This window comes from Adiantum capillus-veneris, chromosome 6, assembly GCF_014529385.1.
Source record: "Adiantum capillus-veneris isolate H3 chromosome 6, ASM1452938v2, whole genome shotgun sequence".
In the NCBI taxonomy this organism is placed as follows: Eukaryota; Viridiplantae; Streptophyta; class Polypodiopsida; order Polypodiales; family Pteridaceae; genus Adiantum; species Adiantum capillus-veneris.
This window is the reverse complement of record NC_140936.1, coordinates 95,579,111-95,723,289: the sequence shown is the minus strand read 5'-3', so window position 1 is coordinate 95,723,289 and position 144,179 is coordinate 95,579,111. Positions and strand designations below refer to the sequence as shown.

The following is a 144,179-nucleotide window of genomic DNA, read 5'->3' as shown; positions in this document are numbered from 1 at the left end:
TTGCTCATTGTATAAGTTTAGTGCTTACAAAGTTTTGCCATATGCTTTAATAAAAACTTTAAGGGTATTTTAAATGCAAAAAAAATGCATGTTGATGTGGTCATCGGGATTTTGCTATTTTGTTGTGTTTATAGCGATCTGATTTGGTTGCTTCATTGCATCCTCTTGAGGCACCATTGAAACATGTATTGGAAGACTATATTTTGGGAAAAATACAGTGTTCTAAGCTTCCTAAAGATACTTATGTCGGGGCTACTCACAAATTGGAGCTTGTCTAGAATGGCGTTGTGCCACAACGTGTGCATGGTGAGAAAATGGTAGAAAGAATTCAAAGTTTCAAGTTTGTTTGTGACACTCCATTGACCTTGGTGTTGATGGTGTTTGGGTGTGGAATGTATGCCAAATAACATGCTTGGATGGTTTTGATTCGAGTTCAAAATGGGTATTGCTCAATATGTGTGTGATGGTGCAAAAATTTATTATTTGCATATGCACCATAGGCTCATGGTTTCGTTCAAAAAGGGTAAGTAAACAAGGTGTATAGATTAACAAAGTCATTGTAAGCTCTAAAACGAGCTCCATGTGATTTGTATAAGAAGATAATTGCTTATTTGGCTACACATGGTTTATAGAATTGTCTAACTGGGAGTACCTTGTATGTCAAATATGTGGATGATGTACTCCAGATCATTGTTCTCCATGTTGATGACATATTGCTCATTTGAGAAAATAATAGAGTTCTTGTCAATATTAAGTCTGATTTGAATGCTCTATTTCAAACGTCAAACTTGGGGCCTTTGCATCATTATTTGGGCATATCGTTTTAGTAGTGTGATAGAGGTGTTGCCTTGTGTTATCTAAAGACTTTGACATTGTTGCATAGGTTTGGCCTTGAGGATTGCAAGGCTATTGCTACCCCTATGAAGACAGATTTGAAGCTTATCATTCATGATGTTACAAATTACTTTGATGTTACTCTATCAACAGGCTATTGGTTTCTTGATTTGTGTATGCATTACAAGGCCCTATGTTCAGTATGCAATATCATGGTGAGAAAATTTATCCATAGCCCAAGATCTAAGAACTGGAAGACAAATCAGCTCATCTTTTGCTACTTGAGCGATACTACACCTCTTGGGTTGTTTGATCCCAAGAGAGATAATTGCTGCCAAATTTGTGCCTTTTTAGGTTGAGATTGTGCGTCTTGCTATGTCACATAAGTGTTCACTTGAGGTTTTGTTCCATGCTAAAAAACTCAAGTAAAAATTCATTGAGAAAAAAGAATTCTAGAGAGGCCATTTCTAGTTGTGAGGTTGCCTATAGGGTAGGTTTCATAGCTATGGTTGAGTGTGTCCGGTGTTTGATGAATGACATTTGGTTGGACATTATTCCGCTGCCACTACGTTCATTGACAGAGTGCTTTCGCAATCATGATTCAGATTCGGCAACTCATTACATCATTACTACTTCTTGAGGAAAAAAGGAGATCAAAACTAGAAAGGGTCTTTAACACATATCGATTACTAATCCGTTGCACCTACCAACAAGCAATTACTAGCTAAACCCATTGTTTGGTGGTGTTTGCAAAAAGCTCATTGAGGTGCATTATCATTATCTTAGGGAGAGATTCTTTGCAAGAGAGGTTAGCTTGGCGTATGTGCATATACAAAATAGCCTTGTTGACCTTTTCACATAGGTTGTTCCTTGTGTGAAATTAGAAGCTTTCCACAAAGGTGTGGGCTTACTCCCGTTTGTGGATTGATAACATAGGGTATGACACTTCCCAATACACGAGTGTCACCGCCTCACTCCAAAGAGGAATTTGTTACCATATTCTGGTAGTGATGTATGTGAACACAATTAGGATTGTCGGGGCACCATTTTCTCTTTGCTTGCATATACGCCCATCTTTCCAAGGAAAGCCTAGGAATATTGCAATAGATTTAGTCTTGTTCCAAACAAGCTATCCACATTCTCCATGGTCATGAAAGGGGAACTGTTAGGATGGGTTCAATTCTACTATATGTAAACTCAAAATGCATGATAAAGCTTGTTTGGGTGCTTTGTCATATTTGTCCAAATTAAACGGTTGTGTTGTAATTTGAATGCAAGCACATCTACAATTGCACATCTACAATTGCTAAAGTTTCAGCTTTGATCTCAAGTCATTTTAGTGCTAGCTCACTTGTCCATCTGAGCATAGGTTTATCCAGTGAATGTTGGTCAAATACACTATGTTTTATTGCATTGTTGTTCGTCTGAATGGTGTCGAAATAGTGCCAACTATACATGTATGCACAGGTATTGTGTTCAAATTCGGCAAACGTAATCAAGTGAGATAAGCACGATATTTTGCATTTACATATGTGCATGGTGCATACTTGTACAAAACTTGTAAATTATGTCTATTTGTAGGTGTTTGCATTGCTTAGGCTTACAACTTGTCCAATTGACTCATTTTTATTGCTCATTGCCTATGTGTCAATACTTGAAAGGTTAATCACGCTACATAAACTACGTAAGATAATAGATTTCACCATGCTTGAGCAAGAGGTTTGCCGTTTTTGCAACCCTATGCCTCTAACCGCTATACATCGCAGGAAACCTTAGAGATGTTCTATAATTAGTGAGTGTCCTAGTCATTGTAGAAGTTTTTCTACATAAACTTGCAAATTTTCTTGGTCTAGGCAAGCATTGTTTTCTCTCATTTTCAATCATATCAAGAACATCCCGTGACAATAGATACAAGCTGGGCACTCTTTGCTTTTCCTTCATGGTAAATTTTTTGATTATTTCTATTTTAATACTGAGGAAATTTTAAAAAAGAAATTTCTTCGGCAACATATAATACTATGTTTTTTTTTTCCATTTAGAATTAAAGATTTTCAACGGGTGTTATCATAAGGTGTTTCCATTTTTTTCCCATTTAGAATTAAAGATTTTTGACAGGCTTTATCAAAGGCGTCTCCCATGAAAGCACCTATGAGGTAGCCTAATTTCTTGATAAGCTCATCTTGGCACAACCTCAACCCGCGACACTAAGTGATGCAAAGCATTAAAGAGGGGGAGGTGGGGGAGCCCACGCGCGAAGATCGAGGCGAATTAAACTCGGACAACACGAAAATCAAGGCAAAATTATACCCGGCCAACGCGAAAAATGGGCCTCCTATCAACTAGATTTAAACCCAGGACCTTGCGGTCCAAATTGAGATGCATGAGTTAACCTGTCACCCGTGCACACATGTTGTAACCTTAGTTGCTTTTATAAGGATATATTATAAAAATAGAGGCACTGTCCGAGTTTAGTTTTTAAATTGAGATTAACGATTGCGATCTTCCCAGCCTTTGTGTGTGGACTTCTCGGCCCTTGATATCCCCCCCTCCCCCCCCCAAAAAAACCCCTTCCACCCGTTTCTTTAATGCTATGTGTTACTTAGTCCCGAGGAACCTCAACCTAAGATACTACCTAATAGGTTGAAGATATGTTGTTGTTGTTTGTAGAATGAGTGCAGTCCTTGCTAACTGAATGTAGGGTGATACCCCGTTCATTTGAATGGGAATCAAGAGAGATCCCCTTTGTGGAAGACGAGGAATTGTACATAGCAACTTTGTAGAGTAATTTAATGTTTCTAAATATAAATACGAGTTTCTGAGATTTCAATGTATTGAGCTATGAGTAAGATTGTTAGCTTGTATATGTATCTTTGGCGATAAGATATACCTAGTCCTTAAGTTTCGGGTTGGTGGGGGTGGCTTCCCTGATAGCCGATGTAATTATAGTCCCTGGATGATGTCATGGCTCAGCAAGAGCATGACAAGACCTTGTAATTTTTTGGGCTGTTCAATATAATTCACTCACAATTGTGAGTTTTGCTATTAAAAAAAGATATACCTAGTCCTTAAGTTTGGGGTTTGCACGGTTGCCAATGTATGGTTGCTCTGACACTTTTTGTGGATGGCTTTTCTGTATTTCTTTTTTATGGTTAATTTACTGTCACTCACAATTGAGTACTGCTAAAAAAAATGATGTACCTATTTGAAATGTTAGAGAACATGCATTTTGATGTATTGCTAGACAATAATCAAACAATGAGAAATCCAAGAATTGTTGATGTATAAGTAAGCAATTTTCTGTGCAAGAGACTATACTGTTGTATCAATATGCATCATCTTAAACTTCACATGGACTATTACATTCACGAGTGTGTGGCCCCTGTCCTATGGACGGGGGGAGGGACGGAGCTATCCTTGTGTGTGTGTGCGTGAGAGAGAGAGAGAGAGAGAGAGAGAGAGAGAGAGAGAGAGAGAGAGAGAGAGAGAGAGAGAGAGAGAGAGAGCTTTTCTTGGCACCCAATTCACTTCCGACTCCCATGCTGGATAAGTGTGCAAGGGGGATGCCATCATTCATCATTCTCCTGTTGAGATAATCAGTAAAAGACACACCCTCCTTTTCATTAGGCGTCGGGGATTCCTAGTTTTAGGATCTGGATTTGGGCTTTCATGCTAGAAGGAACTTCTTTTCCTTCAAACCAGTGTTCGGGAAACATCATTTCTCCAAACATACAAAATTCCTTCCCTTGATTTTCCTAAGAGGAAATTTTAGAAAATTAGGTCTATTTTTGGGGTTTTTACATTATTTTTCTCTATTTTTGGGGCGGAATTTCTCCTTTTCCCCTTGCCCTCAACCGGCATTTTTGAAATTGAAAACGACACGATATTAAGCTGAGACACATTTTTCCCGAGCACTGCTTCAAACTAAAGGAAGGAAGAGTCCACTTCCAAGAATAATTTGACATATGATAGGGATCACAATTGCTCAACTTTGAGTAAAATGTGCACAAACAAAAAGAAAAATTTACAGAGAGAGGGCTTCATCAAGCAAGAACAAGATTTTCACTAAGGAATGAGAAAATTCGAAGAGACGACCTCCCAAACAAGAAGCTCGTCGGGCACAATTTGTGATTCCATAGATACAAAAGAATTGGCATACATGGGAATCAAAGCATTACAAAGAGTGCCAATGTGGTTTCTGTCCCTATGGTAGACAACTTGTACAATGTCATATGCTTTTGAGGTCAAATCTTAGGCTTAGAGACTTAGGACTCCTTGTTTTTGAACCTCAAAAAGCAATACACAACTTTTTTGCCCTTTCTTCTTGTGAAGAAACAGTGCAAATTCACGACACCGTCTCCAGAGACTGGGTTTGAAGATTCAACAGACAAAAGCCCGTAGATGATCCTTTTAGGTACTGCCAATAGACATACACTAGTCTAGGATCTTTCCCACTGCCTTATTAGGATGTCAAAAAATCATTGTAATTTTTTGAGATGATCAATATAATTCACTCACAATTGTGAGTTTTGCTATAAAAAAAAGGATGTCAAAAGTAGAGAAATTCTCATTCAATGGAAAGCTGTATGTTGCTACTATTGTGGCTCATATGGAGAAGAACATTAAATAAACAAGACTATTTTTACACTACATTGCAATTTACATTTTTTACTTTTTTTGCACCACTTTCTAAGGGAGAGTTAGAGGGTGCTTGGCTTCCCCCTAAAAGCCTGGGGATTCTGTCACTAGTCCATTGGTCGTGGGTCCCAGTCCGTCCGGCTCTTCCTGTTGATGAAGCTTGGTTCTTGTACATTGCAATTTTCTAAACATTCCAATAGAATAATTTTCATGAAGACAATCTACTCATTTGGTTCCATATCACATGTTCCATATACTACTACTTGCTCTACTTTCAATTTTCAATACATAGTATCTTCCCAAGATGCTTTAACATCTAGAATTAGCTTCAAAAGCACCATTAATCTCTAGGATTTAACCTCAGCACGTATGAAGCATCTCGAATTAGCTTCAAAAGCACCATTAATCCCTAGGATTTGACCTCAGTACGTAGACACTAAAAAGACAAGCTTAACCAGTAGGCTATTCGCCTTGGTTGCCCTTAGGGCTCCCTTAAGCACTAAAAAAAACAAATTCCCCCCCCCCCCCCCCCCCCCCCCCACCCTACCCCTACCCCCCCTTTCTCCTTTCGCTTTTTTCCCGGCCTTCCCTTTTCCTTTCTCCCCCCCCCCCCCCCCCCCCAAAAAAAACTAATTACTTAATGTTTTGCAAAAAACTCGTTTTGGCTGAATGGCAATCTATGTAACATTGTGATCACTAGTGGATAGCATAATTTTTGAGTTGTGTCATCCAAAACCATACTTTTCACTATATATCCACCTCATATGGACAACTAGTACAAATAATAAGTAGTGGCTTGCCATGTACTTGAGGTTTCTCCTCTCGGATGGATGTTGGTCCTGGTTGTTTCTCTACTCGGTGGTTATTTGGCCTACTTCGCTTCTTTTTCAGAACTATGATCATTTGCCTTCTTCTTGCGGCATTATTTTGGGTGGCTTCTTGGGCATGGTGTTGCCAGTCGTAGCGGGCGTTTGTGGTGGCTCCAAGGAAGCTCTCAGTGATGGGGACATCGAGCCCCGCCTTGGTTTCAGCTTACTTCGGGATTGGTTCATGTTTGCGGGAGGTCGCCTAGGTCTCTTCGTGGGAGCAGGAGTGCCGGTGTGGCAATATGAATTGTTGAGTGGTTTGTCAATGCCATGGCTAGTTTCGAGCATGGCTTATGGTTGCAGTTTATTATTTTTGTAGGCCAGGCTCAATGTTTGTGAGCAAGGTCTAACATGTAATTTTTGTGGGAGTCTAATTTCATTCAAGTCATTCAGTTGAGTGAGTATGCCAAAAAAAAAAAAGACTATTTAGGTCGCCCAAGACTAAGATTATCTACGAAAAGCTATGCTTTGTGGAGGAGTGGATTGATCACCTCAATAGTATTTGATCCAAACATAGGGTTGCAAGCAAATGGGGTCAAGTTCTTGGGAATATATGGAGGGCCAAGTGTGAAGAAAGGGACAAAGTCTTTCTCTGGAGAGCTCTGTTTGGATTCATCGCGAGCGATGACAAAGCCAAACCTAGGGGTCTTGCCGAAGGGTCTTGCATCAGATGCAAGCACCCGAACGAATCCTTCGTGCACATGTTTTGGGAATTTCCAAAAATTAGCGATTTCACGAGCGCAATTTACAAGAGGGTACACACACATGTGGGAACTCCCTTCTTTAGGTGTGACCTCTCTTTGGACTCCAGGCCCATTGGTGATGTGGATCTTTTGGGTGACATATGCATAGTAAGAGCCATGGTATTGAGAGTTATTTGGCAATCCATGAATGTGCTATTGTTTCAAGGGAAGTGTGAGTCCATGTACTCTAATGTTGTTCTAGAAATGTGCCTGTGGAGAATACATTGTAGCAAACCCTATAAGTTAAAGATCCAAGGTTAGTTTGGTCACCCTTTGATGTATTTTTTCTTGGATAACCATGTGCAAAGGGATATGCTATGGCTCTTTGTAACTTTTTAAATTTTAAGCAATTCAAACTCAACTGAGCAGTTAAAAAAAAACACAAGTGATAAAATCACCAGGCCCGCAGACATAGTAGAAATTTCTTTTTGACATGCAATTTTTCAAGCTCCCTTTCGTATGCTTTGTGTAATTCGATCAACTTATATACTTTGCCATATATAATGTTCACTCTAGGGTATAAACACAAAAAATGACAAACAATTTCGAGATTCTAGCACGTCAAATGACATGAGGCTTTTTTAAAGAACTTATTTTGATAGGCCCTTGAAAAAAAAAAAGTGTCAATTTTAGACCTTGATCTAAGTTTAGATCCCACTTGAAAAGCTCTACATCTCTAAGTTTTATTTTTTAAAAACGTAAGCACAGAGAATTGATTTAGAAAAGCACTCCTAGGCTCTACATCCCTAAGCTTTACTTTAGATCCAACTGTAAAAATTCTACATCCTTAAGCTTTAGAGCCCCCTTTACAAATTTAAAACTTTAGATCCCTAAGCTTTAAACCCCACTTTGAAGCTCTAAAGTTCTAAGCCCTAGGACCCGCCTACTTGTAGATCCATGTAAACTTTTCACTTTCTTTGATTCAAAGTTTTATCTTTAAAAAAAAAAAAAAAACTCTAGGTCCCTATTTAAGACCTTACTTTAAAAGTTCTACATCCTTAAGTTCTAAACTTAGCTTTAAAATCTTTGGAAATAAAAATAAAAAATCTCTAGAGATTAAAGCTCTAAAGGATAGCTCTTGCTTAAAATTTGAACTAACAAAAATAATCATCTTATAAATGACAACTTTCATCCATCACATCAAGTTTCAACGGAGAAGAGAAAGCTTCAACAGAGAAGAGAAAGTGGAAAGGTGACTCTTTGGATTTGTGGAGCCCCCCATTATGCTAAGTCTTTATGATTTAACCTCTAAGGCGGCAAAGGTGAAAGAACTTCTCAAAATGAAAAGTTGACTCTTTGGATTTGTGGAGCCCCCTTATGCTAAGTCTTTATCATTTAACCTCTAAAGCTTTCAACTTTTCATGCTTTCAAAGGCAACCCAAAATCCTTTCCTTGGCAAATGAGCATTCACTTCATATTTCAAAACTCAAGATATGTTCATCATTACATTTACACTATTCATTTAAATGAGTGCCCACTATCTTATTTCAATCATTCAACATTTTTGGCCTATCAAAAAATGTTTGAAAATACAACTCAATCTTTTTTTTAATTTTAATCAACAAAAAGAGAAGGCATCTCTATAACCTTTGCTCTTTGGACATGCAAAAAAAAACATCTTCTAAAGTAGCAGTTCGAAGAGCAAGAAGTGCTTCTCTATGTGGCTCTTACTAAGCTTAGCTTAGGTCTCTTTGGAGAGCTTGACAAGCCAATTTCAAACGAAGGTAAAGAGGGGGAAAACAATGAAAACACAAGAGAATAGTCTCAAAAATACTATGAATATGAAATTTAAATTGGCATCCTTATGAGGAGAATATACGATTGTTCCTTGAACAAGGTGGAGATTCATATTTGCATTTTTGGCTTTCTAAAACAAGCTTTAGTGAAGAAGAGAGACATGCAAACACTTGAATATATTATCTTTTTTGCACTGCCTTGCAAGTAAAGTTATGAAACATTGAAATTGTCTTTGGCCATTTATTAACTATAAATATCTTTTCATTTAAGGGCCTTGTGACTTTAAAAAAAAACCAACGTGACTCTCATCGTGTTAAAATACAAAATTGAAAAGAATGCTCGTTGGTGGCAACAAGGGGCCTTCTTGTGGCTTCCATAGGCTCTTTTGCCTCCCCTTTAGATGGTGCTCGGCTTACCTTTTTAGTCGGTTTGTATATATGCCAGTTCGGGTTCGATGTTTGGTTCGTTAGTTGTAATCGATGTTCTCTCTCTCCTTCCGCTCTATTGGGAGGCTCTTCTAGGCATACGGATGGCTAGTGGCAGTGGTTTTGTATAGTGGTACCTCTTGGTGATGGGGACTTCGGGCCCCGCCTTATCAACTAGCTTTTCTACTATTCCGTATCTTCCTTCCCTAGTCTCTTTAGTATGGTTTGCTATAGGATGGCTCCCTTATCAACCAATGTAATTTTGTCTTCGATGGAATATGGTATGGTTTGTACTGAGTGAACTACTCAGTTTATGGTTGGTGATGGTACTGGTTTTGAGTTAGGTCTCCATGTAAAAGGCATTGTGTTGATTATTGACTTGTGATGCCATGGCTCATTTTGAGCATGGCTACTCTTGTAATTCTTTTTGCTATGGTTAATATATACTTTACTCATAATTATGAGTATTGCAAATTTTTTTATTTTTTATTTTAAAAACAAAAATGAAAAGAAAGTTGCGTGAGGCCCTTAATTGAAGTGACCCATTTTCAAGGGAAAGAATTGAAAGTCACACGAGGCCCTTGATTGAAATGACTCATTTATTAACCGGAGAAGAGGCATTTAAATTTTCTTAGTCCCTTAATAAAAAAAAAAACCAAGTAGACGTTTGCATTAATTAGAGGGACAAAATGTTACAACTGTTCACCCAAAGAATGGGTAAATAGGGAATATACAGTGGCTTTTGTGAAGTAATAACCTTGATACAAAGGGTAAATAGAGGGAGTACAGAGCTTTTGCGCAAAACCAAAAAGCCTTTTGCCAAAATGAAGAAGCAATGAATTTCGCCAACAGGTTGCAAGACGAGATCGATTGGCTCTAAAGTCTGCTCCGTGCCCTCTTAGAAGAAAGGATGGCTCCGTTTTTGTAATCACTTCCTTTTTTTTTTTGGGTGTGTGTGTGGGGGGGGGGGGGGGGGGGGGGGGGGGGGGGGGGGGGGGGGGGGGGGGGGGGGGGGGGGGGGGGGGGGGGGGGGTTTTTTAATTGTTATGAGTTACCCCCTCCCTTGTTGCTATGGTCATGCAAGGCTTAGTTATAAGTAATAGATAACTAAGCCAACCATGTCCAAACATAGCATTAAATGAACAACTAAACCCTTCCATGATATGCAAGGCTTAGTTATTCACTCAACCTCTGTAGTCTCAACTATGTCTTGAACCTCACAACTATGCCAAAAATGGCATAGTTACAAAGGGTAGACATAGTTATTCATTTAATGCTCCTATTTGTGAGAATGAGGCTAAGTTATCAGTTCAAATAATTGATAACTAAGCTTCGCATGTCCACAACCTTAGCCTTGAGCCAGTTGAAAAATCAAAATAGTAGTTTGAAAGGAGGAGGAGAAGGAGAAAATTTGCTTGGAAATTTAAGAAATAGAGGCAAAATGCAAAAAATGCTAGCTATTCTGAAAATTTTTCTATTTGAATATATGCTAGAGGGAATTTTATGTGTTTGTCCCCGCCCCCCCCCCCCCCCCCCCTCCCAAAACAAAAAAACAATGCCCCTCCCCCCTCCACTAATTGCACCTCTTTGAGGTGAAGCTACGCATTACCCCCACTTGATGCCTGCATGTGCATGAGATTGATGAAGTCACATCAATCAATTCAACGTCTCTTTACGATTATCCCCCTATGTGGGAGGGTACCTAATATGTCCAAAGACCCTTTTTTTTTTACCAAACTGTGAGTGATTATATTAAGAACAAACAAAAAATTACAATTACGAGTGACCACTCCGTGCACTAGCCATGCCATGGAACACTGCCATAACCCAATAAGTTCATAAAGTTCAGGGTTTTACAGAGATCCCTAAACCCGATACAGAACACCAAACAGAACATACAATCTGACAGATACCCTAACCAACGAGAAGCAATATGAAACATATATAGTCGAGGTCATACTCCACCGCGGTTGCCACGGAAGAACCCTTATCTGCCACAAAAGATTCTTCCCCCAACGAAGGGCACCGGAAGCAAGTCAAAAAGGGGGCCCGATGACCCCACCACCAATCAACAAGTCACAGAGCAGAAGAAGCCGAGATAGAGCCATACAACCACATGTTTTTGAATGGAGAGCCCCGCACCATCAAGATCCTCCAGGACGACAAGACGCAGACCATCGAGGTGGACCAAGAGTCATCGCAGCAACAAATCGTTGCCATCATCATTCCTGACCTATCACCCTCGTCAGGCTACCGAATTGTTGCGAAAAGACCTCGAACTACTTCAAGCAGCAAGCCTCGATCAGCTAAAAAGTGATAGAGAGCTCGTTAATACCACTAACTACTGTTGTGAGTTTTGAATAAAAGAAAAGGGTTTTTCAAATCGATGAACGTGTCAAAAGGTATCAAAGATTGAGATGGGAACGAGTGTCATTGTTAAAAGTGAATCGGTTCAAAACTTAAAGAAGAAATAGGCCACCTGTTACCAAACGTCTTCGGATAAGATAAGCTTTTTGATGTCCTTTCTGCAAAACAAAGCTTCATTGTCAAAACTGACCTTGTAGATATCTCCCTTTGGAATATGAAAAGGCAGGAAATCATTTTGACTCTTGAGCATTCATTAAGGAGACACCTCAACTTTCCTCCTTGTAAAGATACAAACCAAAAATACTAGCAAAATTTTCCGAATTTGTAGGATTTTTGAATTATTTTGTTATATATTTTACCGATTTTTCTTCCCTTTACTATGGTTTGCAACCGGCTAATCTCGATTTTCAACCGGCTCAAGGCTAAGCTGAGGCAAACCTTAGTCAGGGCCCCTTTCAACCATCTAGAAACTTTCGGTGGCTTTGAAGACCCGTTTCCATTCTCACAATTCCATCTTTTGACCATCTCATTCATACCTCTTACCTTTAATGACCCATTTTCAAGTCAAAAAGCACCAGTCACTTAAAGGGGGTCGAGGACCTCAGCTTTATCGACCATTGGTTTTTGTCAACATAAGGCCTTAAGGGCCTCCTCAAACTCATAGGAGCAATCGTGGATCGTTAGATTAAGCTTGTTGAGTAGTGCCATGCGGCAAAGTTAAAGATAAAAAAGCCATTTCTTTCCCTTTTTTTTTGGCTTAAGTAACGCCTCAGTAAAGCATTGGACTCTTCATGAGCATTGTGGACCATTGGATAAAGTAGGCAAATGAGTGCCACATGGCAATTGAAGATGGCAAACTTTCTTTCTTCCCATTTCTTATGTGACATGCAGGCCATTGTCACAAAAGTTGGCATTGGTCTTCCCATTCTATGAAGAGCTTAGAGTAGCATTGAGTAGTGGGTCACACACACTCTTTTTCATGCTCTGATGTAAATAGTTGTGCCTTGTCACATCGTTGATGTAGTGTTTACAAGAGGGAGCACTATCTAGGGACCCTACGGGGGCCCACTCATCATCTTATGGAGGGCGGTGTACAACTCTCGAGAAAAAAAACTTCAAAAAATCTAAGATAGGAGGTTTCTTTCTCAAATTTGGAAGTATCTATCTATGCTATGTATAATGGAGCTTAAAATTTTCAAGGAAGGAGAGACATCCACTTGTCATTCATTGCTAACTCGATGACTTCAAAGAATTAAAGAAACATTTAGAGAACTTCCAATCTAAAATCTAAAATGGAAAAGTGAAGGGTAAAAAGATTTAAAATGCAAAAGTGAATAGTAAAATTGGAAGAAAGGAAAAGATTTTTGGCAATGGAAAGTCAAATAACTTTTTGGTAGATGTATCAATTTAAGTGAACATAACAAAAAATGTCATTTTTTATGGAGATTTTATCGTAAAATGAAGATTTAATTTTTGAAGATTTGTATGGTTTTATTTTTTCAAGGGGCTTTTTTGAGATCAACATTAATATTTGTTTAAAAATTTGTGTGAGTTTATATTTCAAAATTTTAAAAATAACTATAAAGAGACACTCATATATCCTTTCCTAAAACGCTTGTACCATATATAATGGGACATTCGTTGACTTCAAAAAATCAAAGAAACATTTAAAGAACTTCTAATCTAAACTCTAAAATGGAAAAGTGAAGGGTAAAAATATTTTAAAAGGAAAACACTTTTGCCAATAGAAAGTAAATGTATCAATCTAAGTGAACACAACAAAAAATATCATTTTTTATGGAGATTTTATCATAAAATAAAAATTTAACTTCTGAAGATTTATATTGTTGTATTTTTTAAAGGGGCTTTTTTGAGACCAATATTAATATTTTTTAATATATTTGTGTGAGTTTATATTTCAAAAATTTAAAAATAACTATAAAGAGACACTCATTATCCTTTCTTAAAGTGCTTGAAAAGTAGGCACCCATGGTGTTGTCCCTCCTCCCCTAATTTGTTAGTTATTGCAGTGAGTACATGTACGTACATACACGCACGTGATAGCGAAACTAACGAAAACTTGAACATTGAGTATGTATTTACTTAGAGAGGGGGGCTTATCTAATTATGACAAAGTTGGGCTATCAGTGTGATAGCTCTAGATGTAGCTCAAGTATGTCAGAGAGAGAGAGAGAGAGAGAGAGAGAGAGAGAGAGAGAGGTGTGAGAAAGAAACCTAAGGGATCTAAGAGATACAAGGGGCTTTTTTTGAGACCAATATTTTCTTGAGAAAAATTTGTAAGTTTATTTTTCAAAATTTTAAAACTAACTATAAAGAGACTTCTATACCCTTTCTTAGAGTGCTTGAAAAGTTGTTGAACATTAGGCACATGTGGTGTTGTCACTCCTCCCCCAATTTTTCGGTTACTGCAGTGAGTGCATGTATGTACTTGCACACACATGACAATAACATTAACAAAAACTCAAACATTCAGTGTTTTTATGAAGAGAGGGGGGCTTGCATGATTTACAACAAAGTTGGGCCATCCATGGGCTACCTCTAGATGCAGCTCAAGGATGTCACCAGAGAGAGAGAGAGAGAGAGAGATATGTATATATACTTGTGTGTGTGTGTGTGCGTGCGCGCATGCGCATGGTAAAAAAAGACCCAAGGGATCTTAGAGATCAATTGGACAAGTCAAACTCAAGATTTGTTACTCAGAATGGGCGGAGAGAGAGAGAGAGAGAGAGAGAGAGAGAGAGAGAGAGAGAGAGAGAGAGAGAGAGAGAGGGTTGCTCCCAGCTCCGATAGAACCAAAGAAATGTGTGTGTGTGTGTGTGCGCGCGCATGTATTCTTGTGTGTGTGTGTGTGTGTGTGTGTGTGAGAGAGAGAGAGAGAGAGAGAGAGAGAGAGAGAGAGAGAGAGAGAGAGAGCATGCTCCCATATAACCAACATAGATAAATATATATAAACATATAAGGTTGCTCCCATCTCCCATACATACATAGACAGAGAAACACACATAGGCACACAAGCACACACATTAATACATACATACACACACACACACGCACACACACATATATACATATATCTATGTGTGTGTGTGTGTGTGTGTGTGTGTGAGAGAGAGAGAGAGAGAGAGAGAGAGAGAGAGAGAGAGAGCATGCTCCTATATAGCCAACCAGAGAAATATATATATAGATATAGCCAACCAGAGAAATATATATATAGATATATAGATATATATATAGATATATAAGGTTGCTCCCATCTCCCTCACACACACACTCGCACACACACACACACACATACATAGAGAGAGAAATTATGATGCCATATAGCCAACTAGAAATATATATAAATACATAAGGTTGCTCCCATCTTTTGCGCGCGCGCACGCACACACACACTTATCTAGCTGACAAGTCGTTGGCTAACCCTTGGCTGACATAAGGTTGCCATATAGCCAACTAGAAATATATATAAATACATGAGGTTGCTCCCATCTTTTGCGCGCGCGCGCGCGCACACACACACACACTTATCTAGCTGACAAGTCGTTGGCTAACCCTTGGCTGACAGCTTCCCTTTTTGGTGCTTTAAGCCGATGTCAGTCTTGGACATGGGTCCATGCCTACATCTCTTGGGTACCGACATCTTATTAACACCAACCCATACACCACCTTGAAGAAAAGATCCCTATCTGAAGAAAATTACAAGAATAGTAGGGAACATTTATTCTTGGGCATGGTCTTGTTCCAAAATTGATGTAGCTTTGATACTGCCCACTCAAACAATCGCACTACCGCATGGCCTTACATAAACAACTCCTACCAGTTGGAAGTGGAGGTATATACACATGGCACACTTGGAATCTTTTTGGTGTTTATGAGAAATAATTTGGTATGATCAACTTTAGTCTTATACACATTGTCTATCTTTGTCTCCCTCTTGTATTCTCAATATACATGCATGCATGTTGGTGGGTATTGCACCCCCAAAGAAATGCTACCGCTTGCCGTATCCCATGCGTGTTCAGGCCTAGTACCTCTTTATGGATACCCACATAGGGTAGGTGCACTAATTCAAAGCACCCATTCTGAGTGGTTAGAGAACCCTTAAATGTCCATATCATCCCTCTCTCTCTCTCTCTCTCTCTCTCTCTCTCTCATAGAGCGTGTGCGCGTATGTCGCACGTGTCAATGCAAGAAACTTGCCGATACACTGTGTGCGAGCCACAAATGGCTCCAAGCACACAACAAGCCTAACCAAGTAAGCTCAAAGATGGCGTTGGTGTGTCACTCACCGCTGTACGCTTCCTGTCGTGGAGGATTCCTCGCCGCGAAGAAGAGGGAGACGCCGCTACGCCGCGCTCAACCGTCTCACCGTTGTCGTGCCGCCGCAATGCTCGATCGCACACACACTCTCTCTCTCTCTCACGCATACACACACACACACACACACACACACACACACACACACACACACACACACACACACACACACACACACACACAAGGAGATGAAGAAGAAGAAGATGGAGATGGAGCAAGAGTACTCTTCAATTGCACAAATGAGAGAATGAGTGAATTTTAGGTGTAGTTGACTTTTATATGAGCTCTCCCCATTCACACTTGGGCACCCATGCTTAGCCAACTAATCCCTTGAATGTTCCAGTTAGAGTGCGCCTCTCATCGGCGATCACTGTTACCCTTTTCCTATTGGACCGACAAGCCCAGTACCTGACTCTACCAAATAAATAATACAATGTCCGTCGTAGGTGATAGGAATGTGCGTGAGGGTTAACATGTCCCCCTTCCTGATGTAGATTCTGTCCTCGGAAGCTATTGAGTTGAAGCGCGTTCGTCGATGTGGAAGAGCTTTTGAGATGAATGTCCTGAGCTTTCTTCAGTCCACTGCAAAATCAAACAACATTGGCACAATAATTGCATTCTCATAAGCAATTAAAAAGCATATACAGTTGTCGGTAGACAATTTGATTGGTAACAGAATTTTAAACCATTTATCAGCAATAAACATTAAATTGCAATATAATCAAACGCATAAACAACTGTAAAGGTAAAAAATTAAACAAGTATGGGGTCGCTAATTTAACGGTCGAAGGGCACTAAAGATCGACTATTAATACCATGGGTAAGCTTCTCAATTTTCTCTGGTCAATTTAGTTGTTTAATCGCGAGAGCCAAGTATTTCATGTTCGAAGACTGACTAGAGGCTATACCTAGAAGCCCTCGTAGTTAAGCTACGATAAAAGGAATTCTCAAGAAATCATCGCTTGACTTATTTACTTTTCTTTGACCCCCCAAAGTCTTTTCACAGTGACTCAATTTTGATGTGCGTGCTTATTTTGTATGCCTTGGGTTTTTTGCTTTTCAAGGAAAAGCGCCCACACTGGGAACCTCTAGGGCTCTAGTACCATAGGCGATACATGTAAGTGGAGTACCAAATCAAGCTAAGATTTCTCTTCCAGCTTAAGATTTTACATTATGGCACTTTGATTTTTTTTGTTTTTTTGTTTTCAGCATTTTAATTTTGTAACTTTGGGGGGTCATATAACACTGTTACCCTCCCTAGGTCATCACACTAGTCCCAACTTGTTAACATGTATTTCTATAACAAGGTTCTCATCTAGGTTGGGTTGTGGATCTAAGTGTTCCTCCTCTATTGGCATCTCCCCAAATCCATCCATCTGTGCAAATTGTGGTAGCCCAAACTTTAGGCTCCATTGAGGAAGGCTCGAAGAGCTGAGACTAGCTCAGGGTCTTTATATAGTTTGGACATGATGGTGGTTCTAACTTCTGAAGACATGAAATCCATCAATTTGGCAATGTTTAACGGCACCTTTTGGCCTTGAATCCCTTGACTTGGGGAAGATGGGATCTCCATTTCTTCGATAGGATCAAGTAGTCCCTCTGTAAACATTCTTTCCATCAAGAAGTGAGTACGCCCACTTTCCCATGGCTTTAAGTCACTTTCTTCTTGGGTGACACTAGGTATGGCTAAGGGTCTATGGACTTGGTGAGATGGTTGTTGCGTAGGGAACACGGTGTCTGTAATCTAGATCTGCTTAGGTGCTGGTTCTAGACCCCTTTGTGTATCTTCTACCAAAATCCTTAATTGCTTGACTCGCTCAATCTCCTCTGTAGGGTTTGGATAAGTTCCTATCTTCTTCTTGGATCTTGGCCATTGTGGCTCATGAAGATCTTCCTTGTTGGTTTCTATCTTAGTGGTCGTTTTGGTCTCCATGGTTTCTCCTGAATCAGAATCCTCTTCAGTGTCATTCATATATACGGGGTTGTCACCAGTCCTATGTTGGTCTTTGAACAGGGGTCTGACTTCGCTGCTTTTTTCGATCTCTTCCTTCGTGTTTTCTTCTTTTTCTGATATTGGGCAATGGATGCCGTGTCTCTTTCCTCAAGAATATAATTTTGTTTTTGGAGCATCAATCGTGAGAGTACGTTTACTGGTACCACAGGTGTACTTTGTGATGGCTCCTCGGTAACTTCAATCAAGTTTCATGGCGTGATCTTCGGTGCATTTGGATTATTTGGACATTGGGCAATCAAATGATCTATGCCACATTGATTACACATGAGTATCAGCATTGTAGACGTGCTCGCTTGATTGGTTTTCATTAGTGTGGCGTTCTTTTGTATCCTAATAGGACACTCGGATACACGATGTGGACCTCCACACTCATAGCATTGAAGAGGTGGTCTCTTAGCAGTGTAATTGATATTTTGGCCTCTTGCCGCAAGAGCAGCTACTTGATATATAGGTTTGACTTGTCCCCAATAGTCCTCCATGTAGTATTGTGGACTTTCTTCAAGTACATCCATCCCATAGGCAATATTAGAAGCTATATCTTCCTCACAGCCTTCCAAACAAGAAATAGATGACTCACAACCCACTTGATTCACAGAAGTGATTTTTGGATGTGGTGGTTGCGGTCCTAGCACTAGAGATGGTAAGGGTGTTGTTTGAACAACATTTTGGGCCCTAGGGACCACGTGTTGTGTTGTTTGTTCAAGAGGTGGGACCAGCATTAATGCAGGCACTCGAGGTGTGTCTGTCCATGCTAAGGTTGGTCTATTGGCCATCACGTGCTTAAATACTATGCAATCCTTAGCTTGATGACCATACCTCCCACAGGCATTGTAGTTCCCATTGAATTTTACTCTAAAAGTAGGGCATTCACTGGTACTAAGCGGTCCATAGCATACTCAGCACCATTGTTGCTCCCTTCTTGGATACATATGATTGTTTTGCGGAGCACGATTGTCTCTAAGACTCTCTTGAATAGCCTTGGTGAGATCTGCTAAAGTCATCTCAGATATCTTTGGCTCCTTAGCAATAGGCTTTAGGGTCATTGGCTGATGCCTTGATACTTGCGAGCTAATAGATTTAGGCTCAACAGACACTCTTTCTCCTTGAATCATTAAATTATCCTCCAGTTGGATCGCATTGGTGGTGACTGCTTCCCAAGTGGTGACACCTCTAATGACTATGCCATTGTAGATATCCTCATGTCGTAATCCCCTAATGAATCTATCCAGAAATTGATTATTATTGAAGCGCTCATTTGGATTACAACGAGAATTCAAATGCTTCAAGCGACTAATAAAGTCTCTCACCGACTCTCCTTCCTCTCGTTGGGCTTTCTGGAGCTGAGAGGCTACACCCCAAAGCACTCCCTCTCGTATGTATTATTTTAAGAACAGTCTCCTAAGAGTGGGGTAAATCGTTTTTTCTTCCACCCTTAGGGTTCTATACGAATCCCTTGCCTTCCCACTTAAGGTTAGGCTTGAAGCATTACTCTTATGTAGGTCATTGTGTTCTCCTAGAGAATCGCATATTTGTTCAAACACTTCCATATGCTTTCTCACATCCCCACCTCCACAAAATTTTTGTGTGAGCTTGGCTATTTGTACTGCCTTACTTCTAGGCTCTCTATCAGGCGTGTTATGCATATTCTCAGCAATAGATCGACCAATAGCTGGAGCAAATGTTGCCAAGTCACCTAAGTGAGCAAGCACCGTGGGTGAAGGTGCTCCAGAGACTACATGTGGAGTAGGTATTGGCATTGGGCTTGGCGCATAGGAAGCCCTTGGATTCCACGTTGGGTACGATGTTGTGCCATCTGGTGGTCCATAGTTCATATGTGTGGCCCTAGGCATAGTAGACGACGGATGTGACATGCTAATGCTAGCCGGTATAGTCCCATGGAAATAAGAGCTTGGGTGTTGTGGTTGTGGAGCATAGGTAGTTGAAACAATGGGAGGGGTAGGGACTACATGAGTGCGATGAACCATAGGTGCATACGATTGGTACACACTTGTAGGTACTGTTTTAGGCATTGAGCTACCATGTAGTGGTGTTTTACTAACAAATGAGGTCCATGGCGTGTTTCTCGGCATGCCCATCATTGGGGTAGGCATGGTAACCTTAGTATCATCAAGGGAAAGATGAGCTAGACTTGGAAAGGTGAAGCTATCACTTGTGGGCTCAGATTACACTGAGACCCCTGGAGAAACAACATATGGAGGATCCATCAGACTTACCGAGGGAGTCTCCATTTGCAATAAGGTCGGTTGTTTAGCCTTTCCTGTATCTAAGAATCTCATGAGACCCGTTGAAGGCATGTTGATCCCCTTGTTCTGTCTCTCTAACTCAATGACCCTATGGATGACCTCACAAACTCTTTGTTGTTGATCCTCCACACCAGTAGCACCCATTGTGGATTGTAGGACATCTAACCAACCCACCTGATAGGTGTGACCTGTGTATAGGTCGGTCAGAGTTTCTGTTTGTAGTTCGTACTCCCAGTTATCATTTAAGAACATTCCATCTAGGATTGAGGTGCTAGGGGTGTCCTTTGAGCTAGATGCAATGTTGCTTTCTAGGGGTTGGCCCTTAGCACTTGCTGAGTCAGGAGCACTCGATTGCTCTCTTAGCAAGGATATTGACATAGGGGCTTTCGCTTTTAACTCTCTTCGTTGCTCCGCCTTGCGTAAGCTCTCGACTTCCTTTTCCCTCGCTGCAAGGATATACCGCTCAAACTCTTGCACTTCGGCAAGGCTTCTACCATCGGGTAATATGACCTCGGAGGGAAATAACTCTGAAGATTCAGGAGGTGAAGTGAATGAAGTATTCACGTGCACATTCTCTAAGGGTATAGGGTCTACGTTGGTCACGAATGGAGAAATTACTTGCCCACCCCCCTCATTTACATCATTAGCTCCATGTTCGGAGCGAGTGGCTCTACTAAAGGTTTCTTCAGGCGGCTAAGCACGCTCGGCCCGGACCGCGGGTCCATGGCATGTATGTCTTGGCTTGAGCTATCGGGATTCGGCATTGGGAAACCCTCCATGACGTCGTAGTCAGAGGAAGACTCACTAACGCGCTATGTTCGGGTCTTGGTTTGTACTACCTTGGGTCCTCGCCGAGGGCCTGGAACCTAAAGTAGGTGGATATTGAGAACTCGCGTAAATCAAAATTCTCTCTAGTTGCTCTGTCTCTAGCACACAATCAGAGCGCAGATGCATGTGCCTTTGGCATCCTACAAGCGTCGGCGAATAACCTCGAAGGTTAACCGCTTACTTTTTTAAGCGTCCGTTTTCACTCGTATTTTTTATGCTTTTAATATTTTTTAATGATCGATTTTTTTTATTAAAGTGTGTGATAGTTCAAAATGAGCGTATCTCTCAGAGGGTCGCGGTGTGCTTTACAGCACAACGTTCGGTCACCTGAAGCTCCATTGGTCCTAAAACAAAGTCCATTTTTAGCTAGGTGTGAAGCTAAAATTCATAATTTTAAAGGGCGATAGATGCCTAAGCCTGAGCGTGAGCTTGGGCTTAGGTTTGGGAGATATTCCCGATCCCGGTCCTACCTTTAAATTTTTTTAATTTTTTTATTTTAAAAAAAAGGATAAGGTCGTCGCGGCCTACGCAAGAGCACACACACACTCTACCTACCTACTTCCAACTAATATACCTACTGTTACACACTAACACACTCTATTAGCTCTCACAGATCTACTTCCTACTTACTCTACATTACATTACACAGAACTAACAACCTTAATACTAACACCTTACACAGAGAAAAAACACAGTATCTTTGAAAATTCCATTAACAAAAAAGTACACAGTAGTAACACAAAATCTTTCTTCTCAACACACACACCCTCCTTCCTTACCTTTCCTACAATTGAAATTGCACCACAAAAGAAGCACAGAGTGCCATTCAAGCTTAGTGTATGGCATTCCCCGGCAGTGGCGCCAAAAATGTGCGCGTATGTCGCACGTGTCAATGCAAGGAACTTGCCAATATACTGTGTGCGAGCCACAAATGGCTCCAAGCACACAACAAGCCTAAACTAGTAAGCTCAAAGATGGCGTTGGTGTGTCACTCACCGCTCTACGCTTCTTGTCGTGGAGGATTCCTCGCCGCGAAGAAGAGGGGGACGCCACTACGCTGCGCTCAACCGCCTCACCGTCGTCGTGCCGCCGCAATGCTCGATCGCACTCTCTCTCTCTCTCTCTCTCTCTCTCTCTCTCTCTCTCTCTCTCTCTCTCTCTCGCACACACACACACACACACACACACACACACACACACACAAGGAGATGAAGAAGAAGAAGATGGCGATGGAGCAAGAGCACTCTTCAATTGCATAAATGAGAGAATGAGTGAATTTTAGGTTTAGTTGACTTTTATATGAGCTCACCCCATTCACACTTGGGCACCCATGCTTAGCCAACTAATCCCTTGAATGTTCCAGTTAGAGTGCGCTTCTCATCGGCGATCACTCTTACCCTTTTCCTATTGGACCGACAAGCCCGGTACCTAACTCTACCAAATAAATAATACAATGTCCATCGTAGGTGATAGGAATGTGCGTGAGGGTTAACAGAGCGTTAGCAATAACTAAATATAGTGGCTAAGCTTTAAGTCCCAGCAGATGGTGTCTAAAAAATATGCCTGCTAATTTGAGAATACTCTGTCGATCCCCTCCTGCAACCCGCACTGGATCTCTCTTTTTAACGTGCGCGTACACGCACACTCAACAAAAAAGATAAAAAATTACAATTACCATTCCCTGCACCAACCATGTCATGGAACACTGCCATAACCCAATAAGTTCATAAAGTTCAGGGTTTTACAGAGATCCCTAAACCCGATACAAAACACTAGACAAAACATACAATCTGACGGATACCCTAACCAACGAAAACCAATACGAAAAATATATAGTCGAGGTCATACTCCACCACGATTGCCACGGAAGAACACTTATCTACCACATAAGATTCTTCCCCCAACTGACACCTAACCAACTAGAAGCAATACGAAACATATATAGTCGAGGTCATACTCCACCGTGGTTGCCACGGAAGAACCCTTATCTGCCACATAAGATTCTTCCCCTGACGGAGGGCACCAGAAGCAAGTCAAAAAGGGGGCCCGATGACCCCACCACCGATCGACAAGTCACAGAGCAGAAGAAGCCGAGATAGAGCCATACAACCACAGGCTTTTGAATGGAGAGCCCCGTACCGTCGAGATCCTCTAGGACAACAAGACGCAAACCACCGAGGTGGGCCAAGAGTCATCGCAACAATAAATCGTTGCCATCATCATTCCTGACCTATCACCCTCAACATGCTGCCGAACTGCTGCGAAAAGACCTCGAACTACTTCAAGCACCAAGCCCCGATCAGCTAAAAAGTGATAGAGAGCTCGTTAATACCACTAACTATTGTGAGTTTTGAATAAAAGAAAAGGGTTTTTCAAATCGATGAACGTGTCAAAAGGTATTAAAGATTGAGAAAGGAACGAGTGTCATTGTTAAAAGTTGAATCGGTTCAAAACTTAAAGAAGAAATAGGGCACCTGTTACCAAACGTCTTCGGATAAAATAAGCTTTTTGATGTAGATAGAGCCTTTCTGCAAAACAAAGCTTCATTGTCAAAACTGACCTTGTAGATATCTCCCTTTGGAATATGAAAAGGCAGGAAATCATTTTGACTCTTGATCATTCGTTAAGGAGACACCTCAACTTTCCTCCTTGTAAAGATACAAACCAAAAATACTAGCGAAATTTTCCAAATCTGTAGGATTTTTGAATTATTTTGTTATATATCTTACCAATTTTTCTTCCCTTTACTATGGTTTGCAACGGGCTAATCTCGATTTTCAACCGGCTCAAGGCTAAGCTGAGGCAAACCTTAGTCAGGGCCCCTTTCAACCATCTAGAAACTTTCGGTGGCTTTGAAGACCCATTTCCATTCTCACAATTCCATCTTTTGACCATCTCATTCATACCTCATACCTTTAATGACCCATTTTCAAGTCAAAAAGCACCATTCACTTAAAGGGGGTCGAGGACCTCAGCTTTATCGACCATTGGTTTTTGCCAACATAAGGCCTTAAGGGCCTCCTCAAACTCATAGGAGCAATCGTGGATCGTTAGATTAAGCTTGCTGAGTAGTGCCATGGGGCAAAGTTAAAGATAACAAAGACATTTCTTTCCCCTTTTTTTTTTTGGCTTAAGTAAGGCCTCAGTAAAGCATTGGACTCTTCAGGAGCATTGTGGACCATTGGATAAAGTAGGCAGATGAGTGCCACATGGCAATTGAAGATGGCAAACTTTCTTTCTTCCCATTTCTTATGTGACATGCAGGCCATTGTCACAAAAGTTGGCATTGGTCTTCCCATTCTATGAAGAGCTTAGAGTAGCATTGAGTAGTGGGTCACACACACTCTTTTTCATGCTCTGATGTAGATAGTTGTGCCTTGTCACATCACTAATGTAGTGTTTACACGAGAGAGCACTATCTAGGGACCCTACGGGGGCCCGCTCATCATCTAATGGAGGACGGTGTACAACTCTAAAAAAAAAAAACTTCTAAAATATAAGATAGGAGGTTTCTTTGTCAAATTTGGAAGTATTTATCTATGCTATGTATAATGGAGCTTAAAATTTTCAAGGAAAGAGAGACATCCACTTGTCATTTATTGGTAATTGGATGACTTCAAAGAATTAAAGAAACATTCAAGGAACTTCTAATCTAAAATCTAAAATGAAAAAGTGAAGGGTAAAAAGATTTAAAATGAAAAAGTGAATAGAAAAATTAGAGGCAATAGAAAGTCAAAAAATTTTGCACTTTACATAAAGTAAATGTATCAATTTAAGTGAACATAACAAAAAAAAATTTCAATTTTTAATGAAGATTTATATGGTTTTATTTTTTCAAGGGGCTTTTTTGAGATTAATATAATATTTGTTTAAAAATTTATGTGAGTTTATATTTCAAAATTTTGAAAATAACTATAAAGAGACACTTAAAAGAATAAGGAAACATTTAAAGCACTTCTAATCTAAAATGGAAAAGTGAAGGGTAAAAATATTTAAAATGCAAAAGCAACATTGAAGGAAAGTAAAACACTTTTGCCAATAGAAAGTCAAAAAGCTCTGTACTTTACATAAAGTAAATGTATCAATCTAAATGAACATAACAAAAAATATCATTTTTTATGGATATTTTATCATAAAATAAAATTTTAATTTTTGAAGATTTATATTGTTGTATTTTTTTAAGGAGCTTTTTTGAGACCAATATTAATATATTTTTAAAAATTTGTGTGAGTTTATATTTTAAAATTTAAAAAATAACTATAAAGAGACACTCATATATCTTTTCTTAAAGTGCTTGAAAAGTAGGCACCCGTGGTGTTGTCCCTTCTCCCCCAATTTGTTAGTTATTGCAGTGAGTACATGTATGTACATACACGCACATGATAGCGAAACTAACGAAAACTTGAACATTGAGTATGCATTTACGTAGAGAGGGGGGCTTGTCTAATTATGACAAAGTTGGGCTATTAGTGTGCTAGCTCTAGATGCAGCTCAAGTATGAGAGAGAGAGAGAGAGAGAGAGAGAGGGAGGTGTGAGAAAGAAACCCAAGGGATCTAAGAGATACAAGGGGCTTTTTTTGAGACCAATATTTTCTTTTTTTTTTTAATTGTATAAGTTTATTTTTTAAAAATTTAAAACTAACTATAAAGAGACTTCTATACCCTTTCTTTAGAGTGCTTGAAAAGTTGTTGAACATTAGGCACATGTGATCTTGTCACTCCTCCCCCAATTTTCCGGTTACTGAAGTGAGTGCATGTATGTACTTGCACACACATGACAATAACATTAACAAAAACTCAAACATTCAGTGTTTTTATGAAGAGAGGGGGGCTTGCATGATTTACAACAAAGTTGGGCCATCCATGGGCTACCTCCAGATGCAGCTCAAGGATGTCCCCCCCCCCCCCCCCCCCCCCCCCCCAACACACACACACACACACACACACACACACACAGAGAGGATAAGGGAGGGAGGGTTGCTCCCAGCTCCGATAGAACCAAAGAAATGTATGTGTGTGTGTGTGTGCGCATGTATTCTTGAGAGAGAGAGAGAGAGAGAGAGAGAGAGAGAGAGCATGCGCCCATATAACCAACAGAGATAAATATATATAAGCATATAAGGTTGCTCCCATCTCCCATACATACATAGACAGAGAAACACACATAGGCACACAAGCACACACAAAAATACATACATACACACACACACACGCGCGCACACATACATACATATATCTATGTGTGTGTGTGTGTGTGTGTGTGTGTGTGTGTGTGTGTGTGTGTGTGAGAGAGAGAGAGAGAGAGAGAGAGAGAGAGAGCATGCTCCTGTATAGTCAGCCAGAGAAAAATAAAATTAAAAAAATATATATATATATAAGGTTGCTCCCATCTCCCTCACACACACACACATACATAGAGAGAGAAATCATGCTGTCATATAGCCAACTAGAAATATATATAAATACATAAGGTTGCTCCCATCTTTCGCACGCACACACGCCCACACACACACTTATCTAGTTGACAAGTCGTTGGCTAACCCTTGGCTGACAGCTTCCCTTTTTGGTGCTTTAAGCCGATGTCAGTCTTGGACATGGGTTCATGCCTACATCTCTTGGGTACTAATATCTTATTAACACAAAACCATATACCACCTTGAAGAAAAGATCCCTATCTGAAGAAAATTACAAGAATATCAAGGAACACTTATTCTTGGGCATGGTCCTGTTTCAAAAATAGATGTAGCTTTGATACTGCCCACTCACACAATCGCACTACCACATGGCCTTACATAAACAACTCCTGCCAGTTGAAGTGGAGGTATATACACATTGCACACTTGGATTTTTTTTGGTGTTTATGAAAAATAATCTGGTATGATCAACTTTAGTCTTATACACATTGTCTGGCTTTGTCTCCCTCTTGTATTCTCAATATACATGCATGCATGTTGGTGGGTATTGGTGCTTCCCTCTTCACCCCCAATGAAATTCTACCGCTTGCCGTATTCCATACGTGTTCAGGCCTAGTACCTCTTTATCGATACCCACATAGGATAGGTGCACTAATTCAAAGCACCCATTTTGAGTGGTTAGAGAACCCTTAAATGGCCATATCATCCCCCCCCCCCCCTCTCTCTCTCTCTCTCTCTCTCTCTCTCTCTCTCTCTCTCTCTCTCTCTCACAGAGCGTTAGCAATAACTAAATATAGTAGCTACGCTTTAGGTCCCAGCACATGGCGTCTAAAAAATATGCCTGCTAATTTGAGAATACGCTGTCGATCCCCTCGTGCAACCCGTACTGGATCTCTCTTTTTAACGCGCGCGTACACGCACACTCAACCCTCGGCTTACACACGGGCACAAGGTGATGCTCTTTCTAACATGAGCCGGTTAATGCGGCTATTGGGAGTGCGTAACTACATCTCCCTCGCAGATCCCGACATAGCTCCTATCATGAAACCGGCCGTTTCTCAGTACTCGTTGTAGTATGTCTGCTACACATAAGCAACATGCTGTGCAGGTTTGTGCTCCGCATTCTCACACACACATACACACATGTCGTATCTTCGCGGTTCTCTCTCTATCTCGCGCTCATACACACACACACACACACACACACACACACACACACACACACACACACACACACACACACACACACACACACACACACACACTAGTGAGCGGGTGTGGCTCTCACAGTTTTCTTCATACTTGTTCCCATCGCCATTCGTGCTCAGGAGTACTACGAATCTACCTTGCAAGAAGAAGAGGAGGTACCTGCCGTATCACGTGTAGCAGATCTATTGTTCTTGCTGCATACATCTTCGCACACTCAATTGATATTCTGGAGTACAACAAGAGATTGCAACCAATAGTCAATTTTTGACTGCATCAGGATTGGCTACGCGCATACAAACAAGAGAAGTCGACACACAAGTAGGTGCAATTGCATCTACTCAGAAAATTTGGGTTTTTTAATTAATGAAAATTTTGGTCTTTTAATTGAACCTCTTGCACATACTTAGATATAAATCCTAATTGGCATAATTTCAACTTGCTGGATTTCTGGTTGCTGCTAGTGTTTTAGCAGTGCAACTTAGTAGCATTTTGGGTTTTGATGTTCTTAATCTGCTGAATAGAATGTAAAGATAATTAGAAATGATGGGATTGTTACTTTAGGAATAGGACAATCACTTTGGACACCTTTTATGTGGCTGTAATCTCAATAGGCTATTGATCATGTGGAAATAGTGTTTTCTTTGACTTTGTTAAGGCGCGCGCATGTGCGCGCACGCACACACACACACGATGTTTTATTTTTCCTTGTGACAAACCACCCCTTACACCCTTGTGCCCGCCTCGCAATCGTACGCACTCATATCCTACTACAATAGTCTCATACCATTTTGGTTTGCTCATGTTTTGACTTGCAAAAAAAAGTCTACATAAAGTAAATTGATCTAGTTCGGATATGGCTTTCGAAAATGATTTGTCACTCTTTTTTTCAGTAACCTCATGTGAGGGTATCGTACATGATGGCTGGGACTGGTTTTTTTGAAAATATTGAGCAGATACAAAGGAAATGCTAACGAAATTCCTACTTGCAAGAAAAAGTCTACATAAAGTAACTTGATCTAGTTGGAATATGGTGTTTGGAACTGATTTGTCACTCTTTCAGTAACCTCATGTGAGGGTATTGTACATGATAGCTGAGACGGGATTTTTTTGAAAATATTGAGCAGATACAATAATGAGCAGATGTGTATATACCATGTGTGCCATTAGATACGAGTGTGAGTAATGACTTGGGGTTGCATTGTGTGTAAGTTCAAGTTACAATTACACAATATTTATGGGAACACTCTTTAATTTTTGTTAATACAAAGTGATTAAGAGAGAAAGAATGTCTCTTTTTTGTTTCAAACAATAATTGGTAGATAAATAAGGTCATAGAGCATATCCATGCCATTAAAAAAGTCCCCTACAATGCACACACATCCTATCCATAGAACCTAAAACAATCAAGCCATGCTATGAGAAAAAAAAATGTATCATCTCTAAGCTGTTTGCCAATCAATAAACATCAAAGAATAACCGTTCAATGGAACAATATAGCAACTTAAAGCAACCAACAATTATTTTATGTTTCAAAAACGTTTATAAAATTAAACACATTGATGTGGGTGAATTTTCATTGGATTGTCTTTTGGAGGATTTAGATGTCATCTCCTCCATTTTTCTATATGGAATGCCACTATTACCTATAATTGCCTTATCATGGCTTTGGAAGATGACTCTATTTAACAATGACGCATCCAAAAAACATATTTGGCACGTTGTCACCTTGGGGGCAAGGTGAGAAAGAAGAGTGTCACAGAGTTAAGCCGTGCTTCTAATTAGCCGTAGCAACGCATGGGTCGCATACTAGTTTACGCCAAAATACACTAAAAATTTTCAAGATTTGCAGGTTCTTCCACCTTAGAAATTGATTTTTAAAATTAAAGTCAAAAGTTAGAAGGTGAAATTACACTAAAGCTAGGTTTTCTGAGACCATTGTTAACCATCTCAAAGCTTTCAACTTTACAAATCATTATTTGGAAAATTTTATTTTCCTACACGTTTACACCACTTCAAGGCTTTTACCAACAAATAGTTCGACGATTGTTCCCATAATATGTTTTAGATTGAAACTTATTTTCAAGGGACAATATTTGTTTTTCGCATACAATTTAGATTTTTCTTTTCTTTCGCAAAATGAGACACTTCTCTTGATATTCTTAGGGAAGTATTTTCAAATTATTCATACAGTTCATTATTCATCTCAAGCACATCCATTTTGTAGTTAAGAACACACCTTTGAGCGTTGCCCATGATGAGGGCCTCCAGGCCCTAATTTCAGGTAACTCTAGCTATTCCTCATTGGGTGGGGGGCCCTTTAGGCAAGTAGTTTGGGAGACTTGGTGTACGGCCTAGGCATGTAGCTTGTCGTTCTGCAGTCTTTGGGGATCCTCTCCGGTAGGTGGACAGGGGTTGCCTGACTGCCCTCTTCCCCTCTGCCTTTTTTTTTGTGCATGATGGACATGGCGGCATTCAAAGTTGAATCGTTGGCCTGCTTTGGGGAGGAGATCTTGGCAGGCTGATGTTGTCACGGGAAACTCCAACCTTTTAAAGCTTAGCCCTCCTTGGGAAGTCCCCAAGGAATTTGAGAAGATTCACATTAATGGAATTGAGAAAATTGGACCGAGTAGGTGTACATACCGGATTATGAGTGGTAGAGTTGTATTATCACACATCATGGATGCAGATCACATGAGGCTAAAATAGCATATTGTCAATTTGGAGCATTGAATTTCAATGCTAGCTACATCAGAGAAGATGAACCTGCAAGATCAATGTTAGAGTCTTTGAAAGAAGAAGGATATAAAACAAATTTCATGTTGAGGCCCGATCTACGTACACATGTTGAAACAGGGACACCACGAACTCACCGTGTTCATCTTAGAAGGAGATGATAAGACTTTTATAGGGTCCTCTAATAAACACGTTCCTCAAAGAACAGATAAAGTAACTTTATTTGAGCTTCTTCGAGATGGTGATAAAATTAGAGAAAGAAGCTACAACTTGGAGATGTATCTGTATTATTGGAATTTTAGAGGGAGGAAGTTGGGGTTGGCCATAAGGGCCGATTACATAAAGCCTTTAAATGAGGAGAAAATGTTGAAATTCTATAGAAATCATGGGATCGATTTGTACACTCTTAGTGGCACGGACCTCTTGCGGCTACCGAATCACTTTGCTGTGCCGTAAGAGGCTGGTTCCACTAAGAGTGTACAAATCGATTCCATGTGTTCTACACAACTTTAGTATTTTCTCTCCATTTAAAGGTTTTAGGTGATCGATCCTTATGGTCAACCCCAACCTCCTTCCTCTAAATCTCAAAGTTGCAACTTATTTCTTAAATTTTATTGCCATCTTGAAGAAACTGGATGACTTTATTTGTTCCTTGAAGAATGTGTTTAGAGAACCTTATAAAAGCTTTATCATCCCCTTCTAAAATGACCATGAAGAGCTTGTGTTGTCCTTGTTTCAACTTGTATTTGTGTAGAACGGACCTCAACACCGGATTTTCTACATACTCTTCTTCTTTCAAAGACTATATCATTGCTTTAGGGAGGTCCTCTTCTCTGTTGTAGCTAGCATTGAGCTTGTAAAGCGCCAAATTGACTATATGTGATCTCAGCCCCATTTGATCAACATCGATGATGTTTGATATACAACTCTACTACTCACAATCCGGTAGCTCTACCACCAACTCTGTCATAAAATATAATATCTAACTTTACCAAATGATTTTATCATATTAAACTGATAATTTAATATGGGAAGATAAAAGGGGAACAAGAGTTAGGATATAGATATCCGCTTCTAGACCTATCTCAACAGGGGACCAAAAGGATAAATGGTTGCATCTCAATAGGGGTCCAAAATGTGATGGTCTACCAAAGAGCAATGTGCAACAAGTGCTTCTAGATTTGCCTCAGCATGGGACAAAGAGGAGAGATGGTTAGATCTCAATAGGGGTCCAAAAGGAGGTAGTCTATCAAAGAGCAACGTGCATCTAATGGAGCTTAAAATACTTTAGGGTTAGATTCATTAAAGACCTCCAAAAGTTAGTGTTAAAAAGTTATTTGGCCTTAGGCAAGCTAGGGTTGGCCTTGAGGTGGGAATCCTACCCAAGCATGAGGTGCTTGTCGGCTTGCTAACTGCTCGTGGGAACCTTTCCCAAAGTTTGAGGTGATTTTTATGCTTAAATGTCTAAGGTTCTTGAAGTGTTCAATTCAAAGATAAACTCTCAAGAGGCTTAAAGTTTTCCATGCTTGATTGACTAAGTGTTGGAAGTGTTCAATTCAAACCAAATGACTTAAGAAGCATAATAGACACATGTCAAAATCCTCCACATGTGGTCCTCATGATGTGCTTGAATCCTATTGGATAGGCTTTAAAAGGGTCCAATGAAAATTTAGATGCATAAAAAAAATATTAAGTTCTTTCTCTCAAAGAGGAAAAAGAGGACACATGTCCAAATGATATAATTAAATAATGAGAGAGAGAGAGAGAGAGAGGGGTGGACCAAGCTTGAGAGGGGGTATACCCCCCCCCCCCCACACACACACACACACAAACACATTCTCTCATTGTGTGGACTGCAAAGTGCAAGAGCTCCATCTCCTTGTCCAAGCTTGTTGAGAAGTTGAGAGCCTACACCAACAAACATGGTTATGGAATGCAAATCCAACCAAGAGCTATGTGTCAATGCTTAAGCTTGCTATCTTCTTCATCTTCATTAGTATGCTATTATGCTATGTTAAGCAAAAAGAGTGATGATAAGCAACGAACTATTTCTTTCTCCTATGAATGATTCTTCTTCATCTTCCCTACCCTCATTCCTTGCTAGCTCTCTCCACCTTCGAAGGTGTTGTTTGAGGCCTTGGGACTGAGGCTTGGAATATTTAGTGCTTTTTGCAAAGTTTATGTTATACTCGTGATTCATGAAGCTTTCCATCTTCATAGCATCACCAAGGTCACAAGGAACACAAAGATTGTATTGTACCAAGTCTTTCTTCATGGGATAATCTATAATACAAATGCTTTTTGGAGGGGGGATCGGCTCCAAGTAAATCCGGTCCTCAACTATTGTCATGTTCTCTAATACTCTCTCTCTCTCTTGCAAAAGTATTGTTCATGCAAAGTTAATTAACTACTATGTTTATGTTGCTACCATCAATTAAGTTCACCCTCTATGTTCTCAAAGTGATCTCACAAAAGCGCTCACTCTAATTCTCTCAATTCCGCTATTCTCAAAGTTCATAGGCCATTTCCATCGCATTGGTATTAGAGCCTTTGGTTTCTCTTGCTTAAGAAGAGAGGTCCTTAAGTAGCCTATTAATGGTTGATTTTGTTAATTATATTAGGGTAAGTGCGACTGGGATCTATTATCGGTTTTGTTGAACCCACTATGTGGGATATGGTGCACCCCTCGGGAGCTTTGGTCTTAATAATGGGGTCTTTTTAGACTTGGCTACGGCTTTACCATTATTGAGCCATAAGAAGTTCAAAAGGAGCTATCCCTCGGCAATTCTGCTATGTTAGACCCACTCCACTACTCTCTATAATTAACCAATTTGAGCCATGGGTGTAGATACTTAAGTGCTTATTTTCAAAGGCTAAGAGGAGTAGAAACTAAGGTTTTGAGTTTCCGAAGAGTACACTAAGTAAACACATAAGTATAATTAGCATGGCTGACAATAACCAAGAGAGTAGATTGAACATTGATAACTTTGATTTTGCACATGAAGGTGCTAATGATGACGCTCCCATGTTTATCAATTATCTTGTTACTAGGTTGCATCAAGCTATGGGCAACCCTACTTTTACAAGCCAAAGTTACCCAACAACTTTGTGCTTATGGGATTTCCCTTCCTCTCCAAGAGGAGAGAGAGTTTAGGCCTCTTGATGAGACTCCCAAAAGAAGACTCTCTCCCATAAGAGAGGAGGAATCCAAAGAACAAGAAAGAAGTGAATCCCTAAGTTTCTCTAAACATGTGACTCCATGAAGATGGCAGTCTAGACTATCGCCAACTCCTCCGAAGAGGAAACGGTCAACCCATAGTCCTTCTGCTCGTCACTCCGAAAGGGAAGAAAGGAAACAAAGGAAGAAAAAGGCAAGAAAGAGGTTACCCTCTTCTCCTTCTTCTTCCCTTTCTTCCTGTTCCGATGAAACCTATGACTATTCTCCTAGCGAATACAAGAGGGGAGGACATCACAAATCATACCGTGCATAACAAAGATCACAAAATCTCAAGAAGTTCAAAGAGGGAGGAAAGAGTATCTCTTTTACCTTCATCCAACAATTTGATGCGGCTTTTGGAGACAAGGGCTTCACGGAGTCCTCAAGCTACACCATGTAGCTATGCACTTCCATAAATCTGCTCGTCAATGGTGGGCTAGACTTTGTGGCAATGGCGAGGCCCCAAAGACATGGAAAACTCTACGAGTTTCCATCATGAAGCAATTCCTTGCAAGCGATGCAAAGGACAAAGTGCTTACTGAATGGTGGAGCTTAAAGCTGCTCTTCAACGAGTCTATCCACAAATATGTAGACAAGTTTTGGTATTTACATCTCAAAGCTACAGTCTTTCAAAGGATAGACTTCTCCAAACAAAAGCAACAATTTTGTGCGGGATCAATTTCTAACAAAGGGGTGAGAAGAAATTTCAAGCCCATGGAAAACAAGGATCAAAATGAAACTAAAGGGAAGAGCAATGCTCAAAACTCTTTCCAAGGCGACCCCAGTACCAACACCAACACCAACAACAACAAGGCCAAGAAGAAAGGAGCTTACAAAGGTAAAAATAAGCTCTGTCCCAAAGAGTTAGAGGCCTTTCAGAAAGACCATAAATGCTTTAAGTGTGGGGAGCAAGGACATGGTTATCGTTCTTCCCCCAAAAGAAATGTACTCAATAACACTCCTAGAGCTTCCATGATTGAAGCTCCAAAAGAGTATACTCATTGCAAAGGTTTATACCTCTCATATGCTTGGGGAAAAGTAAGGGAGCATGATGCCCTTAGACTCTTTGACCCTAGCTCTACTCACAACTTTATATCAATAGAGTTGGCCACTAAGTTGGGAATTCAAACTTTTGAGATGGGAGATACTGTAACTTCTGATGGAGCTTTCAAGAAATAGCAAGCCTCCATTACTCCCTTGATTGCGAAGTTAAGGCTTCGTGTCCAAAGCTACGTCGACAAAGAAGAATTTTTTATCTCTCCTCTCCAACATGAGGATGTTATCCTAGGGGCACCATGGCTCAACCGCATGGCTGCCAACATGAAGCTCCCTGGTACGGTCGCTTCTGATAAGTCAATGAAAAGCTCTATTTTACGTATATGATTTTTGTTAGAGAATATGTAAATGACTTTAATGTTTTCACAAGTAGCAATAAAGGGAATAAAGAGGAATTAGAGTCGTCTGATTCCCTAAATGGATTCCAAGATGTTTTCATTGATGACATTCCTAGTGAGCTTTCTCCAAAACGAGGGGATGATGACCATGCAATAGAGCTTCTACTAGGAAGCTCACAGCCTAATAAACCTCCTTATTGAGTTTCACAAGCTCAACAAGAGGAGATCATGAGGCAAGTCCATGAAAAGGTGGAAAAAGGAATGGTGAGGCCTAGCTCCTCTCCATTCTGTCCACCAGTACTTTTAGTGCAAAAGAAAGATGGCACATATCACATGTGTGTCTTTCAAGTTGTGTGAGAGAATAAGCTTTTCATTAATCAAAAGAAAAGTTAATTTTTTCTACGAGAGATTCAATATTCAGGTCACATTATCTCTCAAGATGGTATCCGTATGGATCCATCAAAGTTGGAGGTAATAAAAGCATGGCCTAATCCAAGGAATCTACTTGAGCTAAGAAGATTTATTGGTATGAGTGCATACTATAGACGCTTCACAACAAAATTTTCTCAAATAGCAAGACCATTACATGAATAACAAAGAAGAACGTTAAGTATTCATGGACTGCCTAAGGAGCAAAATACTTTTGACAAGCTCAAAGAGAAGCTTACCTCTCAACCAGTCCTCATGCTTCCAGATCTCTCAAAGCCATTTGAGGTCCAATGTGATGCTTGTGGTGATTGCCTTGGAGTAGTTTTGCTCAAGAAGGGCATGCCATAGCATATGAGAGCTGAAGGCTCACCCCAATAAACGAGTCTTGGGCATATACAAATAAGATCTTTTAGCTGTTCTACATGCCCTAGACACATGGAAGCATTATCTTTTGGGATCTTCGTTCATCCTACGAATGGATCACAAAGCCTCAAGAAATTCATGACGCAAATCAAGCTCTCCGACAAACAAATGAGGTGGGCAAATTTTCTTTCACAATTTAAATTTCATAGTGCTCACATTGGTGGCAAGCACAATCAAGTGGTCCATGCACTTTTACAACGGCCAAGGGTAAATGTGGTGTCTATAGCAACACACACAATGACATATATTTTATGATAGATGAGTATGCTAATGACCAAGACTTTAAGTAGGTAAATACAATCTTTGCATTAGGGAAGAAAAAAAGAACCATTCTCCATGAAGGATGGTTATCTTCCAAATGGAAATAGGCTATGTGTTACTCACCAATACAATAAGAAAGTCATGTATGAATCCCATGCTTCTCCTTATGCAGGGCAAAGAGGGATTTCATAATCTACTCTTCGAGGAGTAGAAATGTATTTTCATACAAGAGTATGTTTCAAAATGCGTGGTATACCAAAAAATGAAATCTGATCGAGGGAAGCAACTTAAATTGTTTGAGTCCACAGGCTTAGCAAGAAAACACACTCTAGGCATGTCAAAAAGACTATTAAGGCACATCAAACGGCAATCCTCTTTAGATCTCAAATTTTCAAGTATCATGGCTTGTCAACATCCATAGTGTCGGACAAAGATCCTAGAATGACCAGTAATTTCTAGAAGGGTCTCTTTGAGAATCTAAGAAGTAGATTAAATTTCTCTTTCCTATCATCCACAAACGGATGACGAAAGTGAAATAACTAATCTAATAATTCTTGAATCTACTAAAAGCCTATGTCATGGAAGTAGATCAACGTTCTCAATGAGAGAAGTACCTACCTCTTATAAAGTATGCGTGCAATGACATTGTATATACTTCTATGGGAAAAGCACCTTTCAAGGTTAAAGAGGAAAGATCCAAAAGTCCCTTACTACGTAAAGTACATGGGAAGATCTTCGCTCTACTGATGAATATAGCCGAGACTCACAAGAATCTTTTCAAAGATTAAATAGGCTATATCCATCTCAAAGCAAAGGCAAAAAGGGTTATTGATAATAAGCACAAAAGAGCCTTAGCATTTAATTAAAATGATTGGGTCTTGCTAAAGTTTCTCAAGGCTTGTTTAAGGCATACTGCGAGCAAGAATCCTAGTGGCCACAAAGACTATTATGCTAAACTAGAAAAAAGATACTATGGTCCTTTTAAAATTCTTAAGCCAATCAATAAGATGGCTTATCAATTAAAGTTGCCAACCATTGGCTCATTCACAATGTTAACCATGTGAGTCTACTCAAGCCTTACAAAGGAGAGCCACAAATAGAACCAATAATTGAGGACCGACCAGAGATCGAAGATCAAAAAGAGGTGTTGAAGCTCGAATCGATTCTTCGCATTGAAAACAAGGTACTAAGAAATGGTAAGATTATCCAATGATATCTTGTTAAGTTTAAGAATTACCCTTTTAAAGATTCTAGAGGGATGCAAGGAACCTAGCTTAAGGATAATATGAAGCTTGTCAATGCTTACGATGCTACACTAGAGTAAGCAAATGGAAATGCAATTTAAATGAAAAGTGTTTTTGTCTTATAAGACTCATTCTCTTTCTTTTATTGTGCACAAAATTTAAGAAGTATGCATGCTTAGGATCATGTTTGTGGTGACGAGGTCTCCCAAACACCAAGTAGAAATTGTCACTCTACTTTGGAAGTATGATATGGACTAAAGAGCAGACATGCTTGCGGCAGCTAACACTCTCAAACAGCAAATGGATTAGTCATCCATTCTGGAATGATGTCTTAGGGTAAAAAGGGATCCTCCACTCGCTAAAAAACATGGACTAATGACTAGGATTTATCTTCTCTACTTTATAGTTGAGGACGACTATGATTTCAAGAGAGAGGTAATGACATAAAATATAATATCTAACTTTACCAAATGATTTTCTTATATTAAACTAATCATTTAATATGGGAAGATAAAAGGGGAACAAGAGTTAGGATATAGATATGTGCTTCTAGACTTATCTCAATAGGGGTCCAAAAGGAGACGGTCTACCAAAGAGAAATGGGCAATAAGTGCTTTTAGGTTTACCTCAACAAGGGACCAAGAGAAGAGATGGTTACATCTCAATAGGGGTCCAAAAGGAGGTAGTCTATCAAAGGGAAACGTGCATCTAGTGGAGCTTAAAAGACCTTAGGGTAGCTTCATTATAGACCTCCAAAAGTTTGTTAAAAAGTTCTTTGACGCTAGGCGCAATCTATGGCTGACCTTGAGGTGGGAATCCCACCTAAGCATGAGGTGCTTGTCGGCTTGCTAGCTAAAGTGCTTAAAGTGTTTTGTGGGAACCTTGCCGAAGCTTGAGGCGATTCTCATGCTTAAATGACTAAGGTTCTTGAAGTGTTCAATTCAAAGATAAACTCTCAATAGGCATAAACTATTTCCATGCTTAATTGACTAAGCTTGAGGCGATTCTCATGCTTAAATGACTAAGGTTCTTGAAGTGTTCAATTCAAAGATAAACTTTCAATAGGCATAAACTGTTTCATGCATAATTGACTAAGTGCTTGAAGTGGTTAATTCAAACCAAATGACTTAAGAAGCATAAAAGACACATGTCAAAATCCTCCACATGTGGCCCTCATGATGGGCTTGAATCCTATTGGATAGGCTTTAAAGGGGCTTAATGAGAATTTAGATGCATAAAAATAAATAATTAAGTTCTTTCTCTCAAAGAGGAACTAGTTTTCCTTGATTGACTCACTGTGCAGATGGTTAGAAGTAAAATAGTGATAGTGGTGGGATTTTTACCGCATGGCATAGCTCGTGATGATGGCTCCATAGCATCTCTCCTCGAAGCTTTCGCCAAAAGCTCTATGACCTCGCATCACAAACAACATTTTGCATGAAAAGACGTATGAATGTAAACAGGTCCACATTATAAAAAAAACAAAACGAGATGTATTTTGTGCATTTACGATGCTTGTGCCCATAAAAAAGAAGAAAAAACCATACATACGTATGGTGTGGAGTTGGCACCGTTCTCCACATTTATAATAATACCGTAGGGCATGTGCACTTCCCCTGTCACTTTTATCCCCTTCAGTGTTGAAGGGGGACTTATGCTTCTCCTCAAGTGTTGGAGGGACTTTCTTATTGTAAGAATACTACAACTTTACAAGGAAGAACTCATTATCGATGTTTTATGAAGACATGCATCATTCCACGTTGCCTTGCCATGGCGATTTGTGTATGTATCCCTTTGTTGGGCATCACAAAAATTCTTCAGCCTTTTGTCACCTTCATCTACAATCTTTTGAATAAACATGATGTAAATTTATTGCTTTAATGTATACATGATTTAATCTAAGTACTTTTGAGATCACATAAAGATATGGAATATAAGTGTACCTTTGATATTGGTCGTGTGGATCAACGCACAATCTTGGATGAAGCCTCTTCTAGACCTTCCTTACATTGTTCCACCACCTTCCCACAGTATATGTTCTACCATCATCATCCAAGTTCTTGTGCTCTCTAAAGTGTACCACATTTAGCAAACATGTCAACCAAGGCATTGCCAAGCACAATATCTTTTTCAACAACCCCTTACCAACAATATCAGCATGAATTTTCATGCCCATATCAGATATTGCGTAGAGCCACATGCCTTCAAGATGCACACATATGTGATTGCATCAAGAGAGAGGCCCTTGCTTGATGCAATCAAAATATGCAGGTGCACTTGATTTCATCTGGACAAAGGTACTCACTTTGCATGCGTTGATATCTATTTTCCTGTGCAATGACACAATATTTTTCCCAAACACCCGGCAACCCTCTTTTTTGATCGGCATGATTCACAAGATACATTTAAACAAATTCTGGTTCGTCCAATAGCGAGCTCTGATAATGCTCTCAAGGTCACACTATTTTAGAATAAGGCAATTATTGTGTGGTACCAGGGCCAAGTATTTACAATGTATGTGAAAGGGAGTGGAAGTAAGAACATAACAACTTCTTTTATGTAAAGAGAGGCGTAATAGCCTCATTGACAGAGGCGCAATATCTTCTTTGGAAGCTTTTGAATATTACTCTTATTGCACAGGCGCAAAATAGCTGAGAGCAACTTGTGTTCTTTCTAGACCATTTAAAACATTCACACCTTGCAACATAACCACAAAATTCTCATTCTAAATACGAGCACCTCTATCACATTCAAGTATTGAGATAAAAATCAGGTATCCCAATGCAGAGTATCTTTGCAAAATAATCATAAAGGAGAATCCTCTTACCCTTACAATGATCTCATATTCACCTAGAGCCAAAATAAGAAAATCAATTTTTACTTCAGCAGCTGCAATCACTTGATGTAGGGGAGCCCTGGAATGGCTTGCTTGGTCAACTTTCTTTTGATATACTTTGAGGCATTCCTGTTCAAGCTGTAGCAACATCTTGTCTCTCTCTCCATCGCTTTCTCCAACTTCATCCCATATGTACTATCAACGAGGCAATCAAAAACCTTAAATATATTGACATGATAGCAAGTAGGAGGGCCTTGCTGGAGTTGTAACAACATACTTGTTGCATATTCATGCCTGTCAAATTACCCCAGCTACATTGGCATTGGGCTAAAACAACATTCAACACGAGGAAACAAAAGAGCAAACCTATAGCTCATATATCAGAGAGCCACATGTGGTATCAACGTGAATCTCTATGAAGTTTATGGCATTCACTAAGTTAGAACCATATGAGTTGCTTTCAAAATTCTCTAGGATTGCGGTAACACATGAAAGAATCCAAGGTGAAGACAAAGCCTTAGTGATTGAAGCACTGATAATGTTTACCAAAGGAGGTAGCTAGCTACGAGAAGAAGAGTGATGGTATGTCCTTCTCTTATTGGTAATGTCACATGACTTCAAGACAAAAGTATAGTTGATTGAATGGTGAGAGATACACTCGCTTTGCATCCGTTGAAAACAGCCTAGAGTTTTTTGTCCCTGCTCCTGTTGCGCATCTCGTAATCATGTGTTCCAAGAGATGACAATCCGCACAAGAAGCTCCTCAAACACTTTTTATGCTTTCTAAAGGGTACTACATTTGACATACAAATCGACCAAGGGAGTGCCAACCACGACCTCTATTTTCAAAATCCTCTCACAAACAAAGAAAGTGTGATTTTTTTTTGCCCATATCAGCATCTTATGTAGAGCCACATGCCTTCAGGATGCATGCATAGGTAATTGCATCTGGACAAAGGTCCTCATTGTGCATCTGCTAAAAATAGCCTAGAGCTTTCTAGCCCTACTCTTGTTGTGCATGTCCCGCAATCAGTGCATTCCAAGAGATGTTGCTGTCATAAAATATAATATCTAACTTTACCAAATGATTTTCTCATGTTAAATTGATCACTTAATATGGGAAGATAAAAGGAGAACAATAGTTAGTATATATATATATATGCTTATAGACCTATCTCAACAGGGGACCGAAAGGAGAAATGGTTGCATCTCAATAGGGGTCCTTAAGGAGACGGTCTACCAAAGAGCAATGTGCAATAAGTGCTTTTACGTTTACCTAAGCAAGGGACCAAGAACAGAGATGGTTACATCTCAAAAGGGGTCCAAATGGAGGTAGTCTATCAAAAAGCAACGTACATCTAATGGAGCTTAAAAGACCTTAGGGTTAGCTTCATTAAGGACCTCCAAAAGTTAGTGTTAAAAAGTCATTTGACCTTACGCAAGCTAGGGCTAACCTCGAGGTGGGAATCGTACTCAAGTAAGAGATGCTAAGATGCTTAAAGTAGTTGTGGGAACCTTGCCCAAAGCTTGAGGTGATTTTTGTGCTTAAATGACTAAGGTTTTTGAAATGCTAAATTCAAAGATAAATTCTTAAGAGGCATGACCGTTCATGCTTGATTGACTAAGGCTTGAAGTATTCAATTCAAAACAAATAACTTGAGAAGCATAAAAGACACATGCTTGCTTGATTGATGTTAGCAGCAATCTAACACAGATACCACGGATACCATTTTTTGGAGTTCTCATTGTAAAACCACTTATTATTTTGATAAATCGAGAATATTGTAACTCCTAATTTTCGGATAAACCTTGTAATTGATGAGTCGGGACTACAAGCTTCCAGATTGTGTCAACTTGTCATTACCCATCTTTGGTAGAACTCCCAGATTATTAGTTTTGACCATCAAAAACCTTGGTTAAGGTATAAAAGCCAATTTTTGTAAGTTATTATTAAATTTTGGATAATGAAATACACAACGTGAGCTAACGACGCTCACTTCTCTCCTTCTTGCGCTTCCTACTCCCTCCCCGATTGTCACATTGTAGTCGTGTTTGTTGCATTGCAACTGCAGGTAAGAGCTCTACGCATTGACGTAAGCACATCATAGTAATTTGTAGCTTTTGGCGTTGCCGCGATCCGCGGCCTAATTTCATCATAACTAAGAATTTACACTTCAAAATAAAAAACTAATCATAGGCGAGATATTGGGGCATCATTGCTAAGTATTTAGATACATTCTGGGTCAAAAACGACTAGGTCAAAAATCCACTACTGTTAATAATCACGATTTTGACACTTTACCTAAAGTGGGGTTTGAGACCATAAGCATGTCTGCTTAAGTCTTATAAACTTGTGCTAGAAGTTTTGTTACGTTTGGATGTCATTTGATGCTGTAATGGATGTGATTTGTTTGCCGATAAGCGATTGGCTTTTAATGATTTCAGTCACTTGAGTGTAGTTTGAGTTAGATGCGAGTTGTTAGTTGTTTTCCGAGAGATTGACACCCTCTTGTAGCCTCTATGCACTAGTTGAGTCAGCTTCATCCCATGGATTGACAATTTAATTGTGGTTCTTGCTAATACTGCAATAAGATAGGATAGTGAGGTTAGACACACGTCCCACATTTGACTAAGTCCTTATAGTATCAATTCAACCAAATGACTTAATAAGCATAAAAGACACATGTTCAAATGATCCTCCACATGTGGCCCTCATGATGTGCTTGAATGCTATTGGTTAGGTTTTAAAGGGGTCCAATGAGAATTTAGATACATAAAAATAAATAATTAAGTTCTTTCTCTCAAAGAGGAAAAAGAGGACACATGTCCAAATGAAATAATAAAATAATACGAGAGAGAGAGAGAGAGGTGGACCAAGCATGAAAGGGGGGGTATATTCTCCCACACACACACACATTCTCTCATTGTGTGGAGTGCAAAGTGTAAGAGCACCATCTCCGTCTCCAAGCTTATTGAAAAGTGGAGAGCCTACACCAACACTCTTGGCTATGAAATGCAAATCCAACCAAGAGCCATGCTTCAATGCTTAAGCTTTCCATCTTCTTCATCTTCATTACTATACTATTATGCTATGCTAAGCAAAAAGAGTGATGATAATTGAGGAACTATTTCTTTCTCCTATGGATAGTTTCTTCTTCCTCTTCCCTACCCTCATTCCCCGCTAGCTCTCTCCACCTTCGAAGGTGTTTGAGGCTTGGGGTAGTTAATGCTTTTTGCAAAGTTTATGTTAAGCTCGTGATGCATGAAGCTTTCCATCTTCATAGCATCACCAAGGTCACAAGAAACACAAAGATTGTATTGTAAAAAGGTCTCCTTGAAGGGAGAATCTATAATACACTACTCTCCATGAAGATGGCAGTCTAGATTATCGCCAACTCCTCCTAAGAGGAAATGGTTAACCCATAGTCCTTCTCCTCGTTACTTCGAAAGGGAAGAGAGGAAACAAAGGAAGAAAAGGGCAAGAAAGAGGTCACCATCTTCTCCTTCTTCTTCAACTTCCTTCTCTTTCGACAAAAGCAATAGTTATTCTCCTAGAGAATACAAGAGGAGAGGACATTGCAAAACTTACCATGCATGGAGAAGGTCCCAAAAGCTCAAGAAATTCAAAGTGGGAGGAAAGAGTATCATCCCTTTTCTCACCTATGATGGCACCTTTGGTGCCCCCAACAGAGTATTGGCCTTCATCCAACAATTTGATGAGACCTTTGGAGCCAAGGGCTTCACGGAGTCCTCTGTTGGGGTGTAAAGCCCAATGTGGTCGCCCAGGTAAGTGGGCGGGCCGCCAGGTATGTACACATATTCTTTTGTAAAAACCTAATAAGAACTCACTATGCTCTACACATTACAGTAGAGCGAGTTCACCATATCATCGTGCTCTTCTTTTCGCACTCTCTCTCGTGTCGCACTTCCGCTCGTACTCCTTCAACTGGTATCAGAGCTCAGATCGAGGCTCGGGGCAGCACTGCAGCAGGCTAGAGTCACCAGCTCAGATTGGAGTGAAATTCGACAGGCGAAGACACGGCCCCAAATCTCGTGGGTGGACTCGAAGGGCTTGGTGTGCTCATAATTTCATTATGAGGTCATCTCGGTCACTGTTCGGCTTCGACAAAGGTCTGCGCAGGCCATTTTCGACTACGTGGTCTCGGCGGGTGCAGATCTGACTCTGCAAATTTGGGGTTTTCGGCCTACGACTGCAGGTGCTGAGGATATCGACACTCCCAGAGTGTTGATTTGTGGCTGTCTACACATCGAAGGACGGCTCACAGTTCTTGGAGGCGTGTCACATACGACACGGGCGCATCTACACACAGACTGTAGGCAACATCCACTAGTTCATCAGGTAGCTTGTGTTTGCTGCTTGATATTCCAGATTTCATCCTGACATTGTAGGTACTTCCACATGGGATGTATTGTCAGAGATGATGTATGTCTGTTGAGGGTTTGCTGGCTGTGAGTCACGCAGCAAACAACCGCAGCAGCGGTTACAGCATACAATGGGAAATTTGTGGATGTATGACTTTGTGGGAAGTCTATGTACTGTCAGATTTACCGCAGCCTTTGTTGAGGGTCTAGTGAGGTTTTATTGAGCTGGGGGATTCTCGAATGTTGAGATCCTTTCGGTGATACAGGTCTTGGAGCAATCCCTCGAGCACCCTTAGATAGGCAGCTAGGATGTATTGACTGTGAGTTAGACAGTTGGGATTGCATCTTTGCTTTATTGCCGTTGAGGCATTTTCGCAGTCTATTCTTATAGGACAGTGACAGGACAGTGAGAGACAGTACAGGTGCAGGACAGGTTTACCCGCAGCTTACAGTGTCAGAGAGACAGTGTTTTTTGAGCTGTTTTTTGGTCTGTTTTTGAGTACACCATAGCCATTTTACAAAGGAGACTCTGCCAAAATTTATGCAGAATCTGAAGCTTTCTTGGTTCATTTGACAGGTTGATATTGGTTCAGAGGTCAGTTTACAGGGGAAACTCTGCCGAATTTTTCCCAGGAAAGTAAACCACTGTGAAGCGTAGCTATGGCTGGATCACAGGACACTGCTCTTTACAATATCAAGAAGCTGGATGGAACCAATTTCCCATTGTGGAAGAAGCACATTTGGCACGTGTTGGTACAAAAGAAGCAAATAAAACCTATAAAGCTCAAGGGGATAAAACCAGAAGATATGGACGAAGATGAATGGAGCGAAATGGATGAATTGGCACTTTCTACCATTATGCTGACTTTGGCAGAAAGCGTTTACTTCAATGTAGCAGACGAGATGTCGGCTTCTCAAGCATGGTTAAAGCTCAGTGATCTTTATGAGAAGCAGAGTGCAGCTTCACAGGTATACTGGCTTAAGAAGCTTGTTGACTTGAAGATGATAGAAGGGACAGCTATGTCCAATCATTTGAATGAATTCAACACAATCTATAGTCAGTTGTCAGCTCAAGGTGTCAAGTTTGATGAACCTGTTAGAGCTATGTTCCTGTTGATCACATTGCCGGAAAGTTGGGACACTTTTCGCACAGCTTTGAGTAATTCTGCACCTCCAGATGGTTTGAACATAGCAGGTGTAGAAGGAAGTCTGCTTACTGAAGAAACCAATAGAAAGACAATGGACAAAGGCAAAGGAACAAACTTAGTTGTCAGGGGAAGGACCAAAGAAAAGTACAAAGGTGGAAAGAGGAATGAGTCTCGTAGCAAGTCCCGCAGTGCTAAAGGCAAGAGTGACATAGAATGCTACCATTGTGGCAAGAAGGGTCACATGAAAAGAGACTGCAGAGAATGGAAAGCAGAAAAAGGCAAAGAGAAAGCTGAAGACCATGGTGAGAAGAACAAGTCCTCAGTCAAGATTCAAGAAATAAATGTGACAAACACTGTTGCAAAGGATGACAGTTTAGTGTCAGGAGACATCTACTTCTTGAAGAATACAATGGACTCAGCTCTTCTTACAGCATCTGATGGAAATGCACTGAGTGACTGGATTATAGATTCAGGGGCATCACTTCATGTGTCTCCAAACAAGGAGTGGTTTACCTCTTATGTGACCACTAAAGATCATGTTCGGCTAGGCAATGGGCAGACATGTGAGATCTTAGGTGTTGGAGATGTTCAATTGAAGTTTCAGAATGGCTCTTCTTTCACGCTGAAGAATGTGAGACATGTTCCCGCAATTACAAAGAGCTTGATCAGCACAGGTTTACTTGATGATGCTGGCTACGTCACCACTTTTGGATAGAACATGTGGAAGATATCCAAGGGTTCTATGACAGTAGCACATGGAGTAAAGTCCGGAGGACTTTACATGATTTATGTATCAAATGTCTCTAAAAATGTAATCAATGTAACCGAGCAGCCGAACGTTTCTTTGTGGCATAGTCGGTTAGGACATATGTCCAAGAAGGGAATGGAAATCTTGTCTCGTTCTGGTTATTTGCCTGGCTTTTCATTTAATGATTTTGAATTCTGTGAACATTGTCTGTATGGTAAGCAAACACAGCAGCCACATAAGCATAGAAGCAGTAGAAGAGATACACAGTTGGCACTTGTTCATAGTGATTTGTGTGGACCTATGCCTAATCTATCTCTAGGGGGAGCTTCTTACTTTATGACATTTATAGATGATTACTCGAGGAAAGTATGGGTTTACTTTCTCAAGCACAAGGATGAAGCGTTTAGTGTTTTCAAAACATTTGTGACACTTGTGGAGAATCAGAGTGGCAAGAAGCTTAAATGCTTACGCACTGACAATGGTGGAGAGTATATTTCAAAGGCCTTTCATGAATTATGTGAGTCAAAAGGTATAAAACGTGAACTTACTGCTCCTTACAATCCTCCTCAAAATGGTGTTGCTGAGAGGATGAATAGGACCATACAAGAGAAGGTCAGAAGTATGTTGTCTAATGCACAACTGCCAAATGGGTTTTGGGCTGAAGCTGTATCAACAGTTGTTCATCTTGTCAATAGATCTCCTAGCAAGGTTTTGTAGAAGGATTCAGTGCCAGAGATGGTATGGTCAGGCAAGGTGCCCTCATACAAGCATCTCAGAGTCTTTGGCTGTGAGGCATATACTCACGTTCCAAAGGAATTTAGGAACAAACTTGAGCCAAAGAGTAGAAAGTGCATCTTTCTAGGCTATGGTAATTCTGGTGAGATGGGGTACAGACTTTGGGATCCCGAATCCAGAAAGGTTGTCCGCAGCAATGATGTTCACTTTAATGAATCCAAATATCATTCTAAACCAGAGAGGGTTGAGGAGATTAGAAGAGTTGTCTTCCAAGAAGATGGACCTGCACGTGCAAGACAAAATGTCAGGGCTCAAGAGGAGCAAGGACAGGATAGATTGGAACCACAGGTTGTGGCTGAGCCTGAGCCACCTATTGTGCGTAGATCTGGACGTGTCACGCGACCTCCTGATAGGTTTGTTCCATCTATGAACTATGTCATGTTGACTGATTGCAATGAGCCTTCATGTTACAAGGAAGCAGTGCAAATGAAGGACTTCGGGAATTGGCAATTGGCCATGCAGTCAGAGATGACAACTCTGCATAAAAACCAGACATGGAAGCTAGTTAAATTACCACGGGGCAAAAAGGCTCTACCTTGTAAATGGGTTTACAGGTATAAGATCACCGCTCATGATAGTCAGCCAAAGTACAAAGCAAGGCTTGTTGCCAAGGGCTTTAAGCAAGAACAAGGCATTGACTTTGATGAAGTCTTCTCTCCGGTGGTCAAGATGACTACATTGAGATGCTTTCTTGCATTGGTTGCCATATTAGATTTGGTGTTGCACCAAATGGATGTCAAGACAACATTCTTGCATGGTGATTTAGATGTGGAAATTTACATGCAGCAGCCAGAAGGGTTTGTTGAGAAAGGCAAGGAAGATTTGGTATGCCAGTTAGTAAAGAGTCTTTATGGCTTAAAACAATCACCGAGGGCATGGTACCATAAATTCCACAAGTTTATGCTTTCTCAAAGCTACAAACGTAGTGAGTTCGATCATTGTCTATATACAAAGAAGGCTAAGGATGGCAGTTGGATGATCCTTATTTTGTATGTGGATGACATGTTGATTGCTGGCAAGCACTTGGAAGAAATTTCAGCTTTGAAGTCAAAGATGGCAAAATCGTTTGACATGAAAGACATGGGTGAGGCAAGTCATATACTTGGTATGCGCATTGAGAGAGACAGATCAAGGAAGTTGATTTCGTTATCTCAAACAGAGTATATTGACAAGGTTTTGCAACGTTTCAATATGGAGAAGGGAAAGGCATTGAGTGTTCCATTGCCACCATATGTGAAACTTAGCAAACAAGATTGTCCTGTGTCTGAGGAAGAACAGGCTGAAATGGATAAGATTCCATATGCGTCTGCAGTGGGTAGTTTGATGTATGCAATGATTGCTACTCGCCCAGACATTGCATTTGCAGTGGGAGTAGTAAGTCGATACATGTCAAACCCAGGCAAGAAACATTGGGAGGTAGTGAAAGGAATATTGAGATACCTGAAAGCTACAAAGAGTATGCGTATATGCTATGGGAGTCAGGAGCTAAGTGTAAAGGGTTTTAAAGACTCAGATTATGCAGGTGACTTAGACAACCGAAGGTCTACGTCAGGGTATGTCTTTACATTGGCTGGTGGAGCAGTATCATGGCGTTCTAGATTACAAGATTGTGTTACTCAGTCTACTACAGAGGCTGAATATATTGCAGCATCAGAGGCATACAAAGAATCAATTTGGCTTCATTGACTAGTAACAGATTTGGGAATCAAAGAAGAGATGCCTGTGTTATATTGTGATAGTCAAAGTGCTATACAATTGGCTCGCAATCCAGTTTATCACTCAAAGACAAAGCATGTGGATGTGAAGTATCATTTCATCAGGGAAATGCTCGAGGATAAGCAACTTCAGCTTGTCAAAGTTCACACCACAGAAAATCCTACTGATCTACTTACAAAAGGACTTCCCTCAGAGATCTTTGCGCATTTTCGCAAGCAGATAGGTGTAGGGTAGTACATCACTTCTCTACATCTCTTGTATATTAGCTTGTATAGTAGCTTCTCTCACACTTAAAGTACCACATTGGACTTTAAGTGGGAGGTTGTTGGGGTATAAAGCCCAATGTGGTCGCCCAGGTAAGTGGGCGGGCCGCCAGGTATGTACACATATTCTTTTGTAAAAACCTAATAAGAACTCACTATGCTCTACACATTACAGTAGAGCGAGCTCACCATATCGTCGTGCTCTTCTTCTCGCACTCTCTCTCGTATCGCACCTCCGCTCGTACTCCTTCATCCTCCAAGTTACACCATGTAGCCATGCACTCCCATAAATCTACTCGTCAATGGTGGGCTAGCCTTCATGGCAACGGCAAGGCCCCAAATGGAAAACTCTATGAGTTTCTATCATGAAGAAATTCCTCGCAAGCGATGCAAAGGACAAAGTGCTTACCAAATGGCCGAGTTTGAAGCTACTCTTCAACGAGTCTATCCACAAATATATAAACAAGTTTTGGGATTTACATCTCAAAGCTACAGTCTTTCAAAGGATAGACTTCATCAAACAAAAGCAACAATTTTGTGCAATATTACTTGATGAAATGGCCGAGTATGTCAACTCATAATGGCCTAGCACTATCACCGAAGTCATCCACCACACTATGATTGTTTCAAGGATCAATTTCCAACAAAGGTGAGAAGAATTTCAAGCCCATGGAAAACAAGGATTGAAATGAAGATAAAGGGAAGAGCAATGCTCAAAACTCTTCCCTAGGCAACACCAACACCAACACCAACAAGGCATGGAGAAAGGAGCTTAAAAAGGTAAAAATAAGCTCTCTCCCTAAAAATTAGAGGCTTTTTGTAAAGACCATAAATGCTTTAAGTGTGGGGAGCAATGACATGGCTATTGTTCTTGCCCCAAAAGAAATGTACACAATGACACTCCTAGAGCTTCTATGGTTGAAGCTCTAAAAGAGGATACTCTTACAAAGGCTTATCCCTCTCCTATGCTTGGGGGAAAGTAAGGGAGCATGATGCCTTCATCTTGTTTGACCCTGGCTCTACTCACAACTTCATATCAATGGAGTTGGCCACCAAGTTGGAAATTCAAGCTTTTGAGATGGGAGATACTGTAACTGCTGACACAGCTTTCAAGGAATAGCAAGCCTCCGTTACTCCCTTGATTGGAAAGTTGAGGCTTCATGTCCAAAGCTACGTCAACAAAGAATACTTTTTTTTTAATATCTCCTCTCCAACATGAGGATGTTATCCTAGGGGCACCATGGTTCAATCGCATGGCTGCCAACATGAAGCTCCCTCAAAGGAGAATCTACTTCTCTACAGGGAAAAGAGCATGTACATAGATGCTAATGATTCAGGGAACACCATATCCTTCGCAAATATACTTGCTTTTGATAAGTCAATGAAAAGCTCTATTTTAAAACATATGATTTTTGTTAGAGAATCTGTAAATGATTTAATGTTTTCACAAGTAGCAATAAAGGGAATCAAGAGGAACTAGAGTTGTCTAGTTTCCTAAATGAATTCCAAGATGTTTTCAATGATGACATTCCTAGTGAGCTACCTCCAAAACGAGGAGATGATGAGACCATGCAATAGAGCTTCTACTAGGAAGCTCACCTCCTAATAAACCTCCTTATTGAGTTTCGCAAGCTCGACAAAAGGAGATCATGAGGCAATTGCATGAATTGATGGAAAAAGGGATGGTGAGGCCTAGCTCCTCTCTATTATGTTCACCATTACTTTTAGTGCAAAAGAAAGATGACACATATTACATGTGTTGACTTTAGAGCACTAAATACAATCCCTGACAAATGCTCCAGCTGCATTCAAACTTACGATGGAAAAAAATCTTCAGGCCACTCAAATTCTCTTGAGGAGTACAAGTGACACCTCCATGTAATCTTTCAAGTTGTGAGAGAGAATACACTTTTCATTAATCAAAAGAAAAGTGAATTTTTAGGCCACATTATCTATCAAGATGGTATATTTATGAATCCATCAAAGTTGGAGGTAATAAAAGCATGGCCTAATCCAAGGAATCTACATGAGCTAAGAAGCTTTATTGGTATGTGTGCATAGTATAGACGCTTCATAGCAAAATTCTCTCAAATAGCAGGACCATTGCATGACTTAACAAGGAAGAACATTAAGTACTTATAGACTTCTAAAGAACAAAATTCTTTTCACAAGCTCAAAGAGAAGCTTACCTCTCAACTAGTCCTTATGTTTCCGAATCTCTCAAAGCCATTTGAGGTCCAATGTGATGCTTGTGGTGATTGCCTTGGAGCAATTTTGCTTCAAGAAGGGCATGACATAGCATATGAGAGCCGAAGGAACAATGCCGATGAACGGGTCTTGGGAATATACGAAAAAGAGATTTAAGATGTTCTACATGCCCCAGACACATGGAAGCACTATCTCTTCAGGGCTCCATTCATCCTACAAATGGATCACAAAGTTTCAAGTACTTCATGACGAAAACCAAGCTTTCCGACAAACAAATGAGGTGGGCAAATTTTCTTTTGCAATTTAAATTTCATATTGCTCACATTGCTGGCAAGCAAAATCAAGTGATCGATGCACTTTCACAACGGCCAAGGGTAAATGTGGTGTCTATAGCAACTCACAATGATCTATCTTTTATGATAGATGAGTATGCTATTGACCAAAACTTTAAGTAGGTAATTACATCATTTGCATTAGGGAAGAAAAAAAGAACCGTTTACCTTGAAGGATGGTTATCTTCGAAACGGCAATAGGCCATATTTTAGTTACCCATATAATAAGAAAGTCATGTATGAATCCCATGCTTCTCCTTATATGGGGCAAAAAACGATTCCATAGTCTACTCTTCAGAGAGTAGAAATGTATTTTTGCTGTTCTACCATGAAAAGTAAACATACAAGAGTATGTTTCAAAATGCATGGTGTACCAAAAATTGAAATTTGATTGAGGAAAGCAAATTGGATTGTTTCAGTTGACAGGCTTAGCAAGAAAACACACTCTATGCCTGTCAAAAAGACTATTCGGGCACATCAATCGGTAACCCTCTGTAGATCTTAAATTTTCAAGTATCATGGCTTGCCAACATCCATAGTGTCGGACATATATCCTAGAATGAATAGTAATTTCTAGAAGGGTCTCTTTGAAAATCTAGGAAGTAGATTAAATTTCTCTTTTGGCCTATCATCCACAAATGGATGACCAAAGTGAAATAACTAATCTAATAATTCTTGAAACTACTAAAAGCCTATGTCATGGAAGTAGATCAACATTCTCAATGAGAGAAGTACCTACCTCTTATAGAGCATGCGTACAATGACATTGTACATACTTCTATGGGGAAAGCACCTTTCGAGGCTAAAGAGGGAAGATCCAAAAGTCCCCTACTACTTAAGGTATATGGAAAGATCTTCACTGCTGATGAATATAGCCGAGACTTACAAGAATCTTTTCCAAAGAGTAAAAAGGGTTATGTTCATCTTACAGCAAAAGCAAAAAGGGTTGCTACTAATAAGCACAGAAGAACCTTAGCTTTTAAGAAAAATGATTGGGTCTTGCTAAAGTTTCTCAAGGCTCATCGAAGGCATACTATGGGTAAGATTATTACGGGCCACCAAGAGTATTATGCTAAACTAGAAAAAAGATACTATGATCCTTTTTAAATGCTTAAGCCAATCAATGAGATGGCTTATCAATTAAAGTTGCCCAACCATTGGCTCATTCACAATGTTAACCATCTGAGCCTACTCAAGCTTTACAAAGAAGAGCCACAAAAAGAACCAATAATGGAGGATCCGCTAGAGATCGAAGATCAATAAGAGGTGTTGCAGCTCGAATCGATTCTTTGACACACGAAGACAAGGTACTAAGAAACGGTAAGATTATCCAATGATATCTTTGTTTAAGAATTATCCTTTTAAAGATGCTAGATGGATATAAGGAACCTAGCTTAAGGATAATATGAACCGTGTCAATGCTTATAATACTAAACTAGAGTAAGCAAATGAAAATGCATTTAAATAAACAATATTTTTGTCTTATAAGACTCATTCTCTTTCTTTTATTGTGCACAAAATTTAAGAAGTATGCATGCTAAGGATCATGTTTGTGGTGACGACGTCTCCCAAACACCAAGTAGAACTTGTCACTCTACTTTGGAACTATGATATGGACTAAAGAGCAGACATGCTTGCGGCAGCTTAGTCTCCCGAGCACCAAACGAATCAGTCATCCATTTTGGAATGATGTCGTAGGGTAAAAAGGGATCCTCTACCCGTTAAGAAACATGGACTAATGACTAGGCTTTATCTTCTCTACCTCATAGTCGAGGAAGACTATGATTTCAAGAGAGAGGTAATGTCATAGAATATAATATCTAACTTTACCAAAGGATTTTATCATATTAAATTGATCATTTAATATGGGAAGATAAAAGGGGAACAACAATTAGTATATATATATATGTGCTTCTTGACCTATCTCAACAGGGGACCGAAAGGAGAAATGGTTGTATCTTAATAGGGGTCCAAAAGAAAACGGTCTATCAAAGAGCAATGTGAAATAAGTGCTTCTATATTTACCTAAGCAAGGGACCAAGAGGAGAGATGGTTACATCTCAAAAGGGGTCCAAGCTGAGGTTGTCTATGAAAGAGCAACGTGCATCTAATGGAGCTTAAAAGACCTTAGGGTTAGGTTCATTAAAGACCTCCAAAAGTTAGTGTTAAAAGGTCCTTTGACGTTAGGCGCAAGCTAGGGCTGACCTTGAGGTGGAAATCGTATCCAAGCAAGAGGTGCTAAGATGCTTAACTTGGTTGTGGAAACCTTGCCCAAAGTTTGAGGTGATTTTTATGCTTTAATGACTAAGATTTTTGCAATGTTAGATTCAAATATTCTTAAGAGGCATGAGCGCCCATGCTTGATTGACTAAGGCTTGAAGTATTCAATTCAAAACAAATGACTTGACAATCATAAAAGCCACATGCTTGCTTCATTGACTAAGTCCTTGAAGTATTCAATTCAACCAAATGACTTAATAATCATAAAAGACACATGTTCAAATGATCCTCCACATTGTGCCCTCATGATACGCTTGAATGCTATTGGTTAGGTTTTAAAGGGGTCCAATGAGAATTTAGATACATAAAAATAAATAATTAAGTTCTTTCTCTCAAAGAGGAAAAAGAGGATACATGTCCAAATGAAATAATAAAATAATACGAGAGAGAGAGATGTGGACCAAGCATGAGAGGGGGGGTATACTCTCCCACACACACACACACACATTCTCTCATGGTGTGGAGTGCAAAGTGCAAGAGCTCCATCTCCTTCTCCAATCTTGTTGAGAGCCTACACCAACACGCTTGGCTATGCAATGCAAATCCAACCAAGAGCCATGCTTCAATGCTTAAGCTTGCTATCTTCTTCATCTTCATTACTATGCTATTATGCTATGCTAAGCAAGAAGAGTGATGATAAGTGAGGAACTATTTCTTTCTCCTATGGAATGTTTCTTCTTCCTCTTCCCTACCCTCATTCCCCGCTAGCTCTCTCCACCTTCGAAGGTGTTTGAGGCCTTGGGACTGAGGCTTGGCATAGTTAATGCTTTTTGCAAAGTTTATGTTAAGCTCGTGATGCATGAAGCTTTCCATCTTCATAGCATCACCAAGGTCACAAGGAACACAAAGATTGTATTGTAACAAAGTCTCTCTTGAAGGGAGAAGCTATAATACAAACGCCTTTTGGAGGGGGGACCGGCTCCAAGTAAAAATCCGGTCCTCAACTATTGTCATGTCCTCTAATACTCTCTCTCTTGCAAAAGTATTGTTCATGCCATGTTAGTTAAGTACTATGTTTATGGTGCTACCATCAATTAAGTTCATCCTCTATGTTCTCAAAGTGATCTCAATAAAATGCTCACCTTAATACTCTTAATTCCGCTATCCTCAAAGTTCATAGGCCATTCACATTACATGTGCTTTCTCAAGTGCACCACATTTGGCACACACATCGACCAAGGGAGTGTCCTCATGACAATTTTTTCAATAGCATGTGAGTAACAATATCATCATGAATTTCTGTGTCCATATCAGCATCTTTCGTAGATCCACATGCCTTTAAGATATACATGTAGGTGATTGCGTCTGGAGATAGCTCTCACTTCACATTTGCTGAAAACAATCCACAACTTCCCAACCCTGGTCCTCTTGTGCATATCCTGCAGTCAGTGAATTCCAAGAGATGCCGTTCCAAACAGTAAGCTCCTCAAGCACTTTTTGTGCTTTCTCAAGTGCACCACATTTGGTATACATGCCAAGACAGTGCCGAGTACCTCGTATTTTTTTTACAACTTCTGGCTAACAATATCATCCTGAATTATTTTGCCCATATTAGCATCTGTATAATGCCACATGCCTTGAAGACACAAGCGTAGGTGATTGCATTTAGGAGAGCTACCCTCTCTTTGCATCTGCTGAAAACAGCCCAACGCTAGGACCTTGTTGGGCATATCTTGCAATCAGTGCATTCCACAAGAAGACATCCCGTATAGTAAGCTCTTCAAAGACTGGTTGGGGCACTGACAAGAGCACCGCACTTGATATACATACTCACTATCGCAAATATCATCATGAATCCTACTACCTCGGTACAAAACCTTCTGCTTAGCACAATCTTCAAGTGAACTCACAAAAGAGAGACTCGTTCTCTTGCTCTCCATTTTTGCTTCTGTAGGCTTTATTGCTGCTTGCTTGGCCGTGTTGAGAGAGAAAATGGATATGTTTGGACCAAGGCATTGCCAAGCACGACATTTTTTGTGACAACCCTTGTCTAACAATATAAGATCAAATATTTAAGCCCATATCATCATGTTGGGTAGAGCCACATGCCCTCAAGATGCATGCGCAGGTGATTGTATTTGGATAGAAGCCCTCACTTTGCATCCGCTGAAAACAGCCTAGAGCTTTCACACCCTACTCCTCTTGTGCATATTTCTAATTCTCTTAATTCCCTTATTCTCAAAGTTTATAGGCCATTTCCATTACATCAAGAGAGAGGTGGACCAAGCTTGAGAGGGGGTATACTCTCTCTCTCTCTCTCTCTCTCTCTCTCTCTCTCTCTCTCTCTCTCTCTCTCTCTCTCACACACACACACACACACACACACACACACACACACATACATTCTCTCATTGTGTGGAGTGCAAAGTGTAAGAGCTCCATCTCCTTCTCCAAGCTTGTTGAGAAGTTGAGAGCCTACACCAAAAATCTTGGCTATGGAATGAAAATTCAACCAAGAGCCATGCTTCAATGCTTAAGCTTGCCATCTTCTTCATCTTCATTACTATGCTATGCTATGCTAAGCAAGAACAATGATGATAAGTAAGGAACTATTTCTTTCTCCTATGAATGATTCTTCTTCCTCTTTCCTACCCTCATTCCCCACTAGCTTTCTCCACCTTCAAAGGTGTTTAAGGCCTTGGAATTGAGGCTTAGGATAGTAAATTCTTTTTGCAAAGTTTATATTATGCTCATGATGCATGAAGCTTTCCATCTTCATAGCATCACCAAGGTCACAAGGAACACAAAGATTGTATTATACCAAGTCTCTCTTGATAAGAGAATCTATAATACAAACGCCTTTTGGAGGGGGAACCAGCTCCAAGTAAATCCGATCCTCAACTATTGCTATGTTTTCTAATACTCTCTCTCTCTCTCTCTCTCTCTCTCTCTCTCTCTCTCTCTCTCAAAAGTATTGTTTATGCCAAGTTAATTAATTACTATGTTTATGTTGCTACCATCAATTAAGTTCACCTTCTATGTTCTCAAAGTAATCTCACAAAAATGCTCACTCTAATTCTCTTAATTCCGCTATTCTTAAAGTTCATAGTCCATTCACATTACATTGGTATCAGAGCATTTGGTTTCACTTTTCTTGCTTAAGAAGAGAAGTCCTTATGTAGCCTATTAATGATTGATTTTGTGAATTATATTAGGGTAAGTGGGACTGGGATCTATTATCGATTTTGTTGAGCCCACTATGTGGGATATGGTGCACACCTTGGGAGCTTTGGTCTTAATAATGGGGTCTTTTTAGACTTGCCTACGGCTTTATCATTATTGAGTGATAAGAAGTTCAAAAGGAGCTATCCCTCGGCAATTCTGCTATGTTAGACCCACTCCACTACTCTCTATAATTAACCAATTTGAGCCATGGGTGTGCATACTTAAGTGCTTATTTTCAAAGGCTAAGAGGATTAGAAACTAAGGTTTTGAGTTTCCGAAGAGTACACTAAGTAAACACATAAGTATAATTAGCATGGCTGACAATAACCAAGAGAGTAGAATGAACATTGATAACTTTGATTTTGCACATGAAGGTGCTAATGATGATGCCCCCATTTTTATCAATTAATTTGTTACTAGGTTGCATCAAGCTATGAGTAACCCTAGTTTGCAAGCCGAAGTTACCCAAAAACTTTGTGCTTATGGGATTTCCCTTCCTCTCCAAGAGGAGAGAGAGTTTAGGAGGCCTCTTGATGAGACTCCCATAAGAGAGGAGGAATCCAAAGAACGAGAAAGAAGTGAATCCCTAAGTTCCTCTAAAGATGTGGCTCCATGAAGATGGTGGTCTAGACTATCGCCAACTCCTCCCAAGAGGAAACGGTCAACCCATAGTCCTTCTCCTTGTTACTCCGAAAGTGAAGAGAGTAAACAAAGGAAGAAAAAGGTCACCCTCTTCTCCTTCTTCTTCACCTTCCTCCTCATCCAATGAAAGCTATGGCTATTCTCCTAGAGAATACAAGAGGGGAGGAAATCGAAAATCATATGTCGACAAGTTTTGGGATTTACATCTCAAAGCTATAGTCTTTCAAAGGATAGAGTTCTTTGAACAAAAGCAACAATTTTGTGCGGTATTACCTGAAGAAATGGCTGAATATGTCAACTCACAATGGCCTAGCACTATCACCAAAGCCATCCACCACACTATGGTTGCTTCAAAGATCAATTTCCAACAAGGGGTGAGAAGAAATTTCAAGCCCATGGAAAACAAGGATTAAAATGAAGCTAAAGGGAAGAGCAATGCTCAAAACTCTTCCCAAGGCAACACCAACACCAACAAGGCCAAGAAGAAAGGAGCTTACAAAGGTAAAAATAAGCTCTCTCATGAAGAATTAGAGGCCTTTCATAAATACCATAAATGCTTTTAAGTGTGGGGAGCAAGGACATGGTTTTCGTTTTGCCCCAAAAGAAATGTACTCAATGACACTCATAGAGCTTCCATGGTTGAAGCTCCAAAAGAGGATACTCATTGCAAAGGCTCATACCTCTCCTATGCTTAGGGAAAAGTAAGAGAGCATGAAGCTCTTATTCTCTTTGTCCCTGGCTCTACTCACAACTTCATATCAATGGAGTTTTCCACTAAGTTGGACATTCAAGATTTCGAGATGGGAGATATTGTAATTGTCAATGGAGCTTTCAAGGGATAGCAAGCCTCCGTTACTCCCTTGATTGGGAAATTGAGGCTTCATGTCCAAAGCTACGTCGACAAAGAAGAATTTTTTATCTCTCCTCTCCAACATGAGGATGTTATCCTAGGGGCACCATGGTTCAATCGCATGGCTAACAACATGAAGTTCCCTAAAAGGAGAATCTATTTCACCTACAGGGAAAAGAGCATGTACATAGATGCTAATGATTCGGGGAACATCATATCCCAGGTTAATACGCTTGCTTCTGATAAGTCAATGAAAACCTCTATTTTTGTGTATGTGATTTTTGTTAGAGAATCTGTAAATGATTTTAATGTTTTCACAAGTAGCAATAAAGGGAATCAAGAGGAATTAGAGTTGTCTAATTTCCTAAATGGATTCCAAGATGTTTTCATTGATGACATCCCTAGTGAGATACCTCCAAAATGAGAGGATGATGACCATACAATAGAGCTTCTACTAGGAAGCTCACCGCCTAATAAACCTCCTTATTGAGTTTCACAAGCTCAAGAAGAGGAGATCATGAGGCAAGTCCATGAATTGGTGGAAAAAGGGATTGTGAGGCCTATCTCCTCTCCATTCTATTTACCAATACTTTTAGTGCAAAAGAAAGATGGCACATATCACATGTGTGTCGACTATAGAGCACTAAATAGAATCATTATTTAAAAAAAATATTTCCCGTGTTGCGGGTAGAAGATCTATTTGATAAGTTACAAGTTTTGGCCTAGCAAATACTCTAGCCGCATTCAAACTCACGATGGACAAAAATCTTCATGCCACTCAAATTCTCTTGAGAAGTACGTGACACCTCCAGGTAATCTTTCAAGTTGTGTGAGAGAATAAGCTTTTCATTCATCAAGATGGTATCCGTATGGATCCATCAAATTTGGAGGTAAGAAAAGCATGGCCTAATCCAAGGAATCTACATGAGCTAAGAAGCTTTATTGGTATGAATTAACAAAGAAGAACTTTAAGTAGTCATAGACTGCTAAGGAGCAAAATACTTTTTGACAAGCTCAAAGAGAAGCTTACCTCTCAACCAGTCCTCATGCTTCCGGATCTCTCAAAGCCATTTGAGGTCCAATGTGATGCTTGTGGTGATTGCCTTGGAGCAGTTTTGCTTCAAGAAGGGCATGCCATAGCATATGAGAGCTGAAGGCTCACCCCGATGAACGAGTCTTGGGCATATACAAAAAAGATCTTTTAGCTGTTCTACATGCCCTAGACACATGGAAGCACTATCTCTTGTGGTCTCCATTCATCCTACGAATGGATCACAAAGCCTCAAGAAATTCATGACACAAACCAAGCTCTCCGACAAACAAATGAGGCGGCCATATTTTCTTTCTCAATTTAAATTTCATATTGCTCACATTATTGGCAAGCACAATCAAGTGGTCGATACACTTTCACAACGGCCAAGGGTAAATGTGGTGTCTATAGCAACTCACAATGATCTGTCTTTTATGATAGATGAGTATGCTACTGACAAAGACTTTAAGTAGGTAATTACAGCCTTTGCATTAAGGAAGAAAAAAAGAACCATTCACCTTGAAGAATGGTTATCTTTCAAATAGCAATAGGCTATGTGTTACTTATAAATACAATAAGAAAGTCATGTATGAATCCCATGCTTCTCCTTATGCGGGGCAAAGAAGAATTTCATAATCTACTCTTTGAGGAGTAGAAATGTATTTCTGTTGGTCTACCGTGAAAAGTAAACATACAAGAGTATGTTTCAAAATGCATGGTATACCAAACATTGAAATTTGATTGAGGGAAGAAACTTGAATTGTTTCAGTCCACATGCTTAGCAAGAAAACACACTCTATGCCTATCAAAAAGACTATTAAGACACATCAAACGGCAACCCTCTTTATATCTCAAATTTTCAAGTATCATGGCTTGCCAACATCCATAGTGTGGGACAAAGATCCTAGAATGACCAGTAATTTCCAAAAGGGTCTCTTTGAGAATCTAAGAAGTTACTAAATTAAATTTCTCTTTCAGCCTATCATCCACAAACAGATGACGAGAGTGAAATAAGTAATCTAACAGTTCTTGAATCTACTAAAATCCTATGTCACGGGAGTAGATCAATGTTCTCAATGAGAGAAGTACCTACCTCTTATAGAGTATGAGTACAATGACATTGTACATACTTCTATGGGGAAAGCCCCTTTCAAAGTTAAAGAAGGAAGATCCAAAAGTCCCTTACTACTTAAAGTATATGGGAAGATCTTCGCTGCTAATGAATATAGCCGAGACTTACAAGAATCTTTCCAAAGATTAAAAAGGTTATATCCATCTCATAGTAAAAGCAAAAAGAGCTACTACTAATAAGCACAGAAGAGCCTTAGCCTTTAAGAAAAATTATTGAGTCTTACTAAAGTTTCTCAAGGCTCATCTAAGGCATACTACGGGCAAGAATCCTACGAGCCACCAAGACTATTATGCTAAACTAGCAAAAAGATACTATGGTCCTTTCTTTTAAAATTCTTAAGCCAATCAACAAGATGGCTTATTAGTTATAAAGTTGCCCAACCATTGGCTCATTCACAATGCTAACCAGAGAGCCTTCTCAAGCCTTACAAGGAAGAGCCACCAAAAGAACCAATAATGGAGGACCCGCCACAGATCGAAGATCAAGAAGAGGTGTTGCAGCCTGGATCGATTCTTCGACACGAAGACAAGGTACTAAGAAACAGTAATGTTATCCAATGATATCTTGTTAACTTTAAGAATTATCCTTTTAAAGATGCTAGATGGATGCAAGGAACCTAGCTTAAGGATAATATGAACCTTGTTAATGCTTGCAATACTACGCTAGAGTAAGCAAATAAAATGCATTTTAAATCAATAATGTTTTTGTCTTATAAGAATCATTCTCTTTCTCTTATTGTGCACAAAATTTAAGAAGTATGCATGCTTAGGATCATGTTTGTGATGACGACGTCTCCCAAACACCAAGTAGAACTTGTCACTCTACTTTGAAAATATGATATGGACTAAAGAGCAGACATGCTTGCGACAACTAAGTCTCAAAAGCACCAAATGGATTAGTCATCCATTCTGGAATGATGTTGTAGGGTAAAAAGAGATCCTCTACCCACTAAGAAACATGAACTAATGACTAGACTTTATCTTCTCTACCTCATAGTCGAGAAGGACTATGATTTCAAGAGAGAGGTAATGTCACAAAATATAATATCTAACTTTACCAAATAATTTTTTCATATTAAACTGATCATTTAATATGGGAAGATAAAAGGAAAACAAGAGTTAGGATATAGACATGTGCTTCTAAATCTATCTCAACAGTGGACCAAAAGGAGAAATGGTTGTATCTCAACAGGGGCTAAAAAGGAGACGGTCTACCAAAAGGAGAGTTGGTTACATCTCAGTAGGGGTCCAAAAGGAGGTAGTCTATCAAAGAGCAATGTCCATCTAATGAAGCTTAAAAGACCGTAGGGTTAGCTTCATTAAAGAGCTCCAAAAGTTAGTGTTAAAAAGTCCTTTAACCTTAGGTGTAAGCTAGGTATGACCTTGAGGTGGGAATCCTACCCAAGCATGAGGTGTTTGTCTACTTGCTAACTAAATTGCTTAAAGTATTTGTGGAAACCTTGCCCAAGCTTGAGGTGATTCTCATGCTTAAATGACTAAGGTTCTTGAAGTGTTCAATTCAAAGATAAACTCTCAAGAGGCATAAATGGTTTCCATGTTTAATTGCCTAAGTGCTTGAAGTGTTCAATTCAAACCAAATGACTTAAGAAGCATAAAAAACACGTGTCAAAATCCTCCACATGTGGCCCTCATGATGTGCTTGAATCCTATTGGATAGCCTTTAAAGGGGGGGGTGGACCAAGCTTGAGAGGGTATATACTCTCCCACACACACACACACACATTCTCTCATTGTGTGGAGTCCAAAGTGCAAGAGCTCCATCTCCTTCTCCAAACTTGTTGAGAAGTTGAGAGCCTACACCAACAATCTTGGCAATGGAATGCAAATCCAACCAAGAGCCATGCTTCAATGCTTAAGCTTGACATCTTCATTACTATGCTATTATGCTATGCTAAGCAAGAAGAGTGATAATAAGTAAGGAACTATTTCTTTCTCCTATGAATGGTTCTTCTTCCTCTTCCCTACCCTCATTCCCCGCTAGCTCTCTCCACCTTCAAAGGTGTTTGAGACCTTGGGACTTAGCCTTGGGATAGTTCATAGGCTATTTCCATTACATACTCCACCCAATTTCCTTAGCTTCATTAGTGCGAATCGTCTAAGATTTCTTAGGGAGTTCCCAAGGGAGATCTAAGTTTCAAAATGATGGAGCTTCCATCGACTTGAACACAAATTCACTTCTAGTATTCTTAAACTACTTGGCTAAGCCAGACAAGCAAGGGCGTACGTTGTCCAACAATGCACGTCTTTAAAATAAATAAAATGAAATGCTTCTTTACTCATGTGTAGCTCCCTAGTGTTGCCATCTGCCTGCCTCTATACTTGTTGCTCACAAGTCTCCCCACTTGCGTTGCCATCGAGATTGGGATTGGACATGCACCCTAGAATTTTAATGGCCACTCTAATTTGAGGATAGCCATTCCTTATTGTCAAAGTCGACGATATGGAAGCATACACAAGCGGGGAGAATACACGAGAGAGAGAGAGAGAGAGAGAGAGAGAGAGAGAGAGAGAGATACAGCTGAACCAATCAACCTTGGCAAAATGAGTTGATGATAATGCAATGGGGACGATGCGGTGCATATATACCCATCTAAGTAAATTGCCCTACACAGAATTTGACAAATAAGTAAAATAAATAATGGGTAGTTCACTTAAAATGCCATAACTTTAACACCCTCTCTACAACTCATATTGGACATAAATAGTGAGACCAGGTCGATGAAGAAGCTATTATGGACACCCTAGTAGTTGTACACTCCACTGGATACACCTTGGATTTGCTACCCTCAACTTTGTACCTTAGAAGATTGCCATTTTGCGCATCATTTTCCTTTTAGAAAATTGAATTGTAGACCACGCTACGTCCAAGAGTCCCAATTCGTGAATTGTGAACCCATTACGTCCAAAATACTTTGGGATAATGAACTTTGAAACACATCTTTTCTATAATCCAACCAACAACAAGGGATCGGTGCACTCATCCATAGTGTTTTAGATACGTCTGATTGGTTCCCTCCCAGATGCATTTGCCTTGAACTCCGACCCACGGGTTCAAACACCGATAATTTGAACTCCAATACAAGGGTCCAAACTAATTATAAGGAGAACTGCTTACCCCTCTCTGCCACTCACAAGCCTCTCTCTAGCTGAAGCTAGTGGCGACAACTACCCTCTAACTAGAAATCTGGTGTCATGGCCACTGTGGTCGCCACCACGTGTGGCCATGTCTATTTCTTGTGTCAAATCTTTATCACTACTATCTCTGTCCAGCTTGCCTTTTTCTTTGTCTTTCTGCGAGTTCCTGCTTCAATTTTTGGCTTCAAACTCCCGAGCCAAACAAAGCATCATGTCACATGTATAACAACGGTTGTCGAACCTCGTGGGTATCGAGGCAGCTAATTGAGTATAGGTATTGCCGTCCTTGTCAAGCTCGCCTTTGTCTTTGTCCTCTAGCAAACTCGTCCATTTGCTTTTGGCTTCACAATCTTGAGCCAAACAAAACAAGAGTCTCCTTGAGAACTGCGGTTGAGCATAGGTTGCTAACTAGGCATTGTTTGATCCGCGTTCCATAGCTGATTGTTGATGTTGGTCATCAGCGCTCGAGCAATGGGGGTGTTATCTTGCCAGTTCAAGCCTTGGCAAGCCGTGGACCTCCTCCTTGCACTCCAAAGAAGATTCAAGAATTTTCAAACCTTCTAGTTGTGAAGCCCTCCAAAGGGGCTTTAACATTGCAAGGAACAAAAGAAAATCCCTTAAGGGTGCTTACCAAAGCTCTAATGCTGAGGACATGTTGTCAAGAACTTCGTTTCAATGCGCCCACCAAAGGTTTTCCCACAACTTGAGCTTTGTGCCCTCGTCCATGGTGTTTCGGAACGCTCTTGCTCCTCAAGGCAGTGTTTCAAGGAGCAAGCCCAAAATGTGTGGTGAAAGCGTGTAGCGTTTCAGAACGCCCGTAAAAGTTGTATCCGGCCACCTTCACACCGCCCCAAGCATCTCAGAACGCCATCGATGCGCCCCTTAGCATAGCGCAATGTCTTTCAAGGCAAGCAAAATCTCCGCAATAGTATTTCGATAAGGCGCTGCAAAGAGCAACAATCCTTCCTGTGCGTTTCAAAGCAAGAGTTACCACGCAGCCTAGAATGCTGCCAGGGCATTGCGTTTCAAAATGCGAGGAAACCTGACTATGGCACACCTAGAACCTTCAGAACGCAATTTTCAAGGAAAGCACCGATGGAGCCCAAGAGCGACGCCGATCAAAAATACGCCTCTAAAGACATTGGTCCTTTCTTCAATTCCTCTTCTCCTAGTGGCGATCTCAACCCAAAACAAAATCAATGAGCCTTGCGGTTTGATACCATGTCAAAGTCGACGATGCAAAAGCGTACACAAGCGGGAGGAATGAGAGAGAGAGAGAGAGAGAGATAGATAGTTGAACCAACCAACCTTGGCAATGAATGGGGGCAATGGGTTGCATATATACCCATCTAAGTAAATTGCCCTACTGACAAATAAGTAAAATAAATACCTAAAAGCCAAAATAAATAATATGATCACATTGGGCAGTTCATTTTGAGATGCCATAACTTTAACGCTTATAACATCTCACATTGCCATTTCATTTTTCATTGAATGAGGGCCCATGATCTTGGTTGAGAGGGTATATGAAAGGCTTTTATAACTAGAGAACTAGGGCAGAGCTTAGTTGCACGACATAGCGGTGAAAAACTTGAGTACTTCATTGGAGGTAACTGTAAGATTGAGGTCGGGGGTATCACGTCCGGCAAATTGGATCGGTGCAAGGCCTGCAAGGTTGATGTTGCAAGTGTTAAGTACGACAAAGTGATTCTGTAGCGGCAAGAGGCCCGTGCCACTAAGAATGTACAGACAGACCAAGACTTTAGGTGATTGGCCCTTATGGCCAACCCCGACTTGCTCTCTTTAAATACCCGATAAGACGGAATCTTATTGCCATCTCGAAGAAGCTCAATGAATTCATATGTTCCTTGCAGAATGTGTTTAGAGGACCCTATGAAAGCTTTATCATCCCCTTCTAAAATGACCACGTCAAGCTTGTGTTGTCCATGTTTCAACTTGTTTCTATGTAGATCGAGCCTCAACACGGGATTTGTTGCATATCTTTATTCAATCAAAGACTATAATATTGCTCTAGCAAGTTTGCCTCCTCCGTTGTAGCTAGCGTTGAGCTTGTAATCCTCCAAATTTAATCCTCCAAATTGACTATACATGATCTGAGCCCCATGTGGTCAATGTCCATGATGTGTGATAATATAACTCTTACCACTCAGAATCCGGTACCTCTACCATCCACTTGTCAAATTTCCTCGACTCCATTAGGGTGAATCTTCTCAAATTCCTCGGGGACTTTCCAAGCCTCAAAAGGCTTGAGCTTCCATCAACTCAAATTGAGTATTCTTCAGCTACGGGGCTAAGCCGGACGAGCAAAGAGGGTATACGAAAGGCTTTTTCTAACTAGAGAACTATGACATAGCTTAGTTGCGCAACAAGGCGGTGAAGAACTTCAATACTTTGTTGGAGGTAGTTGTACGATTGAGGTTGGAATTGTTAAGTGCAGCAAAGTGGTTCAGTAGAACGCGCACAATGTTGCTGTTGGAAGCGTTAGGCACGGCAAAGTGTTCGATAGCCGCCCGCAAGAGGCCTGTGCCACTAAGAATGCACAGACTGATCCTATGGACTCCACAAAACTCAAGAGTTTTGAGCCCCATTCAATTGCAACTTGTCGATTTCAACACATAAAGGAGTAGGTTCACATGGCAATAGCAAGATTAGCCAAACCGCGTGTTTTTAGTTAGGGTTAGACATCAATATCTGCACATGAGATGAATTAACTCCATATAAAACTACTATATCAAGTATGTTTAGGAGGTATTTTAAAATCCTTTCTATGAGTTTCTAGTCTTGATGCTTGTAATACACCCTTTTCCTATTCAGTCAATGAAACCTTCTGGTTAACCCAAGTGATAGGTCCATATATGTGATAGGTGACCTCCCCGAGTGCATTGGATGCTTGAGGGCATGATAACAATCTTGCTCAGGTGCTATAAGCGGGATCTTTAAGTGCAAAGCAACATCACCTAGCAAATATCAAAATTTGATTTTAGAAACTGCCCGCTAATGTCCTCCTTGGAGTTAATTCACTTTACTTGAAACACACTAGTGGTTAGAAATTCATTTTACTTTTAGTTTACCAACAAAGTTTATTACTAATAGCACAATTAATTGTCTCCGGTATCACTTATCAGCTGAACTCGTCTTCTATACGACACAAGCTACAACCTGCTTGAAGAAGACATTAAACAAAGCCTGTTGTGTATACCTATATATAGACGCATGCACACCCGCACGCATGCACACAAGGGAATGATTGCAATATGTCAAGTCCAAATTACAAGGCTCTTAGAATAATTAAATAAGTAAGAGTTGACAACTGCAAACAGCAACAAGGTAAGACTACTTCAAAGCTGATCAAAGACTGAGCTTTCAAAGCATGCAAACCTTAAAAGAAGGGCACGACTAACACGGATAGATTGTGTACAAAAACAGCTGTGGTAAGTGAGGCATTGGTTCCAAATTGACTTTTGAGTTCAAAAGAGAACAAGGGAGCAGAAGAACGAAGGGTCGTAATGTCATTTCATTATGTTTTCTCACAGAAGGGTTGAAAGTGTAACAACAGAATTCGACATTACAAAATCAAAATTTCATAAGATTACTAGCCACAAAACTATCAACCGGGCTTCTCATATCTCCACTCTTGATGACACCACCACCACCTCTCAAAAGTCAGGTTTTGCACAAAACTTACCATTGTCATGTTTTTTCATCCCCACTACTAGGTTCTCGAGGCACATGATGCTTTTATGAGAGATACCAGTGCCCAATGATTCAGACAACCACCTCCACGACTTTGCTTGCAGGAGCTCGTTGGCGTCGCTCCACATGCGATGATGGAAACCAACCACACCTGGCCTTGCACTCCCCCTCTGACCAGCCTGTTGAAGAAACCTACAAACAAGAACATTTATCTCTCTCTCTCTCTCTCTCTCTCTCTCTCTCTCTCTCTCTCTCTCTCTCTCGCCGAACGTAAACCTAGCTCTCTCGTTTCTCTACTCTGCCACATGCCCCCCTGGGCGAGGGCTGCCCTGTGGGGGGCGTTAGCCAATAGCCACGCCCCTCTCCCCTAATATACGGCCACTGCACGCTTCTGTAACACTCTCAACATTGTCAAGCGGCATCTGCACTTCGACATCTGAAGCTCTTCCACCTGCGCTCCACGCGCTCAAGCTCTGCCGCCTGCCGACTCGCTTGACAACAACTCGTATTAAAGATGCATGTATCAAAGAAGCTTTCATTAAGTTCATCAGAGAAACTGAGGATACACAGTGGATTTCTCGACCAACAAGGTGAAGGTAATGGCAACCAAGGCAATGACAGCACTACCAAAGACACCCACGAGAACACAGACAAGTTCCACCGCCGTCGTAGCGGCCCCAAGCAAGCCTAACCGCATCGGACAACTCCAAGAGGCCTTGGACCGAGTCATGGAAGAAAATCGTGACCTCAAGTGACCTCAAGGCTCGCCTTAGCAAACTTGAGGCACGATTTGACTATATGGTAGATCTCACCACCGACAAGGTGAAGCAAGTTGAAACAAAGGTCACGCAAGCCCACTCGGCCACACACGACATCACCAAGGAGATTGACACTAAGATACACGCGGTCTTACAAGAACGTCGGCTACAAGAATCCCTTGGCCTCAAGGTCAAAATTGGGGGACTTCCCTCACCATGGTGCACCGATGAGGACCCTTGAAGAAGCCATCTCCAAGCTCAACGATATTCTTCAACCAGTTAACATAAAGCCCGAAACCATCTCCTGGATCAACGACACACACAGACAGGTGCCACCTAAGCACTATATCCTCACCTTCAAGGACAAAGATGAGCGGATTAAGTTGCTACGCCAATCGCGCCTTCTCAAGGGACAAACTCTTTGGATCGTCGAAGAATTAACTAGCAATCAACTGAAGACTCAAGAAGATGCACGAAGTGTGCAAACAAGGCAAACGGGCAGTCTATCAAGACGGTAAAGCCGTCCAAGAGTTTCGAACTCCCAAACCGGCCTCCCCACATCTGACCCCTCAGTTTTAGCTTTTGTTATTTTCTTTCTTCCTATCCAATGGACCCTCAACTTAAAAGCAGCATTGTAATGTTTTGTTTTTTGGTCCCAGAGGTCATATGTGACCTCCGTGGACGATAATTCAAACTCTCTCTCTCTCTCTCTCTCTCTCTCTCTGAAAAGAAGTTGATTCTATTGTTGGAAAGATTCCCCAGAATGCCCAAATTGTGCCGATCCTGAGGGCAAGTACATCACTTTTCACATAGCATAGAAGGCCCGAGGCATAAACTGAAAACTGTAAAAACTAGATACTGTCACAAATTGCTGACGTGTCAAGCCATTGAAGAATGGAGCCAACCTACAGATCCAGACCGAGAAGCCTAAACCCTAAGCGAAGAAGCAGAGGACCAACACACATACAAAGATATTTGCGTAGCAACTGATGACGTGGCAACATTACGAACGCGCCGCAAATTGCGATGACATGCTGGCGTGGCAGCCTGTACGGATTTCCACGATTTACGCTGATGATGTAGCAACAATACGGACGCTCCGCAAATTGCATTGACATGCTAACATGGCAGCCTGTACGGATTTCCACGATTTACGCTCCAGACGCGGCAGCTGTATGGATTCCCTAAACTTACGCTGGCTGATTTTCAGCATATGCTTTTGGAGCTTGCAAAGGTGCCATCACGAAACCCACTCGAAGAGGGAGAACTTCAACCCTGAAGAACTCAACACGATTAAAGAGTAACTATGGCCATCAAAGAGGGGGAGGAGCAACACAAAGAAATGACGACTTTTTGGGTGGATGTTATTACAAAGACTCAACAGAAAGTGGACGAGACAGAGAAATGGATCGAGGTTGCCAAGAAAGGAAAAGGCAAGGAAACAACCCCCACACTCATCATCATTAACTTGACACTATAAGAGGAGCAAAGGAGACGGGTGTGTGGCTTACAACATGTGAGAATTTGTGGCCTCAAAGACAAAGATAATGTGGATGAAGAGGTAAAAGTTTAAAGAACTCATGACTATGATGGGGGTTAATGAGCCGACGCATACGAGAGCTTGGAGAGCGGGCATGGGGCGGCTTACACCACATATGACTGGGTATGGGTGGCAGACAGGTTGTCGAGCAAAGACGAGATCAGCACAAGGGCCCAGGTTAGGGGGAGTAGAAGTCCTATTCAGAGAGGAGTTACAGCCGACGCATACGAGAGCTTGGAGAGCGGGCATGGGGCAGCTTACACCACATGTGACTGGGTATAGGTGGCAGACAGCTTGTCGAGCAGAGACGAGATCAGAGAACAAGGGCCCAAGGTCAAGGGGAGTAGAAGTCCTATTCAGAGAGGAGTTACAGCTGATGCATACGAGAGCTTGGAGAGCGGGCATGGGGCAGCTTACGCCACATGTGACTGGGTATAGGTGACAGACAGCTTGTCAAGGAGAGACGAGATCAGAGCACAAGGGCCCAGGGTCAGGGGGAGTAGAAGTCCTATTCAGAGAGGAGTTACAGCCGCTTCTGCATATTGTCGAAGAGATAATCAGGCCAGATACATGTGGGTGAGATTGAGAGCTCAGAGAGGCAAATTCTTGTACATTGCTATATGTTACTTTGCCCCCACAGCATCAGTGTATGCCGCACCTAGAGGACAATCCCCTTTCTCTGCATTAGACAAGGACATATGGGAGTTTTCCAAAGATGGTGACACCATTCTCTTGGGGGACTTTCATGCCCGCACGAGAAATCATCAGACAAGTTTTTATGATACCTCAAATGAGATACTGAGGGAGCTAGATACCAGTGATATGGGGCTTGACAAACGCTCACAAGATGAGAAGTACACTGAGTACGGGAGATATTTGATGGAAATGGGGGCCTCACATGGATTGGCCATACTTAATGGCCTACAGCAATTTCCCCTCAGCAGCTGGGTTTACTTGCTTCCACATAGGCATGCGGTCAGCACAGTGGACTATGTCATGGCACAGCCGAGACGGCCATTGACAAGGACCAAGAGGGCATATGATCATGATGGTCTCGTAGCGGAGCACTTTATACATGCTAGAGATAATGCTCGCAGAGGTTCTTGTAGTTCTGTTCAATTGTGTCATGTGTGAGGGTCTACTTGAAACTTGGAGACTCTCTACTGTTGTGTCTATCTTCAAGGCAGGTGATCCTACGGAGCCTAGAAACTACCGTACTATTATGATTGGACACACATCGGCACGGTTGTATGCATCTATTCTTCAATAGCACTTGAGCAGATGGGCAAAGAGCGAGGGCGTACGGCAGCGGGTCAGGCCGGTTTCAAGAGAGGCTTCTCCACTCTTGACCATATTCTAACACTCAGAGCCATCATCGAGGAGGGTAGGGCACATGGGAGACGGATTTATTCTAGCTTTGTGGATTTCCGAAAAGCACTTGACATATTGCCTAGAGCCAGATTGATGCACAGACTAAAGGAGATGGGAGTGCCCAATGAGTTGATTTGGGGGATCGTGTCTCTATAAAAATCAGTGGTGGGACATGCACGCACTCCAAAGGGGATATCTGATTTAGTGCACTCCACTATTGGAGTGGAACAAGGTGGTCCATTGTCCCCTACTCTATTTGGTATGTATGTAGATGAGGTTTCTGATTACATCGAAAGAGAGGGTGACAAAGGTGCCCAGTTGGCAGGGACATGGATTCCATTGTTGCTATATGCCGGTGATATTGTGTTGATATCTGACTCACCAGATTTTATGCAACGACATTTGGATGCATTACATAGCTTCCCAGAGGATAGTGGATTGTTTGTAAGCCTTGGTAAAACCAAGGTGATGGTGTATAACACCACACCACAGTGGATCAGAAGGTCAGCACCTACATTCACTTGTAGTCAGGTCTCAGGAGACTGGAGTACACAGATGCACACACTTATCTAGCTTCACAAAAACAATAGATGTGTGGATGGACAACTCCATCCCATCATTGATCACTGAGGTGCCACAGGAAGAAAGGGGGGCTTCGGGGGGGGGGGGGGGGGGGGAGGATGTCTGAAGGACGGCAAGGAGGGTGCACCCAATGGCAAAAAATTTAAGTCTCTAGGAGCTTGGGTCCGCAAGGACAGAAGCAATGGAGTCCGCTTTGTGGTGATTTGTACCTTTAATGACACCCACACAGCCGAGCACCCCGAGGTAGGATAGGATGTCTCCCCTTTGACACTACATACAACTGGGAAGAGCCTTTTATAGTTGGACTGTGCACTGCGAAGGTGGAGCAGAAGGCTGGAACTCTCTTCCTTGGTAACCATCTTTAGAGGATAAATGATTCATTTATCATTGAAGGGAAAAAGACCTGGAAACATGAACAAGGCATGCAAACACAAAATGCTGTCGATAACTGAACATTTAGATGATGTTTGGTATAATCCTTTAAAGCTGGCTCTGCAAAATGTCTTAGATACAACTTCCGAACTTCTGCACTCAGAAAGCTTACTTTTGATATTTTCTTAGTTGTGGATCTAAGAATACCTCTATTCTCCCAACTCCTGCAATATTTTACACTTTAGCAGCCACAATACAACTGAAGAGTTTCTCTAGAAGGAAACCCCATTAACTAATTGCACAATTAAGAAATTTTTCATTGAGACACCTCACCTGTCGAACTACCACATAATCACCCGCCGCCAAAGAAAGCTCTCCTGGGGTCTCTGCCTCAAATGGATGAACAACCTAGACAAATACAATGAAAAGCTTGAAATGCTCCCCAAGTTCCAAATGCACTTCTAAAAAAGTAATGTTCAAGCAGATTCATCCACACCATCTCTCCATTTAAAAATCCAGACATCACCGACAATTCAAAAGAGAGCACATCCATTTCTGAGTCCAAACTGCCATACCTCTGCCAAATAGTACATGGCTCTTTCAATTGCACTTGCTCCAGAGTTATGATGAGATCCATTGGATTTAACGTCATCGTAGGCTGGTGGTGGTGTATACATGTCTGATAATGCAGAAAGCGGTGGATTTACCTCGCTACGTTGTCGCTCAGCAACCATCTGATTGTATGTCAAGAAATTAATCTAAATCGATAACAAAAGACTACCAAAGGGATTCGGAAACCTTAGTATTACCTGAGCATGTAAATGATCAAGGATTTCTGCAGTCCGTTTATGATATAACCGTTCAGCTTCAACCTGAAATGGAGTTACTTCGTGTTAGCAGAAAGCAATGCCAAACTACATTGTACAAACTACTGGTATTGCTAAAAACAGAAATGTGAGTTCTCATAGCATGCAAGCACCATTTTATCATATCAAAAGCAGTGAAAGATAGAGCAATAGAGCACGTTGAAGCGCCAGGCACCCTTCTGTTTTCTAGATCCTCAAGACTAACTGCAATTTCATAGAACCTGCAGAATCTCAAGGACCCATAAATCTGCCCCAGTCGTGATGCCTCAAAACATGAAAATATGCTTTCCCAGGGGACCCTTCTGTTTTCTAGATCCTCAAGACTAACTGCAATTTCATAGAACCTACAGAATCTCAAGGACCCATAAATCTGCCCCAGTCGTGATGCCTCAAAACACAAAAATATGCTTTCCCACGGGACCGTAGTTACAGTGTACAAGCGGTTGTGAGGATTCCAGCCACTTGCGATGAGATTGTCTTGTCGATTTCATCGGGGCAAGCCCCGCTACGGCAGGTCTCAAGGACCCAGAAATCTGCCCCGGTTAGAGGCGCTTTCCCAAAAGACCATAGTGTCTTGCAACTTGCATTAAAAGCATGAACTGATCTCTGCAAATCCACAGACAGATGGCTTGCCACATAAAACCTACACAAGCTGAACTTGGAAATGTCATCTGGGCAAGCCGCCAAGGCAGAATCTCAAGGACCCAAAAATCTATCCAGGACATGGGTGCCTCAAAACACAAAAATACACTTTCTCAAGGGACCACAGTTACAGAGTACAAGTGATCCCGGAGAATTCCAAGCGTTTGCTATAAGATTGTCTTGTGCCTTGCATTATAAAGCATGAAATGCTCAATGTAAATCCACATACGCATTCCTCACCACATAAAACTTATGCAAACATTTGTCTCAGCAAGCTGAAAGACCTGAGCAAATGAATGGTGGGTGGTCCAAATCAGCCAGTGAATTACAACAATGCAAAAATGAGAGGATGGCAAAAGACAATGCACAAAGTGATGACGTGTCTGCCCGAGAGCATGCCGGAAACCCTAGCCCTGACTGCTGCTGGAAACCCTAATTCTGCAAACCCTAAAATCTGCCAAAAATCCTAACCCTAACCCTAACCCTAACCCTAAAAACTGTCCCTAACCCTAACCCTAAAAACTGTCCTAAACCCTAACCCTAACCCTAGCAGCAGCTGATATTCCCGAATAAAGCGCTGGCATGCTGATGTGGCATCGTACGGCGGGACTGAGATTGCTGCAGCTTTTCCCAGATGCTTTTGCGGCAGTTCTTCATTTTTACTCTACGCAAGAGAGAGGAAGTTAAAAATAAAAGAGAGCTTGAGAGAGAAGAGCTTTTGGCCATTATTTTATGCTTTTGGATCTGAAGCTTTTGGGCTCTGCTTTTGGGCATCCCTTGTAAACTTTAAATTAGCGGTTTGGGCTCACTCAGCAGAGCATCTGGACGCAAAGTCTGAGAGTGAAACCCTAACCGCTCTCTTGTACTTTGATCAGTAATTAATACATAAAGAAATACCGAGAGGGGCGCCAGTCTTTGGGGCCAATATCTCTAGGCACGGAACTCCGCCAGGCCAGTGCAAATCTATTGTCATCTATGAATTGTTTTGAAGTGGTTATTTGGTGCTGTTGTGATTGATTCTTGACTTGGAGTGCCAAGTCTATTACAATGGTATCAGAGCACGGCCGATTTCTCTTCTACGAAAAATCCGATCCCCAATTTTTTTTTTCCGCAGCACCTATGGCTTCAAGCAAGGATCAGTCGACTCCCTCTGCATCCGGAGATGCGGACAGGGATCACAACGAAGATTCCGGCAGAGAGTATGGCCCGCCTCGGCCTACTCAAGCAGAGCAAAGAGAGATGAAGCGTCGTCAATTGATCGGGGATGCAACAAAGATGATGCTCAGTTTTGCGAAGGACCCGAAGTTGGCAAAATATATGAGCGAGACTTCTTTTCAGGAAGTGCATGCGCAGTGGCAGAAACCACAACACCACCTCTGAAACCCGCTCTCAAGAAACCTTCTAATCACAAACAATATTCAAAGAAGGAATTAGAAGAGGTGGTTGATGCACGGATTGCTCAGCTTTTTGACGCGCAAAAGAAAGCCAAAAAGCAGAAGAAAGGCACTGACTTCCCGAGTTATTTGGGTCGTCAGTCGACATTTGACAAAGCAAAGAAACAGAAGAAGCGTGTTCACTTTGAAGGAGTACCCAGTTCTTCTTCTTCTAACAGTTCTTCTAGATCTTCACATTCGAGCGAAGAAGACAGAAAAGGCAAAAAGCAAAGCAAGAAACAATGCTTCGGAAAGGGCAAGAAAAAGGCAAAGAAGTCTAAAACCTCGCCCAGTGACTGACAGTTCTGCAGAGGACTCGTCTACAGATAGTTCAGACGCCAATGACGGAAAATTTTATGCGAACAAGAAGAATTTTTATAAAGCCAACCAGTATGACTTTCTAGAAGATAAAAGCAAGAAAGTCCGAGAGTTTAAGGAAGGTGGACAGTCGATCAAATTTGACACTTTTTCAAGATACTCAGATGCTTCGAAGGCTTTGTCTTTTATACAGCAGTTTGACATGGCTTTCGCGGGAGGACGCTACTCAGAGCACTCCAAGATTCGGAGAGCTGTCTCTTACTTTAAGGGGAATGCTCGAACTTGGTGGTCCACGCTTCTTTTAAACAAGACTGCACCAGTTAAATGGCTGAAATTTAAGAAGCTTTTTATTTCTTCTTGGTTAACACAAGAGAATGAACGCAATATACGAGCTGCTTGGAACCATCTTCGGATGACCAAGAGAGATACAATAAATGCTTACTGTGAGAGATTTTGGAGCTCTTTTCTACCCGCCTCTTCATTCAAGAAGATCTCGTTCAGAGAACAGATTGAGCGGTTCACCTTGGGTCTACCTACAGAGATCCGAGATCACTGCTTGGAACAGAAGTCAGCTTCTATTCAGGAGTTGATGAGTCATGCGAAGCGGGGCTTTGCCATTCACTCTGGCAGTCTGACCTACCCCACCGATGAGGCAATGACACAACGAGCCGAACAGCTTCTGGGAATGAAAGTAGAAAGAGAAAGAGCAACCCAGAGAAAAAGGATGCACGACCCAAGCTTACTCCTCGGGAGCGAGCTCGCTTCATCAAGGAGGGGAAGTGCTTTGGATGCGGGGAACATGGACATATCTCCGCGAAGTGCCCTAAAAAGGCACAGAAAGAACAGAGTGATAAGGACGACGACAGGCCTGAGAGTTCGAGAGCAGCTGAGGAACGTGGAAGAAAAGGCAAGATGAAAACAGGACTTGTTCCAGATTGAGTGGGTACCGATCCCAACACCATGGACGAGAGTACAAAACTTTGCCGAGCTTGGGGCAAAGTGAAAGATCAAGAGGCCCTCATCTTCTTTGATGGAGGAGGGCCTGAAGATTATACTATTGATCTGATACCTGGAAGCACACCACCGAACCGGCCACCTTACCGTGTGAGCCGAGCATAGAACGAAGAGATTATGAACCAAGTGAAAGACCTCTTGGAAAAGGGTCTTGTCCAACCTAGTACTTCACCGTATTGCTCTCCGGTGTTGTTGGTTTTGAAGAAAGACAGATCTTGGAGAATGCGCATCAATTATAGAGCTCTCAACAAAATCACCATCAAGAACAAATTTCCGATTCCTAGGATCAATGATATACTCGACAGATTACAAGGATCCGCGTGCTTCAGCAGGATTGATTTGAAGAGGATATCATCAGATCGGGATCGCGTCGAGAGACGTCTACAAGACAGCTTTTCGGACGACTTTTGGGTTATTTGAGTTTTTGATGATGCCTTTTGGCTTAACCAATGCTCCTGTGACATTTAACCGGATGATGGACAGGATTTTTCGAGAGTACAAGCTATTTGTTGGCACTTTCTTTGATGACAACATTGTTTTCTCCAAGAATGAGGAAGAACACAGAGATCATCTGCTTCAAGCTCTTTCAGGTATTACGAGATCACAAGTTAGTGATTAATCCAAAGAAAAGTAAATTTTTTCAACCAGAGATACATTTTTTGGGACACATTGTCTCAGCAGCAGGAGTGCAAATGGATCCGGCCAAGATAGAGACTATCCGTGATTGGCCCGATTTGAAGAATGTCCATGACGTTAGAAGCTTCTTGGGACTATGTTCGTACTACAGGCGGTTCATTCGAAAGTTTGCAGAGGTTGCTTCCCCTTTGTATATCTTGACTCAGAAAGGAGTCCCTTTCTCGTGGGGACCCACAGAGGTGACTGCCTTTCAGACATTGAAAGAGAAATTAACTACGGGACCAGCTTTGACTTTGCCGGACTTGCAGAAGTCATTTGAAGTATATTGTGATGCTTGTGGTCGTAGTCTGGGTACGGTCTTGATGCAAGAAGGCCATGTCATTGCTTAGGAGAGCTGATTGTTCTCAAGGCCGGAGATGACAGCACAGATTTATGAGAAAGAGCTTTTGGCGGTTATCCATGCTCTTACTCAGTGGCGGCATTACCTACTCGGAGCGGATTTTACTGTCTTTACAGACCATCAGAGTTTGCGCTACCTCTTGTCACAGAAGCAGCTTTCGGAAAAGCAGATGTGGTGGGCGAACATCTTGTCACAGTTTCACTTCCAGATTGTCCATGTGCAGGGACAGAAGAATGTGGTGGCAAATGCTTTGTCTCGAAAGCCGTTGGTTCTAGCTATTTCCGCGATACATCATAGGAGCTTCGAGGATATGGTCGATGAGTATGCCACAGATACAGATTTTGCAGACGTTTTCACACGGATACGGGATGGGGAGACAGTAGCAGGATACTCCATTCCGGAAGGCTACTTGATGAGAAAAACCATGTTGTGCGTTACACAGCCGTTGAGGGAAAAGGTTATGACTGAATGCCACTGTCCACCTTTTACGGATCACCACGGCATTGCTACCACCATGAAAGGTGTTGAGAGATACTTCTTTTGGCCGAGACTCAAAAGGGATGTCGAAGAGTTTGTGCGCAGTTGCTTAGTATGCCAGAAGGTCAAGTTTGACAGGCATAAGGCACAGGGATTATTACAACCTTTACCCATACCAACCCACCCATGATAAAGTATTGCAATGGATTTCATTTTTGATCTCCCGAGAACACAGAGTGGTCACGATGGTATCTGGATTGTTATTGGCAGATTTAGCAAACAGGCTCATTTCATTCCAGTGAAGAAACAATCAAGCCGGATCACTTAGAGAGACTGTTTGTGACCCAAATCTTCAGATTACATGGCATGCCTGAGACGATTGTCTCCGACAGAGACCCCAATTTTACGAGTTTGTTTTGGAAGGCAATTTAGGAGAACATTGGCACGCAGTTGCAGTTCTCGTCATCGTTCCACACGGAGACTGATGGGCAATCTGAGATTTCAAATTCAGTGGTTCTAGATTTATTGAAGTCTTATATCTCGAATCAGAAGACTCAATGGGAAAAGTACCTACCTTTGGTGGAATTTGCCTACAATAACACGATACACTCTTCGACAGGGAAGGCGTCATTTGAGATTGCTGAAGGTGCTGCAAAGGTTCCACCCTTCTTAAGCACGAAAGATAAGATTTTTGAAGCGGATGAATATACGCGAGACTTAGATACGGCTTTTGCCAAGGTTCGTGAGACTTTGCAGAAGTCTCAAGAACGACAGGAAAAGGCAGTGGATCCCCATCGTCGCGACTTGAAATTGAAGAAGGATGAGTGGGTGCTCTTACGTTTTGAGAAGGCACGCCTGAGAAAGAAAAAGGAAAGGAGAGGCTTTTTCCAAAGCTTAGTATGCGATACTACGCACCTTTTCAAACCACTAAAAAGATAAATGATGTCTCCTTCCGATTGAAACTGCCAAATATGTCACGGGGACGTGGCAACTGTTAACTATGTCACGAGGACGTGGCAACTGCTAACTTTAGTTGTTGGTTTCTTTCCATGGGGTTTTGTTTTATTTTTGAGACCCTCTTCTTGAAGTAGCAAACGGTCGGACATTGCATGGTCAATGTGAACGGTAGTTTCACCCGTAGATGGGTAGTGGTCGACACTGGAATTCGTATGGTAAGAGGATGTCTAGGCTCAGAGCAAGATCATATAGGTCCCCCCGTCGCACTTAGCAAGTTGGTGGATACTAGGAAGTGAACTCAATAAAGGCCTAAAGTCAAGGTGTGACTACCAACAGAAAGTATCCGACAGTTGGGCCACATTGCACTTTTGGATGATGTCCCAATGAGGATAGATGGTCAGATGACCACAAGGAACCCAACGAAAGCATCTCCTAAAATTTAAGGAACTGCTATTTAGGCTGAGAAATGTGTTCGCGTCATTACCTCCGGTATGACTAGGGGAACATTTTACGACTATACCGCGAAGTCAACTGACGCGTTGGTTGAGATATTTTTAAGCGGCGAACCCGAAACGGGAAAATGCTTGTAAATGCACCAAGTGTCATTTTCTCATGGACTTTCCTCATGCAGAAAAATGGGCGCTGATTTTTAAGCTTGGAGAGGCCTTCATTTGCAATTTGTCACAAGTTAAGAGCTATGGAGTGATTCCTTTCCCTCTTATGTACAGTGCGGTGCCAAGAGTGATGCCCTGCACGCTACGCACTACCCTCTCTCTCCCCTACGAGCAGTATGTTATGCCCCACTAGTGGGCTTTTCATTTGACCAATGTACAGTTATGTGGGTTCATGCACGATTGCCGAGGCAAGAGCCTCTTGCACAGGTACTGGATTAGCTAGCGGCTAATCCCCCGCAGGTACAGGTGAATTTGGAGAGGTTTCACGCTAGAAATCTCATCCGATTCAAAGGGCAAGTAGCCCTACAAGTGCGGGAGCTCGAGGTCTTGCTACAAATGCGACCGGCACGCGAAACGGAGCCCAAAACAGGGAATTACAGCCTGCTGTGTATTTTTGCAGGTTTAGGGTTTCGGCCCTAAACGGACCCTAATACCCCCAAGAGGTTCGGGGACGCAAGGGGACCGCTGTACAGGTGAACTGGCGCATTTTCGGAGCAGAAAACAGAGAATTCAGCGTGCTGCAGATTCTCGCCAGGTTTTGCAAAGTGTCTGTATGCGTCAGGAAAGTCACCTATTGCGTGGGGATACTGACTGTGAAGCGTCCTAGTCCAGTTATGCTGCCAAAATCGAGCGAGAACATGGTGTTCCTTAGCCTAGATTGTGCGGGGCAGCTTGTAGGAGATCACAGGTTTTATTCCCTCTGTTAAAGAATATAGAAATACCGAAAGGGGCGCCAATTTTGGGGCCTACAGGTTGTCGACGTCTGCTCGGGGCATTCTAGCTTCCGAGCCGTGTGTGTATTCAAGTGTTAATTCCCATCGCAGGGTTCCTTTGCAAAGTGCTCTGTGTGTGTGTGTGTCTAAAGTAAAGAATTTCAGGTGAAAGCCAACGTCTACTGCCCTACGGGCCGGTTTCAAGATACTTGGAGGATTCATAATGCATTTCATGTGAGTCTCTTGAAACCTTTTAAAGGTGATGTGCTTGATGATGGGGAACCTGATGAGCAACCCGAAGTAGAAGAAAACGAGGAGATCCCTATTCCTGAACAGATTTAGGCACATAAGGATACGAAGAATAAAGGTAAAGTCCGAAGGCGGTTCTTGGTTAAGTTCAAGAACTATCCTGCATTGGATGCGAAGTGGATGGAGGAGGAGGACCTAGCAGATACTCCTCAGATTGTGAAACTTTACCTCAATGCTTTTGGTTTAGCATAGTCTACTCCAAATGGAACCCAGATTTCAGCTTGGCCGGAGATCTGGTGCAGTGGGATACACGAGGGAGTCACTCCGCTCCTTTGTCAACAGATACCTTGATTTGGATACTAGAGTCACTGATGTCTCTTTGAGCTTCAGGGATACTGAAAGTTGACAGTATTCTGTTGTATGACTTTATGAAATGGAATTCCTGATTATGATACTGATTTGTTCTTGACTTCTGTTAAGTGCAGGAACTGATACACGAAATGACTGTAGCATTTTGGTCTGATTGATCTCGAATAGACATGGTTACAATAGGGGTTAGTCAATTGGACATCGATGAGGTCCCGACTGGATCTAGATGCGATTGCTAGCTACATTGCCGATAAATCATGGTCTAAGATCCCAATGAATGATTGAATGTCATGTGATGCCCTGTGATGTCCAGTGATGTCGTGTGATGTGACTGTCGATTGGTACATGTGCTAGATGTGTGTTCCTAGTACGTAGGTACTAAGTGTCTGCTAAGACGGTTTATGGCTTCTGACTGTTTTGAAGGCGTAATCGAGGGTGATTACAATGCTTTCAAGAGGGAGGTATGTCACAAAGTGATGACGTGTCTGTCTGAGAGCATGTGGGAAACCCTAGTCTTGACTGCTGCTGAAAACCCTAATTCTGCAAACCCTAACCCTAAAACCTGCAAACCCTAAAATCTGCCAAAAACCCTAACCCTAAAAACTGTCCTAAACCCTAACCCTAACCCTAGCAGCACCTGATATTCCCGAATAAAGCGCTGGCATGCTAACGTGGCATCGTACAACAGGGCTGAGATTGCAGTAGCTTTTCCCAATTGCTTTTGCGGCAGTTCTTCATTTTTACGCTACGCAAGAGAGAGGAAGAGAATGCTTTATTTTTTAAAATAAAAGAGAGCTTGAGAGAGAAGAGCTTTTGGCCATTATTTTATGCTTTTGGATCTGAAGCTTTTGGGCTTTGCTTTTGGGCATCCCTTGTAAACTTTAAATTAGCGTTTGGGCTCACTCAGTAGAGCATCTGGACGCAGAGTCTGAGAGTGAAACCCTAACCGCTCTCTTGCACTTTGATCATTAATTAATACATAAAGAAATACCGAAAGGGGCACCAGTCTTTGGGGCCAATATCTCTAGGCACGGAACTCCGCTAGGCCAGTGCAAATCTATTGTGATCTGTGAATTGTTTTCAAGTGGTTATTAGGTGTTGTTGTGATTGATTCTTGACTTGGAGTGTCCAAGTCTGTTACAGACAATGAATAGCTTAATGAATGGACTATTTGAAATGTCTGATTTTAGCGAAGTGCTAACCCAGATTCACCTTTGAAGGAAAGCACAAGCAATAGACTTATGATAGTCATCCAATAACCATCATATCCATCATGCATAGTATCAACCAAACACAACACTGCTCCCTAGCGTTCCATTGTGCGGGCATTAATAAGTATTGGTAACCTATCAACATTTTTCACATCTTTTCCAAATGTCTTTTTAGACTCACTCACTTTTATGGTATAGCTAAGTTTGTATTGATTACAATAATGTAAAATATCTCCCAAGAAAATCTGAAGAGACTGAAAGAGCTGAGTATCAAAGTATAAGAAGTTGCTGAAGATGGTTGCATGTATGCTAAATAGTCCTGAGTGTTGAAAACCGCACCCGAGTTAATATTCACACTCCGGTGCAAAAAAGTCCGACCTAGTTGTCCAAAGGTAAATGGAAAGTGTCACAAAGAGATGACGTGGCATGCCAAACTGGAAAGAAACTAGCAAAAAGGACAAGGAAAATTGAACCCAGCGGATGAGCCAAGGGGCCTAAGGTGTAAGGGATTGAAATCCTAACCCCTACTAACTTATGGAGCACCGACCGAGGGGCCTAAAACTTAAAAGTCCAAAGCTTGAACTTGAGGATGATTTCCGTAAATTGCGTTGTCATGCTGACGTGGCAAGCTATACGGATTTCCGCATTTTGCGCTTTTTCTCATGCTTTTGGCCACAGATGCTTTTGGGTGCAAGAGCTTTTGGATCAAGTGCTTTTGGGGCTTTGCTTTTGGGCATCCCTTGTACGTTTATAAGTGCCCTAGGGCCACTCCTCAGAAGGCATCTCTACGCAGAGTCTCGAAAAGAGTTGGACCCTCGGGAGTTGTACATTGGAAAAGTAGTAATAAAGAAATACTGAGAGGGCCAACCTTTGGGGCCAGTGCATCCACGGACGGAACTTCGTTGTTCCTTCTCTCTCTCTCTCTCTCTCTCTCTCTCTCTCTCAAAGTGGGGCTTTGACCCTTTGCATTACATAAAATCGACCATCGGTCCATATACAAAAAATATGGGAGAAACGTTGATGAAGGTACAATGAGAACATGGGGAAAAACCCCATAACAAACTACAGGAAAACATTTGGGGGTAAAGATACTTTAACCACATAGTGAAGTGTAGCTATCTGAGTAGTGATCAATCCAACACAAATCTGCCCAAAGCTCTGTTCGCCTCAGGCGATGTAGCAAAAACCATTGAATCCATTGTTGTTTATTTAACAGATAAAGCATCCGCTGTATAAACCTCCTGTATAGCAGCTCACAAAAGCCAAGGGACTGTGAAACCCCTAGGTCGTGCCTCTAGAATCATCCGCATTCATTCTAGCATTTCCTAACGATGTACTCCAAAAAAGGAAGCAAATATTTGGCACAACCAAATTGTAAGAGAGACAAGGGGAGCCCACTCATTGTCCACCTCATAGGCCAAGGGAAGGTACCAAGATGCACATCTTTCTGACCACCAAGCCTTACCAAGGTTTCTCCCTCTCAAACACATCTGCAAATTGTCTAATATCCATAAAGTAATTGGCCTCAACCATTGTCTGCTCCTCTATGATATCAAAGATAGCCGCTCTCAACCATATGGAATCGTCATGTAAAACCTATACTCTAAATTCAATCATGGGTGCTCGCTTTGGGCCAAGAGAAATGTGACAATTTTCTAATAATTACAGGAAAAACATATCGACACATAGACGCCCACTCCTCGAAGAAACATCTGGAGATTTTCAAGGACCAAACACAAAGAACTCGGTTGGCAAAATCTCAAAAAGTGGGACATCGACTGGGGATGCGAAGCATGCTGAATAGTCAAAATCCTCAACAAAATGCGAAGACTCACTACCCTCATGCTCCCCCTGAACACGGCCTAGGATGGGAGGCACCTACGACTGAAGCTTGAAGAGATCCAAGGACTGCTGGACTCGTCTATCCTGGGGCAACTCGGGTTGCTCTTGAACTACCATCGATTGTTGATCCTGCTCTACCTCTTTGTCCAACTGCTCTCGAACCTCCTCTCCATCCTGGTATGGTAGCCTTTCCTTGAAAGATCTGTCTGGGGGCCGCACTGCCTCTATCAACCTCTGTCTCACTACCCTTCTATAAACAAGGGTGGGCTTGCCTGTATTTGTCTATCTCCTCGTATTTGTCTCTATCTTTGTGTCTACTATCCATTGTGCTCACGATGAGCACTCTCCTGCGTCTCACTCTGTGAGGAGTCTTGCTGCTGTGCAGGACTCTGCTCAGGCCGAGGGGATGGTCTCCTTCTACGAGCAGTCTGTCTCTGTTGTCGCACCTTTGGGAAATCCCTTACCAAGTGTCCCATCTCATGACATCTAAGACACCGGTTCGGTCTACCCATGACCGCAATCCTCTGTGATTGTAGCACCGCTTCCACTCGAAAGTAATGGTATTAGGAAAAATTGTGGAAGAGATATTGAAAGCACAGATGTCTGGGTCTGTACTGAGCGTACAGATGGTATGCCAAACATCGAACCCATCTGTCTCACCATGTCTGGCAACCAAAACTGTACAGGCAGCTTTGGGAAGGATATTTTGACTAGAAATTTTGAAACTTGGCATTTGTCCTCAAAAGCAGCAGGAGAAAAATCCTCGTACCACGGGTGGAGAAAAACCAATATGCCCCTGAGCCGAAAAAAGTGCAGCTGATGACCCTTGAGGCCAGTTCTTTGGATGAAAAAATAGCAATGAAAGTAACTCTGCCGAGTAAGATGGTATCCTCCACTTGCCTTCATCCGGACCAAAAAGAGCCACTCTCGGATGTTGAAACGAGCGTAGGAACACCCCACAAGGTGGCCTACAGTCCCTCTTTGAGAGAGAACTTCAACACAATCACCGATTTTGGCGTTGTACATCTTCAAGAATAAGCAAGGAAGTGCCATAGTACTTTGGAGAGAGCTAGTAGATTGAAATTAAACCCTTCAGGAAAGTGCGAGCGCAAGCAAGGTGGGGAAGGGCAGGTTTGGGAGGCGGGTGGGGTTGGCTGAGTGAAGGGACGGGAGTGGTGGGAAAAGAAGCCATTGGGGCTGGCAAGATAGGCTAGGGTTGGCATGGGAGGGCTGGGTTGGGAGGTGGGAAAAGGTTGTCAATGCTGGCAGCAAAAGCACGCGACGAGGCGGCAGGGCAAGCAAAGGTGGGGCGTGGGTTGTTGAGGGGGGCAAGGACAGGCACGATAAAGCGCAAGAAGAGGTGGGGGTAGGCAAGGCCGAGAGGGGCGTGGGAAGGTAGGTCAAGGCGCTAGAGGGTCGAGGGCAGGCAGGCTAAGGCGCGGATAGGCTAAGGCGAAACGTAGGCTGGGGGAAAGAGGGCAGGAAGCGAGCGGGCTATGGCAAACAGCAACTTGACGCAAGCTAGGAGTTGCAACGTGACGCGAGCAGGGCATCGATGGCAAGAGCAAGCGCAGGGTTAGGGTTTTAATTAGGGGAAACGCTACAACTCTCTCTCTCTCTCTCTCTCTCTCTCTCTCTCGCCCCCCCCCCCCCGTTGTACCTTGAAGCTTTTGGATTATTAGCACTATCTATGCCAAAAGCTACTGGTGAATCAACCGGTCGAATCTGGTGAGGTGCGGATTGCACAACAGGGGAGCCACTCCACTCCTTTGTCCCAGATTGCATAGATTGAATAAAGTCATTAATTTCTCCTTGAGATTTTAGGGATACTGACAAGCTAACAGTATTTTGCGGAATGACTCGATGACAATATGTACATTGAATTGGAAATTTCCTTGATTGAACTGAAAACTCATGTGTGTATTGTTAGAGACATGTAGAGAAAGATGAAATGTTTGCAACATTTTGTTTGATGAATGATTGAACTTAGTGCATCTAGACATCTGTTCGAGGATCACTTAGATCTGGATGTGATGGCTAAGTGAATGTGAAATAAATGAGATTCTAGTGCATCAAAATTTCTACCTGGATGAGATGACTAGATACTGTTGTGAATGCATCAAGAGTTCCGAAAGGATGAGATGGTGCACAATGATCTAGGTGCATCAAGAATTCTAGACAGCATGAGATGGCTAGATTGAAAGATTGAAACACAATGTTCGACGTGAACTAAGTGTGTGATTTTGTGGACTGCATGGTCTGTGAATGTATTGTCTTGTGGGGATGGTCATGGGCATGGTTTGCTTGAAATGTGAAAAGAAAGGATATGAATCTGATAGTAACAAGATTTAGTAGATCAAGACAACCGTGAAAAGATCAGCATTGTCTAGACGTGAATGCTAAATGGGTTACAATGATCATAATTTGTGTATGAGACCCTCGACAGAATTGTGATTGATCAGTGACCGATGTCTTTGTAAAAGAGTTGGATTTGTGGAGTCTAGTGCATGGGTGCATAGAGTTAGTGTCTACTAAAGAAAGTTTCTGTCCTTTGGTTTTTTTGCAGGTGCAATCGAGGGCGATTACAATTCTTTCATGAGGGGGAATATCACAAAGTGATAATGTGGCATATCCAACTGGCAAGAGGACAAGAAAAATTGAACCCAAAAGATGAGCCAAGGGGCCTAAGGGGTTCCTAACCCCTGCCAACTTATGGAGCACCGGCCGTGAGGCCTAAAACCTAAAACTCAAAAGCTTGAAACCTAAGAATGATTTCTATAAATTGCGATGATATGTTGATGTGGCAGGCTGTACGATTTTCCACGCTTTGTGCGGGTTGCAGTTTTGTCAGTTTTTCACATGCTTTTGGCCACATATGCTTTTGGATCGAGTGCTTTTGGGGCTCTGTTGTTGGGCATCCCTTGTACATTTATAAGTGCCCTAGGGTCACTCCTCAGAGGGCATTTGGACGCGTAGAGTCTCGGAGAGAGTTGGACCCTCGAGAGTTGTACATAGGCAAAGTAATAATAAAGAAATACCGAAAGGGGCACCAGTCTTTGGGGCTAGGGCTTTTAGAGACGGAACTCTGCCGTTCCATGAGAGGGATACCGAAAAGGGCACCAATCTTTAGGGCTAGGGACGGAAAACTCTCTCTCTCTCTCTCTCTCTCTCTCTCTCTCTCTCTCTCTCTCTCTCTCTCTCTCTCTCTCTCTCTCTCTCTCTCTCTCTCTCAGTTCAGTGATTTTGCAATTTCTCCTCGTGTGTTGCTATTAATTTCTCTCTTCAAGTGTTGAAGCTTGTAACAGAAAGTCAGGAAACCACATTGTAGCTCCTGTGCAACCTCACTAAGAAAAACCCAAGCATGAGAGCAACTCCACAACAAGTAACATACAATATCATTCCCTTTGCGATAACAACATAAAGAAGAAGCAAGGGGTGGGTGTGCCTTAAGGGAATTCTAAGTTTGACAAGCAATTTGCGCTTCAAGGAACTTTTGCAAATACTTTGCCTCAAATGAATATGCTTGTACAACTACCAATGATTGCCATGCTCTACAATCTAGGGCGGGGAATGATTTAAATCACTTGGAACTTCACCAAACATCTCTAAATGACATCACGAATAAGCTCATTTGATTAGTTCTACAAGATCCAGGAACCCATGGATCGCAATCCATGGTGCACAATAGATACTGCTAGGGAAAGCTCTCATGTGTTCTTCGTATCTAGAATAAGTGCTAAGTTTAGTTTGCATGAAAAATTCACTCCTTCGCATATGGGTTGTTAAAACACAATCACTTCTCTAGTGTTTTGTGCTACATTGACAAAGCTCCATTAAATTGTCATCCACATATATCTCAACAATCTTCAAGCCAACCACAACTTATGTGAGCAGGAGGCTATAAGTGACGAAAACCAAAGGAGTAGCTATTGCAGATAATCAAATACCTTTCCTACAAGCACTCCACAATCTCAAGAGGAGAAATGGGCTGAAAGGGTGTAAATAACTCCCCGTAATGGCCAATGATGCGTACTTAAATGCCATGTCCGAGCAGCCATAGGAAAAGAAAAGACCATGCCATCCACAATGACCATATCATCAGTATGATATATATGAACAGTAGATATTAAGAGGTGATATGTTTTCTTCACATAAGCCAATGCCAACCATAAAGGGGCTATTGCTTTGAGAGTGCACTAAATTGCCCATGTGTGGTAGGTGCCCAAACCAAGGAAGATGACGCAATATCTCCTGCCAAGCCAAAATTAATGAGGTGGAATATGGGCAACTGGTTGCATACAATGTCCGTAGATGGGATCCATATAATCCATTTTCCAATGACCATAAGCGCAAACTCTCATGTGTCCACAAGGCTTCTAACATCTTTGTACGAATATTAAGAGTCAATGCACTTATCAAAAAATAGGCAACAAAGAGTGCCAACAATGATTGATGATATGAAGCAATAAAACTTTGTGTCTGTCTTAGAACGCATCTCAGAATTCCATAATTACATCATCTTGCTTAAAAATTTCCATTTAAGCTTGTCGCATTCAATGTCATTTCGGTAAAAGAATCCTCTAAAATCTGAGTCTCTACAAGGGAAAATCAAGATGATTTTGGCTAGAATTACTTTGCAAGTATGCAAGCTATTCTGTGCAAGTGGGCTAGCATAAAAATCCTATTATTAAGAAAGACATATGTCGGCCAGCTGCTACTTAATGTTTGTCCATGCATCATCACGCTTTTTACATGGGCAATGCCTTGCATCTATCAGGAAGCATGGAGTCTACTTAAAGAAGGATATAGACGAGTAAACGCTTATCTATAAATCTTGACTTGGATATTTCCATTTATATAAACCATTAAGCATCGCTTAACGTCATTTCAGTAAAAGACTCCTCTAAAATATGAGCCTCTACAAGGAAAAAAACCGAGGTCATTTCTACTAGAAATATACTGCAAGCATGCAAAGCATTTTGTGCAAGTGGTGGAGGACTATCATATAGATCCTATTATTAAGGAAAACAATGTTTGTACATGCATCATCACACTTTTTTACAAGGGCAATGCCTTGTCAAGAAGCATGGAGTCTCCTTAAAGAAGGATTTCAACGACCAACACTTCTAACAAGCATTTATTAATTTGCATGGATTGACCATTTATTGGGCATGTATAAGTCATTATTAGGAAAAAATAATTTAGCATCCATAAGATCTTCAGGCTCCTCTATCAATGGTCTAGTATGGTTAAAGTTCAATGTATGTTTGCATTGAATACTTGGTGGCCACCACCATCTCTCTGAGGTTGCCACGGCAGCTCCTTAATATGCTAGCAATGCTTCTAGCAATACAATGTTGGATGCTAGAGCCCATAGCTGGGCTTCTTTTTATATATACCCTATGATCTATGAGGCAGATGCGAATTTCCCTTGATTGAGTTTTACCTTTGAGGGTGTGCAAAAGTTTCATTAATTTTGTTGAAAATTCTTAATGCCTGAGATGGGCTTACAATGGAATTCTTTGTATATCTCTAAGAGATGCTAGAAGAGCTGCTACCATTCACGATGAATGATGCCTCGAAATTACAAGTGTTGTTGAAGCATAGGTATCGTAGCCTCTCGCTATCAGCTCTCTATACATGAGCTCTTTAACAATGAGCACAACTGTAAACTCACCACCTAACCATAGTATGGGTCGTTCACATGTGAGTCTTGACTGATCACTAGCCAAGCATGCTTAATTTTGTGGTGTGTCACTATGAGCTACACATATGCATGACTGTCACAAGATGGGCACCACGTACCAATTAAAAAGAACAGACTGAACAACTTTCAGCACTCAAATAACCACTGAATTGAAAAAGATGCACGACACGAGACGGGGAGTGGCGAAGTTCCACCCCAAGAGAGCACTGGCCCCAAATGCATGCTGGCGCCCCTTTCGGTATTTCTTTATTATTGCTGATTCGCAAAGTACAATAGCCGGGGAGCACCTCCTTTGCAATCTACGCGCTGAAGAGTGCCAGAGAGATCCCCCAAGGCTCATATTTAAAGGCCCAAAGCCTAAAAGCATCAAATATGAAAAGCTGACCCCAAAAAAAAAAACTTTCCTAAAATTTTGAGATTTTCCTAAAAATCCGTTGCAAATTGCACAACATCCGTACAAGTGCCACGTCATCATATTTTGATGTGCAAAGTCTTTCAAGTGTGTTCTGCTTTATTTTTAATGCCTTTATGTCACTTGGGCCCCATCGGACGAGGTCCCGCAAGTTGATGGGAACTCTTCTTTAAAAATAGGCCGCTCGTCAAGACTTTGTAAGTCTATAAAACTTCTTCTTCTTCTTCTTCTCCTACTTCTTCTTAGGGTTTTGGCCCCTTGGTCGGGATCTGAAGGTTGGCTCCGTTCTTCACTGGCTTGACACATCAGCAGTTTGTGACAATGGCCATCCTAGACCTCTTAACATCCCGTATGGCGATGTGCAAGGTAGGATTCGTACGTACGAACAAATCCAATCCATACCATATAGCCGTACATATGAATCTATCTATACAGATTTTTTGAGGATTTTCTTTTTTGTCCTAGTGTGTGAATCACTTTGATCTGGAGAATTCACGCACTTTATATTATCACAAATAAGCCTACTTATACTTTAAAAGAAGGATATCGACAAGTATACAGTGAATTGTTTGCAGTCACACCAAAAGTTTTCCCACTTCTTATGCATGGTAATTGTATTGAGTCTCTTCTGCCATATATTGTGTATCAATTTTGTATTTGTTGTATGTAAGATTTGACGAGTTATTGGAGCTTTGTAACTCTTATTCAATTCTATTATTTCAACATGGATGTCACAAGACATATGAAAGTCATTAACACTAGTTCTGTAATTGGACACAATGTCCTGAGACATTAAAGTGTTATGTTTTTCTAGCAACTTATCATAATTGTTTGGTGAATCTAAAAAAACAATTCATAGGTCACGTTCATATCTTAGGTCAGCTATGAGGTGAAGAGCATAGCCAAATTTTACTTTCGCCAAAATTAATACTAAATTAAGATTATGATGATAAGTTTTAAGATGAAAAAATCATAGAACTTTAGTGCAGTTTTAACAAAATTTTCATAAATTGAATATAACTTCTCATCAAAATAAGATTTTGCATAGATTTCAAGGTGTATGGATAGGAAAAAACTTATTATAACAAGAAATTGAGCTTCATAACCTAGTTATGGGACTAGATTTTTGTTATAATCAAAAGACCAAAATCTCAAAAATGCTGACAAAGAGGAAAAATTTGGTCTTTCAAGGCCTCTTTCATTAACATGATGAGGTTATGAAACAAAACATAAGGTGTATAATGTATCTATAGGTCAATACCCATACACTAAGCAATTTTCAAGGGTTCAAACTCATAGGCATCTTGTAATTTAAGCTCATTTTAAAAAATTTGTAGTGCATAATTTCTGGCAAAAAAAACATTACTATGAAAACCTAATGAAAGTGTGTATATAAATCTCCCAATTGTGTCCATGTGAGGTATTTGTATACAAAAAAGTGAGATAAACGAAAAAAATCCAAAAGTGGACTTTATTTTAAGGCTCATCTTTGATAAATAAAAAATCATAATTACAACATGCGTAATTTTTTGGATATGCCATAAATCACCAAATGTGGCTTGCACAACCATTAAAAATTATCACCTTATGTAATGGAGTCATAGATCTAGTATATATGCATCATAAGACATTGTAAATTTAGATGAACTAAATGTTTTGTGTGATCGTTAATTGAATTTGTGAACGTTGCATTTTTTACCCACACGACTTTCTATATTTAATTTTAGTCACAATGAATTTTTTTCTCACATGACAATTGCAAAATATCAAACACATATATAAGTAGTTACCACAGATTATTGCATGCAGCCTCCTCATTTTTTTCTTAGATTAGAGTACGAGTTTTAATGAGACATTGAGTGCTGTTTTACGTAGGTTCTTTCCATGAGTGTAGTTACTATTGAGGTTATGATCAAAAGTGAGGGATTATAATTTCTTTGAGTACTTTGAATAACATTTTATAAGTTTGCAAAAGCATTTCTTGAGATGTGTTCTAGATTTCGTGTACCATTTTATTTAAATTCGCGAAAAAAGGACACTTTGGTGTCCTTTTTGGTACCAAACTAGTGTTAACTCCATAGTTTATGGCATCTTGCCTATCTTTGTTTGTGGCATGAACATTTTGGAGTGATGCTTACAAGTATGTCACAAATCTCCAAAAGCCTTCTAGATTTTAGGCTTTCAAAACAAACATACAAATTACGTATCTAATACTCAAACCATTCAGTACTATGTACCGAAAACGTACCTTTCCACCTTGGCCATGTGGCTTCTCTATTGGATATCCGATTCAATACTCAAACCATTCAGTACTATGTACCAAAAACGTACCTTTCCACCTTGGCCATGTGGCTTCTCTATTCTATCTAATACTCAAACCATTCAATTATATGTACCGAAAACGTATCTTTCCACCTTGGCCATGTGGCTTCTCTATTGGATATCCGATCAAGAGCAGGTGATCTCCTAGCTACCTGGATGTCTTATGGAAACACGTCGTTCGAACCACCCGACCATAGCCACCATTCGGTAGCACCCCCGAGCTGGGACAACATCCAAGGACGTAGGCATGTACCAGTGAGACCGAGCGTCCCATACCACCCAACCTTACCTGCTCGAGGTGATCTCACACATGCCTAGCCTCACAAGCTTACCACTTGCATTCTACTAGTGGAAGTCTTCATTACAAATGAGGCCTTGGCCTCCTTCTGTAAGTGACCCACCACACTGCCTAGCGTCATCACTCTCGTGATCAAGACAATCTTAGAGGCTAGAAGGGTAAATGGTTTGTACTTATGCAAGAGTTTTGACTTTGAGATCCTTTACAGAAAAGGATCCACCAATGAGTTAATGCCATATTAATGGCTAAAATCTAGACAGATTTTTACATGTCTAAGGGGTATATCGTTCTGATTGTTATTTTCTCAAAATATGAAATACGGTCAAGGTTGGACATGACACATATACAGGCTTAGGTGATGCAGAGACCCAAGTGAGTCACGCTAAAGAGACGACACAGAGAGTATTTTCCATAAAAGGTGGATTATTGTTTGGAAATAACAAAATTTGGTGCAATAAATCGATGAGATTCAACTAAGGATTTTGTTCGAATTGCCATAATGTTCCTACTGTTAGATATCCAGGCTTCCAAAGACCTTTGACATTGGTCAAAAGATATTTCGTTTGGTCGAGGATGCGCTATTTTAGAGGGAGGGGAGCTATGTGAAAGAAGTGCTTAAGTGTAAGGTCAAGAAGGTAGAGCACCTTAAGAAAGCTAGCTTGCTACATCCATTAGAAATCCCTAATGCCATGTGATAAAGTATCTCAATGGTTTTTATAATTGGTTTTCCCAATACAAGTCGTGGCAATGATGCCATTTGGGCCGCAGTGGATAGACTTGCAAAAATGGTAAAGTTTATAACAACCAAATTGAAAGTAAATAGCTATGAGTTTGCAGTTTTATTCGTCGATCAACTTTATAAGTTGTGTCACATGTGGCTTACATGAGGATATAGTCAATGATCGAGACAGAAGTTCACAGAACCATTTTGGCAAGATGCATTTGTTCACCTTCATATGTAAACTTCTAACCACCTTAGTCTCATGGACAAATTGAAAGGATGAATCAAACGTTGGAAGACATGTTGAGGGCTTTGTCTCTCCCAGGCACTCTAATTGGGAAAGGTTTTGTCCGCAATTAGAATGTGTCTTTCATGTAGCAAGCATTTTGCAACTAGATTTAGCCCATTCACGTTGATGTATGGGTTTGATCCTAAATCGCCTATCGTTGTTGGCTAGGTGAAAGTCAAAAGATCGCCAAGCTCACAACTTCTTGTATGACATGCTAGAAATGCTTGAATTGGCCAAGAATAGTGCAAGGACAACTCATGACCGAGTTACTACTTGTGCTAAACCAAGTGTGTCCTTGCAAACCTCTAGATGTGGGACAAAGGGGTCTATGTAAAGATACCGAAAGATTCCAAGACTATGCGAACTTGACAACATTATAAGCTTTTAGCTAGATTTTGTGGTCCATTCTTGGTTACGAAAAAAATAGGTCACATTGCTTAAAAATTGGCTCTTCTGTCAAATGTTAGTATGCATCCAGTATTTGCAGCCGGCTGCCTTGAAGAAAAACAAGGTCAAGCTGACACTTTTGTGCCTATTGAGGAAACTTTTTGAAAAGATATCCAAACTGAATATATTTTCTTAAGAGCCAAAGGCCGTTTTAGATCACCGTGCCAATCATTATCATCGATGAGCTTATGATTTACATTTAATTATATGGAGGGTCAATTGGAAGATTGGCTACAGCCTACTTGTATTGAACGCTCAGTATCCCCACTTCACTAAAGAGGACATCGATGGACCTTAAAGAGGGAAGTATGTTATGCCCCCATCACAGGAGAGGGGACCTAATCTGTGGCATCGGCAAGATGGGTATCCAATGTCTGGGCCTTAGTGTAATGTGCAACGGAAGAGAATGATGGTGTATGCTCTAGATGAGTGATCATTGAGTGCTCAAGGTTCCTTTTACTAGAGGAAGGGAGAGCCTTCCTTAGCTTAATGAGAGAATGTGCAATGACCAAAACAAAACGAGAGTGGAAACTGTGAGAGAATAGTGTTGAGAGTGGTAGAGAGAGAGAGAGAAAGAGAATATGACACCAAATGGGGTCCCAAACCCCCCTCCAAGGGCCCCCCTCCCTCCTCTCTATACCTAGAGAGGTATTTGCTTTAGATTACACAAAGTCTGGTACAATGGTCTAGATGTTGTGATGCTTGACGACGACAATGTCGACGATGATGACGATGTCGATGACAAGGGCTTAAATCTGAAAACTCTAGGGATGTTGATGGGTTCTTGTACATGCAACGAAGCTACTGGGCTGAATTGTTGTCATCGGCGACGATGATCGCTGAAAACTGAAAAACGTTGGCTGAACTAAGGGCTGAAAGCTGAAAAAGTTGTCTTGGCCACGATGTAAAGATCGACCGCGACGAGGAAATGCTGATTTGCTAGGGTACTGCGGCAGGAAGCCCGGGAAAATAAGCGTTGCTGCTGGCTAAAAACGTTGATGCCAAAAACGCTTGCCCTGTTGAGAAAACGCTAGAGAGGATGGGGTATTGCAAGCTTGCTGCTGGGTGCTTATGCAAAAATGTGACGTGAACTAGACATCCCTATCTCACACAATCAACTTTGGAAAACCACAAAGGGGATACCAATGCTTAATGAACAAACGTGCTACATCTTGTGTTGTGATTGTGGCCTTACAAAGAATCAACATGCAAACTTGCTGAAACGATCAACAATGGTTAGTATTCCTTGAATGCAAACTCGATGGAAAATTAGTCACAAAATCCATGGAAATATCATGAAATGGGACTTCCGGAATAGGGAGCGGAAGCAAGAGGCCCTGTTGCATACCCCCTAGCGACTTTAACTTTTTGACAAATGGTACACTGTGTGACATACTTAAACACATCTTTTCGCATTTTAGGCCAATAAAAAAATCTTTCTATCTTTTCTGAAGTGGTATTCATGCCTCTGTGCCACCCATGAGTACATCATGTGCATCGTGCAATATGGTTTGCCTCAAAGAAGTAAACACACAAAGACGGTGACGAAAATACAAAAGACCCTCACGAATGAGATAGTTGCTAAGCCCTTGGGAAGCAAGAGCCTCCAACCATTGTGTACCAAACTCAGAATCTGCATTCTGGTTCTTCATGCTGTCAAAAGAGACTCCTTGAATGGAGACTGTTGAGCTTGACTCAAGAGCCAAGATTTGTCTTTTGCGACTGAGCGCATCTGCAACTCAACAGGGTTAGCTTTACAAGGAACATATTCAATCAAATCACCAAATTGCTCAAAAAACTGAGACCAATGTGCCTAGCGGTCACTCCAATGTGCACTAGGCATAGACTGAAGCCACTTGAGGGCTTGATGATCGGCACGAACAGTAAACTCTCTACCATACAAAAAATGCTTTCAATGCTTGAGAGAATGAATGCCAGGGAGAAGTTCCTTATCGTACACAGAATAACTCTTTTCAACACTGTTTAACTTTCTACTAAGAAATGCAACTAGACGACCATGCTGTTGCAACACACCTCACATGGTGACATTACTCGCATTCGTCCATACCTCAAAGATATCATCCCAAGAGACAAGGATGAGACACGAAGCCTCAATCACTGCAACCTTGCGAGCTTCATAAGCCTCAACGGTTGCCTCGAGCAAAACAATGCATTGACGGCGAGTTTTCACCCCTTTCAAAACATCAGCCAATGGTGTGCCAATGCGTGTAGAATTCTTTCTATGCGAACTATATGTCTGACAAAAAGAACGCACATCATAGGTTGTTTTGAGCAAATCCCAATTACGAACCTGTTCTAGCTTTGCGGGGTCCAACTTGACACCGTCTGTAGAAATGATATAGCCCAAATAAGTAAATTATGTTAGAAAAAATTCAAACTTCTTAGCTGCAATGTGCAGTTGACACTCATTTAAAGAGTTAACATCCTTTCTACATCTCGTTCATACTATTTCCATGATGCAGGAAAAATGAGAATGTCATCCAAAAAAATAAAAACACATACTTTAATCGTGTCACCAAAATGACCTACCACGAGACGGTTAATCGTACCCACGGCACCTGTCAATCCAAAAGGCATAACAACATACTCCCATTGCCCCCGCTCCATGCACAAAGTGGTCTTATAGATGTTGCCCTTGAATACCCTTACCGGATGGTACCCACTTTTGAGATCGACCTTGCTGAAAACCTTCGCGCCATTGAGCCTATCGAGGATATTCTCAATGCGAGGCATCGGAAACGTGTTCTTGACGGTCAAAAAAATTTGAGTGCCTTGTAATTTACACATAAACGAGAAGACCCATCTTTCTTGCACACAAACAAAATAAGAACAACAAAAGGACTTACACTAGGGCGTATCATTCCTCCAGCCACTAGCTCGATGAGTTGCCGCTCTAACTCTGCTTCTTGAGACTTGTTCAAATGGTAGGGAGCCTTAATGACTGGTTGTGCTCCCTCCATGAGTTCAATGCAATGATCCTCCAAGCGAGAGAGAGAGAGAGAGAGAGAGAGAGGAAGATCATCTTGCAAGAAAAGATGCTCATACTTCTTAAACAAACCTAAGTATCGTTCAGGGTCTTGAGATCCTGCGTCACTTGAGTGGCATAAATGAATGCCGCTTGAGCTGCTCGTCGTAACTCACACTTAGCATGCACATGAGAAATGAGAGGTAAAGAATGGAGGAACCTACCGGTGAGAGAGTGAGCGTGTTTTCTTTCCAACTACTTTGTGGATCGTGCTCACGAAACCATTTAATGCCGAAAATCATCACATCCTGAGAGAGGAGAAACAACAAATTTACGGCGGAAAGATGCATGTTGAAAAGAAACTAACACACTAGGGCAATCTGGCGTGATTAAAGAGTGCATGGGAGCAAAACCAAACACCTTGATAGGAGCCGTTGGAATAGCTTCTAGGCGAGCCCTCTTTACAAGAGAATCACTAACCACATCATGCATATTGTTAAAATCGAACAAAACCAAAATCGAACAAAACCAAAACACGTTGACCATTCACATGACCATAACGTTTAAAGAGAGATTCATCAGGGTACTCATAAAAAATGTGTGTTGTACTTTCTCGATTAACCAAGGTACTGACAAAAGATGTGGATTCTATGGTTGCTTTTGGGGATGCTTTCTTAAGACAATCTTTTTTTACATGACCCTTAATGTGACATTGAAAGCATCTTCCTTCTTTACCATAAATGACACGTTCTTCAAGAGTTAACCATCCTCCTAAGATTCCTTGAGCAGATTTTTCATGAAGTGTCAACTTGGGTTTATCTTGCGATTTAGCCTTTCCTTTATTTCCATGTGAGAGTTTTGTGCTCTAGGTGTAGAGGAAGATTGAGAAGGGTTTAGGCTTCTTGCCTTTCTGGTCCTCTTTATCATCTGAGTCAGCTGGTCTTTTCCTTTGTGGACACAATTTGCAGCAAAGTGACGAGGCTGCTAGCATATAAAGCATTTATTTTCAGCCATTAAGACCTTCTTTTTCTCGAGTGACTTACGCACAAAGGGCTTCCTTTTCTGTTTCTTTGCCTGCGCCCCAGAAGTCCCGATTGAGTCCTTAACCTTGTTGACCTTTTCCCGACTCCGGTGACGCTTCAAGAGCCGTTTTCACAAAGGGCTTCCTTGCTGAATTTTTCTTCTGCTGCCCTCCTTTTTCGTTGCTCGGAAACCCACTGTCCTCTCCTTTCAACAAGGCAAGACTAGTGTTAGCAACTTCCATGAGCTGGGCGAGGGTAGCCACTCTGTTCTTGGTCCAGTAGTCCCAAAGCCCTTTAGGGCCTAAGCAGCCCACAACAGTACTTCTCTATCTGCCTTGTCAATGGCACAAATCTGTAGGAGGTTACTAAGAGTAACACATTACAAAACCTCCGATTGTACTCCAGCAAGCTCTTACAAGTAGCTAAAGTAAGCTGGTGCCAATCTGCCATGACGTCGGCTTCAAATTCTTAGAGGCCTCTGTAAAATTCCCTCCTGCATAAGCTGTATCAAACTGCTAGAGAAAAGTAAGAGCTTTGCCTAATCCTCAAAGCCACTGAAAGTGCTAAACTTTACAGCTGCACAACCTTCTTTGAAAGCTTTCGGCTTTTCCAACGCCCCAGATTGTCATAAGGAATTGTTTGCAACATGGGCACTTAGAAGGAATAATCCGCGCATCTTGGCCATTGACATTTTGCGTCATAGGTGCCATATCTGGGTGCTGTCCAGAAAAACCAGCCATGCCAAAATTACCCTGTGGCACACCAAACTGGCCCTGGTTGCTCTGAAAGAGTTGGTGCATGCCGATGCTATATTTGCTATGGCACTGGTGGCGCTTACAAGAACTCCATAAACCTTGGGTTCTGCACGAGTTGCAAAAACACATTCACCGCGGCAACTAATTGAGTCCTGAACGCATCATCCTCAAGTTGCCCAGTCATAAAGCCGTGCATTGAAGGAGCATTCACATCGGGAAAAGGTACAGGCAGAGGTGGCCGTGAACTCTTGCCAACCTCAAACACTGTACGAATTTCCTGCATGTCCTTCAAAGAGGAACCCTCTGCCATGATGCCCTTCCCTTTGTCGGCCATAGTATAATCCCACTTTCGTATACTCTGTTCTATGTCTTCTTGAAGAAAAAGTGATTCTGTCTTGGCAACGGAACCTTGAAACCGGCCCGTAGCGCGGTAGGCTATGGCTTTCACCCGAAATTCTTTACTTTACTTCAGATTTTTACACACAGAGAGAATTTTGCAAAGGTAACCTACAAGGGGAATTAACACTTAAAGCACACACACAGCTCGGAAGCTAGAATGCTCCGAGCAGACATCGACAACCTGTAGGCCCCAAAATTGGCGCCCCTTTTGGTATTTCTTTATTCTTTAAGAGGGTAAATTACAAAGAAGAGTCTTGGGAATTCTTTACCTGTATCAGCTAGGTACCACCTATTCTGTTGGCAACATAACAACCCCAAAACTTGCACGAAACCAATTCCCCTGCTGGAACTCACTTCCATTGACATAAACCCTCTGTTTTCTGCCCAAAAATAGTAAATAAAGCATGCGTTTTTGCCATGTTTTCAGCCCTAAACAATCCCTGAACTCTCCTCTAACAATGGGGCACTGTTCCCAATGGTTCTCGCATCCGTATGGCAGCGCTGAAAACGCACCTGTACGGTGAGGTTATCACCCTCACCGGTGCTTGCTTTTGGAGCAACAGTTAGCTATTCCTATTCCTGCTCAGAGAGGCTCTTGCCTCAGCAAAAACGCATATGCCCACACAACTGTACATGGGTCAAATGAAGAGCCCTCTTGTGGGGCATCACATTACTGCACGTAGAGGGGAGAGAGAGAGAGAGAGAGAGAGAGAGAGAGAGAGAGAGAGCAATGTAAGGTGTGCAGGACATGACTCACTGTACATGAGGGAAAGCTTGCAATCAATAGCTCTTGACTTGTGACAAGCTTGCAAATGAGGCTCTCCTAGCTAGAAATCGAGCGCTACCACTTGCTGCATGAGGAAAGTTCACCACAGTGTGCCACTTGGCACATTTACAAGCAATTTCCCGCTTTGGGCTTCCGGCTTAAAAATCTCCCGAGTGGTTGCTCAATTGACTTTGCTGTAGAGTTCTAAAATGTTCCCCTTGTCATTCCGGAGGTAATGACCCGAGCAGATTTCATGGTCCAAAATATCAACTCCCTTAACTTTAGGGGATACTTCTGTTGGACTCCCACTGGTCATCTGACCATCTATCCCCACTGGGACCGCATCCAAAAATGCAATGTAGCCCAGTTGTCAGGTACTTTCCTTTGGCGATCCCACCTTGGCACTGTGCCTTTGTTGAGTTCACTTCCCAGAATCCACCAACTTGCTAAGTGCGATGGGGGGACCTACATGATCTTGAACTCAGCCTAGACATCCTTTTACTATACGAGTACCAATGCCGACCAACTTCCCGTGCTGCGGGTGAAACTACCGTTTACATTGGCCATACAATGTCCGACCATTTGCAACTTCAAAAAGAGGGTCTCAAAAATTAAACAAAAATCATTGAAAAGAAACCAACAACTAAGGTTAGAAGTTGCCAGGTCCTCGTGACTTAGTTAACAGTTGCCACGTCCTCGTAACATGTTCTCCTTAGGCTTGCCTTTGTTGTGCTCCATTTCTTGGGCGAGGACTATCGCCATTGCGGCATTGTAGTTCGTAGGGTTGAAGACTTGCACATCGAACTTGATGTACTCATCCAACCCAAAAAGGAAAGCCTCCTTTCGTTCTGCATCCATTTGCGCAATTGGACGCCAATCTGTAAAATACGATTAGAAAAAGACATAAAAGGAGTGCCATTTTTCTTAAGACCGTGCCAATCTTCTTTTAATCAATCTAGGTAATGAGGTGGCATAAAGCGAGTCTTGAGCTTCTCTTGGAAGTCGCCCCAACTGAGAGAGGGGTACGCCTTCCTCGGCATGCTCAAGATGCTGACCAAATTGTGACTCCTGCCAAGCTTGATACCAATTGATGGCATTACCCGCTAGATACATGCTAGCAGTCAAAACTATATTATTGCTTGTTTTCTTGGTAGTCGCAAAGTAAGCATTAAATTGATACAACCAAGAATGATTCACAGAAGCATTCATCTTACCATCATACTTACTGAACGTCAACTTCTCAGTGACTTGATTGTTGGAGTCGTCGCCTCTACCTTTGCTACGTAATGACTTGCCGGCCAACCTTGGGTGGCTCGCTCTTTGTGGAGAGTAAATGTAGGACCAACTCCTGCATGACTTGGTCCCTCTGCGCCTCTCGCTCTAACTCCATAGCCACTCGCTTTTCTTCGGCCTCTATGCGTTGAGCCTCGCGAGCTTGCTCACACTCCAGCTCCATAGTTGCCCTTCTTTCTTCAACTGCTATGAGTTGAGCTTCGCGTGCTCATTCACGCTCAAGCTCTATAGATGCCCTTCGTTCTTCCGTTCTCTATCTATGGCCCGGCACGTTGAACCTCTTGTTGTAGCATCACCTCCATCATTGACTCGACCAAAGTCTCCATAGGGCTTGATACAATCCGTGGCATAGATGGGGATGAGGGAGGATCGGGGAACAATCCTCCTGGTGTAGAAACTTCGTCTCCTCCAACTCCATTCTCATCACCTTCACCCAGTATCCATTCCGCTTCGAGTGATGACCATGCACTCAGTTCTTAGGTACTCAGGGCTCTTTGGTTCTTGAGTTCTTAAGGTTCTTGAGTACTTGGGTTCTTGAGGTTCTTGGGTACTTGGTTTCTTGCTTGCAATCTGCGTTTAAGAAGGCTTTAATCTTACCCAAGCTCAACTCTTTCCTGCGGGTGCACCCCTTGGCGGCCTTGCGCTCACACCAAGGTTGCTTTTTCCCACCTCATGTCGATTGGCCTGCCGCTAAGTGCAAGGTCTGCTCTCAATAAATGGAAAAGTGGAACGAAGGGAGGTTGCACAAGCCCTTCTTTTCTAGGTTACTTGACACTCTTCAAAAACACAGATTAGGGATTGACACGCCCAAGTGGTCTTGGGTTACGTGCAATCACAACAAGCAGAAAAAAAATGTGGTTCTTCGTGCTTCTTTACTTGAGCGATGATACCGAACATTGCCAAAGAGCTCCGATACCAATGGAATGTGCAGCGTAAGAGAATGATGGTGTAGCTCAGGATGAGTGATCATTGAGTGCTCAAGGTTCCTTTTACTAGAGGAAGGGAGAGCCCCTTAGCTTAATGAGCGAATGTGCAATGACCAAAACAAAAGGAGAGTGGAAATTGTGAGAGAATATCAATAGTTCATATGCAGTTTGGAAAAAAGGGATCATGCGGTAAAAATGCTTATGCTGGGAATGCTTATGCTGGGTATTCGGTATTGATGCTCGTGATAATGGGTTGTGCAATCAGAGGATATGCAGTTACTCTAAGTGCCTGGACATGCATGTATTGCGTCCAGGCTCACAAGGTTGCTAGAACACTTCCAAGGCTATCCTAAACCCTAGAAATAGGAGTTACAACTTGTCCAAGTGCACATAGGGTTAGATGTGCACTTGACACTTAGTGTGAGCCATACAAATAATGCCGTCACTTCGTAAAAGCGTGGACCACACATAAAGCTCTTTCTCATATGTACGATAGCACATTTCAGTATCAAAAAGCTTCTTGCATTCAAATGTAGCAATAGGTCCATCGTGATAGCGTTGCACCAACTGCATAATCACTATTAATCCATCTCAATACGAATGGCCTCCTAAGATTCACAACATGCAACATTGGCACATTAGTCACCCAATGCTTTAGTGTCTTAATTACAGCTCTCATTGAGACGCTCATTCCACACAAGGGCTTTGAGTTTGTCCACTTCCCATCAGGCAGCCTCACTCTTTTATTGCACCTCAAAAGTAGGGAGCGATGTGGGCCTTTTAAAAGTGTTTTGAAGGAGCAACCTTGAACCATAAATGCAGCTTGTTTCAACCCTACCTGCCATTTCTCCAACTCCTTTGATGTTTTTGGCTCACAAAGCTTGCATGGAGGAAGTTCATGGCTGTAAATCAGCGACATCAGAAGGTCTTTCCCATTTTGTCTTTGCAGCCATTACCTTCCCTCAGATACAGCTCATAGACCATTTGCCGAAATCTTCAATGATCACTTGCATGCCAATCATAAATTATTAAGAAGCCACACCTAGATCAATAAGTATAGGAGTCAAAAAAGAAGAATAAGTCCGCATACCAAAACTTGACGTGCTGAGTCCTGACAATTTTGCTTATAAAAAAAAATGAAATCTCTTGACAATAGAGGTGTGTCATCCATAGGTAAATCAATGTACAAACCAAGCCATTATGGATGATGATCTGACATTTGAGGAGACTAGGAAGATATACCTAGATGAATCCAAGATAAGCCCAGATTCACCTTTAAAGGAAAAACATGCAAGGTATGGACTCATGGTAATCATCCACAAGACAAAATTACTATCAACTCCATCATGCATAGTATTGACTAAATACTAGGACATCCCCACTAACATCGTCAATACCCAATAGTGGGTGTAGAACTAGGTACCAATGCACGCCCACACCACATGCATCAATACAAAGATCTGTGTACTGAGTTTCTGTCACAACTCTAGAGATGCAGGGCAGACTCAGCCATAAAGGACCCTCGCAATAAAAGCAGAATTAAATAGAAAAATTAGCACAAAAATGCATTGATCTGCAATTGGGACGCAAAGCCCCTATGCTCCCATAGCCGAAAGACTAGTTTCTTTCAAGGCTATGTATCTTCATCAGGAAGCCCTAGACGTCTCAGGCCTGAATTGCTTCACCTTGTTGAACATTCAAAATCCCTCTTTGAGTAAACAGTAGTAGCTACCTCTGGTGTCAAATTGATGTGGCTACCTTTCTGATCTCATCATACACCAGGTAGTGACACACATACTTCTTGGCTGTGTTATGACATAATCGGCATTCACGACTCTTTCAAGACCCCTCCAACTGTCCATCTCCAACGAGTCAGTGCAAGGATACGTGTGGTTGTCCACAATAGTGGTCAACATACTAGGAGACATCCTTAAAGGTATCATGTATTAGTTTTTAAACGCTACACTACCACATTGAATGGAGGGAGTTCCTACCATTGCAATAAGTCGTTGAAGGGTGAGGCGTTGTTGTTGGGCCTCTACAGCAACCATAGCAGCTGCGGCCTCCTTTCCTAGAGTCAGCACTGACGAGGTAAGCTCTGCTAGCTTCACCTCAGCTGCCTGCATTTTGTAAGTATTCTCCACACTTCCACCTCCTTCTTTGGCTTTCAATTGTCTTCTAGAAACTTCCACTGCCTGTTTACCAAATCTTCATGCTCCTAAAATTCACAGAGAAGACACTTCTAAAACATTTAAAGCCAGTGTGGGATCAATGTATGCGTAAAACCTGAGCTTCAGCTTCTTGACGAAGGCGATCATAACGTTGACAAAGATGTCTTGCATCCTCCAATGGAGCACCCATGACCATGGATCTCAATGGCTCCGCAACCTACAGGTCATTGCTAGTTATTAACATCAAAGATCAACTAGGAATTAAATAATGTAAAAAAACACCACTGGGAAGCATGTGCATTGTGAATGTGCAAACCAAGTAGACAGAAGATATATCCCTTCAAAAGGTCACAAAAAGTCTAAACTTACGAATTATGAGGGCTAAAACACTCCCAAAAACAGAAAAGCAAGGCACAAAAGAAAACAGACAAAGAAAAAAATCTAAATCACCTTCTTTGTTTCTAAAACAAACAAAAAAGATTTTTTAAAAAACCATTATTTACTTGAAAATGCTAGACTTACAAGGATTTTGCTAAAAAAAACCATGACAAAAATTGACGACAGAAAGGTACTGGAGTGCACTAAATTTATTTTGTTCAGAACTTCTAATCCATTTACCTTAACACGTGAATGTTATGAGGAATGGCATTGGTGTGTATCAAATGTTAGTAGGCTTGTCAAAACAAAAACAGCGCCAAACCTTTAAATCAGAGTGTAGTCTCAGAAAACAAGACCTGAGTTCCCAAACCTCGATGCAGAGTCTCCCTTTCCTTCTCCAGTTGAAGCACTGAGTTTCCAAAAAGATTAGAAGCCCGACCAAGAGGACCTGTGGAGTTAGGCCCTTCTGCTGCATACTTGCAGCAATCTTCTGCCAATTTCGTGTCTACAAAGGCCACAAGTATATAGATCAAACTTCGAGTTTCTGAAAACAAATTCAACACACTCATGCACACTCAACATAGGATGCAATGCTCTCATCTTATTTTTTGAATATTCAGGCTAGCATGCTAAGCTGATCCTTAAACCATAGGTTGGCGTCCAACGCATGACTCAAAGAGCATGGCTTCATGTTGAAGTTTTACCACACAAAGGATCCTCCTTGTTTCTGTGGCTCAGTTATCAGCCATGTTTAGAAGTGGCTACAAGGAGCAGAACACAATCTCGTCCTGTTCACAATTAACCAATTGGATTAGATTTTCTATTAGTTGCAGTATCATTTGCATGGGGTGTGCAATGCAAAACAAAACACTGCTTTCTTCTCTTCTCAGCTGCACCATGCCAGATTGAATTTGATGTAGATTTGTGGTTTTCTCCGCAACGTGGATACCACTACATTTGAGGTATGTGTGTTATGAATGGAACATAAAAAGGAAAATCATGATTCATTATGAAATATCACAACCGGCAGATCAGTGCTCTCCAAAATAGGCTAGCCATGTGAGGATCATGATCACTGACAATGGTCTTTGGCATCTCATGATGTTTGAAAATGGTCTTCCTCAGAGAAGTTTGACGGAGATGAGGCATCCATGACAGTGCTTGCTTGCTGCTGCTGCTGCTCGTTCATATCCCGCCATTGCCAGCAGCCTCTCTCTCTGCTGCTGCTGCTCCTTCATATCCCGCCATTGCCAACAACACCTCTCTCTGCCGGCGTTTCTGCCCTGCCCTACCCTAGCCTGCAACGTTGCTTCTGCTGCTCCCCGCCAGGCTGCAGGGCCAGCGCCTGGACAGAGTAGTTAAACCCAGCCCTGCCTCCCTCAGACATACAGCCCTCACAAGCCCACGACTCCCGCCCCCTCAACCCGCCCTCTGTCGGCTCCGCTGCCTCTGTCGGCTGCTGAATCGGCCCCTGCCGGCGCCCAACCTCGGTGTCGGCTCCGCCGCTGTGTCGGCCCCACTGCCTCTGTTGGCTGCTAAATCGGCCCCTGCCGGTGCCCAACCTAAGAACAAGGGTAAACAAGGGCTCCCACAGGCCACAGTTCTCACAGCTTTGGCTGTCCACATGACAGGGGGTTTCCACAAGCCACAGTTCTCACAGCTTCGGTTGTGTGTGGACACTCGACAAGGAGAAGTTTCCCATAGGAAACATGACGACCAAAGCAAATACCCCGAAGACGAAAACATGACCGAGTTTTGCTGCAGTTTTAGCAGCCCCGAGCAAATCCGATCGAATCGAGCACCTCCAAACAGATCTCGATCGGGTTATGGAAGAGAATCGCGACCTCAAAGCTCGCATTAGCAAGCTTGAGGCACAATTTGATTCCATGGTCGATCTTGCCACCAACAAAGTAAAGAAGTCGAAGCCAAGGCCATTGAAACCCGCTCAGTAACACTTGCAAAGGTGAAGACATGTGTGACAATAGAGCTTCAAGAACAACGACTCCAAGAAGAAAATACCCTTAAGATCCGCATTGGTGGACTACCTCAAGCATGGGAAACGACCAAGAATGACTTCTCGGAGTGCATCAATTTCCTCAACGAAACCCTCAAGCCGATAAAACTCGACTACAATGCAATAGATTTGTAAGGTGCAGCGGAAGTGAATGTTCAACTTTGCTCAAGATGAGTACTCCGAACAGTGCTCAAGGTTCCTTTTACTTAGGGAAGGGAGAGCCTTCCATCCTTTAATGAGAGAGTGCAAGTGATCACAAACAAGTGGATAAACATTGTGAATGAAGGTGCTGAGACTGAGAGATAGAGAGAGAAGAATACGACACCAGAAAGTTGTCAAACCCTCCTCCAAGGGCCCCTCTCTCGCCATCGAGAGAGGTCTATGCTATTGATTGACAAAAACTAGTACACAATGCTGATGCAAAGTGTATCTATGTTGAAGTCGACGGCGACGACGATCTAATGATTTTGCTTGCGGGAGAATGCTGTTTTGAACTGCTGAAAATCGCTGACCATGCTGCCCCTTGACACAGAAAGGAGTACCTTTTTCGTGGGGACCCACAGAGGTGACTATCTTTCGGACATTGAAAGAGAAATTGACTACGGGACCTATTTTGACTTTGCCGGACTTGCAGAAGTCATTTGAAGTATATTGTGATGCTTGTGGTCGTAGTCTGGGTACGGTCTTGATGCAAGAAGGCCATGTCATAGCTTACGAGAGCCGTTTGTTCTCTAAGCCGGAGATGACAGCACAGATTTATGAGAAAGAGCTTTTGGCGGTTATCCATGCTCTTACTCAGTGGCGGCATTACCTACTCGGAGCGGATTTTATTGTCTTTACAGACCATCAAACTTTGTGCTACTTCTTGTCACAGAAGCAGCTTTCGGAAAAGCAGATGCGGTGGGCGAACATCTTGTCACAGTTTCACTTCGAGATTGTCCATGTGAAGGGACAGAAGAATGTGGTGGCAGATGCTTTGTCTCGGAAACCGTTGGTTCTGGCTATTTCCGTGATACATCATAGGAGCTTCGAGGATATGGTCGATCAGTATGCCACAGATACAGATTTTGCAGATATTTTCACACGGATACGGGATGGGGAGACAGTAGCTGGATACTCCCTTCAGGAAGGCTACTTGATGAAAAAGACTATGTTGTGCGTTACACAGCCATTGAGGGAAAAGGTTATGATTGAATGACACTGTCCACCTTTTACAGGTCACCGCGGCATTGCTACCACCACGAAAGGGGTAGAGAGATATTTCTTTTGACCGAGACTCAAGAAAGATGTGGAAGAGTTTGTGCGCGGTTGCTTGGTATGCCAGAAGGTCAAGTTTGACAGGCATAAAGCACAAGGATTGTTAAAGCCTTTACCCATACCCACCCACCCCTGGAAAAGTATTGAAATGGATTTCATTTTTGATCTCCCGAGAATACAGAATGATCACGATGATTTTCCGATTACATGGCATGTCTGAGACGATTGTCTCCGACAGAGACCCCAGATTTATGAGTTTGTTTTGGAAGGCAATTTGGGAGAACATTGGCACACAGTTGCAGTTCTCGTCATCGATCCACTTGCAGACTGACGAGCAATTTGAGATTGCCAATTCACTGATTTTAGATTTATTGAAGTCTTGTATCTCAGATCAGCAGACTCAATGGGAAAAGAACTTACCTTTGGTGGAATTTGCCTACAATAACACGATACACTCTTCGACGGGGAAGACGCCATGTGAGATTGTTGAAAGTGTTGCGAAGGTTCCATCCTTCCTGAGCACGAAAGATTAGATATTGGAAGCGGATGAATATTTGCGAGATTTGGTACGGCTTTTGCCAAGGTTCGCGAGACTTTGCAGGAGTCTCAAGAACGAGAGAAAAGGGCAACGGATCGCCATTGTCGCGACTTGAAATTGAAGGAGGATGATTGGGTGCTCTTACGTTTTGAGAAGGCACTCCTACGAAAGAAAAAGAGAAAGGAGAGGCTTTTTCCAAAGCTTAGTATGCGATACTACGAACCTTTCCAGATCACTAACAAGATAAATGATGTCTCCTTCCGATTGAAACTGCCGGATTCACAATGCATTGCATGTGAGTCTCTTGAAACCTGTTAAGGGTGATGAGCAACCCGAAGTGGAAGAAAACGAGGAGATTCTTGTTCCTGAACAGATTTTGGCACATAACGATACGAAGAAAGGTAAAGTCCGAAGGCGGTTCTTGGTTAAGTTCAAGAACTTTCCTACATTTGATGCGAAGTGGATAGAGGAGGAGGACCTAGCAGATACTCCTCGGATTGTGAAACTTTACCTCGATGTTTTGGTTTAGCATAGTCTACTCCAAATGGAACCCAGAAATTCAGCTTGGCCAAAGATCTGGTGCAGTGGGATGCACAAGAGAGGAGTTACTCCGCTCCTTTGTCAATAGATGCCTTGATTTTGATACTAAAGTCACTGATGTCTCTTTGAGCTTCAGGGATACTGAGAGCTGACAGTATTCTGCTGGATGACTTTAAGAAATGGAATTCTTGATAATGATACTGATTTGTTCTTGACTTCTTGTGAGTGCAGGAACTGACAGACAAAATGACTGCAGCATTTTGGTCTGATTGATCTCGAATAGACATGGTTGCAATAGGGGTTAGTCAATCGGACATCGATGAGGTCCCGATTGGACCTAGATATGATTGCTAGCTACATTGCCGATAAATCATGGTCTAAGATCCGAATGAATGTTGAATGTCATGTGATGTCCTGTGATGTCTTGTGATGTAGTGTGATGTGACTGTCAATTTGGTACATGTGCTAGATGTGTGTCCCTAGTACGTAGGTACTAACAGTCAGTGTCTGCTAAGACGGTTTATGGCTTTTGTCGGTTTTGCAAGCGTAATCGCAGTCGATTACATTGCTTTCAAGAGGGGGGTATGTCACAAAGTGATGACGTGGCGGACAGCAAAAACCCTAATTTCTACTAGAAACCCTTAAAGACCTGCCTAATTTCTGCCACAAACCCTAATTTTTGGAAATCGCGGGGGGCTTTTTTTTTTTTTTAAATGATGAGCGACGCGAATCTTGCTTTTTACTCTACGCAAGAGAAAGGAAGAGAATGCTTTTTTTTTAATAAAAAAAAGAGAAGAGTTTGAGAGAGAAGAGCTTTTGAGCTCTTATGCTTTTAACTGGAAAGCTTTTGGGGCTCTGCTTTTGGGCATCCCTTGTAATCTTTAAATTAGTGGTGAGGGCCTCACTTCTCAGAGCATCTAGAGGCAGAGTCTGAGAGTGAAACCCTAGCCACTCTCTTGTACTCTGATCTGATTAATATGAAAAGAAATACCGAAAGGGGCGCCAGTCTTTGGGGCCAATATCTCTAGGCACGGAACTCCGCCGGGCCAGTGCAAATCTATTGTGATCTGTGAATTGTTTTGAAGTGGTTATTTGGTGCTGTCGCGATTGATTCTTGACTTGGAGTGTCCAAGTCTGTTACATACTGCACCGTAGAGAGGGTCTCCACATAGTGCAACTGCTACCCAACAAAAACGCTGAGGCTGATCTGAAAAACGCTGATAAGCTAGGCAAAAACGCTAAGAATGTAACCTACAGTGCTGCCAACCAAGGCCAGATCTGCCCCCAAGGGCTGCCCACTAAGGGCGCCCCCCCTCTGGGCTCTACTGCAATATAGGCAAAGAGATGACCCCCCCTCTCCCTATATAGGCAAATAACCAACCAACCTGCCAGACCCAGCACTATATCTCCACGACCTCATAAATGGGGGACAATGAGAGAAAGGGGGAGAAAAGGCACCGGATGCCCATAGGGCTCAGGGGAAAAATATACCAAGGCTAGGGAAAAATATTCCCAGCCTGCAGGAGCACAGACGGCCATGGAACCAAGCCAAAACCGACCAGCTGCTGCTTCTTCTTAGGGTTTAGGCCCCTCAGCCAAGATCTACAGGCTGGCTCAGTTCTTTAGTGGCTTGACAAGGTAGCAGTTTGTGACAGGGAGCCTTTATGCAATTGGAGATTTTGATCATATTTCGAGCTTACTTAGAGGAAGAGGGAGTGCTTCTTCTCAAAATGCAAGAGGGAGGTCAGCATTCTCGCGTCCAATGCGAGGCAGCTATAGTCTCGGTCTGAACCTTTTGAAGGATCACACTGCTCCCTATATCTAGGCGACATTTGTTTCTTGACCTCAATCCAAAGGAGATAGTCAAAGACGTATGGCAGTTATGGGCCTTCACAATCTGACCTCTAGCTCAACTCCAATGGGATCCTCTGAGTGGTTGTGGGGAGATCCCTTTGCCTCTCCCAACCACCCCAAGGATCCTTCCTTCCAGTATACGGCTCGGTTTAACAGGCATATATTGGTGTCCAAGCAGCAAGCCATTCCAGCAACACTACGGCACTAGCACTAGTACCAGCAAGGGATTACAGATAAGTTCCTTGTAGACCCTTGCACTCAACTTTCGACTAGCCACCAAGTTGGATTACTCTCTTTCGGTAGTTGGACCCACACAGATGGACTGGAGTGAGGGTCTAGCTTGCACATGGTGGACAACCCTTGGGTTTTCCCTCATTGCGGGCATCCTTTGGAGAACCAAAGGCGCTACCTTAGGCCCAGCAAATTTGGCTCACAATCCTCGAGGTGATAGCCTCCCTTTGGCCATAGGAGTCTTCGAAGGGAAGATTTTCACTTGGGGAGCGATAGCACGGTCAGCCCGTTCATAGCCACCACTTAAATATGAAAATCAATTTTAGAGAGAAAAAAATCAGCACCCTCTAAAGAGAGATGAGAGAATCTAGAGAGAGAAAGTCAATACCTGGCTAGAGATGATTCTTGCTATGACTTAGAGTTTGCTAGGGACCATCTTTCTAGAGAGAAGAATTCTGTAACTAGACGGAAGTACGCACTGATCAGTAGTAATGCTAGTCTAGACGTAGAAATCCTAATCCGAAAACCTATCATATCCCTCGTCCCATGTTTCTATGTGTAGAAGGCAAGAGACCACTTTCAGAATTTGAGTTACAAGTGACATAAATCCTGTAATTTAGAGCTCTTGATAAACAGCGATCCTCAAAAGCAACAACTCAATTAAATTTGTAGACTTTTCTCAAAAAGCATAGCGTGAGCTGCCATCCCTGTATTCGTATGGTCTTCTCAGTAATTTGGGCCACAAATTGCACCGCAAGTGCCACCATAGATTGTGAGTCCATACAATGCGCCTGATTAGATAGAGGCACATTACAGTAAACCATGAATGCTCTTCATATCCCATATCAGAGACACGAAAGTTCACCTTGCATTGGATGGTCATATTCTAAACAGTTATGGCACCTTGAAAAAAAGCAGCAAATATTTCAAGAAATACCTAAAAGCCGGCCTAATAGACAAAGAACCATCACCTTGCTGGTAAAAGAACCCTACGTAGATAAGTTTTTGTCTAGGATAGAACCAGCAGCAAATATTTCAAGTAGTACCTAAAAGCCGGCCTAATAGACAAAAAGAGCTTGCCAACCATCATCTTGCTGGTAAAAGAACCCTATGTAGGTAAGTTTTTGCCTAGGATAGAACCAGCAGCATTCATTCTTCACTTGTCAAAGAGGAGGCCCTTTCATTTCTGCATTGTTTTTATGACAGAATTTCAGTCCAAAAGCTCTTGGCTAGGTCGTTTGCCAAGCCAGTTATTAGGGGCACGATTGCGTTGATGTATTAAGGATATCTTCAACTATATGGCACAGTGTCTGACATAGAAACAGGCAAGTACATGAAGACACAGCACTTGTAAAACTCTAAAATTAACTTGAAACAGGATTCAAATATTATGAACATCATCTAAAAAGCCACCTATTATGAAGTGCAACCATAATCAAATAAAACCATGACAATTGAGCATTTCAAAATCAAGAAAATGCCATGCTCTCTTGTGATAATGATTCCTAAAGTGTGACCTGATTTACCAGAGCAGCGTAATTAATAAATAGGACCAAAGTTGAAAACACATACAAACTTCAAGCTGTTTTGAACCAGCCGATATAAACCCCTCAGTTCCTCTTATAATCTCTCTTTGAAAATGCTGCAAAAAAACAAGGCTTTGTGTAAGCCATTCTACCCACTTATCAAAATATCATTCAAATTGGACAGAATGAAATTTATACAACTACAAAAGAATGACCTTTGCCACCCGTGTTGAGGTGTAAAGTCTTTCTAATTGTTGATGCCTTTGAACTTCTGCTTCATCTCCAATGATGTCGGGTCCTTGTGAGCTAGCATACCCAGAAAGTTGTTTCAAGACAGCCTGTTGACAAAGACAATGAGGCTATTTTAGTGACCAAACGAAGGCTATTTGACAACAATCAATCCGAGATTCCTCAACTAACATCACAAAATTGGGATTTTCAAATATGTAGAATTTATATCAGCTTTTTTGCAAAGACATCCTCCACATGGGGTCAAGGTCTTGGGAAAAAATTTCTGTTTCAAAAACACCGACTTAAAAATCTCCAAAGCCTATTGCCCTAAATAATACAAACACGAACGCCAAACCCATCCTCTATACTACATAAAACCCTAGAAAGAAAAACAAGCCACACAAAATCCTCGCGTGTTGTCTATAGCTCAGTGCAACAGTGCTCGCATGCTCGGCTCCCAGCTGGCCTCAATGGCCCCGCTGCTCTCAATCCCTGCATTCAGTCCCCACCGCAACAAGCTTCAACCCCAACCCTCATCCTCAATCCATGCATTTGTCATTCAGCAGCCATCGCCACCAACCTTAATCCCAAACACTCTTAACACAAATTGTTAGTCACAAATCACACTCCCATACACACTTCCACTTAAGGATATCGCATAGAAAAGGTATTGACTACCTCCTGTGCTACAAGGATGTCATAAAATCTAATATCTACCTAACCCAAATGATTTTCTCATATATTAAACTGATCATTTAATGTGGGAGAATAAATGGGAACAAGAGTTAGAATATAGACATGTGCTTATGGATCTATCTCGACACGGGACCGAAGTTAATGGGTCCAAATGAGAGATGGTATGTCATAGAGCAATGCTAGCTAATGGAGCTTGAAAGACCTTAGGGTTAGCTTCATTAAAAACCTCCAACGGTTAGTGTTAAAAGTCCTTATACCTAGGACCTTAGGCAAGCTAGGGTTGTGCTTGAGGTGAGCACCCGGCCCAAGCTTGAGGTGCTTGTTGTGCTTGCTGACTAAGGTGCTTGAGGTGCTTGTCATGCATGTTGACTAAGGTGCTTAAGGTGCTTCAAGACTGAGGTGCTAGAGGGGATTAAGCCTTAAGGTGTTCCAAAAAGTCAAGCATGTGCCTACAAAGGAGGGGGCGAGCCCCAAGAGTAGGAGGGGTGTTGAATGGCTCCTTCTTCACCCAAAGGACACCCCTTGCTCAAAGAGGGAAATGGGACACATGTCAAGCCCCTAGCTAGATTGCCCTTATAGTGTGCCTAAAGCCTATTGGTTGATCCCTAGAGGGGTCCAATAATAATTTATCTATTTAAATTAATTGTTTAAGCATTTATCAAGTCCTCGCTCTCAAAGGAGAAAGGAGGACACTTGTCCAAAGGCTACCTCTATTGCTAGTTGTGACCAAGGCTTGTGATTAATTAGGCTTAAGAAAGCCAATGAGCCACAAGCATGAGCTAGAAGAGGGGGTAGACCTGCAAGTAGAGGGCTTGCTTAAGGATATACTCTCTCTCACGCACCAACACACACACACAAATACTCTCTCATTGTGTGAAGTGCCAAGTGCAAGAACTCCATCTCCTTCTCCAAGCTTGTTGAGAAGTTGAGAGCCTACACCAACACTCTTGGCTATGGAATGCAAATCCAACCAAGAGCCATGCTTCAATGCTTAGACTTGCCATCTTCTCCATCTTCATTACTATGCTATTATGCTATGCTAAGCAAGAACAGTGATGATAAGTGAGGAACTATTTCTTTCTCAGATGAATGTTTCTTCTTCCTCTTCCCTACCCTCATTCCTCGCTAGCTCTCTCCGCCTTTGAAGGTGTTTGAGGCCTTGGGACTGAGGCCGGGGATGGTTAATGCTTTTACAGAGTTTATGTTATGCTCGTGATGCATGAAGCTTTCCATCTTCATTGCATCACTTAGGTCACAAGGAACACAAAGATTGTATTGTACCAAGTCTCTCTTTATGGGAGAATCTATAATACAAAAGCCTATTGGAGGGGGGACCGGCTCCACATAAATCCGGTCCTCAACTATTGTCAAGTTCTCTAACTCTCTCTCTTGCAAAAGTATTATTCATGCCAAGTTAATTAGGTATAAAGTTTATGTTGCTACCGCTAATTGAGTTCACCCTCTATATTCTCAAAGTAGTCTCATAGAAATGCTCACTTTAGTTCTTAATTCCGCTATTCTCAATGTTCATAGGCCGTTTCCATTACATTGGTATCAGAGCTATTGGTTTCTCTTTTCTTATTTAAGAAGAAAGGTCCTTAAGTTGTCCATGAAAGGTTGGACCTGTTCATTGCAATAGGGTAAGTGGAACAGGGATCTATTATCTTGGTTGAAAAGGACTTAGTTCGAGGTACACCATCGAGAACTATAGTTTTAATAATGGAATCTCTCGAAGCTTGCCTTTGGCTTAACCATTATTGAGCTACTGGCAAGCTCACAGGAACCATAATCAACCGAGCAATGTTAAATCCTCTCCACTAGTCTTTGCAATCAACAATGTCTAAACCACAGGTGTGGCAACCGAGCAATGTTACACCCTTTCCACTAGTCTTTGCAATCAACAATGTCCAAACCACGAGTGTGGCTGCTGAGAACTAATTTTCAAAGGTAAATAAGAGTAGCGACTAAGGTTTTTGAGATACCAAAGCACAAAGTAATTTATACATAAGTTTAATTAGCATGGCTGACAATAACCAAGAGAGTAGAATGAATATTGACAACTTTGATTTTGCATGAAGGTGCTAATGATGATGTCCCCATGTTTGTTAATTATCTTGTTACTAGGTTGCAACAATGGGCAACCCTGCTTTGCAAGCCGAAGTTATTCAACAACTTCGTACTTATAGGATTTCCCTTCCTCTCCAAGAGGAGAGAGGGCTTAGGAGGCCTCTTGAGGAGACTCCCAGAAGAAGACTCTCTCCCATAAGAGAGGAAGAATCCAAAGAACGAGAAAGAAGCGAATCACTAAGTTCCTCTGAAGATGTGGCTCCACGAAGACAACGGTCTAGACGATCGCCAACTCCTCCCAAGAGGAAACGGTCAACCCATAGTCCTCCTCCTCATCGCTCTGAAAGGGAAGAGAGGAAACAAAGGAAGAAAAAGGCAAGAAAGAGGTCACCCTCTTCTCCATCTTCTTCACCTTCCTCCTCTTCCGACGAAAGCAACAACTACTCTCCTAGAGAATACAAGAGGAGAGGACATCCCAAATCCTATCCTGCGTGGCGAAGGTCCCAAAAGCTTAAGAAGTTCAAGGAGGGAGGAAAGAGTATCTCTTTTCTCACCTATGATGACACCTTTGGTGCTACCGATAAAGTTTTGGCCTTCATCCAACAATTCGATGTGGCCTATGGGGACGAGGGCTTCACAGAGTCCTCTAAGCTACGCCATGTAGCTATGCACTTCCAGAAATTTGCTCGTCAATGGTGGGCTAGCCTTCGTGGCAACGGTGAAGCCCCAAAGACATGGAAAACTCTACGAATTTCCATCATGAAGCAATTCATTGCAAGCGATGCAAAGGACAAAGTGCTTATCGAATGGCCGAGTTTAAAGCTGCTCTCCCACGAGTCTATCCACAAATATGTGGACAAGTTTTGGGATTTACATCTCAAGGCTATCGTCTTTCAAAAGATAGACTTCGCCGAGCAAAAGCAACAATTCTGTGCGGAATTACCTGAAAAAATGGCCAAAAATGTCAACTCCCAACCTGGTTCTATCACCAAAGTAATCCACAACACTATGATTTCTTCGCGCATCAATTTCCAACAATGGGCTAAAAGGAATGCCAAGCCCATGGAAAACAAAGACCGAAACGAAGCAAAGGGAAAGAACAATGTCCAAAACTCTTCCCAAGGCAATTCCAACAACAACAACAACAATCGGTCCAAGAAGAAGGGAGTTTACAAAGGTAAAAATAAACTCTCTCCTGAAGAGCTAGAAGCTTTTCGTAAGGACCGCAAATGCTTTAAGTATGGAGAGCAAGGACATAGCTATCATTCTTGCTCCAAAAGAAATGCCCGCAATAAGACTCCTAGAGCTTCCACGATCAAAGCTCTAAAAGAGGATGCTCATTGCAAAGGATCATCTCTCTCCTATCCTTGGGAAAAGGTAAGGAAACATGATGCCTTCATCTTGTTTGACTCTGGCTCTACTCACAACTTCATATCAACGGAGTTGGCCACCAAGTTAGGCATTCAAGCTCATGAGATGGAAGATGTTGTTGTAGCCAATGGAGCCTTCAAGGGACAAGAAGCCGCAATTACTCCCTTGATTAGGAAATTGAAGCTTTATGTCCAAGGCTATGTTGACAAAGAAGATTTCTTGATCTCTCCTCTCAAGCATGAAGATGTCATCCTAGGAACACCATGAATTGACCGTATGGCTGTTAATGTAAAGTTTCCTAGAAGAAGGTTATACTTCAAGTAGAGGGAAAAGAACATGTACATAGATGCTAATGAGCCCAGCTGGTCGTATCATACCCCTTGTAAATTCTCCTGCTTATGACATATCAATGAAAAGCTCAATTTCTGCGTACATGATTTTTGTCAAACAACCTATAAAAGGTCCTAATATTTTATCAAATGAAGATGGTAGGAATCAAGAAGAGTTAGACTTGTCTAATTTTCTAAATGGATTCCAAGATGTTTTATAGATGATATCACTATGGACTTACATCCAAACGAGGGGATGATGACCATCGAATTGAGCTCCTACCAGAAAGCTCACCGCCTAACAAGCCTCCTTATCGAGTTTCCCAAGCTCAACAAGGGGAGATCGTGAAGCAAGTACAGGAATTGGTAGACAACGGGATGGTGAGGCCTAGCTCCTCTCCTTTTTGTTCTCCAATCCTTTTAGTGCAAAAGAAAGATGGTACATACCGCATGTGTGTGGACTATCAAGCACTAAACAATATCACTATCAAAACAGATTTCACGTACCGCGAGTCAATGATCTGTTTGATAAGCTACAAGGTTCGACCTACTTCAGTAGGATTGACCTTAAAAGTGGCTATCATCAAATAAGAATAGTGAATGAAGATATCCTAAAGAACGCGTTCCGTACAACATTTGGTCTTTATGAATATCTTGTCATGCCTTTTTGTTTGACAAATGCTCCAACCACGTTCAATCATTTGATGGAGAAAATCTTTAGACCCTATCGCAAATTCACTGGAGTGTTCTTTGATGATATCATCATCTACTCCAAGCAACATCTCTAAGAAATTTTTCAAGCTTGAGGGGAAACAAGCTTTTTATTAATCGTCTAGCTTGACGGTCGCTGCAAAATACACTAGGCATGGTGAGTTGGAGCCAATTGAGGGCTTGATGACCAATACTGACACTGAAATCTCTACCATACACAAATGCTTCTTATGCTTTAGAGAATGAATAACGGAGAAAGGTTTCTTCTCATGCAACATATCACGTGACACATCCAACCCTATGTGTCCGTGGACAAGCTACAGCATGACCAAGGTTCAGTTCAGTCAAGTCAGTCTATAATAGGAAGTGATCTGGCACTTTTGTGAGTCTGTTCGCAGACCGTGCATGACCAGTCACGTAGAGTAGATGCATATCCTTCGGTTGCGCACAGCATGATCATCAACATTACCATCAGAATCCATCAAGAAAATTTTCCAGTGCATTAAACCTATTTTCACTAATTTTGACATTTTTCACTTATTTATTAAGTGACTTTTGTTGGGAACTAGGTAGGGCAATTTTGCTAAGATAATATATAAGCAACCTAGGGCTAGCACTATCTCGCAGAAGAAGGAGAGCATCAGGCACTCAAGTGCAGTAGGCCCTCTAGAGACCCTTCTCAGCAAGACGACCCTCACCATAGCCTGGCGTTTTCAGTCCTAAAAAGTCATCGTTTTCAACCCTAACAAGCCAGCGATTTTGGATCCTTAAACCAGCACTTCAACCCCAGAAGATAGCGTTTTGAAGCATCAGATTCAACCAATACCATGGCGATTTCAGCACCAACATACTAGCGTTTTTCAACCAACCATAACCAGTGTTTTTGTGCATGCTGTCCGGCGTTTTCAGGCCACAGAAAACAGCGTTTCTGCACAGCCCAGACGAGCGTTTTTGGTAGCAGCAAACAGCAGCTACTTCAACGTTTGCACTGTCAAATCAGCGTTTTCCAACAAGGCAAATTCAACAGACAGAAGAGCAGTAGATTCAACAAGTCCCAAGCACGATAGACAGCCTTGTTGCACATCAAATCACAGTAGCAGATAGCCTCATCCTCGTTGTCCACACCGTCGACATCGACCTAGCCATTAGATTTGCATCAACCATTGTACCAAATTGTGCAATCAATAGTAGACCATTCTCGCCATCGAGAGTGGGGCCCTTGGAGGAGGGTTTTACGTCTCAGGTGTCGTATTCTCTTCTCTCTCTATCTCTCAGTCTCATGCACCTTCACGCACAGTATCCATTCACTCTGTTTGTGTCCATTGCACTCTCTCATTAAGGAACGGAAGGCTCTCCCTGCCATAAGTAAAAGGAACCCTTGAGCACAATTCGGAGCACTCATCTTGAGCAAATTTCAACATTCATTCCACTGCACCTTACACAACAAGTGATTCTTTTCTAAACTGTGTGACTATGTACTGAGAGATACTATCAAACTGCGTGTTTTATCTCCTTCCAAAACATAAGAGAGATCAATGAGGAAGGATTACTCTACTACAACAAATAACCACAAGAGAGACATCTTTGAGAGAGAGAGAGAGAGAGAGAGAGAGAGAGTTTCCAATTAACTTGTGGATCAAATTCACGAAACCACTTCATGCCAAATATCACATCACATCCAGACAGAGGAGAAACAACAAACTTAAGACAAACACTTATGTTTTGAACTAGATTGTTACTTTAGGACATATATGCGTACGCAAGAACTGCATGCCAAAAGCAAATCTTGAGACCACAATGAGATTCATTGGAATAGCTTCTAAACATGCACTCTTCACAAGAAAATCACTAATTACATCATACATACTGCAAGGATAAACAAAAATCACAATGCGTTGACCATTCACATGACCATAACAATTCATGAAAGACTCATCTAGATAATCATTAAAAACTATGTGGATTCTTTTATGGGTGCTTTGGGTGCTTTCTGAGGACGATCTCTTTTCATGTGACCTTTAGTTCTCTTTTCGGTTCGTTCTTCAAGACTTAACCAACCTCCTACTATTTTCTGGCAGCTTTTTCATCAAGTGTTAACTTAGGGATTTCCTAAGTTTAGCCTTTTCTTTTTTAGCACTGTTAGATGAAGAGTTCTATGCTCTAGGTGTAGAGAGAGATTACGAAGACAAAGAATTACCGTCGTTCTTACCGTTATGTTGATTCTAAGGGGTACTTGACTTGTTCTCCTTCGACTTACCTTTGTTGTGCTTCATTTCTTGCTTGAGAGTGATTCTGGTAATGTCATTGTAGTCACTGGATCGAAACAACCACTATCGAGTCAAATCTTCTTCTCATCTCCAAACACTCCTCATAATTCAACGCATGAAAGGTGAGCACTTTGTAATGAGTAGAGGGGCCTAAGTAAAAACAAAGCTATAGAAATGGTGTCAAAGGCTACAAGCCACCTCTCGATGTCTAGATAAAATCTTGGTATATGATGCATAGGTTTTTACTCAACTAATAGTTTAACATTATTCTTGTATATGGGCCACTAAATTGGCTGGCTCACTCCAAATTTTGGTGATTTGACAAAAGCTTTCCTACACGAGATGAAAACTTCACAAAACTTCTTGAGTTATAAGATGTGGAAAAGACATTGAGAGTCATCTTCAACTTCAAAAATCCAAAAAAAAATCATTTTTTCTTTGAGCAAATTATTGCTCAACTTGGATGAGTATTAAATGTCATAAGGATATTTCGGAAGCTTCATAGCTCTATTGTAAACCTATAGAGGGCTTTTTCAAATAGGTTGAACCTACTCACAACTTATTTGACCTACCTTTGGGATCTTTTATTGAAATTTTTGTGTGTAATTACAAATTAATCCTTAAAAGATGAACATAAAAATACACCTTTAATTCTTGATTTATATACTTACTATTTTTTATCAACTTGTACTCTATGTTGGACATATTTCCTTCAGAGGATTTTAGGTTTAGACCTCTTGAGAATTACTAGCAAATTATTTACAAAATTCCCTAAAGACACAAAAGTGGCTCTCTCTCTACAAAACTAGTGTTAACATTCTTAAGCAATGGCTTCTCTCAAAGTCCTTCATGCAAACATCACATACAAGGTGGAAATGCAATATACAATACGTAATCAATACATAAGGTATGTACTTTTGTATTGATAGAATTTTTAGGTACATATCTATACATAATAATTTTTTTGAAATATCTAAAATAATAATGTGTCAACATTTTCATACAAAACACTAGACTATAGCATTGAATGTAATCCAAGGTTTTATACTTTTAAACACACCCTTACCACAAAAAGCATCGAAACCATGCACAACCCTATATGGCCTGCTGCCTCTCAAATTTCTATTTTAAATAATGATCACGTCCTATGGATATCCATACATTACGTACTAATTTGTACTGTACAAATGTACCATACTATATAGACCAGTGCATACTTGCGGATGCAACCTTGATCACATAATGTCATAAAACACATTCAACTCACGTCCTCTAGTCGGCATCATAACTCCATGATTTATCAAAGTCAAGTTCTAGCCTTTGCGTATCTCTTCCCCAGAACTTTCAAGGATCTCTCAAGCTTGCAAACAAAAGCACTCTGACCCGTCATTTTACTTAGTCCCATGGATGAGGACGTGTGTGTAATGTAAGCATGTGACCCGAATTGCGTGTGTGATTGTCACTTGGGCACTGAGTCTCATTCCAATTAAACGTATTGTTCATTTCACTATCCCTCTCGTTGTATGTAAACTTTGTGTAAAGCTATTATCAATGCATGCAGCCGATTGCATGTAAATGCCCACATCAATCATGAACCATACCAACTAATTCGATGCGACACTCACAAGAAAAAAACAGAAAGAAATTATTTCCTGACTCCCTGAGGAGGTAAGAAAAAATGTTCTTTGTTAATGGATCCAGTTCTCACTGATAAAGTGCGAGATCTAATGCAGACAAAGTGCTGCGTCTTATTTCAAGGTTTCAGTTTAGCCAAACTGAGGTAGATCCGCATTGAATAGCAGAACCTCCCTCTACACAAAAAGGACATAAGCATGGATCTCTCTCTCTCTCTCTCTCTCTCTCTCTCTCTCTCTCTCTCAGCATGCGCACATCGAAAGGAAAAATCCGTGCCTGTTGCTGCTTGGCCACCTGATCCCTGAGCTTACTTGCTTGCTTTCGGAAGGCTTCCATCAAGAAAGAAGATAGAGAGACGCTCGATGCCGATTCACAGAAGCTCGTGCATGACAAAGAGCTAAAGGGGTCGAGTGCTCGTACTTGTGAAGTGGGCAATGGGTGCCATTAGCGGCACACAGAGCCCACTGTCCCTGCACTGTGTGTGTGTGTGTGTGAGAGAGAGAGAGAGAGAGAGAGAGGGGGGGAAGCAGGGAGAAGTTTAGAGAGGTGGCCACCTCGAAGAGAAGAGGGAACGGTCAACTTTCAAGGACTAGGTAGCTCAAGAGGACCTCTCTCTCTCTACCTAATTACTAAGGTCTTACCCTTTTTGGCCTGCTAAAGAATGGCCTTAGTGTTGGGTTTGCTTGGGCGTACTTTGACGGATGGCATCCACGTGGACGGCCAACACTTTTGCACAGCAAAGGCTGCAGGAAGATGTAACTTGGCATGCGTGTGCGAAATTCTTCTTGGAGCCGAATGCGAAATTGTGCTTAGAGCCTTAGAGTCGTGTGCGACTCTGCGAGTCTACGTACTGCTGACGCTACCCTCGCGTTTTCTGTAGTCCAGCTCAGAATGTTTATTGGTGTTGAAATCTAGCCATCAGATTGAAAATAGCTACCCGCCGCTAATGGGGGTGGGCCTGCTGTTAGAACGGCATGATCAGGCAGGGATAGAGTATGCATCCAATATTGTAGCATGATGGCAAGACGAGTTGCTGGAGGGAAGTTGGATGTTGCTGGCTAGGTGGCGCAGTCCTCTCTTCAACTGCGCCAGGGGTAGGCTGGTGGTGGCTACTAAGAGCCCTGGGTTGCACCTCAAGCTTGGGTGGTGAGAGTCTGTGCAAACAAGCTGGTTGGTTATGAGTCTCCTCAATGTGATTACCTGCCCTCTTTCGTGCCCCATATTTTCTCCATGCCTCCCTTCCAGGTACTCCTCCAGCTGCTCTTAAAAAAAGTGCCCCACTTCTGCTTTTGAATCCGCCACATACTCGACATCCTCTCATTATTTTCTGGAGCAAATCTAGAGGAGCTTCCCGGCCAGCTCTTTGACTAGCTTGAGACCTCCTTCACATTTGTGGAGCCTGGCTCCCTGCTCGACCTACACGGGCTGCCTGCGAGCTCATGGTGTTTCTGAGCCTCTTTTCTCTGCTGGCACGACCACTCCCCTCTCTTGCTTCTCGCCTTCAAGTCGCCCTCCTCAAATGCACAACACTATGAGAGCCCTCCCCTAACTCCTTGTGCTATCAGAGCCTCGCCCAACCCTACATTGATTTCTCTTTTTCAATGCCATCAAAATCCCGTCATCTGCTTAATGGCATGGATAGCATGTCGCTCGCACTCAGACAACACTCACAGCGAGCGAACCCTCTCTCCGCTTCTGATCTCGAACTCTTTGAATTGCATCCTCAAGGCGCTCTCCTCATGAGAGACCTGGCAGAGTCCCACTAATCCCCCATATCTAGGGCTCTCTGGTGCGGATTGGCAGGTGAGCAACACCAAGCTTTCACATTCTCCTAACATCCCAGGCTCACTAGGTGTTTACAGCACTTGGAGAGCATGGAGACTAGTATCATTGTTGAAGCCACTGATGATTAGCAATTCATGGTTGTGGCACTCATTTTGATCGAGCTTTGAATTGTATTGCTTATTACCCCAATTTTATGGTCAGAAATTATTGAAAGAACCCAATGAGGCCAATATTGTAAGGGGAACCCAAAGGCAGCGCAAGGGGCTCTCCACGAGCTTGTGAAAGCGTGCAGGCCATCGTGAGTCCTCACCTTGTTTTTTTTTCATACAATTGTGAGTTGAGAGACTTAATATTAACTCAAAAAGAATACAATTTCCTTCAAGCACTACATGTGCCTTGAGGGGCTAGGGTTCCATCAAAGGCTTGTACACAAAAAAAAAGATACTCTTACTCTCTCGAGTGTTCTAATAGCTCATTGCAGACCTTCGTTCTTCACCCTTGTCAGCTACCCCTCTTGCTTCAACGCCATGCATGAGCTCAGTGCTTTGACGCACAATATTGTCAAAATGAGCTACATCCAGTTTGCCCTCAAAAACTTGAAGGTTCCTAGTCTTCAAAACCTGGTTCAGGTAACAATATCTAATAATTTGTGTGCACACCAAAACGGCCTGGCTTTGGATTACACGCCCTCCCAAGATCAGGTCATCCGTATAGAAATGATCTTCCAAGTCCTTCTTACCCATTTGCAAACCCTAGTGGCTAGCCCCCACGAAGTAGGGCATTGGCCAAACAGATGTAGGGGGTCTTCACAGGCTAACTTGCAGCCAAACCAAGTGTCGGAGCCGATCCCTCTAGCGTGCACCTTAATCCCAGCAGTAGGCAAGGCTCCCATAACACTTTCCATATGAATATCTTTATGTATTCCGGCCCTTTAATCTCCCAAATGGTATTGACACTCCTTTGCTAGTATTCTTATGTCCAGTTTTTCTTCCAGATTCTGTTGAGTGGGACAAACCAATCCGTTTTGTACACCATCACCTTATAGGTACTCCAAGTCTTGGGAAGCAGGAACACTTTGTCTTTCGGCCAATGTCAGGCTTTCCAATCCAATTCTGATTCACCGACAGGTGGAAATGAGGATGACAACACTTCCAAGAGTCGACTAATCAAACCCCAACTTATGTTGCAACACCATGAGCTCCACATCCTTCTAACAAAAGCTTCAGTCATCCCAAAGATGAGAGACTTTAGAAATTCCTTTGTTGTTAACCAGCCGTGCAACTTCCCTCCAAAAGGGGTTCAAGGAGTCGCTTCCAAGTTTGGAGAGCCAGCGGACCAATTGCGGGAGGAATCCTTGAAATATCTGAAGTTATCCCCCCATTCAAGGGTTGAAGCTGATTTGTTCTTTCGTGCTAGCCTTAACGTCTTTAAATGGTATGGAAGTGTAGATGACCTTGAATTTTAAACCAATCTTCTCGCTACAATATTATGGTGTCTTTTACTCTTGGTCTCCATGAAAGGGCTTTGTTTTTATGCATCCACCTTCAAGAACCTCTTTCATTTGTCCGACACTCTCCAAAACACATTGACCACATAAGTCTCAAATGGCACTAAACAATGTGTATATCTAAGATAAGTTTTGGACAAGCCTTAGTGGATGCAGTAGCATTTTACAATTTTTCATATGTATTATAGTAGGCTACTTCTTATTCAATGATGATGTGCATGAGTTATCGAGCATGACACAAAAACCACTTGTGGACATACAAGTGTCATAATGATCAACGTAATCTAAGTTTGAAAAGGCATGCAAATCAAGCGGCAATGCTCCCTGCTTGGGATAAAACAATCTAAGGTATGAAGCGCTAGTCAAGCAGTGGAAGATTCACTTAGCAATCAGCAAATACTTAGACCCTAGGCGACACATAATTTGTTCATCAATGAGATTGCAAATGAATCTCCAATCTCATAATGCATACATTGTAAGAAGATGAATCTAGAATAGAGCTAAATGCAGAGGCTTTGAGTCGCCATTGAAGCACAATAAGCAAAACTCATGACTTGCATTATTTGAAAAGAGAGAGAGCTTATATATAGGCTTCTTATTACAATCTAAATTAAATCCTCATTCAAGAGAATTGAACAACTTACAAAGGCCAGAAGATCGACACCCTGTAGGCCCCGAAGAGTGGTGCCTCTTTTGGTATTTCTCATTCAATTGAAAACAACCAATCCGGACACTTAGACCAAACTCCCATGCAACCAAGTTGTCCAAACCTGTCAAGGGTTGCAATTACGGTAGCATAATGATGCCAAAATCTTTATAGGTCAAAAGTACCAAGCCTAGGATGGACTCCCTTGCATTTTAGAAGCTTTCTAGTGAGTTGTAAGTAAATTTTAGCATGCTATAATTTCAATTTTGGTCATTGACAGGTGCCCAAATTCCTATAAAACCATCCCAAGGCTTCTCAAAAGCTTCCAAGGTGTTATTTTGCAATTTAGGTGTGAAACCCTAAACCTGCAAATAAACGTAGCAAGATGAAATCCTCTGCTTTGGATAGCTTGGACAATAGCTACAACATCTCCACTCAACCGTGCATAGCTTGGACAATAACTACAACATCTCTACTCACATTATTGCTTTTGCAATAAAAATATCCTTCCATTAGTTAATAAAACTGCCCAATGGGCTACAATCTGCCCCTGCTAGAGAGTGCTACATCATTCCTTTTATGATGTTCCTGTTGGAGTTAGGGCTACAAAGAAACGCACACAGCTTGGAGAAGACGAAGGAAGCTCAAGGCACAAAACTGAGAGTATATTACTTAGTGTGCAATGGAAAGATAGATAGCCCTAGAGTGATGGGCGTATATATAATGCACGAGGGGAAAAACCTCCTAAAGAGGGAAAAAATGCCCTGGTAGTCCTAGTGTGTTCACACACATCACTACCACATGTATATGGTAACAAATTCCCCCTGGAGTGATGCGGTGAACAAGAGATGCACATGAGTAAAGGAAAGTGCCATGCCTTGAAAACATGATCAGTTCACAAAGGGGAGTAAGCCCAAAGCTTTGCGGAAAACTTCGAACTTCTCATGAGACAATGCCTTTGTGAAAAGATTTGCAAGGTTGTCCTGTGTTGGCACATAAGCCAAGCTGATCTCTCCTGCTGAGAGCCTCTCCCTGACATAGTGGTAATGCACCTCAATGTGCTTTGTGCGAGCATGAAAAATTGGGTTCCTCGCAACTGCCAATGCGCTCTGACAGTCAGTATAGATAGTGATGGCAGTGTCCTGTCCAACACCCAAATGAGCCATAAGGCGTATGAGCCATACGTAGCTATGAAGACTACCCTGTACTCAGCCTCACAACTCGAAATGGCCATAGTAGGTTGCTTCTTGCTCAACCATGATATACACGAACTGCCAAGCATGAAACAAAAGCACTTGTGGACACTCGTGTGTCAAGACAACCAGCCCAATCTGAGTCTGAAAAAGCATGTAAGTCTTAGCGGCAATGATCCCCCCTTGGGATAAAAGAAGCCAAGATGTAAAGTGCCACTCAAGTAGTAGAAAATCCTCTTGATAGCCTGCCAATGCTTAGACCCTGGGCTATGCATAAACCTACTAACATGTGAGACTACAAACTGAATATCCAGCCTCGTGTTGCATACATAAATGAGGCAGCCAACAGCAGTTTGGTAAAGAGTGACATCAATAGGATCACCAACATCATGTAGACTGAACTTCAAACCTGTTTCCATGGGAGTGGCAAAAGGTTTGCAGTCCTCAAGTCCAAATTTACATAGTAATGTCTCTATGTAACTTTTTTGACACAAGGCAATACCACCATCACACTGCTTAAACCATATGCCCAAGTAATGATGCAACATCCCCAAATATTTCATCTTGAAAGTAGCATTCAAATCAGCCTTAAATTCAGCAATATGTCTCTCATTTGGTCCAGTGATCACAACAAATCATCTACATGAAGAACAACAGTGAGAAGTACATCACCCTCACGCTTTACATACAATGTGCTTTCTGTTGGACTGTTACGAAAGCCTCGTTTGACCAAATGTGTGTTAGCCTTCTCATACCAAGCACAAGGAGATTGCTTCAACCCATACAAAGCCTTCTTACATCTGCACACTTCGTCCTCTTGTCCTTTCTTGACAAAACGGCGAGGCTACGTTACATAAACTTCCTCAAATATGTCACCATTCAAGAAAGTAGTAACAATGTCTGTTTGATGCACATCCCAACCAAAATGAGTTGCCAATGCACATAGAAAACAAACAGTAGTCATACATCAAGTGGGAGCAAAAGTTTCTTCATAATCTATGCCTTTCTGTTGCGCATAGCCTTTTGCAACAAGTCGAGCCTTACGGCGATCAACCTCACAATCCGGCTTGCATTTCAACTTGTAAACCCACCTTGTACCAATAGCCTTTTTGCCAAGAGACAAATCACATAAAGTCCATGTGTCCTTTTCTATAAGTGCATCATATCTAATTGCATGGTAGCCATCCAATATGGCGAGAGCCTGAACGAGTATGGCTAGACAAAGGTGCATCCAATTTACTATCACGCAATGTATGCACCAGTCATTTTGGCATACCTCTAGCCTGCTCATTTTCAGCCCTTTCCTCATCAAGTACATCATGTACATCTACATCAGTAATCAATAGGCTGATATGTAACATTTTCTAGAACCCCCATAGGGTGTACATTTGCCTCATTGGAATTTACATTCGTATTTCCACCACTGAAACGCGGCAACAAAGTGTCATAAATGTCCTGTGAGCTTACATTACTGCCTCTAGTACATGACAGCAAGGGTTGAGCAGAATCTTCCACAAACACAACATCTCGTGAAACCAAAATATGCTTTGTTTGTGGATGATACAACCTGTAACCTTTGCTTTCAATACTATAACCAACAAAAATACATTTGACAGCCTTATCATCCAATTTTTTGTGTTGTGTTTGTGGCACGAAAGCATATGTCAAACAGCCAAAAACACGCATGTGCTCAATAGAAGGCTTTCTATCATGCCATGCTTCATATGGAGTAATAAACTGCAAAGCTTTCGTAGGACACCTATTTAGTACATAAGTGGCACACATGATGGCCTCAAGCCAAAAAGAATGTGCCAAAGCTTGACTTTTGATTATACATCGTGCCATTTCCGTAAGTGACCCGTTTTTCCTCTCAGCAACACCATTTTGTTGAGGTGTATAAGGCATTGTACATTGGTGTTTTATCCCACAACTAGCTAGAAATGCATTAAATTCATGAGACATATACTCCCCCCCTCAATCGGAACGGAGGGTGCCCATAGAACATTTCGAGACATTTTCAGCCATAGCCAGAAATTGTTTGAAGCACATAAAAACTTTGAACTTCGCTTTAGGCGGAAATACCCATGCATGCCTGGAGTAATCATCAATGTTTGTTTTGCAAGAAATTACACACTATTAAATTTCTTAAATTAGCTTACATTATAAGATGCACTATGAGATTGAAACCTTGAAGACTACTTAGTTGATGGGTGTTTGTCTATAGATACATAATAGACCTGAAGTTTTGTCCCATAACCTCATCATGTCAATGAAAGAGGCTGGGTAAGACCAAAATTTTCCTCTTTGTTAGTGTTTTCAAGATTTGGGGTTTTTTCTACTATAAGAACTAACTATAAGAACTAATTATGGTCTAAGAACTAACTTAGCTCGAAGCTCGAGCACTTCTTGTTATAATAAGTTTTTTCCCGATCCATTAGGTCTCCCCAATCTCGGGAAAATGAAAGTCACAAAGTAAAGGTAATTTCCCAAGGACAAAGTTGCATGGGCCCACAAACATCACTATGCACAAGCTGCAAGCATGTGGCCCTAACTGAACCATCCGTTGGAAACTTAGAACGATGCATTTTACCCAAAAAAAAGCCTTTACAAACATGTTTGATAGGTGCTTCAAGAGGCGGCAAAGAAGCAACCATATCAGATTGTTGCAAATGCAGCAAACTGACAAAATTCAGATGCCCAAAACATGCATGCCACAGTTTTTCATCTGAAATAGCCCTTGAATCTGCAACTGCATTTGTAAAATTTTGTCCATACTTGTCATACTAAGTGAGCTTATACAGCCCACGACACAAAAGGCCAGATGCAACAATTTCATCACCAAAACTGAGATCATGAATTGTACATGTGTCATCCACAAATTTGACTACAAGTCCAAGTCTAGCAAGTGCGGATACAGAGATAAAAGATTCTTCTTGATCCCAAGTACATAAAGTGCATTAAGTGTGAAGGAACTGCCATTTGTAGTAGTAAGCACAATCTTTCCAACTACTTGAATTGGATAAGAGGCATTGTTGGCACAAGTGACTGAATTCCCATGAGGGATAGACGAGAGAGAGGTGAACAATTCACGATGTGAGGTAATGTGCTTTGTAGCACCACTGTCAAAATACCACACATGTAAATCTGCAGCAACTGACATGCATGCATCATGGACAGTAGGATTGTAAGTGCACTCTACACTAAAAGCCCATTCTGCATCAACCACAGTCTCCTTTCACAGAAGGCTCAACAATGGTTGCATTTGTAGTGAAACCAGCATTTACAGTGGAACCACCCTCTTTCTTCTTAGCCGCTTTGGCCTTCAACTTAGGATACTGCTTGATCAAGTGATCATTAGATTTACAATAATGGCAACGCATCTTTCTTTTGCCCTTATCACCAGAATTTCCAGATAAATTGCTGCCAGCAAAAGCATTAGGAACAGAAGGTTTTCCACTCGTAGCAGAACCATAAGAAGTGGTTGTAATGCTATTACCACCCTTTCTTTGAGAAGCAATAAAAGCATGTTCAACTGCACACTGCCTAGTCTTGTAATTTCTGGAAAGTGACTCTTGCAACAGCAACGTGCATAATGCATCAAACTTGACAACTTCAGGATTTTCTTGAGTCATAAGTCTCCAAGTACTAGCAAAAGTCTAGTAAGAATCTGGTAAGGCATCAAGAACAATCTGCATAAGGGAACTGTCTGAAATGACTTTATCTATAGAAATAAGTTGCTCATTGATATCCTTGACACCAGCAAGGAAAGTGTCCATATCATCTTCCTCATGCATAATCTTTGATTCCATCTCTTTACGCATAAAAGCAATTTTAGCCTCATTACGGCTTGCATAAAGACCTGCTAGAATATCCCAAGCCAGTTTTGCAGATTTCGTTGAACGAATGTGAAGGAGTAATGGTGTGCTTCACAAACAACACAATCAACGCATGAGCCTCTGCATCCTTTGCATCCCAACGAGCTTGTTCTGCCGTAGGCAAAGCAACTCTAATAGCAGCAATCCTTGCAGCAAGACCTACAACATCCTCAAGATCGCCTACATCCTCACAACTAGTACGTACATCAATGCCCCGCACAATATTCCAGACACCATTTGACACAAGAACATGTTGCATCATGTAAGCCCACATAGAGTAATTGTCCCCATCGAATCTTTCCTAAACAACAAACAACATAGAGTAATTGTCCCCATCGAATCTTTCCTGAACAACAAACATCTTGAACACATCTATGTTGTTGTCAGCCATGGAAAATGCCCGCACCTGATGTGAAAACTGCCCGAAATGAGGAGAAATTGATGAGCACATGCTATATAGCACAACCCACAGCAAATTGTATGAGATCTGCTATGCATCAATTTGCGCTGACAAAAATTCTGCACAAAATGATGAAATTGCCAGTGCAGACGCTGTAGCCGGGAAACGGAGGTCGAAATAAGCCTGAATCAGAAATTTGAGCAAACTGAGCTCTACGAGCACATCCAAAATTTTTGTCGACCTGCGAACGCTTACCAAAGCTCACAAAAATCGGAGAAAGTTGGTAGGCGTGTGCTAGAGTTGCTGGCAACTAAGCCCGGGAGGACGCAACCTGCTCTGATACCAATTGTTGGAGTTAGGGTTGTAAAGAAATGCACACAGCTTGGAGAAGACGAAGGAAGCAACTGAGAGTATATTACTTAATGTACAATGGAGAGATAGATAGCCCTAGAGTGATGGGTGTATATGCAATGCACGGGGGAAAAAACCTCCTAAAGAGGAAAAAAATGCCCTGGCGGTCCTAGTGTGTTCACACACATCACTACCACATGTATATGGTAACATTTCCACAAACCCTTTTTCATTAATTGAAATCTTATTTTTATCTGCCATGTCTGAAAGTTAGTACCATCATATTTCTCTTTATTTATTGAAGGCGCCATGACAAGGTCTTCCCACTTGTATATCACAAGGGCAGTGTGAAGGCACCATGACAAGGTCTTACCACTTGTATATCACAAAGGCAATGTCTAATGTCTTATAATAATTGACACTTTAAGAAAGTGACAAATAAAATACCCTTAAATGGTCATTAATTCATACCAATCATTTTAATCCATTGGTTTTGTGATAATGTATCGTTGCATATATGGCAGAAAGTATTTCCTAGCCGTCCTCTTGAATGAACACTTTGGCGAGTTGGTGGAGAATTGTTGTTGTTGCTGATTTGTTTTTGGATTTGTGAGTGACTTAAAACGAATCCGAAGAGATGCTTTGAGCCCAATGATGGTTGCTCCCCTTTGAAGATAAGAAGTCTCCAAATAGTAGTGAATAAACACTTATAGTGTGTGAACACTAGCTTAAGAGGAACCTTTTAAGAACTTAACAAAGGCTTACTTTACGCTTCACAAATAAAAATTGTATGCATGCATGTCAAGCAGGAGCCGTCAATTATAAAAACATTATTCTTGAGCTTCGTGTTACAACAACCAATTTGAGTTGGGTCACACAGGCCTGGAGAATCAATCCATATGGTTGGATTTTCTAAAAAATGCACCAGGTGTTGCAATGCTTTAGATGGTCCTTTTCTTTGGTGGCATTGGAGAGTGAGATTTTCCCCTTGTTTTGGAAGCTCTCAAGCAATTGAACTTGAACAATAGTTTCGGTATTACTTCAACTAGCAGGCATTCAAAGCTTTGCTTTCTGCAAGACTTTCAGTTGCGCATTTGATTGCTCACATAATTTGATGGACAAGGGCATGTATTGTTGTTACCATAATTCAAATTGTAGAGAGTCCTAAACTAAGCAAGTGAAGGTGAGATATATTGCTTTGATAACATTTTTTAAGAAGATGAAGCTAGAATAGAGCTAAATGCACATGTTTTGAATCACCATTGAAGCACAGTAAGCAAAACTCACGCTCGCATTATTAGGAGAGAGAGAGAGAGAGAGAGAGAGAGAGAGAGAGAGAGAGAGAGAGAGAGAGAGAGAGAGAGAGAGAGAGAGAGAGAGAGAGAGAGAGAGAGAGAGAGAGAGAGAGAGAGACTATATATAGGCTTCTTATTACAATCTAAATTAAAACCTCAATCAAGGGAACTGGCCTACCTATAAAGGGTGGTCACTTGATTGTCTAAATCAAGAGAAAAACCATCCAATTTTTATCTTACAAAAACTTGACATGACCTAGAATGGCATCACCCCAACATACATAACTAAGGCATCCATCGACCCGCACAATTTTGATAGATAAATAAAATGAATCATGAAAACATAACCCTTAATGTGCATACAATCTCTTCGATAAAAGTAAAATGAATCATGAAGTGGTTTTTGTAACCAAGAAATAGATTTCAGATTTTGCACATGTCTCATATGCAAGATCCTCAACCAGCTAATATCCACCCCTTTAGTGAGGTCCACTCTCATTGTTACCCATAAGGTATGCCAACAACTACCCATTAGTTTAGGCAATAGTTTAGGCCAAGCAAAACCTACGTATGAGGTAGAAATCTCCTATTAGAGTCAATAAAACCATATGCTAACATCTAGCATACATTATTTCCAGTAAGCCTTCTTTCCAACAAGTCATCATTATAGTATGTACCAATATGTGAACAAGTTTTTTGTCAGTAGCCAAGTACCACGACTCCACCGAGATCCTAATAGAGTAGAGTATCCAAGAAACGCCAAATTAAACCTACCATAGGGTATAGTATTTCAAAGCTCAAAAGTAGGAAAGCTTAATAGCACCATATCAACTAAGCATTCCGAGCCAGCAAATGGCCAACATCGCTTAAGCTACAAGGAACCAAAGAGATAGTAAAATTGTATGCTAACAGCCAATATGCAACATTTCTAAGAAGCCTGCTTGTCAAACCACTTACAATAATGCACGATAATAAAATGAATCATCAAAATTGTAACTCTTTGACATTTGTAGCCAAACAAATTATCAAAACATAACTACTTCGTGCATTATTAGAATTAGAATTCTTTAATCAGTACAAAAGAACAATAAAAAGAATGATTTAAATACAATCCTTTGACATCAATTGTTGAATATAAAACAAATTATCAAAAACATAAAGTAATATTTTCTATAAATAATTATAGTCCTTTGATATCAAAAATTAAAGAATCAAGTTGTTGATTTAAGAATAAATAATATGCTATGATGAATGCAAACATCTTTTTTTCAAATATAATGTCCTACAAAAAATCTCTCTATGAAATATGATACAATCAATGCAAATTTTTCTATAACAACATCATGCAAATCTTTGTAAATTCAACCAAAGAAAATATTTATCTGATTTTTACATAAAGTCATATGGAGTTGAATAAAGCAATAAACAAAGATGCATCATGTAGCATGATTTAATTCTATACATGCATCAAATTGCATGTGATGTGCATAAAGAGCAAAGAAAAGATCAATTAATTCATCTAATTTTTTGCATGTAATTGATGTAAATCCAAAATAATTAACTCTTGATTTATTTTTTTACATGCAAATCAAATTACATATGATGCATAAAAAGACAATTTAAGATTCACAATGAGAAGCTAAACATATATGAATTGATAAACATAAAAAATCTTACCTTTTGATATGATGGAATCAGAGCCGCCCTTGATTAGTGCTCCAGATCCCAAAATTCACGTATCCATGCAGGTCTTAGTGGAGCACAACTAAACAAACTTTAAGGCGCAGCCCATTAGGCCAAGTAGAAAGTTGACATTCGGAGGAAGGGGGGGAGATGAGAGAGGAGAGGAGAAAAAAAACACGTGATGCATGGGATATTGCTCGTGTACAACAAAAACCGGGGGGGTTCGGCCTAGACGCGATGCACATGCATAAGCCCTCCAGGGGTTTGGTACAATAAAAGAAAAAGGATTATTTTTAATATGCATGCCACCTTAATCGAGGCTAGTTTCCCACCCAAAGATTTTGAAATGAGCAAATGTGTCTAAGTATACTAGAGGTACAACAAAATAGTGTAAGTGTGTCTCAGGGATGAACCAATTGGAGCCAAGTATAGTGACCATTTGAAAGTAAGTTTAAGGGGGGTGTTCCCAGAATTACAGAGAGCACAAGAAGCTCAAACATATACCCCAGCATTAGGTATGAAACACAGCTATTAGCATGCCTGTTTTGTGAAGTGGGTGGCAAACCAAAGATCACAGGTCGGTTCAAAGCGATAGTGCTACAGAGGCACAAGAGTGACATATCAAATATAGAATAAATGAGTAGTTGTGGAAAATATATTGCTAGTAAACCATACCAAGTACAAACACAAGGTAATTACCCACAAGACAAAATAACCATGTGCACACACTTATACTTGAGCTACCAATGGTTATTTTGTGTGTAGCTGGATGAAGCAATCATAGAATGATGAGGTGACCAAGTGTGTGTGCCTGACCTAACCCAGGCACCATAGTCAATGAGTCGATAGTAGGCCCATTGAGTATGGGCCTACTGCCTCATCAAGGTGATCAGAGTAGAATAGTCAAGTCTGAAGCCAAAGAGTTGTATCATATCATAAAGTCATGAATCTCATCATAGCTAAAAGTGACAATTAATGCTCTAGTTGGAGTTTTAAGCCTTTGTTAGCGAGTAGAAAATAGTATTGATGTCGTTAATAGTCAGTCGTCGTAAAAGTTTTCCATGCTTTTACCAATTTATATGGTTAGTCCTCAAATGAATAGTCCATCCAAGAGTAGTCCGTTTACACCTAAATTTCTTGAAATCGTAAGAATCAAAATAATTACACAAGGGTAAGTAATTTTGGAGTTACTTGCAACCTAAAACTAGTAGAGTCAAGGACTACATTAGCTGTGAGCAGGAATCCGATCTATAGACAAGGAAAGACAACCTAACACCTGTCAACCTAACATGGGATTATAGATAGTGGGTCCATCAAAGCCTATAGACAAATATCTCCAAAACCTGCATCTAGGTTTCATAGCTTTCTAGGAGAACCTTGTGTTTAGGACATGTGTGTTGCAATTTTTAGACTGATACTTATACACAAAAGAACATAACAATTCAAAAGACAGCTCGCTTTCAACAAAGGACAAGGATTAGCACAAAAAGGGCTCAGCATTTGATTCATTTTTGTACATCATAGTGAGAATGAGGTATCATTCTAGTGTTTTGTACAGAAGATATTCAAGATCAACTGATTCTAAAGTGATAGAGGCCAGGTTCAACATTGATGGACAACAACAAAGCCAAAAAGATCATAAGTAAAGATAGAGTCCTTACGTACATCCATATAAACAAGACAATAGATTCGTTAGCTTTGATATATGTTTTATAGGTGTGAACAAACCCTAGTAGTTGTTATCCATGTCCTACTTAAAACAAGAGTTAAATATACCAAGTATCCATTCTTAGAAAAAAATGTTATGCGACTGTCATAGTGAGATCTGGAGGCCATTACCCCTCCTTATCAAGTGTAAAGTGTGTTTAAAATCATTTTAGGATTGTGATTAGAAGGCCATCACACCTTCTCATCCAAGTGTATCTTTATTATAGGTCGTAAAAGTAAGTAGTTACCCCATTATTTAAAATGATATTATACATATTAATTAGATTAAGTTGTGATCAGAAGGCCATCACCCCTTCTAATCCAAGTGTTTTACCCATTTTTATCCCATGAACCCTTTTTTCTTTTGAACCACTTGCAAGCTTTAAGATGTTCTTGTTTCCAATGAAATCGAAGGTCAAAAAATGGTTTAATCACTTCTTAGTCAAAAAATGGTTTAATCACTATCTATGAAATACAACTTACTGGTTTCAATACATATAGTTTAGGAGTTACAAATGTTAAATCATTCCTAGTCAATATCATCAGTACAAGCTAGGTAGTAGAAGGTATTATCAATGAAATACAACTTACTGGTTTCAATACATATAGTTTAGGAGTTACAAATGTTAAATCATTCCTAGTCAATACATACTATCTATGAAATACAACTTACTGGTTTCAATACATATAGTTTAGGAGTTACAAATGTTAAATCATTCCTAGTCAATATCATCAGTACAAGCTAGGTAGTAGAAGGTATTATCAACCAGACATTAAGCAAGTTCTGAACCAACAATCATCAAAGTATGTGCCATTGGTAAGCTAGGTTTGAGATGAAACACCCCCTTTATAACCTAAAAGGGCTCAATTGACCAGTTTAACATGTGTAACATCAAAACATTACAAAGTAGGAAAGGCTAGCAGCCCCAAATTTGCCTGCTGTTTCAATCTAGCAAGTGGCCACCATCAACACGTATTCCGAGCCAGCAAGTGACATTATTTCGAAGTAGCCTTTTTGTTAAACCACTTACATTCAGAAGTGGTTTTTGTAACCAAGAAATAGATTTAAGATTTTGCACGTGTGTCATATGCAAGATCCTCAACCAACTAATATCCACCCCATTAGTGAGGTCCACTCTCAGCATTACCCATAAGGTATGCCAACAACTACCCATTAGTTTAGGCAATAGTTTAGGCCAAGCAAAACCTACATATGAGGTAGAAATCTCCCATTAGAGTCAATAAAACCATATGCTAACATCCAGCATACATTATTTCCAATAAGCCTTCTTTCCAACAAGTTGTCATTGTAGTATGCACAAATATGTGATCAAGTTTTTTGTCAGTAGCCAAGTACCACGACTTCACTGAGATCCTAATAGAGTAGACGATCCAAGAAAATCCAAATTAAACCTACCATAGGGTATAGTATTTTAAAGCTCAAAAGTAGGAAAGCTTAATAGCACCATATTAGCTAAGCATTCCGAACGAGCAAATGGCCAACATCACTTAAGCTACAAGGAACCAAAAATTGTATGCTAATAGCCAATAGGCAACATTTCTAAGAAGCCTTCTTGTCAAACCACTTACAATAATGCAAGATATCAGTTCATAATATATAATGAGCTTCAGTTATATAGTAGTACTTTATTCAATCAACAATTCAGGTCAAGATTGGTGAGTTCTATCTAGGTAAAGCCAAAAAGCCTGCACACTTGGTTATATTAAGAGTCAAAAAAGGCTGCATCAAGCAATGAAAGACTTTTATCAAAACTACACCATATTTCTAGCTTGTATAACACTAAATAAATAATACCCAAATATCCACTCTACCTATTTATGAGAATGATCAGTAAAAGACAATGTCCTAATGGCCCATATGCGAGGCCTATTAAATCAAAAATTATAACAAAAACTAAGACTCGTCAAAAGTAGTGTTTTGAATAACCAATAGCCATGATATAGCAGTAAATCTACGCCCATAGTTTAGGCCATGCCGATGTGATACCATCACATTTGTATCAAATACTCAACAATGCTAGAGATTATTGCAGTAAAATATATAAGATATTTATTCATTTACATCATCAAAATATTAAATGCAACAACCAACATGTAAAGTTCCAAGAGGATTACGACTAAATAATAAAAATTTATCAGGTTAATCCTTGCAGATTATCACAGATATTAGAGTTAAGATTGATGTTGTATGCCAATATTTTTTTAGAGACAATACTCATCAAATTTACAATAGTGAACTACGATAGTATGAGAAAAAAATCTATGATATTAGAGATTAAGATTGATGTTGTATGCCAATATTTTTTTAGGGACAATAGTCATCAAATTTACAATAGTATACTACGTCAGTATGAGAACAAAACCTATGAGGCAGCAGGCATCATCATCACAATACAGATTGAGATCAATACACACTTATGCAAAGCAAGGCTAGGTGAGGCTAAGTCCCATATATGTTTGGGGTCTAATTTTAACCCAAGAAAATCACCCCATGCCATCCCTGTTGCATTCCAAAATATGCCAAACGTACAGTGTACATTTATTATAAAGAGCAGGCCATGCAACACAATCAGAAGGCCAAGCAAAAAGGGTTTAATTAAGGTCAAGGCTAAGCATGCAAGTTGCAAATTCAGTTTCTCAATCAATCCCAAGGTTTACATCTACCAAGTATTTAAAAAAAATGCTAGTATAAGCATAATCCACCCGGTTCAAGGAGCCCATCATCTAATCAATTATGCAACAGACTACCACATTTCCAGGATTGAGATCATCCATTAGTAGTGTAACATCAAGCAGATATAACATACCGATCAAAACTAGTTTATTTTGCATGTTATACCAAGAAGAAATTTACTCAATGAAGCAGTTGTTACCCACTGAGTGACAAACCACAGTAACAAAAAGTTATGGTCTTCAAGAAGCCAAAGTAGAAGCAGGTTATTGGTAAAAATATGTAATCGGTTTGGCACCAACCTGAGTTGTTCAGCAAGCTTCGAAGTGTATCGTTTAGGAAGGTAAACTTAGCACACCCGACATACATTCATTTGCGGTACACAATGTAAATGACCATCACATCACTCGTCTCACTTTCTAGGACACAACCATTAACTCTCATTCAAACAATAAAAAATTATGTAATCCAAGGCTAAGTGAGGGTATAGAAAAACCTCACCTTGGTTAAGTAGGCAACCCGCCAATGGAGTCAAACCTCAGCCTTCGAGATCAACGCAACAGGTAGTTTCACCATGATGGAATCAGAGTCGATCCTTGATTAGTGCTCCATATCCCAAACGTCACGCATCCATGTAGGCCTCAGAAGAGCACAACTAAAAAAACTTTAAGGGGCATCCCATTGGGACAACATTGTGAGGAAGGGGGAGAGAGGACAGGAGAGTAAAAAACGTGATGCACAGGATAATGCTTGGGTACAACAAAAACCGAGGGGTTCGACCTCGATGCAGTGCACAAGCATAAACCCTCCAGGAGTTTGGTACAATAAAAGAAAAAAGAATTATTTTTAATATGCGTGCCTCCTTAACCAAGGCCAATTTCCCACCCAAAGATTATGAATGTGTGGTATAACAAAATTGTGTAAGTGTGTCGCAGGGATGAACCAATCGGAGCCAAGTACAATGACCCTTTGAAAGTAAGTTTAAGGGGGGTGTTCCCACAACTGTAGAGCACAAGCTCAAACATATACAACAACATTAGGTATGAAACACACCTATTAGCAGGCCATTATCCCAAGTGGGTGGCAAATCAAAGAGCAAAGGTCGGGTGAAAGTGATAGTGCTATAGAGGCACAAGATTGACATATTAAATATAGGGTAAATGAGTAGTTGTGGAAAATATATTGCTAGTAAACCACACCAGGTACAGACACAAGGTAATTACCCACAAGACAAAATAAACCATCTGCTACATCAATAGCTCAAGTATAAGTGCGCGTGTGTGTAGCTGCATGAAGTAATCATAGCCATATGAGGTGATCAAGTGTGTGTGTGTCTGTGTGTGTATAATAGAGAGAGAGAGAGAGAGAGAGAGAGAGAGAGAGAGAGAGAGAGTGGGGGACCTAGGGGTTATATATAGAGCAGTTATATATAGCTCAATAGTTTAGGCACCAGCTCAATCGACATACTAATTATAGCACACACAAACACACACATATGCAAATTTCATTTCTCATAAATTTCTCATTGTTTTTTTGATGACCACCCTTCCTATCTCCCACAATTTCTCAACCATAAGATATAGATTTTTCTATTTTCAATGTCCACATAAAGCCGTATATAGACATAGTTTACTATGCCAATATGAAAATTGATTGCAAATTGTGTATGTGACAAGTGTAAAAATGCAAAGAAAATTCAAAAATTGGTACATGAAAGAAGGTATTGGGGGTTCTTATAAAAATTTATGAAGAACTTTTCCCACATTCCTCTCACTGTAACCACCTTGTTTAGCAAACAAGTACTCTTCCAATGGGGAGATGACAAAAAAAAATCTTTTGACACTCAAGTATCTTCTAGCGTATATTGTTATCCTCTAGCTATTTGATTTCTCGCAACCATTCTTTATCATTGTTAGTGATGCTAGTGGCTCAAGTATATATATGCAAAATGATATCCAATTGCCTTTGAGATTATGAGACATAAATGATCCAAGATAAAATATAGCACATATGATAAGAATACTAATTGTTTTTCACATTTTAGTTATTAGAAACTCTACTTTATGGGACAGATCAAGAAGCAATAAAACACTACTTAACTTGATCTAAGAATTCAAATCGCTATATAAAATGGTTTAGATTTATTGAGAATTTTGATTATATAATTCAATATTAACTTTATGCATCTAATGTAGTAGCACATGCTTTAAGGCATAGCTCAATGTGAGTTAATTATATGTGACTGGTTCTTGTGCTTTTGATAAAAATATGTTTATTGCAATTACCTTTCACTAGCTCGTGTTCAATCATTTGATGCCATGTTTGACATTTATTTGTTATGATGCTCACTCTGCACATGCATAATCAGGTGTTCATTGAAGCAATTGTTTACCTTTAGAACATTACACATTTGCAAATTGCATTCCCTACTTTCAAAACAAACCTTACATAACAACATTGTTTAAGAACTAGCAATCAATGAGATGCAAAACCCACCACACATGGGTCATAGAGGAATACAACCGACTCTCTTCACATGTAAGATCATTTCTTTTGTCCAAGCAAAAAGAAGTGTAGTTAGATTTTTTCTAAATGATTGATTTGTAAAAGAATTGAAATTCATCATGGTAAGGCTTATGGCCTTCTAATACCTCTCTCTCCTACTACACTCTTTCTAGAGATCATACTTCTTTATCATGGATTTCCTAAAGTCATTCATTTTTACCATGATGACTATTTTTGTTAATACTTTTGGGTAGCACTTGCAAAAATTCACTCTCTAAGATGACCTTCACTTTTGTCTCCCACCTTGAGAGTGATGCTCTTACTAAAACAACCAATAGTACTGTCATGGGTCTCCTTAGATTGTTCACTACTATGAAAACTAAAATTTGGGATCAACACCTCCCCATGTTTCAAATTGCTTACAAATATACACCTCACTTTACTGTTGCCTAAAATACTAACTTCTTGGCATGAGACCATGCCAAAATCTTAGAAGAGGCAATTGATTCCATTAGAAGAGCACACCAAAGATACACAACATAGGAAAATAAGAAAGAAGAGCCATTTCTCAGAGTGCAAGACCTTTGGATTTTGTCATATTGGGTAGCATGTCTTTCTGGTGTTGCAAATTTTTGGTTCGGGCAACACCAACTACAATACCATATTACAAGTGGTTGCCCACTGCTACAGTTGGTGCGGGTTTGATAACAATTGAGGACAAATATTTTTCCAACATCAAGGTATGTGATGGAAATGTCTATTTAGATTTTTAAATAGCTTATATTAGGACCTGGTTTGTACTGATGATAGGACTTTATCATGACATTGCTCTAGAGCTGATATTTGGCAAATTAATGAGTTGAGTATGTGGAAGATGTGATGGCTTCTAGTTTTGCAAATGTGTGACCCATTATGTATGCAATTGGGGAGCACATGCTCCCTTATTTTCTATGAGATCAGATTTCATATTGTCAAAACATTCATCATTCTATAAACCACTCTTCATGAGAAAACCCTAATTATGTCTAATTGGATAACTTAGCTAACCTGAACTTTGACTTTGATTTATAAATTACATCGTTTCTCTCAGTTTGTATATCCACACATGTACACACTCATGCATATGCATTCTCTCTCTCTCTCTCTCTCTCTCTCTCTCTCTCTCTCTCTCTGTGTGTGTGTGTGTGTGTGTGTGTGTGTGTGTGTTATTGTGAAAGTGCACCATGTCCTTCTCTATATCAAACATTTATGCTCAAACTATATCATAAGTGAGCAAGAGGAATTCATTGATAAAATTGAATAAATTTCACTAATTGAGCAAAAATTGGAGGAGTGCGGTTCTACAGTGAGCAATTTGATTCACGATCCTTGGTAAGTTTCCTTCATTAATAAAGAAATTTTGTGATAGTACCGTTAGGGTTCCCTTTCCCTCTAAAAAGCAGGCCAAGGGCCATTCTGAAACAAGCTTGGGGGTTTGCCTATATAAGGGGCAAGAGGTTGACAGGTGAGAGAGGTTACATAATCCTTGGTCTCACGTTGGTATTAGAGTACGTTGGAGAGGGGGAATAGGGAACACACCGGACATGCAGAGAGTTGTCTCTCTATAGACCATGATATACACAACACCCCAATCCACTAGAGTTCACCTTCAAAATTTGACACAATCCACATGCAAACCTCCGTTTGCGCACAAACTAATGCACACATGCTCGGACATGACACCACACTGCACTCACATTCCACCGATGTCCATCTCAACCCTCTCACCACACACATGACACTCTGACTCACTCTCTCCACACACAAGAACTGTTAGTTCGGGTGGGCACACACCTCCACAAAGCTGACACCACGGGCAAAAGACAAGAGCAGGAGAAAGAGAAGGGAGAAAGGGGAGAATCGGCACCAAAATGGGGCAATGTAGGCTTCACTTCATAAATAAAAAACCTTTACATAGGCACAAGCACCAAAACCATGGCCAGCTTGGCAAACCGCACACACCCATGGCTTCACTCTGCAAAAGACTCCATGGGGGCTCCTCCGTGGGAACCGCCTCCAAAAAAACCCTCCTTTTGGCCTATCGAAAAACCTTCTGGTTTGCCCAAAAAGACTCCCCAAAAATGAACAAAAATTTAGTTTTATAGAGCTCCCCAATCCATTTTTAGCATCTTGAATTTGATTGGAC

The 144,179-nt window shown here is 41.2% G+C and overlaps 1 protein-coding gene across 2 annotated transcripts; it reads right to left on the bottom strand.

Moving 5' to 3' along the window:
- Positions 1-67,563: 67,563 nt before the first annotated feature.
- Positions 67,564-122,934, bottom strand: LOC147455931 (SH3 domain-containing protein 2-like). 2 transcript variants are annotated; one of them, XM_086514559.1, is made up of 11 exons: positions 122,632-122,934; positions 113,264-113,386; positions 113,095-113,164; positions 105,445-105,593; positions 104,826-104,927; positions 104,534-104,734; positions 73,205-73,267; positions 72,971-73,129; positions 72,729-72,803; positions 72,568-72,619; positions 67,564-67,964 (listed from the first exon to the last, which is right to left on the bottom strand). In XM_086514559.1, the coding sequence occupies exons 1-10, from the start codon at positions 122,689-122,691 to the stop codon at positions 72,605-72,607; spliced, it is 1,017 nt and encodes a 338-aa protein (XP_086370685.1). In that variant the 5' UTR covers positions 122,692-122,934; the 3' UTR covers positions 67,564-67,964; positions 72,568-72,604. The 2 variants fall into 2 exon arrangements, with proteins under 2 accessions (XP_086370685.1, XP_086370684.1); XM_086514558.1 differs by lacking the exon at positions 72,568-72,619 and having other exon boundaries at positions 122,632-122,931.
- Positions 122,935-144,179: the final 21,245 nt, after the last annotated feature.

Bases quoted from the DNA above. Each gene is read 5' to 3' on its own strand.
- LOC147455931 (XM_086514558.1), bottom strand. From the start codon at position 122,691: ATGGAAGCCTTCCGAAAGCAAGCAAGTAAGCTCAGGGATCAGGTGGCC. The intron at 105,594-113,094 runs GTATGTGTTTTC...TGGCCTTTGTAG, and splicing joins TTCAAAACAGCTTGAAGTTT to ACACGAAATTGGCAGAAGAT. The intron at 67,965-72,728 runs GTGAGGTGTCTC...TCTTGTTTGTAG, and splicing joins ATTATGTGGTAGTTCGACAG to GTTTCTTCAACAGGCTGGTC.